The following is a 140,249-nucleotide window of genomic DNA, read 5'->3' as shown; positions in this document are numbered from 1 at the left end:
ATGGCCAAGATATATTAACAGCTTGACAAAGGTATCTGCAATTTGCATCCTTAGCTGTCAAATTTTCATGTCCCCTTTCCTTACAAAGTTTATGGCTGCTGTACCCAAAGTATCAGGAGACCTACGACATTTTTCACTAAGTGTTAATTGTTTTGAACTAGGAAACTTACATAATGATTTTTAAAGAATTCTCTCAGGCAGCTGGCTGTTAATGATCTGACCTCTCCTCAAAGCAAAGTTTCTCCTTCATATATGCATATATACCCATTTTCAGGTAATTTTTCTGTATTGTGGTGGTGAGATGTCATTTTGCTAAGATTCAGAAAGGGGTCTTAGCATTGTAAATGATGTGTTCTAAGCTGTCTTTTGCAGCATTTCATTTGGGGCTGTATGGGGGAAAATATTGTTTTATCATTTTAAATCTAATAAAGTTGGTGATCAGAGCATTCCATAGACAATATCATGGAGTCTGTGTGCAGACAGGAGTATAATCTTTCAACTGTTGTTAAGAATTACATTCATTAAAATAAGGACTCTGAGGTCATTCTTAGCTTCTCAGAAGCTTGAAGTCAGCCTAGGTTATGTGAGACTTTGTCTCAAGCAACAACAAAATCCAACAAAATAATTGTACTGTTGATGATGGACTGAGCGGGGCAAGGAGGCCCATGTGGAGGCCTGGGGCTATCTCCCCAGGGATTTGAGGAGAAAGCACAGGCCAAGCAGTAGGCACTCTTATGGTGAGCAAAGGTATGCTGTGGTATGGGAGACAGAGAGAGAGAGAGAGAGAGAGAGAGAGAGAGAGAGAGAGAGAGAGAGAGAGAGAAGGTTCCACATCCTGACAGAGGAATCTGAAGAGATGAAAGTGGTGAGAAGGGGGCCATGATGATGTCTGAGCCTGGGCTACTGTCAGGTCCATGTCTGGGTTCATGGTTCTGATGCAGCTACTGTCTGTGTTATGCTCATGGCTCCTGGTAACACCAAAGGTGAGAAGATATGGCTATACATAATTGGCCTGCCCCTCACTGGTCGCAACACTAGAGAGAACTGGTCCTGCTCATCACTGGTCACTGGCTGGGGCACTCAGTAGAGAGTCCTATACCTCACCTGGGCAGCACAATAGAGCTGACCCTGTTTGCAGGGGCATGGGTGAGCTGGCCCTGAGTGTGTGAGAATAGGAGAGCAGGTCATCTGCCATTTGATGGTGTGGCTGAGGGAAAGGTGCACTACTCCCCTCACCCATCCACACATGCAGTAGGTGACACAACCCATCACCAGCTACAGCACTTGGGAGAGTAGGCCCTGCAACTCACCTAGGCAGCACAGTAGAGCCCACCCTGTTGGTGGAGGTGTGGGTGAGCCAGCCCTGAAGTTGTGAGCATGGGAGAACTGTCCCTACTACTCCTCTGTCATGCATGCTGCAACATGAGCAGGGAAGAGATGACCCCTTACCCTTTACCCCTCACCACCTGTGACAGACCAGAAGAGGTAGCTGACCCCCCTTCACCAGCTGCAGCACTCAGAAAGGTGGGGCCTGCTCCTTGACTGGGCAGCACAAATAGAGATAACCTCCCTGTTGGTGGAGGTAGGGGTGAGCTGACCTTGAGGATGTGTGAGTGGGACAACTGGTCACCCCCATCACCAGCCCTGTGGTGGTGAGGGCAAGGGAAAGAAGCCCACCCCCTTGTCCCTACCAACTGTGGTGGGGGAAGGAGCTGACCCTTCCCCTTACCAGCTGCAGTACCTTTCCTATGCAGCACAGTAGAGCTGACCCTATTGACTGGAGTGGGTCAACAGGCCCTGAGAACTTTAAATTTTCATTTATGTTAGTAATTAAAACTTAATAGCAAGCTCAATTTTTATTGTTAATGTGCTATGCATGAGTGTGCATATACATGGTCACATGTATGTGAGCACATATGTGCCTGCATGTGCACATCTGTGCATGTACACATAGAAGACCAAGGTTGATATAGAGAATCTCCATTGATCACTCTCCACCTAGTTTATTGAGGTTGTATCTGAACTGAACCCATGGTTCAGTGATACAGACTACCCCAGCTAATCAGAACACTGCAGGGAACCCCTACCTCTGCTTTCTGAATGCTGAGATTATATGTGGGACACCACACCTGCCTGGCATTCAGATAGGATCTGGAATGCCTACTATCCACTAAGCATGAAGACTGTAAACTAACTTTTACAAAACAGTTCTGGATTATTTCCTGAGCCCAGGAAGCCCATCTCATAAGTGAAATAACCAAATTAAATACAGGGGGAAGTCTTATATGATATATGAATCCAAAAAAAATATGGAAATGATCTGGGACTCATGGGCTAATAAAGGACCCGGAAACTGACTAAATGTTAGCATTCTCAACATAAACAGGTGCTCAGAATAACCATCTCAGGTCTTCAGCATGTTATCATTTAAATTTAGTAATTGAAATATAATTAGAATATAAGTTGTATTTTGAAATATAAAATTAGGATTGTTGAATTGTGGTTTTATGAAAAGCTCTTTTCAAAAGTCATCTTATAGACCTTTAGTGTGAATATTTTAACTGATAAGGAAGAAACTATATACAAACACACTTAGAAATAAGGAAAATCTGAATGATAAGAGGTTTAAGGAAGGGTATGGAAATTAGAAACTGAGTCGTCAGACAGTTATGGCAAATCAGGAAGATTTTAATGGAGTAACACTACTGGCCAACATTAGAACAACTGAAGATACTATCTTGGGTTTATTCATTAAAAGACTCAAATATATATGGTACATTTCTGGACGGGAATAATGACATGACATCATCCCCCAACCTGTACACTACTAAGTAGACAAAACAGTAGCTGGGAAATTTTTCATATTTGGGATTTCTGTCTTTCCTAAACACTGCTGAGATTTGTATATAGAAGTTAAGAGTCGTGGTGAGTTACACCTAAACACCAGTTTCTAAAGAAAATATTAGTGTTGATAATGAGAAACACAATAATTGTTAATACCTCAAAGGAACTCATCCAACAGACCACTGGTGTCTGGCACTAGCCAAAGACTGTCAGACATTGTATTCTACATAGTAGACTACCCTAAGGTTAGTATACCATTGCACCCAAATTTGTTAACTATGTAGGCTATAGATTCCTCAAATGCTGCAGATACACTGGCAAACACATGTAATCCCAGAAATAGGGGATCTAAGATAAGATAATGGTGAGTTTGAGACCAGCCTGGTATACATAGCAAGATAATGTCTCACAAAATAGAAAACAAAAATAATTCCCAAACTGCCAGGAAAATGCAAAATCGTATTGCTGTTTTAGAAAGCTTGGTAATTTTTTTAAACACATGACTAACGAGTCACTGTCTTTAGTATTTACCCCTATGACCCCAAAAATACATTCACATAAAAATCTACACACAGGCATTGACAGCAGATACTAACTTCAAAACACAGAAGCAAAAAGGCATCCTTTAGAAAGTAGATAAACTGGCACAAGCTGTCAATCCAGACAAGCTGTTAATCTGTGAGAACAGAAGCATTGCTAAATGAGAAAAACCTATGAAAAATCTATGTACTGTATGAGTCTAACTACATCACTTCAGGAAGAAGTAAATTAGAATGGCATTAGATAAATTAATGATTCCAAGACGTTAGTGGTAGAGGGCAAATGAATGAAGAAATGGATCAAGGAAAATTTAGGGAAGTGTATTATACTCTGCAGAAATATAATGGTGGTAATATGTAATTGTACATGTGTTTAAACCCTGAAAAAAGCCACACAAAAAATGGACCCTGGTGGACTTCAAGTTATATTGATCAAGTATATTGATGTTTGCTCCTCGACTGCAACAAATGGACCACTAGTTTTGGGATGTTGTTAGTGAAGGAGGCTCTCAGGGGATGGAGATATATGGGTATTTGATGCTTTCCACTCTGTTATGCTATGAAGCTAAAGTTTTCCTTGAAATGGTGACTATTTTTTAGTTCTATTATTTTTAGAGGGACTTAGAATTGTAGAGAAAATAAAAGTTATAGGGTGGAACATAGAGTTTTAGATGAAAAGATGTTTGACCATGTTCTGGTGAGTACATGGGCCACACAAATTGGACTTGGTATAATGTTTCTTCTTCTTTTTTAAAGGGAAGGTCACAAGGGAGAGAGGACCTGGGAGGATCGGGAAGTGAATGTGATCAGGGCACATTATGTGAAATTCTCAAATAATCAATGAAAATATTATGTTGTGAAAAAATAAAAGGTGTTGCAAGTATAACAGAATTAAGTCACCAATCATCTAAAGAACATTTGCCTGTAACTATGTTTAGTGAAAAATGTAAAAGTCAGAAAATTCTGTAATTAACATGCAGAAAATTTTACAAAATTTAGAAACCAAAGCATTTTTGGTGAATAATTGAATAGCCCATATCAAACAGCTGAAATTCTGTGATGGGTGTGGAGAGGGGACCAATACAGAGACTTAGAATTTGATGAAAGCTGACTAGTGTTATATTAATTAATAGTCAGAGAGACAACTAGACTTTAGGACTTGGGGGAAAGGATAATAGCCCAGATCACCCTAATTTGCATTTACCTAAATGTATTAGAATAGATGGCATGATATGCCATGCCAAAGTCACTAGGTATAACTGCATAATCTATCAAATTCTTTGAATTGGCTCTAGAACTGATGAAAGTATTGTATAGGAGAAGAAAACTGAAATTGAGCCCCATCCCTCACTGAGTTATATTGTCACTCTCTTCGTAAAGTGAATAGAGAAGTATTGTCTAAGAGCCCAGGTTCTCAGCACAAGGAGTTTTATTTACCCCAGAGGGACAGAGGGCAGGGATAAGAGACAAAGGCAGGAGAGAGGAAGAGGGAGAAGGGGAAGAGAACCAGGGAAAGGTGGCAAGGGTATCTATCCTGGAGGGACAAAGGACTCCCTTTCAATACAGAGGAGACTTATGTGGCACATAGGAAAATGGCAGTTTATAAAGGTAAAGGGAAAACCCCTTATTAGGATGAAGTGTTAAATTTTAATTGGGCGTGTTAATTAGGTAAATCAAGGGGGGCTTTTGATTGCTGGGTTTCTTAATTAGGGTTGCTATTGCTGTGAAGAGACACCATGACCATGGCAACTCTTACAAAGAAAATATTTAATTGGGGGTAGTTTGCTCATCATTTCAGAGGTTTAGTCCATTATCACCATCACAAGGAGCATAGCAGCATGCAGGCAGTGTGGTTCTGGAGCTAAGAGTGTCTTACAGGCAACAGGAAGTCAACTGAAGACACTGAATGGTATCCTGAACATAGGAAACCTAAAAGCCAGCCCCCACAGTGACACACTTCCTCCAACAAGGCCATACCTCCTTAGTGCCACTCCCTATGAGATTATGGGTGCCAATTACATTTAAACTACCACATGGTACTTCAATACTTTGATAGTTGGACCTTGGTAGTCAGCCTCAGGAGGAGGGATTGGCCAAACAAGGGAAAGGTTCTTGGTCTTTAGCAAGGCAGAGGAGGAGAAGAGGAAGGCCTGCCTTGGCTATATACTCAATTCAGCAGGGGTCCCTTCATTCCCACCTTTTTTGTTTTATTTTTGGGAGGCTGGGAGTTGGATAGACAATGTCTGGATTCTAGGCCTTCCAGGGCCATCTTTAGATACTCTGTCAGCTCCTGATTCCTGTAGGAATTCTCCATCTATCCTTAAGGAGAATCATTAGTATTAAAGGGAGCCTGGGTGCTGGATAACTTCAAAACTGCCTTGAGAGAAGTTCCAAGGAATTTCTAACTTGTCCCCCCTACATTGGCTTCTAGGATTAAAAGAGTTCTCTGGCCATCTTGACCATCAGTCTGAGTAAAAACAGTGAAAGAACAGAAAGGTAGCCAGGGCTGTGGTGGCACAAGTCCCATTACTTGGGAGAGAGAGGCAGGCAGGTCTCTGGGAGTTTGAAGGCCAGCCTGGTCTACAAGGGAATTTCCAGGGTAGCCAGGGCTACACAGAGAAATCCTGATTTGAAACAAACAAAAAGAACAGAAAGGAATTCCTGGTGGAAATCTAGGTCATGACTCATGACACAGTATCCACAGAGTAATATTCACAAACTTGAAAGGTATGTTTCGCTATAGGTGAGCAAGGTATTTTGTCTTTTAGTCACCCTTACCTAGAGAATAGATTGGCCTTTCATTGCTTCCCATTGGTTATTTTACTGCTTCCCATTGGTTATTTTAGACCTTTAATACTGTACTTTTTGTGAATCAATTTCTGATTATACTACCTGTTTGATATTTTTATTCATGTCTCATATAAATGCCCCTGAAAGAACAGATTTTAACAATTATATTTCAAAAGATTACAAAAATGCAGACTAGATTTCAAAGTCAGGTGAATGGTGTCTTTCTGTTCCAAAACTATTCCTTAATCCTAAACAGCCACCAATTAAAAATTCTTGGAAAAAATAAAGACACATCCATTACTAAAGAACAATTCGAGTACACATACTTCCAACAGCAAGTAGCGATTGTTAATTTTCTGTGAGAGGATGTTCTCATTTTATGGTTTCCCTTGGCCTCTACAGACAGACATTTGTCAGTTTGGTAAAACAGCCAAGCACTAGTACAAAACACAATCCCTGGAGCTCATGTGCACCAATTTGATTAATCAACATGGACTCAAATAATATTTTTAAATGTATATAAAATATATACTATCCAAGCACACATTTCCTGAAAGGGGGTAGTATCATGAATCATATGAAGATAGGCAGAACAGTTTACAGCCCAGCTCTACAACATGCTAGGTTACTGGTATGGATCTTTTGTTTGAACTTTATAACCATTAATTTCTCTTTTTTCTTTCTTTCTTTCTTTCTTTCTTCCTTCCTTCCTTCCTTCCTTCCTTCCTTTCTTTCTTTCTTTCTTTTTTCTTCTTCTCTCTCTCTCTCTCTCTCTCTCTCTCTCTCTCTCTCTCTCTCTCTCTCTCTCTTTCTTCCTTTCTCAGCAAGAGATGACTGTATAGTCCAGGCTAATCTCCAATTTGGTACTGGGATTACAGGAACAATATACCACAACAAGTTTGTGATGGTTAACTTGAAGTGTCAGCTTGTCTGGCCCAAGATGTCTACATACTAGCTTCAAACATTATCCTGTATATTTATAAGGGATCAATTCTAAATAATATTCCTACCTGTCCTTAACTGTTTTGGTTTGCTAGAACAGAATACTTGACACTGGGTTATTTATTAAGGTTAGCCTTTTATTTACTCACAATTTTAGAGGTGTAGAAATTCAACCCCAGCACCTATATCTTGTAACATTGCAGACAAGCATGCTAGTTCAGGTCTTCCTCTGTTAACATAATTAATGCCATTGTAGAGGCCCACCCTCATGACATCTAATAACAATTATCTCCTATAAGCCCTATCTCTAATACCATTAACCTGTGAATTTTATGACTAAGTAGGCAACATGTAGATTCTGGGGGCACACCAAAACCATAGCCACATTTAAATCCATGGACTTTGAGTAAACAAATTTCCATTTATAATATGGTTGAGCCCTCATCTAGTCAGTTAAAGGGACAGATAGAACCAAAGGCAGATATGCCCCTTCCTTGAGAAATAATGAATTCTGTCACCAGATAGCATTCAGATGAATAAAATACTGGTTCTCTTTTTTAATTCAGTCTGCCATTCCACTCAACAGATTTTGAGTTTGTCATCTTCCATAATTACAATAAATTCCTTAAAATCTCTCTCTCACTCTCTCTGTCCCTTACTCTCTCTCTCTCTCTCTCTCTCTCTCTCTCTCTCTCTCTCTCTCTCTCTCTGTGTGTGTGTGTGTGTGTGTGTGTGTGTGTGTGCGCGCGCGCGCGCGCGTGCAACTGATTACTTCTGTTACTCTGGAAAGCCCAGATTTATACAGACTCTATGACTTTTAATTTTTATAATTAAAACCTGTAGGAAAAATCTTCATATTTCAGGTAGAGACAAGTACATAAAATGTATGATAGATATTATGTGTTGTAATGTAATGCAAACTTGTCAAAAATTCTGTGAAAATGGGGAAGTTACTTAAAGCAAATAGATACATTTTACATTTCTACTGAAAATTTGTAATCTTATCCATTATTTGCTGTTCTACTATATCAAGGTCTTCTTCACAACTTTGACTAAAACAGTGGCCATGAGGTTTGTTTGTCAGACTATGGTTGTTTTCTATACACTGAGCTAAAATGATCTGTGCATGAGTTGGATGAGGATTGTGACAAGAAGGGATTATTGTTCTCCCTATTGTTCTTGTTTCTGCCCTCACCTTCTTTGGAACTTCCAGAAGCACCACACTCAATGAAATACTAATGTGTCATTACTCTTCCCAAATGCCCCAGTGACTCCTTGTCCATAATAAATCCCAGTCATCTGGTTTCTGTTGTCTCCCTTCCTCATGCTTTCTCCCCACCCTTATGTACACTGTGTTCTAGCATTTCTGACTGCTTTCTGTTCTTTGAATGCAGTGGTGCTTGTGTGACTGAGCTTGCTTCCAGATAGAATGATTCTTCTAGATGTCCATGTTCAGATTCTTCAAATATTTGTTCAACAGCCACTTTCCCAAAAAACAAAACAACTTTCCTGACCACACAACCTGAAATTATGCATCTGTCTACTCACTTTTTACTTGGGATGCTTTATTTTCCTTAAAAAAATACTTCTTGTAGTAAGCAGAAGTCCTTCTCCCATCCTCACCATCATTCCACTGCTGGTATCATACTTATAAGCATGTTGCATATTTAGAGAGGTATTTTGCAGATATAGTTAAGGTTATTAAAATTTTATATGTAATTAAGATAATCCTAAATTATCTGAATAGTCCAAGGCAATAACATGAATATTTAAAGACAGAGCCAAATGGCTTTTCACTAGATTTGGGAGATGATGTTGAGTTGGTTTGTTTAGAGTGTAGTGTACCTGGAATACATGAAATTTACTTTGAGGATTCCTCAGAGTCAAAGAAGAGAAACTACAACTCAGTAAATGGTTTATGCAACAAAATACAAAAGTAGGACATATCATGTGTATCACAAGCTCAATAGAAATGAAAATAGCATTTGCAAATAAAGTCCTAAGTTGAAAATTAGTCAAAACAAATATTATGTGTGTACTTTCTTATTTTTTAATATTTTATATTTTCATATTTTATGTGTACAGGTATTTTGCCTGTATGTATCAACATCTGTATGCCTTAGTGCCCATGGAGACCAGAAGAGAGCATCAATCGCATCCTCTGAAAGTAGAGTTATAAGCAGTTGTGAGCCGTAATTTTCCTTAAATTTTTTAATTTAAATTAGAAATCTTATTTTACATATCAATCTCAGTTCCCTCACCCTCCCAACCTGCCATGCTCCCCCACAACCCCTATCCCATCCCCCTTCTGCTCACTAGAGAGGGTGAAGCCTTCCATGGAGGATCATCAAAGTCTGTCACATCATTTGTGGCAGGGCCTAGGCCCTCCCCCATGTGTCTAGGCTGAAAGAATATCCCTCTATGTGGAATGGGTCCCAAAGTCCATTCGTACACCTGGGATAAATACTGTTCCACTACCAAAGGCCCCATAGACTGTCCAGGCCTCCTAACTGACACCCACATTCAGGGGATCTGGGCAGTCCAATGCTGGTTTCTCAGCTGTCAGTCTGGGGACCATAAGCAACCCTTTGTTCAGGTCATTTTTTGTGGGTTTCCTCAGTCTTGACCCTTTTGCTTATCACTTCTCCCTCTCTACAGCTGGTGAGCCATATTTTTATGGGTACAAGAATCAAACCCTGTTCCTTTGAAACAGCAGCCAGTGTTCTTAATTGCTAAGTCATCTCTATAGCCCTTCTTTCTTAATTTTTAAACATTTGTACATTTATGCATTGTGTGGATGGTTATACAAATGTACCAAATCAAACAGATGGAGGTCAGAGAACAACTTGTGGCAGCTGATTCTCTCATTCCAGCATATAGGTCTTAAGGATCTAACTAAAGTCATAGGGGATGGTAGTAAGTGACTTTATCTGATAATAGTACCAACCCTAAAATATATTTTATAACATAATTTTTACCTCCTTTTAATCATTTGTTTTAGGTTTTGACAATTTCTGGAAGTTAAAGGCTTAAACAAAGAAAGAGACACTGGAGTCAGAGAGAAGGATAGGGTGTTGGTTAGACAAAACTAAGGATGTGTACAGAAGACTTATGGACATCCACTAGTTTGTAAACTAATTTAAAAATATAAGTTAATGTTTTTCTTGATTATCTATATTATATTCTTTACATACATATCCAACCCCAGATCAAATGAGAGCTCAGGTATTTCTAGAGGGGTCATTCCTCTGGCAGGAAGTCTACTACATCCTATTGACAGTGATCTAATTACTCTTCTTTAAAATATGTAATTTGCTTCCTTTAAAGTATCTAAAAACAAAACAATTACTAATACATAATTAATTTCTAACACCACTAATACATTCTCTCCAGTGCATTTCTCTTTCTTGGACAGAGGCTGGGTTGGTGTTCTTCTAAAGTGGCCATGGCAGTCCCTAGTAAGGTGTTAAGAATAGTACTCACCTTGGGAATTACTTACAAGAGTTCTCTGTCCCTGAACATACAACGCTGAACACCAAGGAGATGACTCACTGGTAAAGCATATTTAAGGCAAGCATGAAGATATGAGTCAGATCTCCAGAAGCCACATTAACCCAGACATCACAGCACAGCTCTGTAATGCTAGTGCCTGTACCTTAAGATGGGAATCAAAGACAAGAGAATATTTGGAATGTGGTAGTCTGGCTACCTGACATATGCCTTGTTAAATAAGAGCCCTTGTATCAAACAAGTTGGACAGCGAGGACTGACACAGCTTTTCTCTGACTTGCACTTGTGTACCTGCATGTACACACACACACACACACACACACACACACACACACACACACACGTACACACACACATTAAAGACATATATAGTACATGCATAATGATGCATTTTTTAAATAAATTAAATTAAAAATGCTGAGTTAAATTTGGGTCAATATATAGTAAGATATTGCCTTTAACTTTGAGATTACAATTCAATTTCTTCAATTTTTGTATTTACTTTAAAACGTATTGTTGATAACAACAGAATCTTTTGCTTAATTATTTCTCCCTTTTGGTTTTTGTGGGGTTTTGTTGTTGTTTTGTGTGTGTGTGTGTGTGTGTGTGTGTGTGTGTGTGTGTGTGTGTGTGTGTATCTGTGTGTCTGTGTGTCTGTGTGTGTCTTTGTGTCTATGTGTCTGGGGGGGCACCTCTTTGTTTGAAACAAGGTGTCATCATGGAGCCCAGACTGACTTCAAACTCACAACTACCTCCTGACTACTCAGATTATATGTGTGGTCCACCATGTCAGACCCCCAACACTTACTTAAGACTGACCAATAATCATGTCCACAATTTTATGAGTTGGATATATTGTCTTTGATATAATTAATATCATTTAAATGATACTTTATTTTTTGATTATTGATCAAAAAGCAGCTAGGACTGTTGGCACAGGCTTTTAAATCAAGGTACTTTGAGCCCAAAGCAGGAAGATGGCAAGCTCAAGGCCAGCTTGGGAAATTTTAAGTGAGACCATCTCAAATAAAAATGAATCCTGGGGTGTAGCTTAGTAGTACAGAATTTGCCTATCTTGTCTGAGGCCTCTGGTTCAATCCCCAATTCTGAGTCTGTGGAGGAGATGGGGACAGTCCTTTTAGGTTAGAAAAAAATAGGATACAAAACCCATGATACTGGGAAAAGTGAATTAGTCTCATATCACATAGTTGCATTTTGCTTAGAACTGAAAAAGAGCACACTATTTAGAATCAGAAAACTATAATTTATCTGTATTTTATTTCTACATATCAAAAGGGTGATAAATGGCTGATGATACTGCCAAACGCTTTTTAAGTAAGCAGCATAACACAAAGTATTTGATAACAATCTCAATAAAATGAATATTCAAAAAGCATCAGGGTAAAAGAGAATTGCTTTTTGATACAAATGACTTTCCCAATTAGAGTGTTCACAATAACCCCCAAATGGTGCTGTTAGAGGACCCTCTGTGTATTGTGAGGCAAACCCCTACCTGGAATACACATCTATATGTGAGAGTAAAAACTCAGCTCTTGTTTTAGTGTGAACAGTGCCCAACATAGTCAATTTGTAACTGACTGACCAATTGATTTCCTCAAGGAACATAACTGTCTAGTGTATGTTGTGTTTGCTTCTGTTGATGGTGCATTCGACATTTGGAAGAAGGAGTAGCAGATTAGTGTTGGTAAGTGAGCCTACATCTCTCCCACTATGGTCTTGTCATTTATATGTCTATTCATCATGGCAGAATTTAGTGATACTCATGTAAGGCAACAGATTACAACAGCATTCCAAGGGCTAGAGGGGTTCTTGGATGCTAAACTTTCCATTTCATAATGTGGACAGTCCCAAGCAAAGTAGTGTAAGTTGTCTCCACAATAATACTCTTTTCTTCACCATATTCCTAATGGTCTGGATGAGTTACTTATCTGTACCTTCTCATGAAACATAATTTTCTGATGAGTTTTTTTTAAAAAAACAGGCATTTATTAAGAGGTATAAAAGCTCCTGTGGGGCAGGATGATCACCAAATGTACCTGACAAGAACAAGGTGGGGCAGACACACGCTTGGGAGTACTTTCATAACAATGCTTCTGATGAGTTTTTGCTTTCACATAAAATATCCACTCTACCATGTTCATTAGTCTTGAGCCTTTTAATCCCTTGCATCTACTAGGTCCAATAATAATGCTGACATTCCAGTGTGGACCATTGTAACTATAATTCTTTCTGCCAGCCTCCTGAGTTCCGCCGCCACGTTAGGGCCCCCAAATAACACACAGAGATTAATATAAGTTATAGTGCTGCTGGCCAATGACTAGGATTTCTTATTTGTTAGCTCTGTCTTAAGTATCAGCCATAACTATTAATCTATATATTTTATAAAGACTTGTCTTACCGAGGACGGCAGCCTTAGCTTCATATCTTCCTGGGATCACATGGCAACTCTCCCCTTTTTCCTACATTTCCCAGAATCCTCCTTCTCTCCTAATCCCACCTAACTTGCTTCCCTATTGGCCAACAGTGCTTTATTTATCAACCAATAAGACAAGCATATACACAGAAGGACCTCCCCCATCAGACCATCATTATTTCTAGATTCCCAGGAAGTTTTCCCACAACACAAGTTTACACTAGCTTCTTGTGCTGTGATTTAACTTTGATAATAGGCCTGACAGGCAGAGAGGATGTACATAGCTCCTGGAAAAGTTACTTGCTGTCATTTATAGAAAAAAAAATGCCTCTTCAGAATGCTTGTTCTCAGTGAAAAGACTCAAAATAAGTCTGTAGGCTCCAAAGACACCTAGCAAATGTTCACATTCTTAGATGTTAGGTTTTAGGTTTTCCAATTAGAGCCCTGACTTTGGGAGACAGAACTGTCTCAGTTGGTCATTCAAGTCACTGCATTTAGCCACTCTGCCCACTCTTGTGCTTGGCATTCAGTTTTTCCTGATCACCTAACACAAGCGGTGAAGGCTTCTCAGCAATCTAACCAAAAGAATGTGTTCCCCAAACTCAACAGAGTCTTTAAATTCTGTTGACTTCAACTTATTATTTTCAAAGCTCATTTCAACTTGACACTGAAATACTTCACTTTGAGAACACACAATATTCCATTCAAGGTCTCCAACTTGTCTCCAAAATGTATTTAGTCAATCCCTAAAAAATGCCAACCACTTTAAAAAATTAATTAAAATCATTATTTGACAATTTCATACATCATGGTCACTCTCTTCTCTCACCCTTTTTTATCCTCCTTCCATCACTATCACACATACTGCATAAGTTACTTAACAAGATTTGGGTTCTTTTTTGTTTCATGAACTATTGAATTCAACAAGAGCTGCCCATGTAACCTACATTGGAGTCTTGTGGGATCATCAATAGGTAGACAATGGAAGACAAGAACAATCTCTAATTCCATAATACATCTGTAGCTAATCAATAATCTTCAAGGTATGTGATTTTTCAGTGTCCTTTTCCCGCCAATTCCTGACTATTTTCACCTCCATTCTTGTATAGACCCTGTACAGGCAACCACAGCTGCTAATTTTGTGATTCTAGTTGTTTTATCTTGCTCAAAAAATGGTGTTTTGCAGCCCTTTTCTTCATCTTTTGAGTTTTACATTTCTTCTAGCCCCTCTTGTAATGTCACCTGAGCCTGTGCTGTTTAGGGATGAGCAGTCAACTGTCACTTGTCATAAACATCTCAAACAGCCTTAAGTTTCTACATTCACCACAATTCACTGGAAAGGGAAGGTTCTCTGATAAGGATGAGGGCAGCATTTTCTCATGAGTATAAACATACATATTTTGTGCTATTTGTGCTATGTCTGTTTAGTCAGAATCAGTATTAACTTCCCCTTGTAGTCCAGGTAGGTGTGTGTGTGTGTGTGTGTGTGTGTGTGTGTGTGTGTGTTGGCTTCAGCAACAGTGTCTTCAGTTCTTAGGATAAACAATGCTGGGTTGAAAGAACATGCCCCCACAGTTGGTAGAGCTTTTGTGGGGAGGCCTTTTAGGGCAAAGTGTCACTGGAGGAGGCCTTTGAAGACTCCAACCAATTCCAGTTGCTCTCTCTGCTTCATGTTTGTGGTTCAAGATGTGAATTCTCAGCTTACTGCTCTAGCTGTTATGCCTGCCTGCTGCCATGCCTCCCTCACTGTGATGGTAATAGACTATTATTCCCCCGGAACTATAAGCCCAAACAAACCCTTCCACAAGTTTATATGGTCAGTGGTTAAATCAAAGCAATAGAAAAAGGACTTTTACATCAACCAAGAGACATGGCAGGAGCCTGTATTATTTCATTACCCAAAAACTCTTAAGGAGGTAGTCCACACACACACACACACACACACACACACACACACACACACACACACACACAGAGAGAGAGAGAGAGAGAGAGAGAGAGAGAGAGAGAGAGAGAGAGAGAGAGATTTTCAGAGTCAGAGTCAGAGCATCTTTGTATTGTTATTAAATTATATACCTCTAGTTGGGTTTTAAGTTATTAAGTTTATCTATGACATTTTCAACAGCTTTTGATTTGGTTGATCCTCCCTCACCATCTTTTATCTCCCAGCTTCCCATCCCAAACCTACTTAAACTTATTCACTCCTAGTATTCTCTCTACAAATATTTTAATAGTCCCCATCTTAGACTATTCTCCCCTACTTAGGGCATCCTCCTGATAGGTTTAAACAAGTACTCTGGGTTGAAGATACAAAATGAGAGAATCAAAACTAGGATTCACATTTGAGGGAAAACAAGTTGTGCTTCTCTTACTCTGCCTGGGTTATTTCACTCAATATATTTTTTCCAGTTCCATCTTTTCATCAGCAAATTTCATGATTTAATTTTACTTTACAGCTAAGTAGATTAGGTTGTATATGTGTATCACATTTTCATCATCTATTCATTCGTTGATGGACAGCTAGGCGGATTCTATATTTTACCTACTGTGATAGGGTCCCAATAAGCATGGTGTCTCTGTAGTAGAATATAGAGTCCTTTGGATATATATCCAACTTGATATTGGGTGTGGCAATGCCTCTAACATTATTCGTTTTGTTCAGGATTGTATTGGCTATCCAAGGTCAATATAATTCCATAAATTTTAAAGATTATTTTTTTCTATTTCTATGAGCAATTTCATAGGAATTTTAACTGGGATTGCATTGAATCTGTACATTGCTTTTTATAGGATAGTCATTGTTCACATTATTAACTCTACCAATCCAAGAGCATAGGATTTCTAAAGTACTTTATTATTTTTGAAGCTAGGGATTATTTCCCTTATTTCCTTTTCAGTGTAATTGTCATTGCTATATTGTTGAATTCTGTGCCTTAATTTTTATACTGACACATTACTGAAATTATTGATAAGTTCTAGGAGTACTTATGGCATATAAGTCATCAGTCTCATTATCCAGGAGGGTATTTAAGGTAGCCTCTCCACTATTGCTTAGATTGCCAGTTGGTGTCGTCCTCGTAGAACTCTGGAAATCTACCCTAGTGCCAGACTTCTCTTTAAAGCTATAATGGCTCCCTCTATTATGACACTTTGATTTTTTTCTTTTTCTGTCTTAAATCCCTTCTTTCCTTATCTGCTTTTATTGCTCTAGATAAGATTTCAAGCACTATATTGAGTAGGTGTGGAGACAGTGGACAGCCATGTCTGTTGCTGATTTTTATACAATTGCTTCAAGCTTTTGTTCGTTTAAGATGGTGTGGGCTATGTTTGTTATATATTTTCTCTATTGTGTTAAAAATACGTTCCCTCCAACCCTACTGTTTTCAGGGCTTTATCATTAAAGAATATTGGATTTTGTCAAAGGTGTTTTCTGTATCTATTGAGATGATCATGTGGTTTCTATTTTTAAATTCATTCATAAGTTCATTCTTGTATTTCACTTATGGATTTGAGCATATTGGATGAATCAGGTCATGGGATAAAGTCAATTTGATCATAATGAATGATGCTTTTGATATGTTCAGTTTTTCAAGTATTTTTAAATAATATTTTTCTTTATTCTTTGAAAATGGAATGTATTTGCACAATATATTTTTTTCATATCTACCCTTACTATTTTTAAGCCACTAACACCTGTGCTCCAAACTTCATGTGATCTTTTTTAACCCACTGAGTACACAGTGCTGTCTACATGTGCATGGATATGGAACATCAACTGCAGCTACCTGCCAGTATTCATGCTCCCAAAGAGAAAAAACGACTCTCTCTTTTCCCACACCATCAATTAACTAATAGCTAATATCTCCTAAGATATATGTTAGACTCAGGAGCCACACCCTCATCCATGCTAGAATTTTGATCAGTTTGATCTTGTCTGGGGCTTACAGGCAATTACATCTACTGTCAGTTCAAGAGTCCAATGGCCACACCATATCCAAAAGGTAGCATTCACAGCACTATTCCCCACCTTCTGTCTTTGACAGTCTTTCTACCCTTTCTTCTGTAATGTTCAGAGAACATTACAGAACACTACAAGGTAGGGTGGAGGGTGATGATAAAGATGCAGTACTCTGCAAATGAAAAAAAAATATAGTTTCTCTGATCATTGTTGAGAGAAGAACAGATCTATGGTTATAAACATAAATCTATTTAGATGATTGTTTAACAGCATGACAATTAAGCAAAACAATAGATCAATCAATGACTTTCAAGCCATGAGATTTGGACCAGGTTTACCTTATCAAGCATTGAATTTCCTTCTGTGAAACAGGCCTCAAATGCAATCAGGAACTAGTTACCCCTGTAACAGTCCTACCACTGTTGTACCATTGGGCAAAGTCTTCCTAGTAGGTTGGTATTTTAGCTTGCTGGGTACAGGACTGAGGTTTTGTAAGCATTTTGTAAATAATTTTTACAGCTACATTCATCAATGATATTGGTGCATAGTTTGTTGTTTTATGTCTTTATATGGTTTTTTTTATTAAACTAATGCTGACTTCACAGGAGTTTTTAATGACTTTAATCAATAACTCTTTTACTTTTTTATGATCATGGTTTGTAGACATGGCCTTACCATGGCTTCCCAAAGAGTCTGCCTGTTCTCTTCATATGGACTTTTACAAATTTGAGTGAATGATCCAATTTTTCTATGTTGTCTTCAAGTCTTAATATTTTGTCTTCTATATAATCCATTCTACATAATCCTGGAAAGGCTATATCCAAGAGTTTTAACTGGTTTGTTGAAATGTTCATTTCCAGCTTCATTTTAGTTGGGATTTTCTTCTGTATTTCTATCTCATTACTGAATTATACTTTCATATTCTGAATTTCCTTCCTTATTTCATTCAACTGTGTTTTCTTGTGCTTCTATCAGTTTATTTCTATTTTCTTTAAGTTAATTCAGGTCTTTATGTTTGCTTCCAACTCTTCAACTCTTGGAGCAAGTTTATAAATGTTCATTTGAATTTTATTTTCTGAATTTCATATAAGTTATTTTTTAGCAGGTATCATTACTATAGAATTGGTTGTGTTTGGGGAAACAACATGTATTATATTGGTATTTTGTATTGCTAGTGTTTGTGATGGGACCTGGACATGTAGAATTAGGTTGGTAGTTGTGCATTTGATATGTAACTTTGATATGGAGAAATCTGTCAGTGGAATAGAGTTGGATTGGGGATTTCCAAGGTGGGTGAGAGGGGAGCTCTTGTTAAGCTTCACAGGCCAACTGGAAATTTTGTGACAGTCAGTGCCGTGAGCTTAGGGTATTCCTCAGAGTAGCAGGGGGAACTCTTAAAAGCCTTTCGTGGGCTGGCTTGAATTTCCCTAGTGTTCTGCAGAGTGGGGTTGGCTTGGGAGATTCCTGGAGAAGGTAGAGAAAATTCTTACCCCTAAAGTCTTTCTGAAGCTTTCTGGACAGGAATCAAGGTGGGGTGGGTTTGGAAGCATCCTTAGTTGATCCCATGGGCTGTCTAGAGCATTATAGGCAGTCAACATGGTAGGCTAGGCTTCTACAAAGTCTTTTAACAGTGACAAATAGTTGAACCATGTTAAGTGCAGAGTCTCAGATAATCTTTTAATTGCAAGTTCCTGTCAAATAAAAGGTATAAGTTAGTACTTCTAATGTCCAATGGCACCAGATAAACATCCCCTTTTCAAAAGGGAGGAACAGAAATGCAGGGAAGATCAGGCCAGAGCAAGTCCAGTAGCCAGCAGGAAAATCACCAAATTTTGTGGCTCTCTGCCTGCATCAGGGGCTATTAATGGAATCATTAAGCTACAATGTCTTGGGCCACTGGACTCCTTCAGTTCTTCTATTGTATTATATGTAGCTTCTTAGACCAGTTCAAGTCTGTGTCTGTGACTTTTCTGGGTTGGTGTCCCACAGACCTGCAATTTCTAGAATCCTAAAGTCTTCAATACAATTTATGCTTTACCTTCACAGCTTCTCTGGGCCTCTTTGCAGGGGATCTGATCCGACTGTATGTTGCCCGTAACCTTAGTGTAAACCTCTGTCACCCCAGAACTCTTACACTCTGTATGCCTCTGAAGTTAGAACCATATGTATAATGCTACCAAGTTCTGCCTGTTCAAGATTTAGTCTAGCATTCATCTATCACCGCCATAATGACTTCTGTGTACCTTAGTAGCTGAAATTTAGAAAACACAAGCAGTTTTTGATGAGCAGGAAATCACTCCACCTTCAGTAGCATGATCAGTTCAGACTCTCTTCTTTTAAGTAAATTTATATTTTCACAAGTTGAAGTCTATAATATATGAAGTCTTGCATTTAGGAAACCATCCTGATGACTCAGGGCACACCACAAGATTTCTCATGAAGACTGCTGCTCTATTGTGTCTCAGCATTTGGGATAGGGTGGGAATAGGGATTGAGACTGGGTGGGGAGGATGGGGTGGAGGAGGCTGCAGCAGGAATGCAAAATAAATAGAAAAGAGTCCTGATTTCTTTAGCAATTGCAACAAACTTTTCATCTGAAACTTTTAAATTTGCTAGTAGTCCTTTCCTCACCAAACTGTACATTTTTTCATAACTTGCTGCTTCATAGTCTGCCCTCTCAGATTCTTTGCCAGAATATAGCTTGAATGGACACCACCTGGTTCCTGATAGAATCCTTATTGTCTTCTGAAAAACATGAGGTGGGTCCCCATTTTCCACATTTCTTTTGGCATTCAGCTCTTCCAAGCACCTGTTAGAATGACCCGATCATTCTCTGCTTATGACAGTCTAGGGCTTCTCTAGCCCACAACCCCAAGCTCTCTCACACATCCCCACACCAAAAAAAGTTTCAGAAGCCTGGGAGTACATGATCAGGTTTATCACAGCAATGATCCCACTCAGTGGCATTTTCCACTGCTGTAATCAGAAACAAGATAAATAAATGTAAAGAAAGAGGGCTTTATTTTAGCTCCCAGTTTGAGGATATGATCCATCATTGTGAGGGAGGCATGAAGTGAGAGTCATTCTGCCTGTGGTGGCAATGGTCTGGCAGCAAGTTTTTTCACCAGCAGGCAGGAAGCAGAGAGAGGTAGATGTTGGTTCTCAACTTGTTTCCCCTCTTTATTTTTGCTCTGGGGTCCATGTGCATGGCCACCTTCCTGGTAAATCTTCCCATTTCAGTTAAACCTCCCTGGAAACACTCTCAAGACACACCCAGATGTTTGTCTCCTAGTTAATTCTAAGTTTCATCAGTTCCCTCGACATTAACCATCATACCTTTCATAGGAAAAAAGTAACGTGAAGCTGAAGGAGGACTCCAAAAGGAGAAATAATAGATTCGATTCCTTTGACAAGTTAAAAAAAAAATACCTCTGTCACTAAGATACTTCTTTCAGAGCTTACTCTAAAAACCTGGTTTTAAGTACTATTGGGAGAAATGCAAGAGAATAGCTGACTACCACCATGACAGTCACACCCGGGTTTAAGGAATGTGCTCCTTTAGCCATGCCTGTGTGGATTCTCTAAGCGTAAGAATAGCTTCAACCCAGACCCCTGAACATGGATGTCAATGAGGAGGCCTCTGCACTCCAGGGGGCCCCTGGTAGTGGATTAGTATTTTTCCCTGGTATAAAAAGGGACTTTGAGAGCCCATCCCACGTGAAGGGATGCACTCTTGCCCTGGACACATGGGAAGGGTCTAGGCACAGCCCAGGATGATGTGGTGGACTTTGGGGAGTCACCGTTGAGGGCCCTACCCTGCCTGGGGAGTGGAGGGTGGATGGGGTGGAGGATAGGTGGAAGAAGGAGAAGTGGGGTGAGGGGAGGGAGAGGGAGAAGGGATTGACATGTGAAACAAGCTTGTTCCTAATTTGAACTAATAAAAAAAATTAAAAAAAAAAGAATGGCTTCAAGCAAAATAATGTGCAAGTGTGAGGAGGACAATTGCAGGCTGTACAGTCCTCTATTCCTCAGTGACTATGGCCCCTAAATAAACACACATTGCCTTGAGTATTCCTATTGAAAGAATGGCTACACTGCAGATGGGTCAGTGCGCCTGGTGCCTTAAACTCATTAGTTACTTTTATTTCATTTGACTTAATTTAATTTTCATAACCCTATGAGAATGATATTTAAACTCCATTTTCCATGTAAGAAAAGTAGAAAACATAATATTTAGAGGGAAAAACAATTTTCTAAGACATTGGATAGTAAATGAAAGAGCTAGGCCTTTATTTAAGAAAAGGTTTCTTTCCAAAAAAGATATTTTTCCCATTTCAATTGACAAAACTCTTTGAAATATGGTATTATTATCCTTTACTCTTATTTCTAACTATAATCATGTCAAAGTTACAATTCATAAAATTAAATTTGTTTACATTTTAAAATCCAGTTACTGCATAGTTTAAAGCCAATATTTATAATGAATGAAAGTATTTGTAATTAAATATCATTTTATAGCTTTCTTTGAGTGAGTACATCCATTAGCTTTATTTTTTAAATATTTCTTTCACATTTTGGAGATTACAATGTAATTAATCATCTCACCCTTTCTCTTTTTTTCCTCCAAACCTTCCCATATATGCTTCTTTGATCTTTCAAATTTATAGCTTCCTTTTTCATTCATTGTTGTTACAAACATATATGTCTATGTCTATTTGTATAACAAACATATTCTTAAATATAACCATCAAAGTCTGTAGAATTTTACTTGTGTATATGTTTTCGGGGCTAACCATTTGGTAAGCTGTGCTCTTCCTTGGTGAATACTATTTCACCAACTCTCAGCATTCCTTAGTTGCCTGTAGTCCTCTGTGTATGTATTAATCATACACATATCATATCATATCATATCATATCATATCATAAGATTTCTCCACCTCCATAACATGTTTATTAGTGTCATGTAATTAGAGTAATTCCTCACTCATGTTTAGACAGCCATATTGGTAAAACTTTATGGGTGTAGCTTCTGACATTTCTAGGAGATACAATCTCACTCCTTGATCCTTTAGCTCTTACATGTTTCCAACCCTCTTAGTCAATGATTATTGAGCCTTAGGAGTGGAAGGTGTATTGCCTTTATTTTTATTTTCTGTTTTTTTTCTCTTTGGTTTTTTTCTTTGCCTGTTTGTTTTCTTTTATAGTTATTTTTCTATCATTGCAATAACTCTGTTAAGAAGGTTATGACAAATTCATGAACATCCATAGTCATATGCCTGTATTTACCTGAACTAGATGAATAAACAAACTCCAAAAACAAAGAAAAAGTACTGGTCCACACCTTCTTAGATCATCAGCTTCAGGTTGTTGCTGGGTTTTCTTTTGATTTTTACTCATAGTGTTTTGATGAGCTCCACTGAATGAGTCATCCTTCCATCTAAGCCATCACAATAGATATTAACTGATAAATATTCCAAAGCTTTAGAGTAAGTTACTTAGAGATATTCTTTTAATCACAACCTCTGTCTTTCACCCTCATCAGACAAAAATGCCAGTGTCAATATCTCTTATACTAGTCCATCTTCTTCAAGCTAAATGATCTCTACTAGCTCCTTGAAAGCTGTGTCGATCAACCTGGCAGGTTGCCTTCGGAATATACAATTGCAGGACTAAAACCAAGATTAATGGTGAGTTAATTCTTATGCTTTGTGTATAATACAATTCTATATTTCCCTATTCCTTTTTATTAAGAATAAGACAATCCCTTAAGAATGGAATAGACCAAGGTTTATCCTGCCACTCCCTTCGGATCTAAGGATTAAGAGTCAACACCTTTGAAACTAGTTCCTATTATGAACAATGACTTGGTCTCATCAGCCATAATTTCAGCCCCACCTCCCTTTCTGTGTTGAGCTCATTGTCAGCATGCAGGAAGTCACTTTCAGACTGAATACAGTTTTCCCCATGCCACTCCCTTGACTCATTTTCGAGCTGTGTCGTGAGGGGTGTAACCGATAATAGCAGTAAATGTATGCCAATGCAGAAAGATATTGAATATTCAAACAGTTTGTGTTAACCAAGTACCAATTGGAAAAAAAACAATTGATAAATATTCTAGAAACTCAAGGATGTAGGAGAAAGAGCTGAATTTTAGGAGAAATAGTTGTAAACAAAAACAGAAGACAGCAGTTCAAATCCTAGATGATGAGGCAAGAGGATAACTATTAGTTTGAAGACATTTCCACTCATTTGGTCCAATATGAATCTCAACAATTTTAAGTCAAAATCAATAGCCAAGGAAAGTAGAAATACTATGTTCATGAAGGTACCATTGTAAGAATCATCTGAAATAGAAAAAAAAAACAACAGAAAATACTCAAAACATTCCACATTAGAGAAGCAGTTTCACTATTTAATGATAAATCCACTCAGGGTAATGTGATTCATCTTTTAGAATATAAACATTACATTATCAGTAACTGATAAATGTATGTAGTATTTATTGAGTTTGAAATTTCATTAAAATAAGTTAGAAATATAAGATACTCTATACAAATATTAGCTATAAGAATATTCTCCTGAAATAACATTATTAAAATAAAATATAAATTTTTATACTAATACATTCCAATGTGTTGAAGAACTCTGTAAATGAATAACATGAATTTAGCAAGTAAATGAAAAGTTTTCCGGTGATATACTCAATTTTAAAAATGTATTTCATTCATTTTATTGAAAATACTAAATGTAGAATCAGGCATGAGATAGAGAGTCTAAAGATGAGTTTATAAAGGGTAAAGGGGGACCACTTAGTCCTGGTAATGTTGTCTAGATTGCACATTCTATTTTAAAACATGTGACTGACCACTTGATAGGTTGAAGCCCTATGGTAATTTTACTGGCCATTGCCTAAAAACTATGTTTAAGATAAAGTCAAGAGCCTTCTCTGTGAAACTCTTCAGCTTTCCATTTCTCATGGGCACATAGAAACTCATGAAGAAAAGCATGTTGTTTTTGCCTTTTTCTTTTTGGTACTAGCCACTAAACCTAGGGCCTCACACATGAGAAGTGCCTTGCCAGGGATGTATAAACCCAGACTAGCTTCCCCTCCCCTGAAAGTCACATAAGTAGTTGCTGAAAAGGCTAAGACTGGAGTTCAAATTTTAATACTGGTCTGATTTTATTCCATTTCAATTCATCAGCATTTGTTATTTCCTAAGAAGTAATCCCAGAATAGCCATCTAACTTCAACAATTTATTAGACAGAAATGCCCTTTGCGAACCATTCTTGCCTCTGTATTTTCTCTGATTCTACTCCTGCCTGCAAGCACTACCCCTAATCTTACATTCTTCCCCTAACCCTCCTTTTCCACTTATTTATTTTCTAGTATCATTGGGCTAGGATGCTTCTTCAGGAGACAATATTTGGAACAAGAGTAGGTGTGTTTCAAATTCAACTTTTATGTTCACTTATTCCATAACCTGTGTCCTGTCTGCTCAAGCCCTTCTCTGTATCTGTTTTACATATTAAGATGGGGAAAGTATTTTATCATAGAGAAAAGCATATTCAGAGGGGATGCCTGTCAGTCCATGGGAAATATTTTCTGATAATTCTTGGTTTTCTGTACTGAGGAGTAAAGCTATGATAAGAAGTGGGACATCTTCCTGAATAAAAGCAACTGTGACATGTGAAGTGGTCAGAGGATTGTGAAAATACCCACCACCTGTAATCATGTTTATTCATAACTTACCAGAATAAATGGGATTGTTTCTGATTTGTGAAGTTTCCCAGTCTCTAATTCTGGTCCACAAGTCACACTATTGGTTCAAGTTGAGTCTTTCAGACTTGTTTTACAAGTTAGGGTTTAATTACACGGGATTTCCTCCTTTGGCTTCAGGTACACATAGCACAAAAGAGTCACTCAGTTGAGTGGGGATCTCAAAGCAGTTGGACACACAGAAGAAAGGACCTTGCATTACTCAGGAGTAAAATGTATAGGTAAGAAAGATCTGCTTCTGCCTCTGTAGCTTTACAAGTTTTACTGTGTCTTAAAGCAAGTGAAATGCATAGATGCATAAGAAATTTGGGATTTATAAAGCAATTACAGTCACTTCTGTGAAAACTTCAGTGAAACTGTTAGAGACTTTGAAGTAATGTAGTTGATAGCACGCTTGGCTGCTTCTCTGTTTGGGGGCACTGTTTTCAAACCAAATTAATACGCCTAAGGAAATGATTTGGCATTACTACACTTTCTTTAAAGAAGGAAGTATTTTGTTTGTCATGCTTCAGTGTCTCAAAAACTGAACTGTGGATATTAAAACTTCATCAGGAAAAAAATTCCTCTGTTGCTTTAGAACTTTTTGAAAATTAATATTTTGATATCTACTGGTGTCATCACTGACTAGAAAATATGACATGATAGCTAAGATTTTACTCTAAGAAGTTAAAGGCAAGATTTGTCTATATTTTATGCAATAATGATATTTCTATTTTTAGTAAGTATTGCTATTATTTAAGAAAACTGTCATTGCTTCAATTTTCCTTTTGGTTGATGAAAATTATTTTCATAAAACTTTACACAAAAAAACAAATTGTCTCATAACCTGCCATCAGCTAATATTTCATTAACAAACTTAGTTAACATAATAAAATAATTGCATAAGTGTATATGTTATACATATTACTTTTCTATCAGCACAGAAGAAAAGACAGATCTGGCAGGCTATGTAAAAGAAGGATCAATTAAAGCAAGGGTGCTATGTAAGTGTAAGTGCAGTTGAGTTTTTCTTTAATCTCCAGAACATTAGAAATAGAAGAACCAAAAATCAAACCACATTGAATAACAAAAACTGATGTACAGTTATATCTATTTAAGCATACGTATAGATCTGTGGGGAATAGGTGGCAGTCTGCATTTCAAACAATACCATAAAAATAAATTATTTCATGCTTATCCTGGAATTTTGGTTTCCACAGACTGTACTTTTGACTACATTTTGTCTCTTAAACAAGCTTTGTCTACCGCACTTATTTTTCTCTTTCTTCATTAACATGAAATATTCTGAAGCTTGAAAAAACACGATTAGGAAAGAAGGCACTCCATCAGACTGACTGAAGTTTAGAACTTCCAGGGTGTGGGGTTGGGAAAAGGATTCAAACAGCCTAGGGAGATTTTTTTAGTTAAGTTCCAGTTTTCCATTTCTCCCAAATTCTCTGAGAGATAAGCACATCAAGTCAGGTAGGGGAAATGGAACAGAGTTCTATAATATATTTTTAAGTAATTCCATGCAATTATTACCTAAATTTAGATATATCTTTAGGCAATTCTGAAATATTTTTGTTTGACAGTAGGCTTCCTTGGCAGATTTGCTTGCTCTCCTATACAAATTACACTCTCAGATTTCGTCCAAGCTGCCCTCTCCTGAAGGTTGCACAGATGATTTATTCCTTTCTTTGTTCATGTTCTTGTCTCTGAGGACAGAGATCCTCATACAAGCCTTAGAACCTAAATAGCATGCTGTGAAATAATTGTTACTTGTTTAAGTTCTGTGGTTTTTCAGAACTATTTGGAATCACCCAGATTATTCATACCTATCAGATAACATAAAAAAATCACAAGATAAGAATGAAGTTTAGAAAACAGGTTGAAAGCTTAGGAGTCAACATCCAGAGAACAGTCTGAAGAAAGATTTAAGAAAATAAGCAAAATAAGCATCCTATGAACAGACAAGTCTAGGCAAAACCATTCTTTTCTAACAAACCATGTTCCTATTCTCTTTTCTTTTGTCACTACTTAAGATACAATTAGCTGAATACAGAGACATGCCAAAGCCAATCAGATATCTTACATGGTAATAAGATCCTGAAAGAACCTGTGACAAATTGAAAATAGGCTCCATCAGGACCCAAAAAACATGTTTTGCACCTTGTCTATTGTTTCCACTCTGGTTTCTGGATTGTTGTTTTAGCTTGCAAAATCCATGCTTAAATTTATGAATCATTAGGCAGAGGGTACATTGGTTTATGTAGGTAGGTACCAATATTTCTGTGTAATCATGGAGACCATCTAATATTGGTATAGTGGTGATGTCATTATGAGACACAGAAACATTTCCAATTCATTATCCAGGATTACATATCTTACAGAAAATTATTTCCTGTCTATTGCAAATTTGACCACCGGAAACCACTCCCAAGGTATTTCTTTAAAGCTTTATTTTTCCTGAAACTTAAGCTGCTCTGTAACCCATAAACTCTGTGGTTGGTTCCTCTACAGTAAGTCTGCTTAACTTTCACATTTCAAGGAATTAAGACATATAAGCTTTATTCTTTGCTAGAACACAAACATCAGTATAAAGATATGCAGAATTAATTTCAATTAAAAAATCCTTCCCTCCAACATTTCTGCTTCAAACAAATCTTCTTATTTCTCATCTCTGCCCCCGCCCCGTTAGTAGCAAAACTTTTCTAAAATTTTTTTGTAGATACATGCATCTATCTAGATTTCCTTCTCCCATTCTTGTTGCTTTTTAATTTTGTTATGGAAGGTATCATTATGAACTATAACACACATAAAGTCTAATTCAAGATGAGTACAGACAGTGATAATTCACTAGTAGTACACCATATAGATAAAAAGCTAGAAAGGCATTTGAACATTTTTACCATAGGAGAATGCAAAATAATTGAGAATATATATGTTTTAGCATGATTTAAACATATGATAATATATGCAAGTAAGAAAATAGCACATGGCACCCTATGAACAGATGTACTTTTTCTCTTTATATATTTGTTAAAATAAAAATAAACAATAACCAAACACAAAAATGAGCTATTCTACTTTTAAAGTTTATTTTAATTTAAAAATCTTAATATACATCTTTGATCATATTCTTTCACCTTTCTACCCACTCAACTTCTTGCTCTCTCTCAAAAAAACCCCAACAAGACAAATAACAAATGTCAAAAACAAAGAAACAAAGAAACAAAAACCAGTAAGATGAAAACAAAACAAAGCACACACACAAAAACCATGGAGTCTGTTTTGTGTTATCCAACTTCTCTCTAGGCATGGGTTGTTCCCTGGAGTGTGGTTGACATACCCAGGGACACTCCATTTGAAGAAACTGACGTTCCCTTTCCCAGGACATGCCAACTGCAAATAGTTTCCTGGTTAGGTGTGGGACTTTGTGCCCACCTCCCTTCTCAGTGCTGGGGTTCATCTGGTTTCAATTGTCCAGGTCTTGTGCATGCTGTCACAGTCTGTGAATTCAAGCAGATCAGCCCTGCTGTGTCTGGAAGACACTGTTTTTTGGAGTCATCCACCACCTCTGGCTCTGACCATCTGTTTGCCTCCTCTTCTGCATAGGTCTCTGAGCCTTGAGGAAAGGGGTTTGATAAAGATATCTTATTTAGGGATGAGTGCTCCAAAGTCAAAATGAACTATTTTTATAAAAAAGCCTTAGCATCTAAGCTACATTCAAAATATGCATGGAATATTTTTCAACAGGTAAACAGATAAATGAAACTTAATATTCATAACACAAACTTACTATATAGCAGTTTAAGGAAATAGCTCAGATCCAAATAAATAATACTTCAGAAAGGCTACATAATGGCAATATAAAGGGCACTGCTTGGGCTTATTTGTTTTCTTTTATTAGTTCAAATTAGGAACAAGCTTGCTTCACATGTCAATCCCTTCTCCCACTCCCTCCCCTCCCCCAACATCCCACCTGCCCCTAGGCATCTCCCCTCCACTCCACAGGCAGGATAAGGCCCTCAAAAGGGGCTCCCAAAGTCTACCACATCATCCTGGGTCAGGCGTAGGCCCTTTGCTTGGGCTTATTTTTAAAAAGTAGCAAAACACACTGTATTTAATTCATGAATGTAATATCCAATTATGCAATGGTCTTACAAACAAACCAAAAAGAGAGGCATTAAATCTATTATGTATGGTTAACTATAGGATGGGAATGGAAGCCAGACTGCAGATGAAACAACATAGAAATTTTAATGCTTTTATGGAAAATGAAAAGAAAAGCTAAAGTGGCAAGATGTTAGCGGTTTCCTATTCTGCATCCTGGTACAAGATGGCTATTGTATAATTATGCTGATTAAAGAGCACCTTATTCATAATAGTAACCTACAGAATCATTTACAGGACATATAATTTAACACAAAATAATGGCATACTTCTAAAGTTAGAACTCTCTGTATAGTTAGACAGAGTACATTGATGTGAACTCACATAAACCTGATACTAAAAAGATTTAGTTCCTGCAATGTCTGAGGTTAGATTTGCAAATGAATTTTCTTGAATTTTCTTATATTTAATGCTTTTAAAATGACAAAAGATTTGATAGCTAATAATTCTAATGAGCAAATTAATGGTTTCTCAAAGACACGGACATTTACAAACTGAATTTATAGCTCTTCAAATATCTATTTAAAAGAAATAACATTACTGGTACCAGTGATTTTTTGGGCACCTCTACAAATGTACCATGTCCTCCTCTTTACCTTCCCCAGTGCAACTGCCATCTTAATGCCTTTCATTTTCTTCATTTTCTTCTTTTCCATCTTTGAGGAATATCCGTAAAAACGTAAGTTCTATTTGCATGCAATGTATAAAATGTGAGCTGGTGGTCTTGAAGGCAATTAGTAGTCAGTCCCTGGAGATCATAACCATTTTTTGAAAAGCAAAATAATTTTTATCACTAAAAGTAAGCTTTAGTAGCCTATGGTATACTTAACTGTCTTTATAGTATTTGTCTTATTGCTCCTTATATATGCTTTATATATTCATCAACTGAATATATATTCTTTTCAGTACATAATTCATTTGAGAAAATGTTAGATACTAGATAGACAGAATTAGAATGAAAGGACTTAAGCCCTGTTCTTTTCTTATTTATTGGAGAACAACTACTAAAAAATTAAATAAGCAAATCACTTCCAATTTTAATTACAGTAATATTGCAAAGGAAACTTTAAAGGCTTTGATTAATTACTACTAACTGAAGTAACTGTGAAACATGTTTTGTGGAAATTTCAGAATACAAGACAATATTTACTGAAAATTGCCAAACTTATTGGCTAAAAGACAGATATATTAATGACTGAGAATTTTTAATTTAATTTTTGTTAGTAAGAAGACACTGGAATATCTATTGTCATGGAAACCATACCAGTCTACATGTTTGTGGAAAACTTCCCTGAAGAAGTATTATTTAAGCAGAAACTTGAATGCATACAGAACTGATTCCATTGTTATTTTAAGAACAAGTTAAAGATTTTTGGATTATATCCTAAGAGAATTGTAAAACTAATAAAGACTTCTGAACAGAGACATTATTCTGTTAGAGTGCTAGTATGTGTGGTGGTTTAAAAGAAAATAGCCCCCAAAGGGAGTGACACTATTAGGAGGTGTAGCCTTGTTGGAATAGGTGAGGCCTTGTTGGGAGAAGTGTGTCACTGTGGGGGTAGGATTGAGGTCTCTTATGCTCATGCTACATCAGTGAGGCAGTCCACTTCCTGTTCCTTTCAGATCAAGATGTAGCTCCTTCTCTACTCTCTGCTCCTTCTCCAGCATCATGTCCACCTGCATGCCACCATGACCCACCATGATGATAATGAACTAAACCTCTGAAGCTGTACACCACCCAATTAAATGTTTTCCTTTATAAGAGTTGCTGTGGTCGTGGGGTTTCTTCACAGCAATAGAAACCCCAACAAAAACAGTATACAAAGACAACTCTAGTTTCCTGTAAAGAAGACACTTGTGGAATAAATCTCAATTGGTGAATGGAGTCTAGCTGAAGGCTAGTCCAGTGGTCAAGAAAATAGAAAAGGGTGAGAGTGGAAGTAAAACTTCAGACTGAAAAGTGCTGAATGTGTAGGATGCATCAGTTTGAACATCCACCTGAAGCCAAGGCTAAGAGGAGAGTCACATTTGATTTAGCAGGCTCTCTACATGAAAAATTGGTTGATACTGCTATCATTCAATAAGGAAAAAATTTGAGGAAATGTTTATTCTGGGAGTGGGGCCAGAGAAGGTTGTGAGAGCTAGAAAGGATAAGATGAACACTTCATCTAGAAAATACTGAATGCTAAATGCCAAGTGGAGATATGTAAAGGATAGAGTTGGACATTACAGTCAAGAAGTTATGCATAATCAGTGTTTCTTAAAATATAAACTTCAGTTATCCTTGTCTATCTGAATCCTGAATGTAGATTTTTGAACAGTTCAACCAGATCATTTGAAATTGTGTGGATGGTAGAGAAGAGAATTTGCAGTTTTCAGGCTCCTTCTGTTCTTATGCACATGAGTGGTGTAATTGTAATTAAAACTGCCTGAATTTGAACAGCCAGAGAAAATAAACAGAGACTGAAACAACACTAAGCAATTAAAGATTAGGCAACTAGCAAAAAGCATTTATGAGATTGAGAGAGAGATAGAAAGAGAAACATAAGATTATTTTAGAAAAGGACACCTTTGTGAACATTTGGTTCTCAATCTCTGCTGAGTATCAGAGTGCCAATGACTCTAATAGAGAAGGGGACTAAAGAGTAGGCCTTCAATGTCAGATTTCTCAGGCTATACAAATATGATGTCTTGAATAAGTGAGCCATATGTTACAAGACTACAGATACTCATCAGCCAGAATCACAGATTTCGAATGGAACTTTTATTTTGCATTGAATGCTACTTATGTATACTGATCATTTGTTTTATTTACCACCAATGAAAGTCCCTGTGGGGAGGGAGCTTGGGAGGATGGGAGGGATAAGGAACTGGGATTGATATGTAAAATAAGATTGTTTCTAGTTTAAATAAAATTTATTATAAAAATATATCCATTAAAGTATAGCATTGGAAATAGCTAATCTTAGGCATAGTCAAAGATTCACTAGGAGCTACCTTTTTGTTTTGTCTATGAGAACAATTGCCATTTGCTAGATAGAATAATTAAACAAAATTAGCCATGACAAGTACAAATGGGGATCCATCTCAGTTCTCCTGGCTAAGTTATAGTTAGTAACCATTAGCCAGCTGTTCTGAAAGAATAGTCCCAATACACTTCTACCATCTCTCCTGAGTTATTTCACCTAATATATTGAAAAATAGTTGTTGTGCTTCAAGCTCTTTATCCATAAATTTTTACAACTAAAACTTTACATTTAATGATCCATTTCTTCTGTATCCCTCCTACTCCATCAGCATTTTCACTTCCTATTTCTCTATTCATGACCTCCATACTTTAAGTGCCTGAAATATACCCTTCTGTTCAAATTAAATAATTTGACAATGACAATTATCATGAACATTTTAATATTTATGTCTATATATAACAATAAAGTTAATCATTAGAGAAAACACAAATTTGCAGTAATACTCCCAATGCCCTGTACTCATTCAGAGCACCAATTTCTCATTTCGTTGGGACATACTTTGTAGAGGCAGTAATAGGTGGAAAATAACACAAATCTCATCATTATCACTTGAACATAAATACCCCTGATTCTTCTTCCCTTTATTATCTATAAAATTTAAATTATACACCACTGTACAGTGGGGTTAGTATATTTTAATGGAGTAATAAGGTAAGACTTTTAACTTTTTCAGTGATTCAAAAGCAGAAGGTGGTCTACTGGATGACTTTAAGAGACAAAGCTAGTGTGTGTCAATAAAATCTCTTTATTTTGCCTTTGAATATCTGTAATCTAATTGTTCCTAAAACCCCTGCTGTAAAATAATGTAATACTAGTGCATAATTTGGAAGCTCCTTGTAAATGGAAAGTCTTGCACCAAGAGCCACTAACATAAAAGATGCCTTTTAGTAGATAATTCAAATATACATTAAAGTTAAGAAGATCCATGCAAAATGACTGCTTTATAAAGCTGTAAGATAGCTTGTAAAGTTTCTAATATGGAGACAGAGGTGTATAACAAAATTTTTTGTGTGTATTTAGATATGAATAAACATGTCCTCTAAGCCAGATTTGCAGTGTTTTCTCTCCTGCCTTGCGTGAGTCAGTAAGTACTCCAAGTAGAACTTCCCTAAGGTCTAAGCACTCTTAAAACACTAGGTCCTTCAGATATAAATGTGTATTGCTCAGGTAGGTTTGAGAACAATCCTGTCTCATCAATTCAGGCTCAGGAGGGAAGTAAGAAATAGAGTTGAGGAATATTCATAGAATGGCAGCTATTCTGCCATCAGCAGCCTGAGTGTAATTGGGAGTCTTTGATTCTCTGAGGCATTTTCTCCATTCTGACATGTGACAGGTGAGAGAAATATGTGTTTCACCGTTGGAGGTCTTTCTGGGTTCATGAGCAATCTCTAATGAACCATTTGTAACTCCACCCAGTAAAAGTAAATGCAAGTGAGTGGGAGGAACATTAGCCTAAGAGTAAAGAGCTTTACGTTGTGTAAGGAAAAACTCCGTTCCAAATCATTGATGCTTTCACTGTTCTGTGTCACAAATTGCTTGCCATCAACATTAACTCCCCCCGCCTCTTTAATAACTCTCTTGGAGCTGGGGCCTGCCAGCTGGCATCGAGTGCTTAATGTTTTACTGTTGCTGAAGTTCAGTTCACCATCATTGTCAATAACCTGCAGAAACCTTGACAATTTTATTATTGTAATTTTCAACAATCATTAAAATATGAATTTGAATAGTTTATATATTTAGGTGTGCAACTCAGTGGCCTCTAGTACAACTTTATATATGCAACTCTCACCAAAATCAGACTTCAGAAATTTTATCCCCAATGACACTCACGTGTTCAATATCTTCATTTACAAAAGAAGTGCTTTGATAACTAAATAGCACATACCATCATGAATATTCATAATTTTCAAATAACAGGAAAATAAGATTGATGTCTGTAAAGGTGAAAAAGTATCTTTTCAAAAATAAAAATAAGGAAAACTAAGGCTTGTCTATTTGAAAATTGAATCCAGATTAGAAAAAAATATTATTGAGCTGTCTTTGGAAAGAGACAAGTAACAATCTCCAATCAAGTAATTTTACTTTTGCTTTGAAACTTGGCAGACTTTATGTGTTTATTAAGGGTATACTTTCTAAAATTCAGAAATACGACAGTGCCCTCTAGAGTATATGCTTTGCTCCCTCCAGCTAACCAGTCAGGATATAAGACAGCCTGTGCAGGTACTTTCTGAACACTAGGACAAGTTTGTTGACAACAATAGAGACAATGAGGTAATTGTTCTCATCACTTTAACAACTTACAATAACTGGAGGTGGAGAAGTGGCTCAGTGGCTAAGCATTTGCAAACAAGTGTCACCTTCAGACATCTGGTTCACAGTGCCCAAGTAAAATCCTGGTTGGCACAGGGACTAGCAGCAATTTCACCATAAGAAGCAGAGACAGAGGAGCCCTGGGACAAGCTGATGGCAGGAATTCAGATTCAGAATATTCAGGTTCCTTGAAAGACCCTGATTCTGTCTGTAAGATGTAGAGTTATAAAAAAACTCACACAAGGTCAATTTTGATTTTCCATGGATATACACACATGAACACAACCCAGCTCATTTTCACCCATACACATGTGAGTACACGCTCCCATGTACAAATACCACACTCACATACTCATGCAAAAATATATATAATGTCTAGATACATCTACATGAAATACCAACATCTTAAAGTTCCAGAAGTGTTTCTGTTGGCAGTGTTGTTTTCAGATCATTCCAGCAGGCTTTGTTTAATGTTACAACCTCTTTATCATAATGGTACTGTATCCATTTGCATGTGGAAGCTCCATGGTATCACTTTTGGACACAAGGACCCACTATTTGTGCAGCTCTATAGTATCCACAAAGATAGCCTTCTTAGAAAAACAAATGTATATTGCAATAGAGCAGTAATAAAACATTCCTTAAAGTCATTGATTGACTTGTCATAGAAACATCAAGTAGTCTTTAGATACCTTCTATGAATAAGTATATGAATAACTTTATTATAAAATATACCACATGTTGAGTGAGGGGCAACTTGGAAATTCTTATGAATCTATGTCCATCAGTATTCTTCAGTAGTACACAACATCCTCTCAGATGAACCATTTGCTAGGTGAGGCATAAGTCACAACATGGGTGGTTGGAAACACAGACAGACAGACAGATGACAGATCACTCCTTAGTCTAAAGAATCATAAATAACAAAGGTCACAAACAAGTATCTGGACATTTTCATTTTGAAGATGATGGTTAAAAAAACTGTATCAGACTCATGGAAGACCTGCCCTTCCCTAAACAGAAACAGAGGAGGAGTACATTGAGGGGTGGGAACAATAAATAATTTTAATTGTAGTAAAAACTGCATTGGAACTCTGATTTTAAAAGGAAGAATGTTCATGTTTCTTTGAACAAATCTTCCACAGTCAAGGAATATCTTGTCCTCCAGTTTATTATCATCAGAAAGGGGACAGATCAATGCCATGACTATACTGATTTGCTGATATATGATGTGCTACAATGGCACTTCATCTCTGTATTATTATTTCAGTATTCCATGGTTGGGGCTAGAAAGATAGCTCAGTGGTTAAGAGAATTTGTTGCTCTTTCAGAGGATCCAGGTTCAGATTCCAGAAGTCACATGGTGGTTCCAGGGAATTTGATACCCTCTTCTGACCTCCACAGGCAAAAAACTCACATACGTTAAAATAAAGCAAAGTCCTAAATAAAGATGTCTTTGGTATATGTAAAATTCTTTATCATCTTTCCAATATCAGAACTGAATTGTTCCTTATCCAAGTTCTTTCTCTGAACACTTCTTGAGTAGGTTAAATATTAAGAATCCTGAGCAAACGTCCTTGTCTTTTTCTTGTCCTGTGTATGCTGGCTTGCACTCATCATTCATGGGCTCATTGTCTCAAGACAGAACACCATGCCTTCAGTTAAATTGCAGAGTTTGATGAAGAGATATGTAAAGCTGATGTAGAAATCATCAGACAATCTATGACTGTTAATATCCTGTTAGAAGATTTGGGAATGGATGATAAAAGAGATGATGAACCTGTTACTCTACCACCAAATACACAAATACAGTAACTCTTATTTAAAAAAAAAAGCCACTCAAGTGGTACAGTGCTGACAAGGATGACCCTCCTCCTCCTGGTGATGATGAGAACAAAGAAAAGCTGGCAATTGATATACCTGTTTGGGATCAAGAAGTCATGAAAGTCCACTAAGGAACATGGTTCTTAACTTATTCTGCTGCAAGGCACTTAGATATCAAAGGTTTGCTTGATGTCACCTGCAAGAAGGTTACCAGTGTGAGTAAGGGGCAATCTCCTTAAGATATTTGAAAAACCTTAATATGCTATACTGGAGAAGGAGGCTGGCAATGGGAAGACAACCGTGGAGTGAGGAGAAATGCTGTGCCTGGCACTGTAACACTGTAAGGATTATTCCAACTGCTAGTTGCACTACTGTGTTTATTATAATTGCCACTCACTGTTAGAGAACAGTTGACAAACACATTTGCACATGGATGTAGCCACATGGCTTGGTCCTCACTACTTGCAGTTCCAGCACTGGTCAGCTCCTCAGCTGCCTTTCCTTGGCTACACATTGAAGTTTCTGTTTGTTTGTTTGTTTGTTTGTTTGTTTGTTTTGCTCTGAATAAAATGGAGTTATGTATTCTTGCCAGGAAGTGGGGTTTGGGGATTTTCTTCTCTCTTCAAAGCAATTTCTGCCTAGTCCATTGCCCAGTTAACTTCAGTGAACTCTTCAAAGTCAGCATTATAAATAAGACAACTTTTATAAATAGTCATTCTGTCATAGAATTAACAAAGAATGATTCCTGTCCCTTGGTCAGAAACAAGAAAAAAGAAAAGGTGAAGTTTGAGTGGGGTTGTTAGGATGTGTTCTGGCCTCTGGAGTCAGCCTACATCACTGTTGACTGATGAGCTGGTATATCACTGGGTTCCCTTAATTGGCTTTGAGGGCTTGTTTTGTCTTTATTATTTTTATCTTTAATCTTCTCAGCTTTGAATGTGTTGTCTAAAGATTTAGTCTACCACCTGATTTGTAGGGCTGTATTTCTTTTTGCTTCTTAGAGGGGGCATATAACTAAACAATTTGTTAGATTTTCAATTGCAAAAGACACTTCCAAAGGAAAAGAAATCCAGAACAATGGGACACTGTCTTATAAAGGTATTACTCATGGGTTAGTAGAAAATTAGAAAAATTACCCTTGCCCTTAAGGAGCTTCTAAAGCAGTGTAAGGAAGCACACAACAAAATAAGTAAACTGTGCAGGTGCCAGTAAGCTACAGTTCTCTGCAGAATAATAAACTTTAAATAGGGTGGTTTTGAAAATCTTATAGAGATGTCAAACAAACAGTGACTTAAAGAAGGCAAGAATGCAGACAGGTGATGGTGGCTCACGCCTTTAATCCCAGCACTCAGGAGGCAGAGGAGGTGGATCTCTGTGAGTTCGAGGCCAGCATAGTCTATAAGAGCTAGTTCCAGGACAGCCTCCAAAGCTACACAGAGAAACCCTGTCTTGAAAAAACAAAATAAATAAATAAATAAAACTAAAAGAAAAGAAAAGAAAAAAAGACTGCAGCAAGAATGCTCCAGGTAAAGTGAAGCGCAAAGTCTCCAAGCTAAGGAATTCCTAGTATGCCTAGCCAGGATGCCCAGAGAGATGAAATAGAAGATGAAAGTAAAGTAGGAAATTACATTGGAATTATGAAGAAATATGGGGCTGTATCAGAAACTCCTGGATGTAGTGACTCTCCAGAGAACTAAGAATTAAAAGGCAAAACATTTCAAGACAAATTTCCAGAGTCTTCCAAGATATCTGATAAACAGAATTACATTAATAAATTTATTGTTGAAGAAACTAGAAGTATTAAATTATTCACAATAACTCAAGGGAAGCATGTGGTGTTCAGCGTGACACCTTCAGGGGAGCTATCAGTATGGATCATAGTTGATGTAGCTTTGTTTACACACCATCTAACTCAATGTGTATGTCTTTCCCTTCCTTTTAACCCCACTCCCCCATTTCCTTTTGGTGGAGAGGAGGAATTACTACAAAAGTAGCACGTATTTGAAGAAAAAAAAACAAACAGAAATGAGTTTCCAGTTCATAGCTAAGAACTAGTAGGGGGGAAATCTATGCAAAATTAAACATTTGACTTTAGGCTCATTATACCATGCTCTAAGTACATGAGATAATCCCCTGCTGACTGATGGTTTAATGAAGTAGGTGTGGTCCTTCAATCCACTGTTTAAATAACCACATACCTAAGCACTGAGCGTGAACATTTAGTTTATTTTCATCCATCACTATGTTATTATATTAAGAGTTAGCCTTTGCTAATAAAAAGCTTGGACCAAAATTCACAGTACCTTCATTTCTATTGGTAAGCCACAGTAAAGTTTCACTTATCCTGAACCATGGATCACTAAAATTTTAGTCTCATATGTCAAATAGTACCATGGTGCTGTATTTTTAAATATTAATTCATGGCTGCCCAAATTTTCTACACATACTACCATAACTGAGCAGTGTTTGTATGTATTCCTGGCTACTTTCATATAGAATTTTATGTAATAGAATATATATTTTTAATCCAGTCAAATTATTGTTACTGCAGTCAAATTTGGCTTCTCATACTCTCTTTCAAAGCTTAAGCCCTAACTCCAAGATAAGAAGTCATAAAAGATACCTTCTCAGCCTAGATTCACTGAGATGAACAGAGGCTACAATATTGCTTAATTTGACAACTATTTTACAAGCCTAAGGTATATCCCTCAAAATGAAGAATGCAGAGCTCAAGAGATGGTCTGTGGGTAAGAACTCACTGTGAAAACAAGAGAATCTGAGTATCTATTTAAATCACTAGTACCTATTTAAAGTCAGGCATGGCTGCAAATGCCTGTAACCTCAATGGTGAAAATAGAGACAAGCAGATCCCAGGACTTTGCCGCCCAATGTAGTAAAAATATTTAGTTCCATATTTAATGAGAGACTCTATACAGAGTGAGTGAGGGAAACACCCGAAGCCCTCCTCTGACCTCTGATCTCCACAGGTGTGCATAGCTGCACACATACAACAAATTATTATATACATACACCACACACACACACACACACACACACACACACACACACACACACACACACACACACTTTTTTAAAAAACTAGGATGTAATGAAAATATTTTCTTAACTGCTATGAAACATCTTGGAACACATTTCTATTATATAATAAAGTAATGTTGATATTATAATGTGGAGGAGCATGCCAAAGAACTTCTAGAATATGAAAATAATTTACTCAAAACAAGAATTACCTAGAAAGAATACCGTGTGCATCAAATGAATGGCACTTATTTTCCTCCTAGGAGTAAAGCAATTTATTTATTGTGATTAAATACTGAATTCCAGAAAGCCAAAATGACCAACCTATGAAGCAACAGTTCTCATATTCCAAGGCTCATGAGTAGCATGTATTCATTAGCCATTATTAACTCCCTTCTCTTTACCCTCTTCCTCTCTTCATCTCATTCACATATGCATGCACATGTATACACATACATACAAGTGACAGGTACACAGACACATATGCATGGTTGTCTTTTGTATCTTTATGAGAAGGTTAATTCTCCAAGCAGCATCTTCAGAACACTCATGCATTGCTGTCTAGTTGTGCATTTTGAACAGTGTTCTGTGTTGCTGCCTAGCTGTGCATTTGAACAATGTTCTATATTTTTATGTGTAGCTGTCCAGGTTGATCAGTGTACAAAATGTGTGGCTTTCCAGTGGAAGACTGGGAGCAAAAGTGAAGTCCATGTTCCCTGTCAAGCTGTCTGTCTCAGAGAGGAGCCATTTGCAGCCTAAAGGACACCCCTTTAAAAGAGTTGCCTTTTTTGGTTCTCCCAAAACATATAGGCTCCCATACTTCCTGCCTACGTATGTTTAAGTTGTGTGTAGAGTCATTTACATCCTCAAGAAAAATAAATAAATTTAAATGCAATTCAAGACAAAAAGAATTGGGAATACAAATCATTAAAAGAAAATAAGAGAGTTTAACACGGAGTGATATGGATTTTTCATTCAAATATAGAATTCTTCTCTTCCATATAAACTGAGGATTCTCTATTAAGCAAATATATTCAGCAAACCATGACTCCAGGGCTGGCTGCCATCAAGTTACCCAATCCTGAGGAATGCTGTCATCTTTCTTTTTACAGAGTTTTCTATGTGTACTTAAGGTTATCAAGGGAAATGAAGCAAAAAACAAATGAAATAGTTCAACTAATAAAACAGGAAACAGAGATCCTACTTCCACAAAGAAGATTCTCTATGTGGATGTGTTTTAAAGTATTGAGTTTCCAAGTGACATTTTGTTTAAACAAAGCATTCTTTAACTTTAAAAAAAAGTAAAAACTAAACCACTTCACTGGATAGTTCTCACTGCCTGTCTTGTGACAAAAATTGGCCTGGTGTTGAAACTGACTAAAATAAAGTATCTTCTTTTGGACATGGTTCTTATATTCTTCCCAACTTCAACATGTAATATAAATGTATTTTATTTGTACATTCTACAAGAGAAGGCCTGTAACATATGTTTGGATTTTCCAACTTTTAATGTCAGCAATAGAGGCAGCAAGTGTGATGAGTGTTAATCACAACATATAATTAGTAGAAATTTTCCTCCCATCTGATGTGGACTTTGGCAAAGCGAACTTGACAAACCCGGATTCCTATGACAGCTCTGTCACTTGCTAGCTGAATAACTTAATCCCTAAGCCACTGTTTCCTCATCCATCAAGCACATTTTTATGAGGATTAAATGGAATGATGTAGGGAAGCCCAGGACGCAGGCACATGGTGAGCATTTAGTAGTTGGGAGAGATTGTTCCCTGGTTTATATTTGGACTCACCCCATTCAAAGATAGAATGTACAACGTGCACTTTAATTTTTAAAAGTCTCTCCAAACTATTGCAAAATTATTTTTTAAATCTTCTTTGTAGAGTCATTTTTAGAGTCATTTGTAGAGTGATTTTTCCATTAACGATGCCTGTGTAAATTCTGTGGTCTTGTGCTAGGACATAGACTAAGAAAGAACATTCGGGGAAACCTTTCATGAGCAAGTATCCTGGAAGTGGAAGCTGGCAGAAATGCCTTTGTTTTATGTGATAACTTGTAAAAGAGAGGAGAAAAACATACCAAGCCTTATGAGATTAAATGAGGGTTATCAGTGGGGGAAGAAGAGAACTATCCAGTGGGGAAGAATGGTGCATGAATTGGCTTAAGGATAACGAAGCCAGGCAACTGAAATACATACATTTTCCAAAACATTTTCCAAGAAGGTATCACACACACTGAGTCTGGCTAACATGGTGCAGGCAGGCTGCAATGCTGCAGAAGGTGAAATGACAAGGGTGATTGATTATCATGTATCTTAAATATCACATAAAATGTTCAAATGCTAACTTAATGACAGGCACATTTCAAATGAGAGATTGAAAAGGGAGATTTTTCTTTTTAAAAGTCCTTAGAGTATTTTCAGGCATCGATTGGAAAGAAATAAAAATTCTATATTCAACTCTCAGAAAAATCATCCCCAAATTCTTTAGACTCAAAAATTAAAAGATGCCTAGTCTCTGACCACTCCCCTGGCCACTCACCATCTTATGTAAGGTAACTATCTTTTCATTGAATGCTGGATAACCTAAATTCTCTCCTACTCCATCTCAGACCTACTATTCCCCTAACAGTAACAAGAAAAACTGCTAAAAGGACAGATATCATGTTGTTTCTGTTCTCAAAACCTCAAATACCTGTCTCACTCAAATGGAGACCTTTATAATATGCCCGACCCAAATGACTGTCTCTGACATGACTCTCTATGCCAGTGTCTCTAAATTTATCTGCTTATACTATCCTTCAAGTACTGGATTCAATTAACACAAGGACTTCAACTGACTTAAGGATTTCAGCCTAGATCTTCAAGCAAATCCCATCAAACATGGTCTGAATATAATCCGCTCAAGACTTTCACTATACTAACATTTTCTTCTTACAGGACCCCACGAGACTATCGTCATCCCATTTCAGCAGGAAGTACCTTGGAGAATACTACAGTCCCTTTGCCCCATTGTTATCACTGAGGATAATATACACCTAGTTAGGGATAGTTTCCTGTTGTTCAGGGTTAGGATTGAAAGGTGTTCAGGCTTGGATATCTCTTTCAGATGACTTTTGGGTTTAGTTAAAATAGACATAGTTAGGATGTGACATAAGCAGATTATTGTATCCTCTGTACTTCACCCTTATGATTGTTATTTATGGATACTTCACACTGTTCAGTTTTAATCCCCTTTTAGACTAAAAGGGGAATTTTAGGGGACACTGTAACCACACCTCCTTGAGGCTGGCTACAGGTGTGCCCGACCACACCCGCCAGGGCAGGGTCAGGGTGATGTGAGGGAGGTTTAAGAGTGAGGGGTGCACACATGGTAGCTCTTCTTTTCCCCTACTTCATCGGATTGCTCTGCTTACTTCGTTTCCTGTCGGCTGGCTAGGTTGCTCTGTAAGTAAGGCTCTCCCTAATAAATATACCCTAATATCTCTACTGGCTCCGTATTGGTATTCACCTTATATTTGATTAGTTAAAAAATCAGGGAGACCAGTTAAAAGGTATTTCAAATATCACTAATGAGGCAACTATTAAGTCAGAGTTGAGATATAGAGGTTTTAAAGGAAAAGACTTAGGTAGTAGAATAAGAATTGATTGGTGACCTTTTGAATTTGACATAACCAAAGGGACAAAGTGAAGCTAACTCCTCAGTGCTTGTGACAGAAAGTGTGTGTTGGGGAAAGGCGCTATGAACCATTCAATTAGGTCATTGTAGAACATCCATAAGCTATTCAGTGAGCCTATTCAGAGAGATCTATAGGCTAAGAAGATATCTTAGGAATATTCTACTGGGTGCTTGCTAAATCTATAACATGGGGTAAGATCATTAATAAAACTACATATCAGGGGGCTGGAGAGATGGCTCAGAGGTTAAGAGCACTGACTGCTCTTCCAGAGGTCCTGAGTTCAATTCCCAGCAACCACCTGGTGGCTTACAACTATCCATTATGAGATCTGGTGCCCTCCTCTGGTGTGCAGATAAACATGGAAGCAGAATGTTGTATACGTAATAAATAAATAAATAATTTAAAAACTACGTATCAAAAGGACTGTGACCCAAATCATTGTTAACATCATAACTGACATCTAAAATAGACATAAAATTGTCAAAATGTTCAGTATTCATAATATTCATAATGAATGTGTTGCCATTAAGAACTTTCATTCCTGCAGACAATGTGAATTATCAAATTTATTTATCCACAGGTAAATATTAGGCATATCTATGTATGAATGGCAGAAGTTAATATTTCCATATAATATATTGAGATATATATTTTAAATTTAAATTAGAAAGAAGTTTTTTTTACATGTCAATCCCAGTTCCCTCTCCCTGCCCTCCTCCACTGCCCCCATCAACCCCCTATCCCAACCCCTTAGTGCTCCCCAGTGAGAGTGAGGCCTTTCATGGGGGATCATCAGAGTCTGTCATATCATTTGGAGCAGGGCCTAGACCCTCCTCCGTGTGTCAAGGCTGAAACAGTATCTCTCTATGTGGAGTCCGCTCCCAAATCCATTCATGTACTATGGATAAATACTGATCCACTGCCAGAGGCCCCCATAGATTGTCCAGATCTCCAAACTGACATTCACATTCAGGGGGACTGGATCAGTCCTATGCTGGTTTCCCAGCTATCAGTCTGGGGTCCATGAGCTCCCCCTTGTTCAGCTGTTTCTGTGGGTTTCTCTAGCCTGGTCTTGACCCTTTTGCTCAGCACTCCTCCCTCTCTGCAACTGGATTCCAGGAGTTCAGCTCAGTGATTAGCTGTGGGTGTCTGCTTCTGCTTCCATCAGCTACTGGATGAAGGCTCTAGGATGGCATATAAGTCATCAATCTCATTATCAGGGAAGGGCATTTAAGGTAGCCTCTCCACTATTGCTTAGATTGTTAGTTGGGGTCATCCTTGTAGATCTCTGGACATTTCCCTAGTGCCAGATTTATCTTTAAACCTATAATGGCTCCCTCTATTATGGTATCTCTTTTCTTGCTCTCCTCTATTCTTCCTCTGACTCAACTTCCTGCTAGCCTCATGTCCTCCCTCAAATGAAAATTAAATCAATTCCTGTATTACAAATTTCCTGTGCAATAAAATACATACATACCATGTGTAAGTCAAAATTCTAGACATTTGAAAGACAATCAAGAGATTGGTTATCATTATTTTTCTCAAAGTGAGATCAAAAGAGCCAAGAAACAGCGCTTTTCTGTCCTCTGAAGTATTGGTAACTTAGGATATATATGTAAGGAAGTTTGTGTTCTTTTATAGAAGCCTCCCTGGTTTCCATTTCCAGCTCTGCCATGCTTGATCAAGAATTTACTTTCTCAGTCCCACTTTCCCTGTATTCAGAATGGATTCTATTAGTGGCTTGATGAAACTGTTTGGAAAGTTACCTGTCCACATGTTTAATGTCTGACACAAAGGTTTTCACAACATGGCTATTAAAAGGGCAACTAAATAGGGAGGGGAAAGAAAGCTAGGTAATCACGGTGATCATATTACAACTGAATGTTTGTTTTTCTGTTTTAATGCAAGCACCAAAAATCTTGCTGGTTAATATTCTGAAATAAAAGCCAACTTATTTCCTTACACAGACTTCAACTATATTATAAGTCAAAATTTGAAGGATTGCAAACATACTCCCTATAAGTTTACAGAGCTTGCAATTCATCTGGAATCACCATAAGCTTTATAATCAGCAGTGTGCAGACATTTACCTGTGAGTTACATAGCAGGTACTTCCTCAGCTGTTTCTACGGGGTGGAACAACCGATTCTTACATAGTTGTCGCTTGAGAGATTAAGGTAATTTAGGGAACACACCCTTTGTTTCTTGAGTAATACGTAGATGGTGTTTCTCAGTCCCTCAGTTTAAGATGTTGTCAGTGAACTAAAGTCAAAGTTGGCTCCAAATCATTCCCCTGGGAGGTGAGGCTCATCCAAACTGAAGCCTGTGCTGACTCCAAACTTCGGTTTTTGTTTTTGTTTTTTAGAAATTTTACTGTATTCTTTTCCTTTTGACTGAAAATAGTTTCTTTTCTCATGCAATACATTCTGATTGTAGTTTCCACTCACTCTGCTCTTCTGGGATCCTTCCCACCTCTTCTGCTCTCCAGATCCACTCTATTTCTGTCTCTCATTAGGAAAGAACAGGCTTCTAAGAGACAACAACCAACCATGACAAAATAAAAGATGAAGCAAAACTATCATGTCTAGGTTGGACACAGCAACCTAACAGGAGGAAGAATCACAAGAGTAGATACAAGAGTCAGAGATCTGTTAGAACAATGGTGACACAGAATATGTGGGAGTAGCTAACCACTTCTCACTCCATGAGAAGGAACCCATACTTGGCACTGCTTATGTAACCACAGACAAGAGTCTAGATAACCCAGAGATCTAGGGTGAAACCAAACACTACTGCTCTAACATAACAAAATGATGTCTAATGATATTCTGCCATACCCAACCTTTGATCTTTAATGTTCAGGCTTTGTTGACCTTCAACTTACTCCTTGCTTTTGATTACCACTTACTCCACTCCAGATTTCACCTCCAGAAATACTGTCTGCCCATGGCTATTCTGTGGAAGACTGGCTTCTACTCCTTTCCTACTCAGCAATGACTAATATTTACTGAGCTCACAAAGCTCAGATATTGTGGCCCATTGTAGGATATAACTGGAACAACAATTTGCTGAGAGGACAAGTGAATCCACTGATGCTAAGGGAGTTAGTAAATGTCAAAATTGCAGTTTTCTCCCAACTGCTGAACTCAGAAAGCCAGTTCTCAGCAGTAAAACAAAATAAACAAAATGAAGTAGAATTGGTTAGAAATGTAAAGCCATTATTTTTAGGTAACTTCCTTCCTGCTATATTATTTAAACACACTTTTATTAAATGATGTATTTGATCAAGACTATTTTTAATTTACAATGTATCAAGTCAATAAAAAATGAAAGTTAGCAAATATACAACCACCTCCATTTCTAAATTGTCATTGGTCCCATCCACAGCACATAATATACAGAGGATGTATTATGACAAAGAGAAGAGCACCATTTATAAATCTGGTATCTGAACGTCACTCAAGCCCTACAAGGCAACACTGCCTTGAAACCTAAAGTTAAGAAGCCAATGGTCACCTTAGAATATCCTTTGTTACCTCAGAATGTCCAAAAGCAAATAGGAAAAAAAGTGGAAGTCAGACTAGAATCTGCTTAAATGTGACTGAGTCCCAGTTCTGCTAAGGTCTTAAAGTGGAGTTTACATGGGCTATAAATATTCATAAATATTATAAATATTTACAAACCCTGAAGTATGCCTGACCCCTCTAGAGTCTATAGCATCAGAAACAATAGCATGAAAAACATCTATTCTGAAAGTATTCACTGACTAACCTATTTAACTAGAAACATTTTTATCATGTCTTATATAACTTCATTTTATCTTCAAATAGCCTTGTGAGATAGGCAGTTATTCCTATTTCTTTTTTATATATTTATTTAAATTAAAACAATCTTATTTTATATATCAATCCCAGTTCCCTCTCCCTCCCATGCTCCCATGCCCCCCTCAAATCCCCCATCCCATCCACCATCCACTCCTCAGGGAGTGTGAGGCCTTCCATGAGGGATCATCAAAATCTGTCAAGTCATTTGGGGCAGGGCCTAGGCCCTCCCCTATGTATCTAGGCTAAGAGAGTATCCCTCCATGGGAAATGGGCTCCAGAAGTCCGTTCATGCATTAGGGATACATCCTGGTTCCACTGCCAGAGGCCCCATATACTGCCTACTGCTCCTAGCTGACACCCACGGTCAGGGGACCTGGTTTGGTCCTATATTGGTTCCCCAGATGTCAGACTGGGGTCCATGAGTTCCCACTTGCTCAGGTCAGCTGTTCCTGTGGGTTTTCCCAGCTTGGTCTTGATCCCTTTGTTCAGCACTCCTTCCTCTCTGAAACTGGATTCCACGAGTTTGGCTCAGTGTTTTGCTGTGGGTCTCTGCTTCTGTTTCTATCAGTTACTGGATGAAGGTACTAAGATGGCATTTAAGGTAATCGTCATTCTCATTATAGGAGAAGAGCATTTAAAGTAGCCTCTCCACTATTGCTTAGGGTCCTAGTTGAGGGTCATCCTTGTGGATCTCTGTACAATTCCCTAGTGCCAGATTTCTCTTTAAACCTATAGTGGCTCCCTCTATTGATGTTTCCCTTTTCTTGCTCTCCTCTATTGTTCTCCCTACTCAATTTCCCTCCCTCCTCCCGTTTCTTTAGGTAAATGACAACATGGCTACCCAAACAAGCTGTCCTGGTGACTTCCCCATGGGAGTGTCCATGGCCATGTCTCTCCTGAAGGAAAGGCGACAGTGAATCAGACTGCTCTAAGTGATATGCCTGATGTAATATGAGATCATATATTAATGCAATGCAGTGGTTAACCTACACTGCAGTTTATGAAGCTGTAAGGAAAAAAAACATACACATCATCTGTTGTTGGAGAGACAAATCAGATATTCCACATATCACATATTTACTTTATGATTCAAACAGTATCAAAATTACAGCTATGAAGTAGCAACAAAAATAAATTTATGTTTGGGAGTCACCATAACATGAGGAACTGTATCCAAGGGTTGCAGTGTTAGGAAGATTGAGAACCATTGTGGCTCTTGCTGCTTTCCTTGTCCAAGTTGTCATCTGTTATAATGTGAAGTAACATCTTGCAGTAGCATCTTAAAGGAAGTTATTGTTCTAATCCTCAACCCCGCCACACATTCTCCTCTTCATTCTTCACCCTCAATGTGATCTCTCCTCAGCACACCCTTTGTTATGGTCCCTAGTTAAGATGGGATTGCTGTGATAGCACCAAGTTTGGGAGCTTGGATGGTCTTACAGTACTACAAAATCTTTAGTGGTTAATCTTAATAGCATACCAATTGTGGGCTGGGCACCACATTGCATATGTATAGTCCCAACTTTCAGGAATCAGTGGCAGGTAGATTTCTATGAGTGCAGTCCAGCTTGGTCTACATAGGCAATTCCAAGCCAGCCAGAGATACATAGTAAGACTCTCTCTCATAAGCACAAACAAATTTAAAAAAACACAAAGTATATTGACTGGTAGAAAAAGATAAAGTAATTCTACACCATAGTCAGAAGTTCTACCAAACTACTTCAAAAAGTCAACAGTTATAAGAGCATTCTGATAGGTCTGGGCTGATTCCTTACTAAGCTTCTATGATCAGATTCATGGACAAGCTAAGAGGCTCAGAAAGACAGTCATGGACACTGAGAGTATGTACTTCCCAGTGAACTGAGTGGCTTTCTTATTTTTGACTCCTGTTCTCAGGCCAAGACCAGTGATACCACAGTCGAGGTTCTTCAGTCCGTTTGTAGTGGCTTTCGTTGTCATAACAACAGTAGTGATCCTGGCCGTGACTATAGGTCTACTTATTCACTTCTTAGCTTTTGGTAAGTACTTCTCAGTTTAAATAATGAAATATATTCTCAGATTAAAAATGAAGTCTTTCCTCTTATGACTATATGAGCATGAAATAATATTGTTTAGAATTCTCCTCTAAGTATATATTCATATATATCCATATTTCTTCTCAGTAAGCATTTTAATTTGGTTTTTTTTGGCTTAATTGTTCTTTCGTGGGGTAGGTGGGTGATGTTTTGGCTTTTTAAAATATACAAAGTATACCCAGTTCTTGGCTGGTGGAAGTAGGAGAGCCAGGAACTCAAAGTAATCTGTGGCTATATAGAGACTACAAGGCCATCCTAGGTTGTATGAAACACTCCCTCAAAACTCCAAACTAAACAATATATAACTGTTGGAGGTCCTGCCGGTCAGAGATTGCAGTCAGCTATCTCCAAGCTCAGCAACATGGAGGATGTCCCCCACCCACACCTGCTTTCTCCAGGGCAGAGGTTTCCTTGTCTCAACCTGAGCTTATTTGGAGAATGTCTCTAGGCCTGGATGCCTGACTCATCTCTAATGTGACCCTTGACACAGTTCCCTGCAGAAGCTTTCCCTCTGTTGCCCATATAGTAACCTGACAACTTGTTAGGAGATTTGCAATAGGACCCTGCTGCCATATACAGTCTTAGACAGGAGTGTGATGTTTAATGCAAATTAGGTCACTGTCCCCAGCCTTTATATCTCTACTCACTCTGGAATAAAGCTGAGCTGTAACACTGAAGCAGTCTTCTGGAATGCTATTTCCATCATACCACAGACCAGACAAGGCCCAGCTTGTTTGCTTGCCAGTTCTTGCCCCTTTTCCCTAGTGGCCATGAACCTTGGGGAAGGAGGGTACCTGCAAGCACAGCCTACCTTTTTAATATCAAAAACATTGTTACACAGATGAGAACCACTATAGACTGGAAAATAAAATCTCTCACTACTTCTTTCCTGCTAACATTTGATGGCTTTGCTTTTGTTAACATCACGATTGTTTTTTTCATTTAATAACCTGATAAAATTATGAAAGTAAAATATTGCAAACAACCTTGAGTCTAAATGCATGAAACTCAGATTTGCCTTAGTGTTTGATAACTCATACTGTGTCCTGAAAGCAATCTTGCTAGCTAAGCAGCTACTATAATCAGTAGATAAGTTTGTTGCTGAGAAATAGAAAGCTGTAATGTCAAATTTTAAATGAGATACATGATTTTAGTATTAATTAACCTTTAAAATAGTTTATATTATATCATTAGTTGATTTAGATAGCATGGACAGAAAAAATTAATGCAAAAAATGTATATATAAATATATATAAAGAGGTGTTTTTAAATCCTCATAAATACTATTTCAGAAGTTTTAATGAGCAAAATGAATCATATATATGGTAATTTTATAATAATATAAATAATATAATGGTTAATGTTATTTCAGAAGCTTTAATATAGAAAACATATTATTAGATAATATATAATATTTCCCTTAAAATACACTTTGATTTTGTTTTAGGGATAATTATGTTAACCCTCATGTATGGTGTGCAAATAGATATGTATGAATATGGATAAAAACAAGAAAAAACACAATTTATGGTATGTCCTATTATAAAAAGCAAAAATAGTTGAAAATAACATTATCAATACTAGAAAAAAACAGTAATGAGGAATAATCATTTCAGATTATCGGTTGTAAAGGTTATAACTGAATTGAGTTTGTCATAGCTTCTTACCATCAAATTGCATGAAGTTAAACTTCAAATAAATTATAGATGGAGGAAGAAGAAATAGCATTGAGCTCCATATTAAATTAATGATTATGATAAGTAATGACACTACACTGTCACACTTAAATATGAAGAAGTGCCCAGGTGATCATATTCAAGACTTACTCTAGTGATCACTTATGAAATAAAAATGACCTCCCCCACCCCCATTTAAACAAACTTCTTTTCCCTTAGTGTCGTTAGCTCTTTCTTGTTATACTTATTTCTCTATGGGTTGCGTGTATGAATGATCAGAGAGAAGAAGGGATTTTTCTCAAGAGGTTCTGCTAAGTTGTGTCCATATTCATAATCTCCTGTCAATATGTGTATTTCAAGGATTCTTGACATCTTTAAACTGAATGTTTATTCCAGAACATTCCTTTGGGAAAAAAAACCCTCACAATAAACAACCAGAAAAGACAGGCTGTGAGTATTCCAGGAAATTTGTCTACAAAAACTATTGCCTGAGGGGCTGGAGAGGTTGTTCAGTGTATAAAGTGTCAACTGCCCAAGCACACATGTTAACTCCAGGCACAATTCAAATATGTTTAACTGGAGTGGGCACAGACTGGCAGATCCTGGGGTTTGTCAGCCAGAAGTCTAGCTGGAGTGATGAATTCCAGATTCATTAAGAGACCTTGTCTCAAAAAACTAAGGTGGAGAAAAAAGAAGACACTTAGCATTGGCACACACACACACACACACACACACACACACACACACACACGTACACATACACATGTACACACACATCTAAGCACATATACATGCACCCAGTACATCACACTCACATAAAATAACTAAATTTTAAAAAGAATATTGGAAAATTTTTAACTATTCTATTACTTGAATTGTTTTTTTAACCAATGAACAATTACATATTACAGACATCTATTGTTACTGAGCGAGTAAATAAAAAATATCATTTAGACATATTACTAATAAAAATTATAGTATTTCTGTACAACTTTGAAGGAGCTAAGTCATGCTAGTCCAACATTTTTTACCTTAAAAATATTAGCTTTGTCAATCTTTTAAAAACTCAAAAGAAAGTAATCCTGCTAAATTTATATTATTATGGATTTTTCTTTCTCTTAAGGAATACTATTTTAATTGTATAACTTCTAATAATGCTGCACAAAATAAAAATTAATCTACTTAGTAGCACTATAGTAATCATGACTTCCTTTCTTCTCCAGACAAGAAAACTTACTTTTACCACAGCAGCTTTCAAATCCTAAATGTTGAATACACTGAGGCTTTAAATTCCCCGGCTACACAGGAATACAGGCATTTGAGTGAAAGAATTGAATCTATGGTAGGTTAATACTTGTCTTTGTTTTTTATTTCTGCCTAAAATGAAAACAGTAAGAAGCCTAATGTAATAATAGTTTCATATAATAATGTCCTGGATATTCTGTATCTTTTCTTCCCTTGAGAAGTGAGAAATGTGTTTCTTGGCTTTCTCTGAGTTAATTTAATTTGCCAGTATACTGATTTTTATTCACATTTTCATATGTCATAATTCTAACAAGGTTACAAAGGCCATAAATAAATTTGGATTTTATTTGATTATGACTTCCAAGACTGGAAGTCTTTGTGTGGTTAAGAATTGAGATTATCCTTTTATATTCCTTTCACTTTTTCTTTTTTTCTCTCATTATTCAAGAAAGCATGTAAAGTAGTAGGTGGAAAAGATATATTCACAGTCCACAGCCAGGGGGTGGTGTCACAAGCCTTTATTCCCAGAACCTGGGAGGCAGAGGCAGGTGGATCTCTGTGAATTCAAGGCTAGGCGGTTCTACAGAGCAAGTTCCAGGACAGCCAAAGCTGTTACACAGGGAAACTCTGACTCGAAAAACAAACAAATAAACAAAAGGATATGCTCACCATACAAGGAATAAGATAATTTGGGCAACAAGCTGGTGTGATGATAGGCCTACTAGTCTGACTATAAATTTTCAAAGCGAACTTCTTCTCATGCATGAAGATATCACTGTCTACTTGCCCTGTTCTGAAAAGCAGACCCCTAGTACTCATGCAACAGCAGAGAGCTTGGATAGCTTTCAGTCCCGGGTTAGAGTTGACCAGACGAAGGTTGCTCACCTACCCTCTCCTTTTTAAAAAGACCTAAATATATAAATCAATTCAAAGCTTGTGAAACTTTAATATACAAAACAGCCATCTGATAGTCTCATTAAACCTCAGATTTTTGGGCCCCCACTGAACTTCTGATTCAATAAACCTCACATTTTTAACTAGTTCTAGCATGTCAATGACACTGTGTCTACATATCACACCCTGAGAGAAAGAAGTTAATCTTCAACAAGTACTATTACTGCTTCAGAACTGAATAATCAACTTGTTGCACAACTTAGAGGCAAATTTCATTGGGAGCCAAACTGTAGACATTTCAGCAGAAAATACACAGTAAGCTATGCCTCTCACTGAAGAGCTTCAGTCTCTGTCCATTAGGTCCTCTCCCTCCATTAAACTCTCAACATTCATATGTGTCTGTGACCATATAACACAGTGGAGTTTTTTAAACTTTTTCCAGTTGTGACTCCTTTTGTCCTACGAAGTGTTTTTTGTTTATTTGTTTGTTTGCTGTTGCGTGTGTGCGTGTGTGCGTGTGTGCGTGTGTGCGTGTGTGCGTGTGTGCGTGTGTGCGTGTGTGTGTGTGTGTGTGTGTGTGTGTGTGTGTGTGTGTGTGTGTGTGTGTTGTTTGTTTAAATGAGACAGGTTCTTACCATGTAACTCTGGTTGGCCTGAAACTCACAATGTAGACCAGACTGACCTTGTACTCACAGAGACCTGCCTGCCTCTGATGGAGCCACCACACCAGGCTGTCATCAGAAATATTTATGTATTCCTCAGTGTATAGTATATAGAGACTGAAATTAAATATTTACTGACATTAATCATAAATAACTTTCAAATAAGTACACAAAATATTAGAAAAATACGTTCACCATGAAAGGAATAATTAATTAGATAATACCTTGGTGATGTGTATGTTTACATATATATAAATTTATTAAAGATAAAAGCAATTTATATACAATTTACATACTAATGAGGTAGATGTTACTGTTTATTTTTACAAAAAGATTCAATCTTGGCTGAACATTTGATCGAGCAAAATTCTAAGTGTCTGCAAGGTCTTTGAGTTAACTGATAATTTGATAATGCATTCCACGTAAGTAAGTAGTCCAAATTGCTAAAGCATGTTTAGGGCCTGTCTTAGTTAGGGTTACTATTGCTGTGTTGAAAAACATGACCAAAAGCAACCTGGGAAGGAAAGGATTTATTTTAGTCATAGCTCCATGTAACAGTTCATCATTAAAAGCAGTGAGGGCAGGAACTCAAGCACGGAGGATCCTGGAGGCAGGAACATTTACAGAGGCCATAGAGGAGTGTTGTTTATTGGGTTGCTCCTCATGGCTTGATTAACCTGCATTCTTCTAGAATGCAGGACTACTAGTCCAGTGGTGGCATCACCTACATTGGACTTGGCCCTCCCCATCAATCACTAATTAAGAAAAAATCACAGGCTTGCCTACAGCCTGAACTAATGAAGTCATTTTCTTAACTGAGGCACCCTCTGATCAGATAGTTGACATAAAACTAGCCAGCACAGAATTAGTTTAAAAATTATTGGAAATTCTCTCAATCTCAAGCTAAACTTTATTTGACTTTTTTTAAAATGAACTTCAAGTTAGTAATTTAAACAGCAATTTTTAAAATCAAACATTCCAACATATACAATGCAAAGATGCATTACTTTGGTACTTAAATATTCAGGACTGACAGTAGAAAATGATTAAATGTCTTTGTTTCTTGTGATTGAATCATACTTACACTAAAAATGCTGTCATGCATAACCTAATCCAAGATGCCTCTGATAGCATTGCATAATACAAAGGACTAAGGGTACAAACACTGTACTTACAACTCATCTTGAGCACATCAGTACTCCCTTACTCACGGCTTTCTCCATTTGATCTGTTCTTAAAAATTAGAGAGTTTGGATACATCATTTGTACTAAGAATTATCTTCTTGTTGCTCAATCCATGAACATCCAAAAGTTCTTGGAGCTATCAAAGATCCAAACCTCAAGAGAGATCGTCATAAATGGTTACTCATGAGAAGTCTTCCTATCTACACAATAATGCTATGTAGTATTTTTCTGCTTAGCTAAATATTGAAAGGATCAAGCTTCACTGTGGAGGTTAGGACTCAGCTTCTTATTAACACAGCAGATGTCTTAATGGGGCCATTCAGTTTCAGATGGATCAGGTCAGATATGTGAGGTCAGCTCAACCTTAACCAAGCATAGGCAGAACTGAGAGAAGCTAACAGTAAAAAACGGCATAAGAAATACCATACATTCAGCAAAAGGTCATGAGAAAACAGAGTAATATTATATATCTTTGCAAAATACTTACTGTCTTATAATGCATACATATAGACACACAAACCTTGTTATCCTTAAATTGATCTCATTTTCTAAAACATAAATCACAAAGTATGTACATACCTTTTACCATTAAAATGAAGGTAATTCAGTGTTTTTATTAAGATTCTACACAATATTTAAAAATGTCAGGACACACATAAATGTAAAGAAGAAAAAATTACATAAAAGCCCAACGGTGCTACACATCTAGTACTAACCATTTCAAGCTCTGAGCCGACCTCCTGTGCAAACTGCATCTGTAACACAGACGCAAACACACATGCCTTTCTTTTTTTGGTTTTTCAAAACAGGGTTTCTCTATGCAGCTTTGGAGCATGTCCTGGAACTTGCTTTGTAGATCAGGCTGGCCTTGAACTCACAGAGATCCGTCTGCCTCTGTGTCCCGAGTTTGAGGATTAAAGGCATGTGCCACCACTGCCTAGCCACATGCCTTTCTTACAGTGGAGTCAAATATATGCTAGTACCTTCTTTTCCTCAAAAAATACATCTTCACTTAATTTTATATGTTTCAGTATTAATGGATTCAGAACATTGAAAATACCTAATAAATATTATAGCATATAGGATCACAATATTTTATTTAAACATTTCTCCATAAGCACATTTTTAAATTCTTTCAATACATTTTGTTTGGTGTGTGTGTGTGTGTGTGTGTGTGTGTGTGTGTGTGTGTGTGTGTTTGTCCTTTTTTGTTTTTGTTTTTGTTTGTTTTGGTTTGGTTTCTGTGGGGAGCTTTTTGGTGCAACTGATGTATATTGTATCACCTTTATCACATGCTAAATATTTCCTCTTGTTTCTTCTTTCCTTCACTCTCTTCCACAAGATCAGTCGTTGCCTACATCATTACCAAGTTATATTTGAAGTACTGTATCTTGATAATATGATGTTAAATGTTTCCTTGAATATTTGATTATGATTTTCCTAGTTAATATATACATGTATCTTTCTGTAGAAGAATAAATGCATATAGAAAGAACCAGCATTTAAACCAGGATCTCATGACTGAGTAGAAGAGTTGCCGTTTCTTGGTGGTAACAAGATGTAATAGGTCTCTGCAAACCACAACTATTATCTTCATCAATATTTGCATAACAGGCCAGGTGTTGGTGGCACATGCCTTTAATCCCAGCAATCAGGAGGCAGGTGGATCTCTGTGGGTTTGAAGCCAGCCTGGTCTACGGAGTCAGTTCCAGGTCAGGTTCCAAAGCAATACAGAGAAACTCTGTCTTGGAAAGAAAAAAAATGCATTAACAGCACTCCTATAACAAACAAGACAATGGGAATGAACTGGAAGACGGAGAGCAGAGGAGTATGAGTTCCAGGACCCCTACCCCCTTTTTAATAAAGGGCTCAGCTGTTAAAAGCTATGTTCCAAAATAAAGGGGAAAAGTGACTGTCTTTGATTTACCTTAGTCTTACTTAAAATTTTTTAATGGTTTTTTGTTGTTGTTGTTGTTGTAGGTTGTTGTTTTTTGGTTTTTCAAGAGAGGGTTTCCCTGTGTAGCTTTGGCACTTGCTTTGTAGACCAGACTGGCCTCGAACTCACAGAGATCCATCCACCTGCCTCTGCCTCATGAGTGCTGGGATTAAAAGCATGCACCACCAACACCTGGCAATTTTTTAATGTTTTTTAATTTAATTTTAAATTCACTTTATTTATTGTTTATTTTTATTGAGTATAGATTCTTCTCTCATACAATACATCTCATCCACAGTTACGGCTCCCCTCTCCTCCCATGTCCACTTCATCTCCCCTCCCACCCAGATCCACCTCCCCTCCATTTCCTCTTCAAAAAAAAGAGTGCACTGCACACACATTCTCTCTCTCTCTCTCTCTCTCTCTCTCTCTCTCTCTCTCTCTCAGTCCAGTGTTACAGTAGATAGATCACATGATCACAAGCCTTATTTCCCTTCTTCTTCGAAAACTGTACTTCCTAAATCCTTGAATTCAAGACAGTGGCAAAACAAGATAATGGATATTAAAGACCACAACACATCATCTCTACTATTCAGTTCACCTCACAGAAAACAGAACAAACTGCAGCTATCAAGTAACAGACTGGGAAGAGTGATTTTATAGAACACACAGAGAGCTGATACAGTGTTTCCCTTCTAAAAGCAAAAATGGGACAGTTATACTTTAATTCTATTTGCAACGCTTTTATATGACCTACTATATTAATATGTATAGTGATGGCCCTTATGTTTTAATGTTTGGAATTTACTTAAAAGACACATGATTCACATTAGTCCTTAAAACCCATAAATGTGACTCGTAAGAATACTAGAGTATTCTTTTTTCTCTTTATTTGTTCTCCTTTCATAGAATACATGCCAAAAACAGTTTGCCCTCCTTCCACTCCTCCTAGTCCTCCACACACACACCTCTCCCCTCCCCCATATTCACTGCTTTACCATTTATTTTCCTTCAGAAAACATTAGACTTCCCAGAGAAGAATATTCTATAACATGAAGAGGATGTAAAAACCATCAATTATGAGGAAAACATAAAATCCTTTCTTCTTAAGTATTTACTTGGTTTTCCCCAATGCTATAAAAAAATCAATAAAACAGGATATAAAACCCAATGAATATAAAAATTAATTATTGAATGGTCTGGTAAGGAGCAGTTATGACTCAAGCTCTTAATAAACACAGTAACATGTCTTTTTACATAAAAAACTGAAATATAGGTCACTAAATGATAGAAATAGTTCATGTCACACTGTAATTTAGTAAATTTTGCTTTTTCTTTAAAGTTGCAGTATTTCCTTAATTTTTAAAAAAGAAAACATGAATTATTTTAATAAGGTCAAAGTTTTACTGTCTTTAAGAAATTTTAAGGTCTGTATATGGAAAAACAAAATTGCTTTTCCATTTCAATGTTTCTATTAACCTGGTAATGGGAATTGATATTTAAAAGTTACGGTATTACAGAAATCTTATAACTTCAAATCCTGGATAAATATAATGTCCAGCAAGCTGCCTGATTCCTCATTTCAACTATCTCATGTTGACATACACTGGGTTAACTGCACCATATAAGTGAAAGCAATCAACTCCATTATAAAACCACAATGTACCTGATATTGTACCACAGGAGAACTCTGACAAACTATTCCTTGTTAGCTGTGAAACCGAACTTTGTACCTGAGACAACTACCTCTACTAGGAAATAGCTAAGCTTGTTAGGTCATGAAAGTATCAACAAATGCTATAAGTAATGACTGTAGATTAGGCAAGAATCAAAATCTAACAGGGAAAGCACTGTTCTTTGCTGTTCACCCTTCCTTCATATTTTCATCACTAATTGGACTTAATCACCTAATTAATCACTAATTAGTCTTAACTGATTTCATCCATCTAAAATAGTCATTGTAGAACACATGCATATTGAGTTGTATGAAATGATTTCCCTAATGCTGACTTAAGTCTTACCTCAACTACCTCATTCACTACTAGCAAATCATGTATCATGAGGTCTCATGAAGTAAAACATTTGATGTAATTAGAGTGACTTGTATTGAAGGCATGCCCTGTCCAGACCATCTCTGCTTAATAGCTGTGAAATAAATAGGAACCACATCAGAAGGTTACACTATCTGCCTGTATTAATTCTATGTTATCTGTGTTAAAACTGACCAGACCTCACCTGATAGATTTCTACTTCTCATCATATAAGTTCCATGTTATAGTCATTAAAATAGGAAGGAGAGACTGCAATTACAGTGAGGTTATTTACCCATTTTCTTTCTACAGATTACTGACGCATTCCGAGAATCAAATTTAAGAAGTGAGTTTATCAGAACACATGTTGTCAAACTGAGGTAAGTAAAAGAATATCAAAAGGCATATTTGCAAAGATGCAATATAGTCTGTTTGACTTCTGTTTACACTATAGATATTAAAAGGCATATTCACGTAACTGTTATAATAAGATGAAAATATAAATACTAAGAAAATGGGCCAGCTTAAAAAATGAAGTGAAATGCTGTGTCTATTTTGCTATTGATATAAATAATCATATCACTGCATTCTGGATGGGTACAAGAAAAGCTGGTGTGAGGGGACAGTAACAGGGCCATGCTATTGTGTAAATCCACTGGGTATCATAAAGCAGTCTATGTAAACAGTGCCTCCTTGAGTTGAACAAACTTGAGATGTATTCATCTGAGATCAGCACACCATGCCAACACCACAAGTAAGTTTTGGGCTTCATTTTCACAGAATGTCATAATAAAAGGATGACATTGTAGTAAAGATCCATGACAAGTCTGAAGTGAACTAATAGCAGGAGTGGCAACATGCAGCCTTTGGGAATCTGCTACTCCATGTGATATGACAAAAAAGGCTCTTCCAATGAAAACATTCACACTGAGCAATGTTCCCAGAAATGTCTTAAATGCCCACATTGCTCAATCCTTCATGTGGCAATATGAAAATTCCTTAATGTGCAAAAAGGGTACATGAATTATTCCTCAAATTAACATCACAAAAAGCAGAATTATGGTTAAATTGAGTTTTGATGAGGAATTAGAGGTGAGGAGGAAACTATGGGAAGAGTACCAAACATATTTCTATCTGTTCAATGAGCATTCCTTTGGGTAATTTGTTGTGTCTGTACTAGTTTGTAATACTCAAAGTTTTAAGCCAACACTAAAGGGGTAGGTAGAAAAGGCCATTAACTCCCCACTTCCAACTAATCCACTGAAGTCTGTCTTCTGACCACACTCCAAAATACAAGGTATTCTTTCCAATTTCATCAACAGCATCCAAATCACAAAATCCAAGAAAATCACCTTAGTTCTACTCCTAGACCTCTGCGCACCATTTGGCATTGTTAGCTTGTCCTTGAAATATCATTCACTGTCTCTTAGAACTCTTCACAGCCATGATTTTCCTGTTACCTATCTAGATAATCTCTCCATTTCCTTTGCTAGCTCTAGTATGGTCTTCACATGTTGAATGTGTGTGTGCACTGTGAGCCACATATCATAGTTCACATTCTCTCGTTTCAGTGGCTTCATGATCACTGTGGGTTTTATTTACTAAATATATCTTTATTCGCTTATTTTCAAACTGTGTATGTCATTCTAGATTACATATTTTTTCTATGACTACCTGAACCATATTGATATTTGTGTACTCTCTAACCTATTTTACCCTTTCTAAGTACATTTAGTCAACTTTCATTTATTGTAATAACATATACCTTTGGTTTTATTTTATAATCTTTCATATTCTTTACCCCTGCTTATCATTCTTTGTCCTACTGACTTACTTTATTATGAGTGACTGTGTTTTTCTTCTTTTTTTCTTCTACTATTTAGGGGTTTTCTATTCTAGTTGTCCTATTTTAGTGAATATTAATAAAATATGAACAAGAACTGAAATAATTCCCTATCTTCCTTCAAAATGATACAGGGAATTTGATAGTCTTGTTTCATTATTATCAGTGATGTTCTAGTTACACTTTATTTCCTTTTACAGATGTGTGAGTGCGGTGTGCAGGTATGTATGTGCATAGGCACATGTTTGTGTAGGTGTATGTGAGCATGTATGAGTGTGTATATGAAAATCTAAGGGTGGCACCAAATGTCCTCTTTGATCATTGTCCACCTTTTACACAGAGGATCTCTTTCTGGTCTTGGACTTGCTTTTCAAGTTGGTCTGTCTAGTCATCTTGGACTGGGGCTCCTTCTCTCTGCTTCCCAGGAACTGGGAATACAGGTAGCCTATGATACCTTCTTGGCCTTCACATGGATTTTAAAATAGTAGTGATTTTTCAGCACCTACAATATTTTGTGACATACTATCTATCTTTCTGTGAAGAAGTCACAGTCAACTTCTTTCATTTCCTCTTCATGTTTAGCTAGTCTTTTCTCTATTTTTTGTTAGAAGAATCATTTCTTGGTCTCTGAATTTAGTTCTATTATGTCCTGGAATTCTTATTTTCTTTTGTTTAGTGTGCTTCAGATTCATTGTGATCAGAGACTTCAAGTATTTACGAATTTGGGATAATTCTTTTTTTAATTTTAGAAGCAATCTTATTTACATATCCATTCCCCCATTCCCTCACCCTCCCATCCTCCCATGCTCCACACCAACCACCAACTCACCCCCTCCCCAAAGATAGTGAGGCCTTCCATGGGGGACCATCAAAGTCCATCACAGCATTTGGGGGAGGGCCCAGGCCCTCCTTCATGTATCTGAGCTGCAATAGTATCCTTCCATAGAGAACTGGCTCTCAAAGTCCATTTGTGCTCTAGAGATAAACACTGGCTCCACTGTTAGAGGTACCATAGACTATCTTGGCCTCCTAGTTGGCACCCACATTCAGAGGGCTTGGTTAGGTCCAATGCTGGTTCCCCAGCTTTACAACTAAGGTCTCCATGCTCTCACTAGGTCAGGTCAACTGTTTCTGCGGGTTTCTCCAGCACTGTCTTGGCTCCTTTGCTCATTCCTCCTCCCTCACTGCAACTGGATTCCATGAGTATGGCTCAGTGTTTAGCTGCGGGTGCCTGTTTGTGCTTTGATCCGCTACTGGATGAAGGCTCTAGGAATGGTAACCAAGGTGGTCATCAATCTCATTATAGGGGAAGGGCATCAAAGGCAGCCTCTCAAACACTACCTAGATTCTTAGTTGGGGTCATCCCTGTGGATCCCCTAACACTTCCCCTGTGCCAGACCTCTCTCCAAATCTGTATTGTTTCCCTCTATCAAGCATCTCATTTCTTGTCCTCTATTCCTCCCCTGACTCAGTCCTCCTGTTCTCCTCCCCCCTTAATTTCCCCCTCTCCCTTTCCCACCTCCATCCTCTAGCCCCCCATGCTCCCAATTTGCTCAGGGGTTCTTGTCCCCATCTCCTTCCTCGAGGGACCGTGCAATCTTCTCTTGGGGTCCTCTTTGTTTCCTAGCTCCTCTAGCAGTGCGGATTGTAGGCTGGTAATACTTTGCTCTATGTCTAAAATCCATATATGAGTAAGTACATACAATATTTGTCTTTTTGTGACTGGGTTACCTCACTCAGGATGGTTTCTTCTAGTTCCATCCATTCTCCTGCAAATTTCAAGATTCCATTGTTTTTTCCCCCACTGAGTACTCCATTGTGTAAATGTACCACATTTTCTCTATCCATTCTTCAGTTGAGGGGCAGCTAGGTTGCTTCCAGGTTCTGGCTATTAGATATAATGCTGCGATGAACATAGGTTAACATATATCCTTATTGTATGAATGAGCATTCTTTGGGTATATGCCTAAGAGAGGAATTGCTGGATCTTGAGGTAGACTGATTCCCATTTTCCTGAGAAACCACCATACTGATTTCCAAAGTGGCTGTACAAGTTTGCACTCCCACCAGCAATGGAGGAGTGTTGAATTTTGGATAATTCTTACTGTTTTTCCTAATATTACAGTTGCTTTCTTTTTTTCAACCGTTTTTATTTGAATTAGAAACAGTATTGTTTTACAAGACAATCCCATCTCCCTTCTCCCACCCGTCCTCCCCTACCCCCCCCCCAACTAAAACCTTATCTGTCACATATCTTTTCTGCTTCCCCTGGATGGTGAGGCCTTCCATAGGGTGTCATCAGAGTCTTTCGTATCTTTGGGATAGGGCCTAGGCCCACCCCCATGTGTCTTGGCTCAGGGAGTATTCCTCTATATGGAATGGGCTCCCAAAGTCCACACCTATGCTAGGGATAAATACTGGGCTTCTACAGGAGGTCCCATAGATTCCTGAGGTTTCCTCACAGAAACCCATGTTCCTTGAGTCTGGATCAGTCCCATGCTGGTATTCCAGCTATCAGACAGGGGAGCAAGAGTTCCCAGATGTTCAGGTAAGCTGTTTCTGTGGGTTTCACCAGCCTGGTCTGGACCTCTGTGCTCTTCACTGGTCCTTCTCTGCATCTGGGTTCCAGTTCAGTTCGGTGATTAGTTATGGGTGTCTGCTTCTACTTCCACCAGCTGCTGGATGAAGGCATATAAATCAGTCATCAATTTCATAATCAGGGGAGGGCATTTAAGGTCTCTCCTCCATTGCTGAGATAGTTAACTGGTGTCATCTTTGTAGATCTCCATACATTTCCCTAGTGCCTGATTTCTCTGTAAACCAAAAATGTCTCCCTCTATTATGATATCTCCATTTTTGTTATCATATATTCTTCCCCTGACTCATACTTTCTGCTCCCTCATGTCCTCGGCATCCCTCTTCGTCTCCCCTTCTCATTCTCCTAGGCCCCTCCCCTCTCTTCCCGTGCTCCCAATTTACTCTATAGTTGCTATCTTTTGTCTGCTCTCTTTAGCATTATTTCAGTATATGTTGAACTTTCCTTTTTCTCTTAATGTCTGTTTGATCATGTTCATTCTTCATCTGTTGTTAGACTCTGTAACTTCTTCATATCCACCTCTCATTTAACTGAATATCTTTAACTTTGACCAACATTCTTTGTAAAGACTTATAAAGCTGTTACTTCACTGAAGGTTTTTTGTCTGTTTAGTTGGTTGGTGATTGTTTTATCAGAAAGCTTTACTGGGTGTCTTTTGTTTGTTTGTTTGTTCTTTTTCTGTTTTGTTGAGATAAAGTGTTACTTTACAGCTCAGGATGGCCTCAGACTCATTCAATTCTCCTGCCTTAAATTTCAGAGTGCTGTGACTACAGGTATGAACCACAACATTCCACATGCCTCCTTTGGGATGGGGAATAAAAATTTTCTATTGTTCTCATTATTATAATTCTTTCTTTTATATCCTTAATCACTTCAAATGTACTTCTCCACTGGTGATACTGTGTTGAGCACTTCAAAGTGCTTCTTTGTCCCTTCTTACTTCAGCTTGTTAATACCTTAAAGATTCTGAGAATACACAGGTAGTATTAATACAAACACAAATGTTATATAGCCAGGCTCATGATTCCTAATTTTCCAAACTACGCCTTTGAAAGAGTTAAACCTTTTCTTTATGATGAGCAGGTTTTTACTTCTCTTTAATTCATGCTTACACTAGAGTTCAGTTGTTTTAAATCTAAATGCCCACTCCATATGTTTCACTCACCCAAAACCTAGCTGCTATGCAATTGTTAAATGGAAGCCTATTAAATATTCCAGAATATATAACATAACAGATTGTTTTTGACACTAGAAATTTTCCTCACTATCACATGATCTTAGTCTTGAATCTGAAATAGATTCATACCATTTTATCTAACATTTGCATAACATTTTTAAAATTGCTTAGATTTAACATCATATAAATTGTAATTGTTCTATTGTCTATTGCTCCATCTAAATTGGCCAATCATGAGAGAGGCAACAGTGAAATTTCATCACAGCTAATTACTGAAACTTAGAGTCGTCCTAGCACCAGAAGATTTTGTTTTTACTTGTTAAAAAATATACTAAATTAGTTCCTGGGACAGATGGTAAATGTACTATTTGAAGTGGCATTTGATATGGGCCAAGGAAACCAAGAGGTATATGAAAGACCTCAAGCCAAATTTGCCTACTGCCCTTTTTCCAAACAGAAGCAAACTGTCCTGGTCAGGTTACTATTGTTGTGATGAAACACCATAACAAAAAACAACCTGGGTAGGAAAGGGCTTACTTGGCTTACACTTCCACATTAATGTTCACTGAGGGAAATCATGGCAGGAACTGAAACTGCACATGAACCTGAATGTAGGAGCTGATACAGAGGCCATAGAGGAGTGCTGCTTACTAGCTTGCTCATCATGGCTTGTAACGATAACTCTTTCCACCAGCCCCCTGAGTTCCATCGCCATATTAGGACCCGCAAATAACATACAGAGATTTATATTAGGTACAATACTGCTGGCCAATGACAAATATTTCTTACTTGCTAGCTCAGTCTTAATTATCAACCATAACTACGAATCTATATAATTTATAAAGACTTATAGAGAACGCCGATGGCATACGTCCTCTCTTGCTGAGATCACATGGTGATTCTGGCTCTCTAAGCCTATTTTCTTATAGAACATAGGACCCCCCCCAAGTCAGGGGTGTTACCACCCACAATGGGCTGGACCCTCCCCCATAAATAACAAATTTAGAAATTAACCTACAGGCTTTCCTACAGCCTGATCTTCTGGAAGCATTTTCTCAATCAAGTTTCCCTGCTCACAGATGCCTATAGCTTGTGACAAGTTGGCATAAAACTAGACAGTACACAAGCCAACACCAGATGGTGGAGGTGGCTTATGATGTTAATTATTTGTAAGTGAGGATGCAATGAGACCACGAAACTGGATCACTCCACAGTAGAAAGAAAGGTTTTCTGGGATAAGATCAAACTGCTGTCTGGGGGACAGAGAACATTAACTTCTCAGAAAATCAGTCCAATTTTATTCTGAAATTTTATTTTATTTTATTTTATTTTGGCTTACATATATATGTATATATTTATATTTATATAAAAAGAGCAATAATGGCTATATGTTATGCATCAATAGCAGCAACAGTTTTCTAGGTTCTGTAGTCCTTTGAACAAAATTGTAGAGACATCCAGCACACTCCATTTTAAAAAAACAAAAACAAACAACAACAACAACAAAGTAAAAAACAAAATCCCAGAAGACAGCACAGTTCTGTTACTCTTGTGGTACTTGGCACCATTTTTTTTTAATTAGTTACTCAGTCATCATCTGGGAGGAAACCATTCTGAGCAACATCATTAAAAACAGCTCTGATAAAGCATGGTCACTACTGTGTATCATAAAGCAGGTCAACATATGAGTGAGTACATATCATGTTTGTCTTTTTGTGATTGAGTTACCTCACTCAAAATGGCATCTTCGAGTTTCATCCATTTTCCTGCAAATTTCAAGATTCCATTGTTTTTTTTCTGCTGAGTAGTACTCCATTGTGTAAATGTACCACAATTTCTCTATCCATTCTTCGGTTGAGGGGCATCTAGGCTGCTTCCAGTTTCTGGCTATTACAAATAATGCTGCTATGAACATGGTTGAACATATGTCCTTGTTATATGAATGTGCTTCTTTTGGGTATATGCCTAGGAGTGGAATTGCTGGATCTTGTGGTAGACTCATTCCCATTTTCTTGAGGAGTCGCCATACTGATTTCCACAGTGGCTGTACAAGTTGGCACTCCCACCAGCAGTGGAGGAGTGTTCTCTTTCTCTGCATCCTCTCCAGTATAAACTGTCATTGGTATTTTTGATTTTTCAGCCCAATTTTACATGCTGGTCAGCAGAGTAGGAGTCTTGGATCTGGTATAAGTTGTTTGAGAACTAGAGTAGTTGACTTTTGTGGTGGATAAAGGAGGTAATGGTTTTCATGATGAATGGAAATCTACCTTACAAAATTCCTGAGGAATGCTGAATTTAGGCTTCTGTTTATCTAATAACAGTCCCTCTGCTTACCCAGTCAGAGACCTGTTTAGGAGATTGTCACCAGTACTGGCATTTTGGAGGCCCAAAATGAACTAACATTATTGGTATGAAATAAAGTAGAATTTATCTAGGTTTTGATATGTGGTTCATTGTGAAAAATTAGTCTCTAGGATCAATCAAAACAGAAATAAAATCTTAACATATGACTATAAATTTGTTGCTGTGGTCAGATGAAAGGTTTTGTGTAACAGAAAATTAACTTGATGTTTTAACACAAATCAATTTGGATGCTCATCAATTTTTAAGTTTGTTAAGACAATAAATATTTTTCTCAACTTGGTAAAGTCTAATAACAGCTAATGCTTTCCATGCAATCTTTCTAAAACTTCTATATAAATTTCTAATCATCACAGAAACCCAGTTAAAACAGTAAGATTTTTGGAATTAGTGTATTAAGAAACCTAAATAGTTTATGAAAAGTCCCATGTTGGTAGCATTCTGATTTCAAAATACTATTCTGTATGATGATTATGGTGAGTTGTGTTGAAACCAAATTTGGGAAATAGCATTGGGCTGTATCATTTAGTGTCCATTGTTATGCAGCTATGTTCCCAAATGAATTCTTTTAAGAAGGTTTAATCAAGAAGAGCATATAGCCGGGTGTTGGTGGCACACACCTTTAATCGCAGCACTCGAGAGGAAGAGGCAGGCGGACCTCTGTGAGTTCAAGGCCAGCCTGGTCTCCAGAGCAAGTGCCAGGATAGGCTCCAAAGCTACACAGAGAAACCCGAAACCCTATCTCGAAAAACCAAAAAAAAAAAAAAAAGAGCATATAAACAACACAAAGGTATCAAAGTGTCTGTTTCTGATTACTTGCAGGAAAGAAGGGAATGGTGTGATCGCAGATGCTGTCATGAAATTTCGATCTAGTAAACGCATCAATAGAAGAGTCATGAAAAACAGAATTCAGTCTGTGCTACGAATACTGAGTAACTCTGGAAGCTTGGAAATAGCCCCTTCTAATGAGATAACATGCAAGTATCATTTCTATGACTTTTCATTTTAATATATCTTTTAATTTTACTCACTCAAATTCACATATTCATTAAATGAGAATCCCACCTCATTATTTGTATTTGAACTATCAAAACTACTACAATTCTAAATGTAATAGACAGTTCTCTAACATAAAACATTCTAGGATTTTCTTTTTTACTAGTTAGAAATGTTTTCAAGGTTTGATTTTCTTCTTAAATGCAATAATTACAACATGGGACGAGATCTATTTCCTAGTGTCCACATGAGGGCAATATATTTTAACTTTTTCTACTGTTTTGAGCCCTGTATAGAATGACACAACATGATAAAGAAAACATATTAATTTTCTTTCTGAAATTGATTAGGTAAGTTAAGACTATTCCAATAGGAATGAATTTTAGAGGTTGGAATTTAAAAGGACTTATGGCTTCAGTTTTATCTTTGTAAAATGGGAATATAATTCCTGACTGATAGCTCCAATCTGCATAAAACATGTTAAAAATGCTTTTTTATCCTATAAAATTTATTATGACAAAACCTGCAAATACATAACTTGCTTAAAACCTATTTTAATTGACATGCGGTCACAAGATCTATATACAGGGTACAGAAGCATTTCAGTACATGTCTACACTATGCAATGATTAGATCAGAGAAACCAGAATGTCTATTACTTCAGACATTCAACAGTTCTTTGTTTGGGGGACAGTTAAAGTCTTCTATGCTAAGTATTTTTTAAATATTCATTAATTGCTGTCAACCATAGTTCATGACAACTGTAGAACATGAAAAGCGACCCTTCCTACCCATACTTACCTGCCAATGCATTCTCCATCCCCTCCCCATTCTTTGATCCAAGACACCCTTTATAGGTGCAGATAAAAACTACCCTACTCCCTACTTCTTCAAGTTTAATGTTTCAGTTTCCACATCCAAGTGAAACAAGTATTTGTTATTTGTCCCTGACTTATTCTTACTATACAATGTCTTTGTGTTCTATATTGTTTAAAATGACAGAATTCTGTTGTTTTATTGCTACATAATATTCCACTTTTCCCTGTAAATTTGCAAATTACTGCTGGTCATTGTGTTGGCTAGATTTTGTCTATTTGACACAAGCTAAGGTCATCTGAGAGGAGGAAACTCAACTGAGAAAATGTTTCTATAATATCAGCCTGTAGGCAAGACTGTGGGTCATTTTCTTTTGTTTATGATTGATATGAGAGGACCCAGCCTGCTGTTTGGGTTGGTAGCATTGGGCAAGTGGTCATGGAGTGTATTAAGAAATAAACAAAAACAAATTGAGCAAGTCAGGTGGAGACAGTCAGTAAGCAGCACTCCTTCCTGGCCACTGCTTCAGGTCCTGCCTCCAGGTTCCTGCCCCGACTTCTCACAGTGGTAGATTGTGATATGGTGTTGCCCCAAACGCGCGCGCGCGCGCGCGCGCGCGCACACACACACACACACACACACACACACACACACACACACACACACACACACACATTACTCTTGATCATGGTGTTTTATCACAGCAATAGAAACCTAATTAATACAAATATTGACAGAAGATTCATAGGATATTTCTGTGGTAGACCTGAGATTAGTTTGGGCAAACTGTGTTAGGACTTTGGAACTTTAGGCTAGAAAAGCCATTGATTGGTCAGAGCATAGTGAGCTATTATGGGAACTCACAAGATAATGCTAAAATTAATGCAGATGACAGTGGCATGGCTTGTGAAGTTTCAGAGGGAAATTTAAGAGGCCCGTATAGACTCTGTTGGGACCATTCAATGCTTTGAAATAAAAATCTGTGATTCTAGTTTAGCTGCAAGTGAAGGATTAACTGTTATTAATAAGAAGCCAGGATCACTAAAGTGAAATCTTCTGGCAAGTGTTTCCTCAGGGTTCAGAGGGAGCTAAGAAAGGAAAGTTGGTTGTTGAGTGTGTCAAGTTGATAATGGGTCAATTTTCCAAGCTAATTTGACACAAGCTGGAGTCATTTGGGAAGAGGAACCTCAATTGAAAAAGTTCTCTGACAAGATAGGCCTGTGAGCAAGCCAGTGGGTTATATTTTTTTATTAATAATTGATGTGGAAGAGCCCAGTCCTTTGTAGGTGGTGTCAACCTTGGTTCCAGATAATCTGAGAATATAGGCTGTGCAAGCCATGAACAAACCAGTAAGCAGCATTCCTGTGTTGCCTTGGCTTTATTCCTACCTCCAGGTTTCTGTCTTAAGCTTGTGACCTGACTTCCCTCAGTGATGGAATATCACCTGGGAGCTGTAAGCCAAAGCAAACCTTTTCCTCTAAGGGTACTTTTGGTCACAGTATTTATCACAGTTGTAGAAAACATACCTAAACAACATTTTGACCATTTTGAGCAGTTCCACAATACACGTGAGGTGTCATATCACGTTGACAACTGACTGATTACCCAGCAGGGGATAGCTGAATCATATGGTAGTTCTATTTCCAGTCTTTCTTTCTGAAAGACCTCCTAACCATTTTCCATAATGGTAATAGTAATTAAGACATAACTTTTCTACATAAACGTGAGAAGGGTCTCCAAAACCTGAAACATGGAAAGAAGAAGCTTTATCTGAGAGGGAGAGATGGAGAAAAAGCAAGTACTCTAACACAATGCTTTGACAGAATAATGAAACAAGAACTGACGGATATCCTGTAGCTTCTTTCACTCCCATCTAGAAAGCATAGATAAGGACCCAGGATCAGAGGGTCAATATGTTGGCAGTTAGGATTCAAACTCAAGTCTTCCTTAGTCAAAGAAGGAAGAAAAGTTATTGGTTATTATTTGTTTGTTTGTTTGTTTTTCTGCTTCCAATAGGATGACTTGGCCCTACTGATGCTTACAAAAGCAAATAAAATGCACAAACCTTATGAAACTGAGTATCATTTTGCATGAACTATTTTAAAGTTTTCAAAGTATGAAATCCTATCTTATGAACTTTGGTTTCATTTTATTGAAAATAAGAAGATAGATGGCCCACTAAAAATTTTCAAGTCTGGCAGACAATAACCTGACATAGTTTCAGTGCTATAAATGGAAATCAGTTTGAAGGTATCATAACTATTTGAAGGTATCAAACTGTTGTTTGATAAGTGTCAAACAATAAAAGTATGGAGTATCAAAGAGGATGAGGCTCTTTCAAAGAAATGAAAATGAGAAAAGGGAAACTTTAGGTCATTTCTAACTGCCTATAAGTATAGTATTTCTTACTGATTGATGAAATATATCAAATTATTGATAAAACATGCTCATACTGAGTTTGAAATGACTATAAGACCTGTCTTAGAAAACTGCTCTGAAGACAAACCTGGAAATAGAGCACACAGACTGTCACTACTCAAAGCTGACGTTGTCTACTGTCACTACACAAAGCTGACGTTGTCTTGCCTGGCACTCCCAACATCCCGTAAGCAATACGTGTAGTAGTCTACTGACTATTGCACAACATACATCTTACATCCTGGAGCACAGATGCTATCTCACCTTCCATTCAGAATGTCTTTTTCCTTCTAGTCCTCATGGACTATTCCTCAGAGTTTCAAAGTACAGTGCAAATGTTATGTCCTTTGTGATGACATCTATGACTCTCCTGGTATCATTACCCTTTCCTCCACTTTACTTTTCATCCATAATAATTCCTTGGCTGGTATCAATCTGTAAATAACATGTTGAAAGAGCCTCTGTTTTGCTAGCTCTTGAAGAAACAGCACATAGTATAACATTAGTAAAGTAATACATGCATACACCAATGTCTACTCACAGGTATATTTGAAAAATGAGCAATTAGCTTCTATGTGATAATATATTGAATCCTAATGACTGCTTAAGCCTTTCTTTTGCTAAGAGAAATGGGTGACTTTTGAATTTGTTCCCTCCCACATATCTCATCACCAATATTGTCAGTTGGTCCTTCTAGCCTTAAAATGTCTCTAGGTCCATGGCTTATGTCTACTACAAGCACCTGGTAAATATTTCATGAAGGATGTAAGCACAAACTTCCAACAGTTTGTGTGCAACAACAAACTAGGATGAGGTTGCAAAGAGAGATTTCTAGGGCACATGACTCAGAAGTTCTTTCCAAAGGCTTGAGGTGGAGCCTGGGAATCTGAATTTCAGCTAACCCTCCCAGTGACTGTGTTTCCGGTTGCCTTAGCACTGAGCTTCATGAAATCAAGGTGAAATGATTTTCAGCTTCTATTTTGTTGATCTTATTCTCACTCTTTCTTTTTTAACATTAGCACTCACTGACCAGGATACAGAAAATTTTTTGACTCAAGGTAAGTTTTTTTAATTATTCTGCAAGTATTTATAGAATTTTAAGGACTTAAAATCCAAGTCTTTTGGAGCTCTCTGCCAAAGCCTTATTTGTGAACTTGGTGCCTTCATTCTGAGTTCCCTCTGCAGGGTTCTTGTAGAAAGCAGGAATTGCTCTTCACACTGATGTCCTAATGTTTATGTAAATTTCTCCTTCTTCTGGGAAAAAAAAAACAAGAATGGAAGCACAGTTGAGTATAATCCACTTGGTGCTCAACCCCAAGCTCCAGGCAATTTTCTTGGCAGTTCAGGGAAGTTTTGTTGGTGTGGTTCTAAAGCAGTGTTTCTGTAGAGTTGTAAATTATGTTTGATGACAACATTCATGTAGATTTTGAACTACCAGAGTACCTTGCTTTGTTGTGGATTTGGACTAATCATAAGGTAATAAATTGTAAAATGTATTGTCAGTTTGAAGCCTATAACTTGAAGGGAAAGTCATGTTCCAATGCCACTCAGTATACACTTTTAGACTAAGAGGACAGGCATAGAACTAGAAACATGAAATTTACTTCTCAGATCAGCCAAATGTAGTTAGAAATTAGTTCCATGTATTTGGATTTCTGATTTATTTTAGATACTTAAGAGATTTTAAAGGGTACTTCACTCCAAGATATTTTTCTACTCAGTTCTGTGTTTAATTTACAACTATTTTGAACAAATCTGTGATAAAATAATTCACCAAGGAATTTATTTGGAGAAGGCAAGAAAAGAACTCATACTCATGTATATCTCTTAATGAAAGTCTAATCCTCTTTTATTGGGAAATTTATGAGAAACCAAATGCTTATAATTAGCAATTACCAACCCAGCAATAGAAATTATTAGTGATATACATCTGTTATTATTAATAAACATTAGACTAACTACAAGAAGAAATATTATAAGGCTTTGGGTTGAAAACTGATGAAATTAACCCATTCCAGTCCATTTAACTTCTGTCACTGAAATGTTTGTAGGTTTCTTAAGATATTTAAATAAAGTTATATTCTATTTTTAAACTATGTTTTTAGTGTGTGTGTGTGTGTCCATATGCACATGCTATGGCATGACTATAAAGGGAAGTCAGGTCTCTCCTTCCATTTTATGGGTCTTAGGAATCAAATGTACATTGTCAGTCTTGGAGGCAGGCTCCTTTGCCAGCTGAGTAATATCACTAGGCCTAAACCTATATTCTAGAAATTAGAACCTCTGTCATAGTCAATTCCTATCAAAGGTACTGTTACTTATACCTAGCCAGGGAAGGAGGACTAGAACATCCATGATGAACTACAATGACACTGAGGGGCTTTTGGATACAATGGTTTTATTCTAACTTCACTATGTGCATGCATCTTTCCTTGAAATAATAGTTTGTGACTTGTTCCATGGTGTGGGACTGAAAGTCATTATTTCCAACAAGTTTTCAGGAGTAATCATTTTATAGGGTCATGGGTCATATTTTGAGTACCTAGGAAAAGGAAGTCTTACAGGAGTTTGGGACCTGTGGTGACATATCCAGCACTGACCTTTGTTAGCACACAAAGTATCCCAAACCATTATGAAACTGCTCAAGAATTTGATGGCCTTATTCAATTAAGTTCAGAAATGTACTCAATAATGCAGTCCATATACATGCCTGTACTCTAAAAATAAAACATACTGAACAAGATATGCAGGGATTATACATGTCTATAATCCCAGCACTTGGGGGATAAAATTGGGATGATCAGTAGTTCAAGGTCTTTCTCAGCTATAGAGAGAGTTTGAAGCTAGCCTGGGCTATATGAGGCCCTGCCTCAAATAAAATAAATAATCACGAATTTGGAATATCCAGCATATTGTAGGAAAAGGGTGGAAAAATCATACATGATGGAGAATCCTCGCAGTAATTTTTTAAATGAAAAGAACCATCCCCTTGCCAGAATGTTGATACTTTTTTTCTTTTAAGAATGTGGAGCCCGTCCAGACCTTATAACACTGTCAGAAGAGAGAGTTATTGGAGGCACTCTAGCCGAAACAGGTGACTGGCCCTGGCAAGTCAGTCTACAGCTCAATAATGTCCACCACTGTGGAGGTATCTTGATCAGTAACTTGTGGGTCCTGTCAGCAGCTCACTGCTTCAGAAGGTGAGTCCACAGCTATTCTTCCATCTGGGAATAATTAGGAAAGACAGCTACAGGAAGACTCCACCCACTACTCCCAGGACTAAACATAATTGGGTTAACCCCTAAATAATTCAATGGAAATTATCTCTGTCTTTTTTATTTATGGAAGCATAATTGTCTTTTCTCCTTTGGTGTAATGATTTGCTGATAGTTCTCTTTTTCATATGACAGTGTTCCAGCATAGCAAAGAAAAAAAGATCACATGCTAGCATGCATAATTTAAATCCTTGTTCTAATAGTTCATAGAATTTACTTAACTTCACTGTTTTCAAATTAGGGGCAACACTACTATCTGAGTGTTGATGTTACTAGTAGGACTGATTATAATATTGATTTTTTAAAAAATGTTAAGTTGTTGTGGTCCAAGCTGGGGATGTAGTTCATTGGTTAAAAGCACTTGTTGCTCTTTCAGAGAATCCAGGTTCAATTTTCAGCACCCACATGGTGGCTCTAGCTCCACAGCATCCAACACCCTTTTCTGACTTCTGCAGGCACCAGACATGTATGTAGTACACATACACTCAGATAAAACATTCATAACCATCAAATTAAATAAGTAAGATTATTAATAGACTGATGATCAGCCTAGAGCCTAGAAATTCTCACTAATTTAATTTTCCAAAATTGATTTAATGCCTATATGGAATGCAATAGAAGCACCAAATACAAACAGCAGTGCTACTCCTTCAGAATGGTTATATTAAGCCATTTACAACCAGACATTTGAATTGGTACAGGCTATTACTTACATTTGGGTAAGTGGCTGTTGGAGAGCAACTGTGCAAACTGACTCTGTTGGTACAAGGTGAAGCTCACACTGCTCCTAATAAAAGGATTTTTGTATGTTCAACATGATGAAACCTTACTCTCAGACATATGTTGGTACTGGACATCCAAGGCTTTAAAAATTTGGGGAAACTAAACTCAAAAAATCACCCAGAAAAGTAAACCCGGTGTGTCCCTAACCATTTTTATTTTTTTCATCCTTTTCCAATTATTGGAATACAGCATCCTTATCATATACATAAATCCACCCTCACTCAAATCAGTCCAAACTTGTTTCTGCAACTATTCATCCTAAGCTTCAGGCTTGTAGCATGTTTCTCATCTGGCTCTTTTTATGTTTCCCCATCTGTAAAACTTCTCAAGTTGATTTTTTTCCCTCAAATGTTATCCTCTCCATATCCCCATTTGTTCATACTGGTATTCTTTGGGATATTAACAATTCCAAAGAGATGCTATTGAGATCTGAGAGCACTGTCTTTTATTACAGTGTTTTTTAAAACAAGACCATTTATTAAATGAAGAGTAAATAAACATGAACACAAGCATGCAGTTTCTGAATGAAGGTTCTAGGAAACCTCACATTTTTCCAAATCTTTCTGCTGATATTTCATAACTCAGTGTTAGTGAATAAATTTAAAATTTATTTCAGAGATCCCACTAAATTCATATGATTCTGGTTTAAATAGACATACTTGCTGCTGCATTTCAGGTGATAGAAAAAATTCATAGGTCGGGCGTTGGTCACCACCAACGCCTTTAATCCCAGCACTTGGGAGGCAGAGGCAGGCGGATCTCTGTGAGTTTGAGGCCAGCCTGGTTTTCAGAGCTAGTGCCAGGATAGACTCCAAAGAAACCCTGTCTCAAAAAACCAAAATGAAAAAAGAAAAAATTCATAGGACCATTTCAGTCATCAATGTCACTTGAAATGCCAATACTATCGGCTTTCAGTCAGACCCTTAGTGTGTAAATCAAAAGTATAAACACCTGGACCTAGAAGTCATTATTGTAATTGAGGATGCACTAGAAACAGGATTAGATCTGTATTCTGTTAGAATCTAGGTATCAAAAACCAAGGAAATGATGTCACTACCTTGAAAGGTAAAATGACAAGTATCAACAGTAAATACCAAAGTCATGCAGGAAACATCTTCTAATTTTGCCACCACAAACATAGTGCCAGAGCTAAAAAAGCTATATGGACCATGTCCTAGTACCCTTTCTAGCGATCTGATTATCATTGAGAACCATAGGCAGGGACTTATTGAGGGATGGCCAGGTACCAGCTTACATCCAGGAACAAAGATGTGTTGAGATTCTATTGTCACCTCCTCATGGTATTTTTTTACTTTTCATGACAATTTGTTACTTTACTCAGTAATCTTTGCTGATTTCTGGTAGAATACTTCACTCTTCCACTAGTGTATTGAACTCCTAAAGGATAGAAATCATAATTATTTAGTATTTTATTCCCAGAGACTTTCCTCATACAAACTAGAGAGCCATTGCTTGTTGAACTATGAATGGAGAGAATTATAACTGTATTTTCTTTATGGTTTTCACCAAATCATGGGAATTTCAATCTGTTTGAACCACTGCTGCACATGAGTCCACCATAAGCAGTTATTTTATCTCATCACATTAAGTTTCTGTGATTTCCCACTGCCACAAAGAAAACATGCCACAGACATATACAAGTACATAAACACAAAGGAATACTATCAATAAATCTTTAGAAATTTTTCTGATATGAAGTACATACATATGTGTTGCTAAAGTTTCTTGTCCTTCCGGGTCCTGCTGGCCTTCTTAGCCCCAAATAAGCACACAAAGACTTATATCAATTATAAAACTGTTGGCCAGTGTCTAGGGCTTCTTACTGGCTAGCTCTGTCTTAATTATTAACCAATTGCTATAAATCTATGTATTTCTGTATGACCTTATCTTACCAGAGAATGCCTGGTGTATCCTATCCTCTTGGTCTCTACATGGCATCTATCTGTGGTCTCTCATTGCCTACCTTTCCCAGAATTCCCTACATCTCATAGTCCCACCTACTTCTAATAGCCAAACAGTGTTTTATTCATCAACCAATAAGAGAAATGTATATTCAGGAAGACATCCCCCATCACATATGTAGCTTGGTAAATATACCATAAAGCTGTCCAAATGTTGTCCAGAAATACCAGAAGTCCAACTTTCTGTCTAACCAATACTTGGTAATGTGCTCTTGATTAATTTAAATTTTTATCATTTTATTAATATACATTAGGTATTCATTGCTATAATTTCTATTGCTTGATAACCAGTGGGTTTGAGCACCTCTTCTTACATCTAGGAAGAGTTTTGGCCTCCCTTTCCATGAATTTTCTATTAATATTCCATGCCCATTCTACACTGGCTTCCCAGCCCATTTGCTATTGGTCTATAGACATTATTGTACAGCATGCAAAGCTTGAAAACATGACCTTGGAATGGTGGCAGTGTGATAGTAAAACTTGGAATGCAGAGACAAAAGGATCTGGAGTTAAGATAACTCTCAGCCATCTAGCAAGTTCTAAGTAAGCCTGAGACTGTCTCAAAAATTCAAATATTAAGCATTACCAGTACTTTCTTGTGGATTTTCATTTATCTGATAAACTTGTGGTGTATATTGTAATTGATTTTGATTTATCCATTTTTTGTCTTACATATGTGTTTTTAGAGTGTAACTAAAAAACTCAATAGTTCCCAAGGTACAATAATAATTTCTTATATTTTTATGTTAGAAAACTATCTCTCTTTCTATAAATATATACACAATTGCATACTATTTATATACATAATATGCATCAGATTTAGTGCAGAATAATCATTTATCTATTAACAACAACAAAAGCCTTCAACCTCCCTAATATTTGATTAGTTCTTCCTTCTCGAAATAATAGAAAAAAAACAATAATCAAAGGGAATGATTTAAAATAGAAAAGATAATGATTTCAGAATCATTTGTCACTTAAATGGGAATATCAGGGAAGAAGAAATAGTAACATTCCCCTACACTAGTTTTCATTAACTGTAGTGTTGGAATATGCTCACTGGGATAGAAAAAAGTAATGATAATTTATTACTCCAAGATGTATTTTCAAAAAACCTTTCTCTGTACAGTTAGAAGAAAATGAGTATTTAAGCTGCTACTAAAGAGTTCAATACAGGTCTGAGATTGCAATTCAGGATTATGTGTCAATGAGATGGTGGTGATAAATACAAAACACTTTTTATGAAATTCCCATAATGAAAACACAAGTAAAAGTACAAATATACGATGAGCTTTTGAATTCCCTATTTAACAGCATGTTCTTATTTTTTATTTTTAGCTACTCTAATCCTCTACAATGGACTGCCACCTTTGGTGTTTCTACAATACGTCCTATCTTAAGAGTGAGAGTAAGGACTATTGTATCCCATAACAATTACAGACCTACAACTCGTGATAATGATATTGCAGTTGTACAACTTGAAAGACCTATCACCTTTAACAGAAATATCCATAGGGTGTGTCTCCCGGCTGCGACCCAAAGTATCATACCTGGTTCTGTTGCATACGTCACAGGATGGGGGTCACTCACGTATGGAGGTAAGTGTCTCTGGAAAATAAACAGTTTAACAGTAAATCTGTTATTTATTACTATGGAAATTTGTTTTTGAGTTTTGACACAGGGTCTTTTTTTTAATCCAGGATGGCTTGGAATTCATTATGTAGCCTAGGCTGACCTCAACTTCATAATTCTCAGCTTCAGCTTCCCAAATGATGGGAATATGGGCATGCATCCATCTTTGTAAATTCTTAGATGTGGAAACAGCCTGAGAATAGGCTCTAATACAGAACCATCTGTATCTGATCCTTCCTGACTCTACCTACTACAGCTGTTCCCTCAGGAATGTAAAACAAGCAGTACCCTTAGACCATAGAGAATTCTAGACAATTTCTATAACAGGAAAATTCGAAAGACAAGATTACAGAAGCATAAGTTTAGGGACCTCAGAGTCAACTCAAGACAACCCAAATTCTCAGCACAAAGGAAATGTATTTGTCCCAGAGGACAGAGGGCAGGAATAAGGGACAAGGACGAGAGATGGAGAATGAGGGAGAAGGGTATGAAAACAATGGAAAGGAGAGAAAAGGAGCAAAGGAGAGGGTGAAGGTATATTTGTCCCAAAGGAACAAAGGACTGACCCTTGGATAGAGGACACAGATGTGGCCCATAGGCAAATGGTTGTTTATAAATGGAAAATGGGAAACCCATGTTAGGATGAGTTAGTTAATTTTGATTGGGCAAGTTAAAGGGGGCATAAAGGGACTTTTTGACTTTGGACTTCAATACTTTGATAGCTGGACCTTGGTAGTCAGCCTCAAGAGGAGGAAGTGGCCAAATAAGGGAATGGAGCTGGATGGCTAGCTTTAGGGATGCAATCTAACAGTTTGTGGTGAGGCAGAGGGAATGGGGAAGAAGGGCAAAAGTTGCCAGAGATATGTTTTCTGTGCTTGGGTTCATTAGAGCCCCTTGAATAAGTTCCTTATTACTATAGAAAGTCTAGCCAAGTGGTGGTGGTTCATGCCTTTAATCCCAGCACTTGGGAGGCAGAGGCAGGAGGATCTCTGTGAGTTCAAGGCCAGCCTGGTTTATAGAGCTAGCTCCAGGACAGCCAAGGCTATACAACCCTGTCTCGAAAAACCAAAAAGAAAAAAAAAAGAAGTCTATTAATTTCTGTGAAGGAGAGTTAAAAAGAGTATGAGTTGAGACTTTAACACCCCTAAGGTACTGCCTTTAAGTTACTCAGGGGTGAAATGAATCCTACAGCCACAGCAAGGAACTCCACGTAGAGATAAATATTGACCATATTCATTCATTGAATGAATAAGGTTAAAATTAAAATGAGCACAATTTGAAAAAAAACAATTAGAGCAAGGGGAAAAAAATAACACTACCAGGTGGGAAGTGGAAGAGGAAATTGGCAATTTCCTTGGGCTATTACAACCTTGGTAGTGATTATTTCTCTAGGGACTAATAAAAGTCTTAATTGTCCCAGAAAGTATTTCACTATGTTCTTTGGACCCAAATGGCTTGACATAATACATAGATTTTATAGCAGTCATGGAAAACAGTGGCAGTGCTGTTCTGAGGGAACATTGATATCACAGATTAGTTCCTTAATGCCAGACTGACTTCTTATCTGATGCTAAATGTTCATTGATGTGTAGCTTTCTAATCCAAAATCCATCAGTGAACTTCTTAAATTATGTAAGTCAACATTAACATAAGTATTGGGTATCATTGATGTTGTCGATTTGGGTTTTTCATTTGTTTTTTTGAGACGGGTGATCATGGTAGCCCAGGTTGCCCTCAAATTTACTACATAACTGGAGCTGGCCTTGAACTCCTGATTCTTCTATACTTACCTCCCAAATGTTGGAATTACAGGCATATGTCACCACATCCAGCAATTTATTTATTAACTCTAAGCATAAAAAGGAAAATAAATCACAAACTCAAAAAGAAAGCAAAAGAGAAACTTGTCTCCCTAAGGAAGTTATCCCTTCTTGCCTACAGAAATCTTTGCTCAGAGGAAACTCATAAGTGCATCTTCTGATGCCTTTCTTATAAAATAGTGTTTTGAGTATTTGCACAAATTCTCAAATTCAGCAGAGTCATTAATTCATATTTTCTGAAGTCTGTTTTATTTCTGGTTTTATACTAAATAGGCAACACAGTCACCGATCTACGGCAAGGACAGGTCAGAATAATAAGTACCGATGAGTGCAATGAACCAGCTGGTTATAGTGGAAGCGTCTTGCCTGGAATGCTCTGTGCTGGAGTGCCTTCAGGTGCCGTGGATGCATGCCAAGTAAGTACAAGACACCCTTATCATTGTCATCGTCAAGAAGTTTATAGGCATTTTCAAGCACATCTCTCTGTGACAAACATAAAGATAACAACAATTACAACACAAAACTCTGAACCTCAAAACAAGTATGCCCTTAATTATAGAGAAAAAAATCTTTTTTGAATCTCATCTGTCATGAAAATATTAATTTTTAATTGCTATGAATGGTCAAACCAATATTATACGATATGGTGGATACAATTAATGATAAAGTATGATATATTTCAAACTTGCTAAGGAACACATTTTTATGTTTTTATCACAAGGAACAACATTAAAGTTTTGAAGTAGAAATGTTAGCTACCTTGATTTTTAGTATTCAGTATTTTACCCATAAATCATGGAAACATTTCCTATTTCACAAATGTATAAAATTATGAAATCTCAATAAAAATAATCAGTTATTTAAAGTTTATAAACAGTAATTAATTTTTAGATTATACTGTTTTATTTGTAAACACTCCTCATTCTCAAAGTCCAATTAATAAAAATACTGTAACATGCAACCACCAAAAATACCTAATTTTTGAAGTACTTTAAAGGTAGAAAATTTATACAATATCTTAGTTATTTGAACCATATGAGATCCTCAATTATATAAGGAAAAGAAAGAAAAGGGAAAGAGAGGGGAGGGGAAAAGAGAGAAAGGGGGAAGAGGAGAGCAAAGGGGAAAAAGAAAAGGAAAGGAAAAGAACTTTGTCTCTAGCCTATGAAATTTTAAATCAAATATCCAAAACAAGCAGTAAATGTACAATTGTCTCCTTATAGATTGGTATAAGATCTAATATTAAAATTTGAATGAAATTAATAAAACTTAGCAGATTCCACTCCTTGTCTGAAATTAAGCCAATGTAGTCACAGCAGCAAATAGTTAAACATAGTTGTAAACACTCTAATTTCTTCAGGCATGGAAACCTTGCCCACCTTTCATAACAACAAATTCTCAAGTTTCATGAAGTTTTCTAAATAATTCAACACGCCTTTGATCCCAGCACTTAGGAGGCAGAGGTAGGAGGATCTCTGTGAGTTTGAAACCAGCCTGGTCTATAAGAATTAGTTCCAGGACAGGTTCCAAAGCTACACAGAGAAACCCTGTCTCAAAAATAAAAATAAAAACTTAACAGTCAGAGAGTAACCCAGGTTGACAATTTCAGATCTACTGAAAGTATTGGTTACAACAGCTTGAGGCTTTAACATTTTAAAGTGTTCTTTTTGTTTTCCCTCTCTCATGCCCTCCCTCAGCTTGTGTATACAAAGTCTGCTCTTCATTTCAAGCAGGTTCATGACATCATTATCATGAAATTTTCCCTTGTTCCACTCCAGACCTTACTGGTCATTACTTAAAACATTTTAACACACAGATTTTTTCCTCACAAAATATATTAAATAAATAATATTTTGCATAAAAGTTTATAGTGTCAATTTCATACATTCATTCAAAAATACATCTATTCATTTCTGTGTAACATTTCTTGTGTTAATGCAACTGTATGTTCCATGCACTCATCAGGTTTAGAAAAAAGAATGCAAGTTCAATCATCTGCCAGTAACTACAATAAAAGTTACATGGCACTCATAGCTAGCATTTACTTATATATAGTGGATAAACTACACTTCAGAAAACTTTGTCGGCATAGGAAAAATAATATAAAAAAATAACAACAAAATCCTGAGGACCAGTCAAATGGAATATGAATGCATCATCCAAAGGAATGAGGTACCAGACAGCTCCAAGCAGTACTTGTCAAGCAAGTTGGTGATTCATATATTGACCTTTCTCTCCATCTAAACTATTAATTAAATAGGTATGGAAAAACGTAACTACTAAGAGCAGCCAAATGAATAGCTAACTTTTCCAGAAATACGTTTGGTAATAATAGCTGGGTTTTATTAGTGCTGACTGTACACCAAGCTCTTCCCAAAGAGCTTTGTGTGTTAATCACACTTAAACTCATAAAAACATCATTTATTGATAAGAGAATTGCAGTGCAGAGCAGTTAAAGAGCTTATTGGATTCCACACAGCTGACAGGTGGAGGATGCAAACTCAGGCTGTCTAGCTCCAGAATTCAAAGAATTAACCCATAATACAGTTTCTTCTAATTTATCTCCCTAACTGGATTATAACATGTGTAACTAGTTTTTAGGCAGCAGTTTTTGCCATTGGCTGGTAAATATCCATAAGAAATGCTCTGCTTACTGTCATAAAAATTTCTTTTCAATTATTCACCAAAAGAACACTGGTGGATGATTTACTAAGCATCATACTGGGTAGTAAAGAAAGGTAGCTAAATGACAAATCTATAAATTCATTCACTCAAAAACTATTTCTTGAGCATCTGCAATGGGCTAGAAACCAAGGGTGCAGCAGTGACCAGGACACAGATACTCCCTTCCCTGGTGAACTTTATAACATCACTGTTCACAAAGACACTGGCCAAGGAGAACTGACTATTGGGAATAAGCAAGTGTTCCTAAAATATTGAAGAGTCAGGGACATAGATACCACAGAATGAGATCAGTCTCATTCTAATAGAGCCCCAAGACAGAAGTACAAATGAAATCAATGGGTCATAGACGACTTCCTAGAGTGCAAACCTGAGGAGAAGAGGAAGCAACAAGGAGGTAACTGAAGGAAGGCCAGCTAATGAGCTTTATGCCTTCTCAGCTTTGCTTGTATACTTGAAGGATTACATTATTTTATTTTCTTATTGTCTTTCAGAAAAGACATAGGCTGAGTTCATGACTAGGACTTCCTGTACAGCCATAGAAATAAACTGAAGATTTCAGTGTTATTTTGCTTTTAAATAATCAATTACTTTGTTTTCTTCAGGGTGATTCTGGTGGCCCACTAGTACAAGAAGACTCACGGAGGCTTTGGTTTGTTGTGGGGATTGTGAGTTGGGGATATCAGTGCGGCCTGCCAAATAAGCCAGGAGTGTATACTCGAGTGACAACCTACCGAGACTGGATTCGACAGCAAACTGGAGTGTAGTGCCATGAAAGCAAAGGTGCTGTGAAGTGTGTATGCAAGTGCACCTGACTCAGATGTCATAAAATTACTTTTCAACTGCAAAGGAAACTGGAAATGTCTCATTTTTAACATAGTATCACAGAAACATGTGTTAACAAACAGTATTTAATATTTCTTTGTCAGTGTGGAATTGTACTTTCTCAAGAGAAACCATGTGAACATTGCATTGTATTATGGCTAAGTAAGAGACAAAATATGTTAGACTAGTTATTGGGTTAATAACTTTATTATAGTCATGGCAAGTTGTAGTAGTGAGAAATGAAGTGCCTTGAGTCGAGGAGCCTGGAGAAGGAAGAAGGGCCAGGGGTGTTCTCTGAAGAAGTCTCATTGAAGCTGGTAGTATGTAGAGTGTAGGACTGTGCAAAGGAAGTTGGAGCATAGTCTGAACAAAAGAGCTATGTGAGGATAGAGCGACATTATCTGTTTAGAATGTCTGGATAGTCAATATTTTACAGAAAAACTTAGTCCTAACATTAAATTTTGAAGCTACTGTACAAAAATTGTAAAACCTGTATCTATCCTAATTATTTGACAAGATCACATTCCTGTACAAATCTCCCAGGATGTTCTTGGGTATTGAACATCGGAGCTAAATTAATTGATTCAAAGTGAAACCAGCAGACGTGCAAAAAGTTTTAATGGTGAATTTTAATTTTAAATGTGTTTTATCTGCATAGAAGAGAGGACATATCTCCTCCATAGAGAAGCTGAGGTGATGAATCCATACAGCCTTCTCAGCTATCTTAGCAACCACAGGACTTGTTGGGAAGAAATCCCTACTAGCAACTTCCTACCATTGGTATTATTTTTTAGAGTAACCTGATGCTCAGCAGCAAAATTAAGTACAAATTAAAAGTGAATGATGATGAAGAAGTAAAGATCTGGTTTGAAAAGGTAAAGATTAAATGGCTTAATATCAATAAATCTGTTCTGGAGACAGAAGAATCTCACATTCATAACTTCTTTGTCTCTCTTGTATCTGTGTCTTGTTATTTTTCTCTGTCTCTGTCTCTCACTGTCTCTGCCTCTCTTTGTCTCTCATACACACACACACACACACACACACACGTTCACTCACACATGCAATCACTATCATCAAGGAATACAAATTAAATAGAATCAATTAAAACCTAAAGCCACAGCAATCTATATAACCTGATTCACAAATGATCCAGATTTTGTAGGCTCCCAGTATAGCTAAAGATTGGTTGTACATGATCACCTGTGTGTCATAGTCACCCTCTAAAAGCTAACTCCTTACACCTGTAGATGAGAGACATTCACGACACCACAATGAAAACTTTGCTCTTCCTGGAGTAAATCATGATGTCTGAATTAAAGCAAATTCTTTGACATAAAAGGATTGAAAAATGTAACCAACTCTTGGAAAGATGTATACACAAATCTTTGCTGCATTTTATTTCAAATAAACTCTTTTATAATCTTTTCCTCCTAATTATTTATGGAATTTATGATTGCTGAAGGATGATCCAGAACAATTTATTTTAATTGGTTGTCTAATAAGAGAACTTGTAGCCAGACTCTAAAGGTTGGGCATGCTCTGTTCCCTATAATCAAGCTCTCTAACTGAAGTAGCGTCCAGCTTGACACTCCCTTGGTGCACCCTGTGAGGACAGCATTAAGCTGGTTATTTAGAGCAAGCCTCAAGGGGAGGGTGTCTCTACATGAGTATGTGTGTTACATGTGTGTGAGTGCACATGTCATCACATATATGCTTGAGTTTATTCTTATATTAGAAGCCACTTCAAAGATAACATTTATTTGGCTGAATGTAGAACAAATTCATTAAAATGCTAAATTGTTATTTATCCAAATACGTATTTTTTTAGGAAGAGATTTTTAAAAACCAAAGGAACATGTGTAGACTGTTTGAGAAAGCTCCTCTCCCTCTCCGCCCACCCCACTCCCCCCCCTCCGCCCATCTATCTGTGTGTGTGTGTGTGTGTGTGTGTGTGTGTGTGTGTGTGTGTGTGTGTGTGTGTTCTTTTAGTTTCTGATAGAGTCCCCATAACAGAGACCTAGGTGACTTCATGAAACTAAGTGTGAACATGTATGGAATCATCTCGCAGAATTAGTAATGTTAAGAAAAATCCAATATAATGAATACAATCATATGTATTAACCAATTTAAACAAAAAAGTTAGTGTTTGATATTCAGACTGGGGCTAAAATAGTGAACATCCCTAATGAAAAGATAAATAATCTAAGAAAGCTCAGGGGAAACAATTGACTATGAAGTGGACTTATTTTAAATCTCAATTTCACAGGGCAGTTTGTCCATTTAATAAATGCATCAAGCCCTACTTCTGGTTCCCCCCATCTCTCTGGGGCATGAATGAAACAAAGGGAAATGACTCCTTGCTCTTAAGACACTCAGATAATAATGACATGCATGTTATGTTATATAATATAATTAGTAAAATAAAAAGTAGAACATTTATTTTAAAGATAACAAAATAATGGAGAAGACCATAGAAATGGTAGAATATATGCTTATTTTAAAGGAAAGTGGAATATAAATCTCTGGAGCATCAATATGCTATAAGTCATGATAATCACCCTCTGGACCAGGAGAGGGGAACTGGTAACATTGCAGAACGTAAGTCTACATCTTGAACAGGATCTGCCCTTCACTCTTCACTTTCCCATTTCCTTATTTGCTAAACATGAAATGATTCAGAACCCTACATAGATTTTCCTTTCTATAATTTTTACATATGTATTTAACTAAAAACTCAAAAATAAATTCTGAGCTGGAGATATAACTCAATGAATAAAGTGTTTGCTGTGTCTGCATGGGATCCCGAGTTCAATTCCAAGAACCCACATTTAAAAAAACATTGACTATGGGGATTGTGCTTATAATCCCAGCACTGATCTGGGTGGATTTCTGTGTCTCACGAACCAGGCAGCCTAACTGAAATGGTGAGTCTTTGGTATGTGCATGTATACTTACAGATACTGAGGAGCATGGGTTTACACACACAAGCTAAACAATTGCTCAACAATTAGCTTGCATAATCTTCTAGAGGAAAAATATTTCTTAGTTCTGGTTGTTCACTTCAGCAAAAAAGTAGCTCTTTTGAAGGGTGAAGTGAATTTTTATGAAAGATTGTTCAACAAAAGCTTGATAGTTGCATGAAGAAATATTGAAGAAACTTCTCGGGTTAGTTAGATTTAAAATCAGATGATTTCCAATTTTTTTCTCAATCTACGAGGCTACCAAAAAATAAGCAACTAATTTTAGGAACATCTCTACAATAAAAAAAAATTGGTAATTATTAGGAACATTTATATGTGTGTTTAATCTAGTATACAACCACAAAACAAAAACAAATCATCTATGAAGTCAAACCAATCAGAATTATGATTAAGTAGTACAAAACTTGTGGGAGTAACCAAGCAATATCCGAATGAGATGGAACCCATTCCCAACACTGCTTGGATGGCCAAGAAACTGAGACTAGATAGCCCAAAGATCCAGGGGAAAACAAAATACTATGGTTCTGCTAAGGGATCATAGCAATTAAATGACTTCTAATGACATTCTGCTATACTCATAAATCAGTGTCTTGCTCAGCTATCAACAGAGAAGCTTACTCCAGCAGCAGATAGGAACAAATACAGAGACCCATATCTAGAATAAGCAAAAAAAGAGAAAGACCTTGAAACACTCAGCCCTAAAAGAAATGTCTCCATCTAATTTTTACCCTCAGGGCTCAGGAAACTCTGTGGAAGAGGAAGCAGAAAGAGTGTAAGAGCCAGGGTAGATGGAGAGCACCAAGGAATCAAGGCCTTCTAGGTACAACAGGGCTGGCAAACATAATGAACTCAGAGACTGTGGCAGCATGCACAGGGACTGCAAGGATTTCCACCACATAAGGCTTTATATCTGAAAGGAGAAGTGGACACAAGTCCCCATTCCTAATTCAGCAGCTAATTGACAGCCACTAGCAAATGAAGATTTAGCTGTCTTCTATGGAGTCTACTAGGGAAACAAAACACTCTTAAAGGTAGGTCCATGCCCAACAGTAGATGGGCACAAAAGGAACCCAATAGCATCTTTGGAGGTTCTTTGTCTAATAATGTTAACTTAGGCATTTTTTAAAACCAATATATATATATTGGTTTTGTGTTTTTATGTGATTGCTATGTGTGTATGTGTGTAAATATGTGTGTTTTTGTGTTAACCAGATCTTTAAAGGAAAACTAATACTAATGCTCCTCTACTAAAAGTAACAAAAGAACAAGAGAAGTTTCCAAACTCAGTTTATGAAGCTAAGATTATCCTGGTATTATCCATGTAATAAAAGCAAAAGGAAGAATAAAAGAGATGCAAACAGTAAATGGAGAAGTAAAATTAACTCTATTTGCAAGTGTCATAGCATTATACTAAAATATTAAATCAAAAAGCACTTAGATCTGATAAACAATTCAGGCAAAGCAGCATAATACATAATCAACATAGAAGAATCAGTGCATCAATAATGAACTTGCCAAGAAAGACATGAGGGGGGAAAGTCTCTATTCACAGTAGCTTCAAAAGAGTAAGAAAAATATTTACATGAACCAGGCCTGGTGGCATATGCCTTTAATCTCAGCACTTAGGAAGTCATTGAGGCTAGCCTGATCTACAAAGCAAGTTCCAAGACAGTCAGGACCACACAGAGAAACTGTATTTTGAATAAAAAAAAACACAAAAAAAACAAAAACAAAAAAGACTAGAAAAATATTTATAATAGGCAGTTGTTAAAATAATAAATAAAAACTTCCATTAAATTTATGAAAAATTTCAACATTCACAATTATAGGAAAATACAGATTTGCCTTCACACAGTAAATTGTGGGTTCATAACTTTACCAATATATTCACACACACAGTACATTTGATTGATATTTCTGACAGTTTTACTCTTTGAATGACTTTATGAGGTTACCATCAATTATGAATTACTTCTTCCCAGAGAAACCAGTGGTACAAGTATCAATACATAATGTGCCTTATGTCATAGAATAAGGCATTAACCATGTGAGGAAAAAACTCACTTGGATTTAGTAAGTAAACTTTCTAATACAAATAATTATGTTTCCTTGTGGATAAAAATCTAATCACTGAAAGTATCAGGTGAACTAGGAAAAATAATAATGATGGTAACTATAAAAGTTATTTATGAAGCACACTTCCTGTGTAATAAATCTGATAGAAGTATTGTTATTAATACTGTATCTTGAAGAAGAATCACCTAAGGTTCATGAAAGCCAAATAACACATCTAAGATCACAGAGTAAAGTTAAGGTCTGAAATCGGTTTTGAAATTCTAACCCTGCATACTAGCCTCATAAAATTAATTGTTGATGTTAACTTAATTGTCCACATATAAATCCAATTCTTATTTCCTAAGCTCAGTTTTCAATCTAACAATCACTCAATACAATAAGTGTCAAACTCTTGGGCTCGCAAGATGGCTCAGCAGACAAAGGCATTTGCCACTAAGCATAATGACTTGACATACATTCCTTTTTTGTTTATTTGTTTTTTGTTTTTCGAGACAGGGTTTCACTGTGTAGCTTTGGAGCCTATCCTGGCACTCGCTCTGTAGAACAGGCTGGCCTCGAACTCACAGAGATCTGCCTACCTCTGCCTCCCGAGTGCTGGGATTAAAGGCATTAGAGTCATCGAACGGGTCAGTTTCACGTAAGTTTCTCTAGGCTCTTCTATGTGGCTCTCTATCTTCCTGCTAAATGGACACGGTGTAAAACTGCTTCCTAAATATTTGTGTTTATACCCACAGACTAGTCCAGTCCTCTAACTTGATTGGAGAAGCCTTTTCTGGCTATGAGTGATGGACAAAGCAGACACACATAACTAGTCAAAGAGCTAGAATGACTGTTTCGTGCTCAGCTGAAACAGGACATGTGTATCACCCCTACCCCAAGGTCTAGGGAACACTACAGAAGACGGGGCAGAAGGTTGTAAAGCCCAGACAGTGGAGAGAAGTACTATAAAGTCTTCCAGATATGATGTGCTGTAGCAATCATGGGCACACAGCAACTGTGATCACCTGCAGACGGACTGCATAAAAAATGTAAAAATGTGGAGTATTAGGTAGAAGGAGGTGATAGGTAGCGGGAGGAGAATCAGAATAGGATGAATTATTAGGGTTAAAGTTACATTGTATGCAAATGTGAAACTGACAAATATTAATTTAAAAAGAGCTGTAAAAGATCATTTTAACTACTTCATTTCAATAAAACATGTTGTGTAAGGAGTACAATAATAACGTGAAAGAATTAAAAGCTTATCTAAGATGGGTAGGATGCCCCAGGAGGTAAAGGCACTTGCTGCCAAGCCTAATGACCCAAGGGAAATTCCCTGGACCCATATAATGAAAGGAGCAACTCACAAGGTGTTCTCTGGCCTAAGCACACTCACACACACACACACACACACACACACACACACACACACACACACACACAGGGACAGAGAAAAGAAGAGAAAGGGAGAAAAAACAAATTTTAAGAAAACTTTTTAAATATCAGTAACACTAACAACAAATAACAATTTAAGTATCTGAGTAATGGAAATACTAAGCAAAATTTTATTCTGCTTTACTCATTTTATATTTTATGTTCGCAGTCATTCTGTAAATATCAAAAAGATATTTTCCTTTTGCTTCATTTTTATTTTTAAACTTATTCCCTGATAAATTCATACAGAATATAATATTTTCAGTCTCTATACCCTCTCTTGTACCCTTCCTACTCCTTCCCCCAGAGCCAGCTCCCCACGTTCATCTCTCTAAGAGGGTGTTTTCATGTACTTATGTATTACTGCACTATAGTACTGTAAAAATTGGGTTTTAACTACTTAATTTGAATCCAATAGTCTGTAATGTCATTTTTCAGGTGGACAGTAGTCATAAAAAAAAAGAAAGAGGAGGAAAAAAAACTACTTTCCAAGTTTAGAAATGTTCTAATTTCTACTATCACAATTGTTTAAATTGATTTTTAAAAAGACTTCTTCAGCTGGGCGTTGGTGGCGCACGCCTTTAATCCCAGCACTTGGGAGGCAGAGGCAGGCAGATCTCTGTGAGTTTGAGACCAGCCTGGTCTACAAGAGCTTGTTCCAGGACAGCCTCCAAAGCCACAGAGAAAACCTATCTTGAAAAAAAAAAACAAAAACAAAAGACTTCTTCATAAAGATCTATGAATTTAAGAGAAATTTGGAATTACAACTGCCACATAAAATCTTTTTTTAAAATAACATTCTTCTGCTATAGAATCTTACAAGTATAACCCAGTGTTTTTCCTTGAATTCCTCTCCATACTTCATTGGCTGACTCCCATCATTAACAGTAAGATTAGATTTTACATCTCTGTTCATAGAGTGCTTTGTGTGTGTTCCATCTCATGCTTATATTTATATGTCCTGATTGCCGCCTTATCTCACTACCTTCACCATACATCTAACCCTTCACCACAAGACTAAAAGCATCCAAGACTATGATTTAATGCATACTTCCCCAAGTGGTGTGATATGTGTTGTTGGTGTCACTTGATCTCCAACACCATTCTAGGCCAGTAAACCAAGATGCTTTTCATGTTGTCCCTAGTCTAATGTACTCCAAGCCTGGTGTCCATTGTGTAATAGAACATTGGGAACTTTATAGAGTTTATGAGATTCAGATCGATGGTAAGAAACCTCAAAGGATAAATATGATTTATAGAGCCAAATCAGAAGGGTAAGAAAAGCACATATGCAGAAGTAGTGTCTGTGGTAATGAATTAAATGCATTATCTAATGTATTAATGATGATTCAATGCTAACAGATCCCTAATCAATATGAAATGCATTCTCAGCAAGTGAAATGCATACTTCCATTATTATTCTTCGATTATTATTATTGATTTATCATGCTATCTCTGATTATCATTCCCTAGACATGTTTTGACAAAAAGGAAGGTAGCATGAGCATCATGAGTCTCAGCCTCTTTTAAAATGATTGGTGCCCGGTGTGAGTGGAACACACCTGTAATTTCAGCACTTGTAAGGATTGCAAATTCACGGCCTGCCCAGGCTATATGGTGACACCCTGCCTAAGAAGAAAGAAAAACCTTCTAAACAAGGAAATCTTTTCTCCTGCAGAACTAAAAACTAGACACTTCCTTACACCCTCGCTTTGTCTCTGGCATCTATCAAATTCAATTTCTTCCAATAACTGAACATTAAGATGTGTCCTATCTCGCCTCTACATCAGTATCAAAATTGGCTACGAGAAGCCAGAATGCTGTCCAAAATGTGGGAAATTGCTGGTTAAAGCCATATATCTTTTAATTAAAAATCAACACCCTGTAGATTTCAGAGTATCAAACCTTCTTTAAAGAGCACTAGAATTAAAGTGGCAGTAAAAATTTCAGGAGTGATTTCATGGAAAGATGATACATGGTTGCAAGAGAGTTATGGGTTGGAAAATATTCAGAGCCTAATGGAAGGTTAGGGCTTAAAGAGCCATTGGCTGTTCACGGGGAACAAAGAGAAATTGCCAGAAGTTTTAGAAGTGAAGGCTAAGCAAGGAGTAGGAAGAGCAACAACTGTTCTCTCGATGCAGGACACACAAACCCACCCTTCTCCGGCCTGTCAGTCTAGCTACTTCCTTAGTCAACTTAATTCTAAATTTTGCCCCCACTGCGGTGATATGACTATTTATTATTTATGGATTGACATATACACAGCTCATGGTTTACTAATGTTTTAAAATTAATTAGTAAATGTTTGGAAAGCACTTTGAAGATGAAAAGTTGTGTAAGTGCTAAGTATTATCATTATGCCATTATCATAAAACACATAAAAGCTATAGATTCTTGTAAGCTAAATAGGTGGAGGATGACTGTGTCATGCAGCACTCAAGGGGAAGATGGCCAGGGGACAGCCTCGGAGGAGCGAAGAGCCATGGACATCCCTGCAGAACAGGTGTGTGTAAGGGCGGGAGGCATGGGGGTGGCAGCTGGAGGGCTTGCTACAGCTCAGGAAGTTACTGTGGAAAAGTGCTTTAAAATTACCAGTTTCGTCACAACCAGCAAAAAACAAAACAAAAAAGCAGTTCCTTCCACATTTTATGGATATAGGACCAATACATCTTCAAGGCGAAAGGAAAAAATGATTTAGTGGAAAAATTTTCACCATTAAAGTTAACCCCAAATTCCCTGAGAAACCCTTCAATTATAAGCAATGTGTTCTTGTGCAACAACTAAAACGTAAAGATTTGGGCAGGCATATCTTTAAAAGACAATTTCAGTCTGAATACAGAAAGGAAACTATATATATGTGTGTGTGTGTGTGTGTGTGTGTGTGTGTGTGTGTGTGTGTGTGTGTGTGTGTGTGTGTATACATATAAGATATATAAAATAGGTGTCTGTTTCTAGTGTGGAGATGGAGATGTAGTCTTATTTACTGTGCTATTATCCCCCATGGAAGTGGTAAAACAAATCAGAGGTCTTATTTTTTAATTATTGGAACACTACAGTGCTTCCCTACTTTATATTTTTAGCAGCATGATTTTACATTGAATTCAGAAGTAAAGGCAAAACCAAAAGGAGAAGACTTTTATTCTTGACTTTAGCAATGATGTAATTGGCCTGGAAGACAGAGAAATGTCTTCCTACTGTGATAAAGGAGGCAGGTGAACCAGAGTGTTTACATTTACATTTTAATTTTTAAGTTAATCAGATAAACATGGAGATAAGTGTTTGCATACACACTATTCTTTCCAGCACTATCACAAAATGCAGACACTGATAAATGTCATTGACAACTACTATATTTTTTTTTAAATGACACAAGTCTGGGCAAAATCTAGATTCTGTGTGACCAGCATATTGGGATGTTGCAACTTTTCCATAAACACCTTCAATAATTGAACTTTTCACATTCACATTAACATTTAGCTCATTTAACTATTAGAGAAATAGTGAAATATTTTCTGTAAAATTAAGTTACTGACAATACTTCCTTAACAAAACTTAAAACAGCTCATGTCCTAAGTAGTGTATTCTACCTCCTTCAGATCAACTTGATCAGCCTCTTATATGCCACAAATATTATCTGAGCAGTATTATGAAGACAGGCTTCAGGTTTATCTCAAGGACTTGAATATTTTATTTATATTAAAGTTGGAAATCCCTGTATTCCCTTTATAAGTAATCCTTCACTTCAGTCATTTTATCATTTATCACACCCAAATGATTCTAATACACACTTTGTTAGCAAGGTGCATGTGGAAAATAAATGTGTTGCTAAAATCAAGAGTTTCTGTTCTTTACCTCAACTCCTTACCAAGACTCAACTTCTGTTCCATGTTAGGCAGTTTGTTTTTCAAAAAACATTTCATCTAATAATAGGAGTTTAGAAAAGTCAAATTCACATGCCTGGTATTGTCTATAAGAATGTTCTAGAGAAAAGAATAACAACAAACTGTGACTTTTCTCTTGAGTTTAGGAATGTGCTGTTCTGCTCTAATAAAGCCTTTGGAAATAAGAAAAAATTCTGAGCTGTGAGGGAAGCTCTAATCCTCACCTCTAGTGCAGATCCTCTGTTCCCCTTACTGCCACACCCCAGAAAAGATAACTATAAAGATTGTCTCCCCTCTTTAAAATCAGAAACATAGGATGGGTGGTCTGCAAATTCCCTCCCAGCTCCCCAACCAGGAAATTTCTCCCTCTAGGAAAATTATATTAGGGAACTTTGTAGTCATATGAGGATTCCCTACCAGACAAACAAATTCTTGCATCTGAGAATCACTGTTATATAGCTTTGTAAGAAATCACAAGGTAAAATGGCAAATGGTTCCTAAATATCTATAAATTGTTAAATTATTATAAAACTGTTTGCATTCATTTTTATTTATAGAAGCAGAATTTTACATATACCATAAAGACACAATTGAGAAGAGTTGAGAAATAGACCCCAACTATTTACCACATCAATATTTTCATTTGTAACATTTTCATTGGCACTTACTCTGTGGCAAGCTGTGCAACGAAAAGTGAAATGTGAATGATTTCCTGCTAAACTATGGAGGAAAATGTCTGAGAACACGTGGGCATGTGCAGGGTCAAGGATTTACCAGGATTTAGCATATCATTGAGTCACTTACTTCACCCAAAGTCTTACACACTATTCTAGATTCAATATGTGAGTTGATCCAACTGGAGAAATATATTTTCAGTCTAAATCAAAAGAACCTCTTGAATCCAGGATTTGAAGGCTTATCTGGAAAGGCGGGAAGGGGTTACATATCTGGAGCAATTCCTTCTCTTCTTCCAACCCAAAAAGTTCTAAGGCATCATATGGAAACACTGAGAGACAATTTCTATGTGTAAACTATTTAGGCAGTGTACTTTTTAGTGATGAGAATCTTATCTGAAGTAAAATGAAACTTCTGAAAAGAAAAACTTGGAAATGTCATTGATGTTGGAATCCTAGCTGACACTGTTTCTTTAGGAAAAAAATTATCCATTCGAGGAATCAGCACCAACTAAGTAAAAAGTAGACTTCCTAGTAGATATTTGATTTTGTTACCAAATGAAAAATCAAAATGATATAGGCACTAATATAGTTGATTCAAAATGACCAGTATCTCATATAGTCACTAAAAATATATTTATGCTTCTTGATGTTAGAAATATCCTACAGACACCCATATGAGCATGTAAGTATGTAACACACAGCCACATGCACATATATGGGTAGTATATGTTGTTTATGTATATACAACATAAAATACATAATTTAGCATATAAAACAAAATTAGTTTGTGTTAATATAAAATATTGATATTTATACATGTATTAATATTAACTTTTAATATTAATACAAATTAAAATATGTATATAAACATACATATATATGAATATGAATTGAATTGTGCCCTCCCATTCATACATTAATGTTCTGGCACCTGATATCTCAGAACATGGATGCATTTCAGAAAAACTGAAATGGAGTGATTTTATTAAGGTGAGGTTTTTAGATAGAGTCTAACACAGTGTGACTATGCTTGTGCTTATAAGAGGAGGAGTCATGACATGAGAACAAGAGTGTGAAGTGTCAGAGGGAGACCCTTCACCTACAGGTTAAAGAGCTTGGCCTCAGGAGGTTGTGAGTCCACCAGAATCTTATTCTCGGATTTCCACCCTCCATAAGCAAGAATGCAACTTTCTGCACTACCATTTCTAGTCTATGGAACTTGTTATGGAACTCCTGAAAGCTGATAGCAAGATAGAGCACAAGGAATAAGCTAATTTTATATAGTTCTTTCACGTTACATTTATGAGGAAAAAATGTGAAGTGGTTAACAAATAATATGTATGATAACCCCTTCATTTCATTTCCAATGATACTTCTTCCACATTTGAAAGATAAAATAGCATTTACAGTGTTGAAACATAAAAATATTAAAATAAAATTGCTTCCCAATTTGTAATTCATAAGACAGTTTCTTATAATAGCTTTTAAAGGACAGGGGAGGGCTCTATAGGTGACGTTTTTGCTGTGCTGTGCAAGCATGAGGACCTAAGTTGAGACCCCCCCAGCCCTTAAAATGCCAAGTTTAGGGCACAGTGTCTATAATCACAGTGTGGGAGTGGCAAAGACATGCAGATCTTGGGGGTCTAACTGGATCAGAAACCCCATGTCGGGTGACTGACTCAAATACTGAGATGGAACTGACTGAAGAGACAGTTGTCTTTCTGAGACTGTGGCTATGAATTGAATGACTCTCAAAGAAAAACTGCATGTTTCCATAACTTTGAGATCTTATCCCAGGGACTCAGGGCTCTCACTAACTTATGAGGTTTCTAAAATTTCATGTCACTGAAATAAATTTGGATTTGCTCATTTAAAAGTTAGAGAGAGAAAGAAAGACACACAACATTTATCTCTGATCTCTGCATACAGGCATTTGCACCCTATCACATACACGCATACACATAGATTTTAAAGATGAATTAAAATTTTGTATATTCTCTATGGTGTCCCTCTATTGTGCCCAAGATTTACTTAACCTGATGATTCATAAATCACAATGAAAAATTCCACAGCTGAATGAAAAAATGACAGATCCCCAACAGTTACATATTATATGATTTTATTCTATTATGTTCTTTCAATACAAAAACATAGGAAAGGAAAACAGAATGGTGATTGACAGTGGTTACAAAGGGTGAGAGAACAGGAGATGGGGGGACAAATAGGTAAAAGGAAACATTAGGGGCCTCTGTTGATAGAAATGCCCAATATATTGGCCCATTCATGTCAATGTCCAGGTTGTGATAGTATACTACAGAATACTGTCAAGAAAAATTATTTAAAGGATACAAAGAATTTATAGTATTTTTACAGTTGCATAAAAGTCCGCAATTACTTCAAAGTAGAAAGTTGATTTTAAATCTTTTTAAAATACAGAAACATGTCTAAGGAAAGCATTCTATGAGCTAATTTGATCAAGAACTACAACAGAGCAATGTCAGAAAGGAAAAAGAAAAAAGTAGAATTTGAAAACTATTTCAAGTTTAAAACATTGAGATATAGAGCTGACAAATGCAATGTAGAAATTTTGATTTCAGTTAATCTCAAACAAAAATATGTAAAGGACATTTTGAAGATGTTAAATGTGAATTTGGTATTAATGGATATTAAGCAATCAATGATAGCTTCACTAGGTATATCAATGGTCACAGAAAGGTGAGACAGGGTTTCTCTGTATTGCTTTGGAGCCTATCCTGGAACCAGCTCTGTAGACTATGACAGCCTTGAACTCACAGAGATCCACCTGCCTCTGTCTCCCATATGCTGGGATTAAATGTGTGTGCCACCAAGGCCCAGTCAGAAAAGTACTCTTATTTTTTAGATGAAATACAAACTGCCTAGGCGAACTACTTGAAAAAACTACATAAAAACATGAAGTATTATTATTAAAACATAAATAGATCTGAGTTTATGAAATAGGAATGTGGCCATATGTCCAATTAGTCTCTTTTTTATGAGCATTCAAAGTTTTTAAAAATCATTATGCTACTTCCTCCCCTGGTATAGTGCCTTTTCTTCACTCATCTTTTCAGCATACTCTCTGAAATAAAAAACAGTGGTCAAGTTTCTCTTTCCACTAGTTCCATTGTCTCCTAAACTCTGTTATTCTTGCAGCTTTCTATGAAAATCACCTTTATGGTGCTCATCTATGACTCACATCCTCATTCTCTCGTCTACCTGAGCTACCTTCAAGCACAGTTTAGCTTGTTCCTTGTCCTTGATTCACTTCCTCTGGCCTCAAGAATCCACTTTGCCCAGCTTTCCCACCCTTCACTGGTTGTTTCCTTTGGCATATATCCTCTGCCAGGTCTTCTTTCTCTCTAATATTCTAACAAAAGGCCACACAGGTGATCCTATCTTGGTTTTCTCTGCCTACCCTGACTCCCTTGGTATTGACATCCACTGCCAGACTCTAATCTAGGTGCTCAGAGATGGCAAACTAACATGACAAGCTCACACTCCTTTCCCAAATTTCACACTCGTATATCTGACCCCATTGCCTTGTGGATACCTGCTGAACATCCCTAACAACAATACTGTTGCATAAAAAAAAGACCTTTTCATCTTACATGATGACAACACAATCTTTTACATGCTCCAAGTAAATACCTAGAACACATCCTCAATTCCTCTCTTACACCCCATCTTTTCATCAGGATATCTATTTCACCATTAAATGTAAAATATATACAAAATTCACCTTTTATTCCCCCTGTCTTAGCCAACATCATCTTCTGTTTCAGTTATTGTCATATTTTCTGTCCTGTCCCTCTCCTTCTACTTGCTCTCTACAGCTTCTTCTTCACAGCATCCAAAGGTGTCCCATAAGACATTAGGTCAAGTCATCACAATCCACTTAAAGCTGCTTAATGCTGCTATTTTCCTGAGAAAAAAACAAAATCATTATCTTGAGGCTCAGGAAATCTAAGCCTTAATGCCTCCCCTTAATGCTCCTACTATACTCCCCTCCCCTCATCTACTACTCCAGCCACACTACCTAGCAAGCTTATCCTAACCCCTGGGTCTTCCTTGAGTCATTGTCTTTGTCTAAGTTTTCCAGATGTCCATTTGTCAGGATGCATACCTCCCTTACCTGTGTTAACTATGCTCACATTTTACCTGCCTGGGTCTACCCTGACCACTCTACTTAATAGCAGTTTATCACAGCTGTGGCTAACACAAAAACCCATACATGATCTTCCTAGTACTAATTTTCCTATAGCATTTAATATTTTGTAGCCAGTTATAGATTACACTTATTTTTGTACTTTCTATCTATACTCAGTAGTTTATAAACTCCATAAGGACACAAGTGACTGTTCCTACATTAGTGCCTGACAAAGAAAACTAATTACAAATATTCTTGGAAGGAATAAATGAATATTGATTTTTGTATTACCATACATAAAAATAAACATTCCCCAATAGGATATCCACTAATTCTACTCTGTTTTCAAACTTATCAGTCTTCTGAATGTATCATTAATGTAAAATAGCACAGGATTACACTTAAAACTAAATTCATATGCATTTTCAAGATCCCAAATCAGGATCTTACTGACACCTTTCTGTCCTTTTACTCAGAACAGAGTGCAAAACAAAAATGAAACTCACAAGGTGTGGAAAGATTACCCTAGTCATCCTAATGACAGTGGTTGCTGCAGTAGTAATTGGACTGATTGCCTATTTTGTCGCCTGTGGTAAGTACTCATTATGCTTATCTTTTCAGTCACATCGGTTTGTTTTCACTACATTGGAAAACAAAGAAATTTGAATACAGAAAGGAAACCTAACTTTTTGTTTGCTTGTTATTCATTTTTACCCTCAAGGTCATTAACATTGACTATAGTAACATTTAAGACTTTATTGAGTAACAACAAATATATAAAAAATTGCACATGTGACATATATTTTATGAGTTTTGACATATGAGTCACAGCACTATCATTACAGTTAAAATTGTGACTATTCACACCAAAACTTTGTCCTCAGACTTTGTCCTCAAGTGACTTTTATCTAGTTTTATCTGTAAAACTAGATATGTGGTATTATTTTGTTGTGTTTTGTTTTTGGAAATATTTGGAGATTGAGACTACATTAATGAAGAAAGTAGACAGAGTCCCTATTTGTTGAACTTAGTAACTCTATAAAGAAACAATCTATGAGCTAACCAATGAATATTAAAGTTAAGGACTTGAGATATCTTACTAAAGAAATAGGATTTTCTACTCCAAAGCCTGTGTTTTGGAGTAGAATTTTTCCTATCCATAAAATCCTACCTTAAGTGTAGATTCTTCTCTAATATTGAACAGTGAAGGAAAATATATCTATAAATTTTCAATATTTTTGAATAAAATAGGAAAAAATATGAGATCACTGAGTTTTTTTGTAAGTATAGCATTGTGTCAAGTTTTCTGTGTCTTCTTCTGATCATTTTAAGCATGAAGATATTCTTTTATCATTAAAATATTTTATTGTGCATATTGAGATACAGTGTGTAATTTGATATATGCACATAATGTTTAGCATTCAAGGCAATTACCATGCCCATCTGCTTAAATTATACCATTTCTTTGTGTTTATAATCATCAATTTATTTTCTTCTAGTTCTTTGTAAAACATATGATCATAAAATATACTCATTTTAATGAAAATAGGACACTAGAATTTATTTCTCCCGTCTGACTGAACTTAGCACTTGTCATACGACACGTGCTTTGTTTTCCCTTTCTCAGCACTTCCTACTGACCACTATTCTTTTCCCTGATTTTATATGACCAATTTTTATAGCTTCCACATATGAGTGAGGAAAAATCAGTATCTGTGTGTAATGATAACTCTTTCCGCCAGCTGCCTGAGTTCTGCCACTACGTTAGCACCCCAAAATAACACACATTAATATTAGTTACAATGCTGCTGGCCAATGACTAGGATTTCTTATTTGCTAACCCAGTCTTAATTACCAACCATAACTACTAATCTATATATTTTATAAAGACTTATCTAATCGAGGACGCCAGCGGCATGTGTCCTCTCTTCCCCAGGATCACATGGCAACCCTTCTCTTTACTACATTTCCCAGAATCCTCCTTCTCTCCTAGTCCCACCTAATTTGCTTCCCTATTGGCTAACAGTGCTTCATTTATCAACCAATAAGACAAACATATACACAGAAGGACCTCCCCCATCATCTATATTTTTTACATGAGGAAATTTTTATAAGTAATGTAGGCAATAAGGACCTGTCCCCTAGAGCTTAGCTGGCTTTTGGCAACCTGTTCCCTATGCTGGATTACTTCACTCAGCCTTGATGCAGCAGGAGGAGCTCTTTCCTACTTCAATTTGATGTGTTATACTTTGTTCAAACCCATGGGAGGTCTGCCCCTTTCTGAATGCAGGCAGAGGAGGAGTAGATGGGGAGGGAGAACTAGAAGAGAGAAATGAGGGGAAACTGTGGTCAGTTTGTAAAATAAGTGAAAAAACTTAATTCAATAAAATAAAATTTTGAGGAAAAAGTAATGTAGGCAATATATGAGAATAGTTAAGGTCATCACAAGGGAACCCACAGAGACAACTAACCTGGGCTCATAAGAGCTCACAGACACTAACAGCTAAGGAGTCCTCATGGGACCAACCTAGGCCATCTACATTTGTGTGACAGTTGAAATAGGACTAAGCTCCTCCCCTCATATTAAGGCTTGGTAAAGTAACCCAGTATGAGGAGTAGGTTCCCAAAAGCCTGCCAAAGCATCAGGAACAGGTCCTGCTCCCACTGAGGAGTCCACAGATAGACCAAGCTTTACAACTGTCACTTTTGCCTCAATATAACATTTTCCTATTTTTTTTTAGAATTTTATACACACACATACAATATATTTTGATCTATGTTCACCTCTTTGCCTCCCCCTAACTTCTCCCAGATCTGCTACCTATCCCCAAATCCCTTTTAACTTCATGGCTAATTTTTTGTTTGTTTGTTTTCTGTTTGTTATGACAGGTATCTTTGGAGTCTGTCCTGGAACTTGCTCTGTAGACCAGGCTGGCCTTGAACTCACAGATACCTGCCTGCATCTGCCTCCTGAGTGCAGGGATTAAAGGTGTGGGGCACCACCACCTGGAGGCTTAATTTTTTTTAAAGCCCACTACTTCCAATTTGTGCTGCCCATATTCTCATAGATATGGGGCCATGCACTGGAGCATATGTGACCTCTCAAAAGACTTATCCTTAAGGCAAACTGACTCTCCCTCCTCCAGAAGCCTTAAGCTTGGGTGGGAGTTCATGAGTCCCAGCTTTTCCATGCTGGAATGCTGGAATAATAATAAAATTTCATTTTATTCCAACTCCCAGCTGGTATAAGTTCATGAGTGTCATGACCCTGGCATACACAGAAACCACTGTTTTATCCCAATTCTCTCTAACCTCTGGCTCTTCCATGATCCTTCTATCCTCTGTTCCACAATGGTCCTTGCCTTGGTGTTATAATTATTATGTCAATTAAAGGTAAATTAAGTTATATTTCTGTAGTCTTATGACTACAAAAAAAATCTGTATACTACAGGAAGGATGTTTTATCTGTAGGAGAACCTGTACCTGTCCAAAGTTCTCTGTGTATTTCTGGTGGGCAGCCAAGTTTGAGAATAGCTGACCTCAAAGAAGACAAACATACAAGAGTAGGACATTTGGAGGGTCAGAAATGGTGACCAAGTTCACTATATCATTACAAGGTACTAAGAATACAGACTCCTTTAGCCATGTTGCTCTGCCATACGTGTCCTGCTTTACCAACATCATCTCAACATCCAAGTCATCTAGTTAAACTAGTTAAAGCTATTATGTCTGCATTCCAGCCATCCCATAGGGAGACCAGAAAAACAAGAGTACTTTTTCTCAGTAAGAGAACATCTCAGAACTTCCAAAGGCATTTTTCATTTCGTTTATTTTTTCACAATGCAACAGCATAAATCTTATCTATAACAAAGGCTGAAAATCACAGTTTTTAGATTAGCATCTGCTCAGAAAAAAATAATAATAAGAGACTGTATTACCCTAGGAAAAGAGGAGAATGTCAATAAATGGCACATGGTTGGTGCTTGGATAAAGTTAAGCTTTCTCACTAATCTTTTTATCACCTCTATTTCAGTATATATGCAAAATATTTATACTAATCATAAGTGGAAACTCTTCACTCTTTCCCACCCCTCCACAAATAGCTACTTTAGTTTCAGGGAATAGTAAATGAAAGTAAAAATGTAAGAGTACAGGCAAAGAGGGCCTTCTCAATATCTTTTTAATTTACTTCAGAATTTTACTCTATATCCATGAGCCAAAATTAGAAATATGTGAGTTTTTTCTTCCCAGAGTACATCTTTGAAGTCAAGCAGGGAAATGCATTATATAAGGGGCACTGTAAACTCTTCAGTGGCCCATCTGAGAGAAAGCAGTAAGAAATGACAAGTCTGAAAAGTAGGCAGCAGAAGTTGAAACCCAAGCTGAAGAAATTGAAGATAGATCAACTTCTAAGATTAATGCAGCCAAAATAAGTCACATGTATGGCATTCAGCTGTGAATCTATGCATAAGAATGGGTATAGTGTTTATGGGTTAATTAAAGCCCACATATACATGCACCAGTTCAAAGATAAAATGAAAGGATTAGTGCAAATGAAAACTAGCATTTCTTATATGACAACTTTTTTCTAGGTAGTCAGCCTAAATATCCATTTCTTTGAAAGTAAATACAGGTTATCTCATTTTTTGTTTGTTTATTCGAGGCAAGGTTTCTCTGTGTAACAGACCAGGCTGGCCTTGAATTCACTAAGATCTGATTGCCTCTGCCTCCTGAGAGCTGGGATTAAAGGTGTGCACCATCTCAAATAATTTTTAAATGTAAAGAAGAGAGTTATTTGGGTTTTACTAATCATACTTGTTCTAATGATTCTGTGATGAGTGAAAATCTCACCTAAAACAGATCTTATGCCCTCGTTCTTTTTTCTGTTTGTGGTCTGGATTATATTTGAGAGACTGAAGCTAGCCCTTTATTATGACATCTGTTAATTCCTATAAGTGCAAATGAAAACATTCAATTCACTTCTATTCTTTTTGAGTCAGAACTAAGTGACCTAACAGGATAAAGAGCTACAAAAGGCTGTACTCTGTAGTGCCTAGATTCACAATCTGATAACAAAACTTTTACATTTCTAAAGATAAGCTATATGGGATTTGTGCAAATAAATATGTAATGAGAAAAATCTATTTTATTGGAATTATTCTAAATAAAGCCTGTGACAAGGAAATAGTATATACAATATTTAAAAACAGATATCAAAACTTTAATGTAATGGAGAAAATATTAGAAAACCAGCAACTGAAAAAAGTAATTGCAGAGACAGTTTTTCTTTTAACATTATTTTTATGGACCAGTAAGGTCCATAGTTGAGGGCAGTTGCTGCCAACCTGACTACCTGATTTCAATTCCCAAGATTCACATGGTGGAAGGAGAGGCGTGACTCCCACAAGTTGCCCTCTGATCTCCACACGAGTTTCATGGCACACACTCCCACTAACACACACACACACACACACACACACACACACACACACACACACACACACAATGTACTAAAGTTTTCTTCAAATTATTTTTCTAATTAATGTAATAATATTTGTTGATGGAAATAAAAATACAGAAAAACATTTAAAAATAGAAACTGGGGTGGTAAATGCTTCATCGTTTATGAGCACTCATTCTTGCAGAGAACCTAGGCTGTATTCCCAGCACCCATATGGTGACTAATAAACAATCATAATTCCAATTCCAGAGGATCCCATGCCCTCTTCTGACCTCTATGGACAACAAGCATGAATGTGGTGCACAGACATACATGCAGGCAGAACACTCATACAAATAAAGTAAAATAAATCTAAGAGGTTTTTTAATAAAAAGTACAAATAATTTTCTAGTAAGAACAATGTAACATACTAGCCAACCTCTTATCTTTTTTCATTTATTTTCATGTGTATTTCACTAATCAAATATGTGTTAAATTTTACAAACAAGAATTATTTATTATATAAGCAGCTTATTTGGTTAATTTCTTGCTCTTAGGCTATGCCTAATTTTTAAACATTGTTTGAAATAGTCAATTTTTATGTATAGATTTATGTGGAACTCATTATACTGAGAATATAAATGAAAGGAGGAATCAGAATGAAATCTGAGAATATGTCAAGGTATTGGTGATATTACCAAATTGTCCTCCAAAAATGTGTTATGATTTCCATTAAACTGAAAGGCTATAAGAGCATCTGGATAGATAGATAGATAGATAGATAGATAGATAGATAGATAGATAGATAGATAGATAGATAGATAGATAATTGATTGATTGATTAATTGAATTGCCATCTTTATTAACTTAATCTAAAACAAACAAAATGTTGGGCTATGGAGATGGCATGGTGAGCTTGCTGTGTAAGCATGAAGGCTTAAATCAGTATCCTAGGACCCACATACAGAGCTACTCCTAACAAAGCACATTTGTAACCACAGTGCTGGGGAGCAGAAAGAGGCAGATTCAACACCAACATATGGCCTCCAAATATATCCACACATGAGCACAACACACGCATACACACACACACACACACACACACACACACACACACACACACACACACACACAAAGTACTATCTTATCTTACTTTTCATTTCTTTATTTGTGAAAGACATGGCAAACTACATCAAATAATTAGTTGCAAACACTGACATGAAGAATTTTCTCAAAACACTGTACAATATACTTCACTGTTTTACTTTTTTCTTCTGTTTTTAATCTCTCCTCACTTTCCCTCCTGTTATGGTAAATCTTTCGCCAAAAGCTGCTGAGCCCCACCGCCACGTGTGCACTCTATGCCAGCTGCCCACCTGAGTTAGGGCCCCAATTAATGCAGAGACACTTGTATTAGGTACAAATGCTGCTTGGCCAATGACTAGGATTCCTCATCTGTTAACTCAGTCTTAATTATCATAAACCTGTATATTTTATAAGACTTATCTTATAGAGGATGCCTTTCGCTGGCACCCTCTCTTGCCAGTGGCTCACATGGAGGAGGAAGGGGAAAAGGACACTTCCTGTTTCTCCTCTCTTAAATATGAGTCTCCTTGCTATGTCACTTCCTGCCTGGAACATCATTTCTCTACTACATTTCCTGGAATCCTCTTTGACTCCTAGTCCTGTCTAACTTGCTGTTTCCTTGACCAAACAGAGCTTTATTCAACAATCAATATGATACACACAGAAGTACTTCCCCCATCACCCTTCTTGTATACTCTTCCTCGTACTATACAGACTAGAAGCATACAAAGTGACCTCAAAATTTAAGAAGAGAAGTTTTTGTTTTTCTGTTAGAGGAATTTGAGTGGTTCTGGTCAACCTCATTCCTGACTTATTTCATCCCTATGCCTGTCTAAAATCACACATTTCATTTCTTTGTTCAGTTTACTAAATGTGCAGGACTTTCAAGTAATGACATTTCTTTTCCTCCCTTATTCTGTTTAATTTCTTAGGTATTCTGTGAGTAAGAAATCCTATGATTTAACTGATTTAACTGATTTTCAGAAATGTAAAGTACGGCAAACACAAAGACCAAGATAATTACTATATTTTAATGTAATTTTGTTTCATAACACATTGCTCAAACTTGAAAACTGGCATATTAAAAGTTTACATTAAAAAATCTTGAATACATTTTGGTGAAAGGTTGTAATTTAGCATTCCTCCCACCCAAGCAATTTTCCCAAGCTGTGGGCATTAAGAGTTTTAGATGTCACATAACCTGACATTTTATGAGTACATGACTTTTCAGAATGAAAGTGGTTGTGCACAATGGAAAAACTGTTTTCCTTTTGTCTCCTCAGGAAAGCCACCTTTCTACTACCATATCAGCTTTAAGGTTAACAACATTGACTACGACAGCAAATTTGCAAAGCCATATTCTGAGGAATATATGGACTTAAATAAAAAGATAGTGTCTTTGGTAAGTTGAATGATTTTCTATGCATTCCTAAAAGTCACCTTCCAAGTTCAAAACAATTTCAAACCAATACCTAGTTGTAGATAAAATGAATCAGCCCTTTCAGAACATCCTCTGAAAACTTGCACATGGAAATATGCAGTTTCAAAATACCCCGAGGAAAGGGGCACATGAAAGAGAGTCAATAGTTCTAATGAATTAATCAATTGTATGAGTAATACATGCTTGATCTCTAAGATTCATAACTTAAACAGTGCTGCCTCTGGTTCAAAAATTAACCAGTCTTTTGCGGAAGAAGCCTAGCCAATCTGAAAGACAATATGACCAAAATAAAGACCACTTTGTCTTTCCTCAACAATGTCCTCACTGTTGAGGAAAGGTTGTAAATCTCTTGCTTAGGAATGGGCTTTCTACTCATTTACCAGGTTAAAGATTCAACCAAAAGTCTGACCTTGTTGGGTGAGAGCCTACTGTTATCATAGACACTACTACAATTAATTAAAGTAACTAAATTAACCAGACTGACAGTGTCAAGAGGATTGATAGCATCATTCATCCTCCATTTCTGCTAGAATCCCCTGATAGGACATTGCAGACAGACCTCCTTCATCTGACAAAAGCTTGTATTTCTTTGATGGCACCCCACTATGCACAAGTTTTTAATAAGTCAGAGCCCCGAAAGTCCTGGTGTGTTTTTACCATCATGGAAAGAATCAGAAAATGGAGGTAGAAAAGTCAGCTGCTAGCTTTAGGAAAAACAGGAAACAAAGCAATATAGTACAATGGATAAGAAAAAGCCTTCAGTGAAACATGCCAGACTTAGGGGGACAGTTACTGCTTTTTTTCTTTCTTATGTGAAACCTAGACTCTAAAAACATGTTTGTAGAACATCAAAGTACAATGGAACATATTGGAAGAGGAAGGAGCCCAGTAGACAGGTAGAAAGAAGACAAGAATATGAATGAGGTACAGGGGAAAACAAGCAAAATATATAATATGCCTATATGAAAATATAATAAAGCCAATCATTTTATGTGGTGAATACTAGTAATGAAAAGAATAAAATACAGAAAGAGAGAAAGAAATGGACTTAGAGGCCTTATTCAATTCCAAAGTTAGTGCTTTACTATCTGTATGACTTTATTTCCTTAATTCTCCTTTGATTCAACTTCTTTATGTGGACATTAGATCACAAATGCTAACATAATAAAGTGTTTCAGACATCACAAAAGATGAAATGTGATATAAGCCAAAGTTCCATTATTTTGTCAGTCTTTAAAAAAGATAGCCTTAATCTATGGGTATAATGACAAGTCATTAAAAGTCCATTTAATATATTCATTTAGCAGAATAATAGTAGTAGTAAGTTTTCTAGGATTTATGATCTGTCTAGTCATAGGTTCTTGGTCCAACAATAATGCCAGGTATGGGTTTCATCTTGTAAAGAGGGCCTTGATTACTTCCGTGACATTCATGCCAATATTGAGTTTCTAATAAAATCATCCTAAACAAGTTCTAACTTCAGACCAATACATTCATATCAATTAGCCCTAGCATAGTGGTTTTCAGTCTTCTAGTGCTGTGATCCTTTAACATAGTTCCTCATGTTTTTTGATCTCTAATCATAAAATCATTTTCATTGCTATTTCATAACTAATCTTGCTACTGTTATGAATTGTAGTGTAAATATCTGATATGCAGGGTATCTAACAAGTGACCCCTGTGAAAAGATCTTTTGACACAAAAAGGGACTGACACACAGGTTGAGAACAACTGCTCTAGAACAACTGGTATAACTAATATTGTATCATCCTTTCCTTTTAAGCAATGACATTGGCATCCTCCTTCAGGTGTATTTAACAACTCCATGGCTAGTTTCCAATACATATACCAGATATATGCTGTGCAATGCCTTATTTTTACATTTGCTTTCTTTCTATTTTCACTGAATATAATAATGCTTCATTCGTTACTATTATTAACAGCATTCATAAGCATAACACTGTGATAATAACATGTACCTAATACAAATCACTAGACAAACCTCACAGTCAGTACAATAATTCCTGTAGACTGTATAATTCTGATTACCAATATATAATTCGTTGGATGAATCACCCTAAGAAGAAAATTTTTTCCTTTGGATCAAGAGAAATCCTGCTTTATCATAAACTATTGGAGAAAGGTCTTGATAGATAACATTCTCACAGTTCATATTTTATGTGGTTTTCTAATGGGCAGCTCAAGAAATCTCTATACCTTCCTACACTATTTTAACCTCTTCAACAGGTATGAAATCCAACAAAGTGAAAACAAATTCTAAGAACAATTAAAAATGGCACAAGATCTTATTAATATATTAGATTTATTAATTTCCAGTGTAAGTACTTATGTAACAATATTTAATCCTCATAATGTCCCTATGTCATATGAAGAAACTGAGACACTAAGAGATTGAGTTGCCAAAGTCAAACTGCTTGATTTTTTGTCCTTTATTTAAAGGCTACCAAAATACTACAAAATTGTATGAAGTGAATATGACCAGGTAAATAATCCATATGCAATATGATACAATACAATATGATTTTCATCACATAAATGCATTGGGTTTATAGATAGTCAAGGCGCCCATATAAGCCAGTCAGCTAATCTTATACATTAAACCACTTACTAGAGTATTCAAAAGTAAGGGTCATATTAGTTAGGCATACGACCAGGGCATTCATCAAATAAAATGTACCCTAACATAACCAGAGCATGCTAGGAGCTTGTGCCCCTTTAGACATACACCTCTTTGATGCAGTCTACCAGATAACAGGTTCTCTATAGGTTTTATCAGATTTAAAAATATGCCATTTAAAAAAAATAATAAAGTAAATAACAGTAGTTTGTTTTGTTCAGTTTAATATAGGACAGAAAATGTTATAATTTGAGTAAAAATTATGTTAGCATTCATTCAGTTCTATGACCCTCAAAATGTACCAGAAAAAAATAGTATAAAATCCAAAAAATCATGAATTCAAGTATTACTATATTGTCTACTTTTAAAACTTAGTATTTATCTTATACATTAAACGTAAACAATTCTCTATTAGGATTCTAGCCACAATAGAACTAAGATAGGGCAAAATTTATCAAGAATTTAAGCATTATTATTTATATGTTAAGGGGTTTGAAGGTTTTCTAGTTTCATTTCTGTTGTGATAAAATTTTCTGACCAAAAGCAACTTAGAGAAGAAAGAATTCATTTCAATTTACAAATTCCAGGTTATAGTCTCTCATTGAGAGGAGTTACCCTGACAGGAGCCTGAAGAGGCTGGTTACATCACATCCAGAGTCAAGAGCAGAAAAAAATGACTACCTGTATGTCACTTGTTTGCCTCTGCTCAGCTTGATAACTCCATTCCCACATAATTCAGGATCCCTGGTCCTAGAAAATAATGTCACCCACAGTGGACTAGGTCTTCTCACATCAGCTACTGTGATCAAGGCAATCCCGTATAGATAAGCCCACAGGTTAACACAATATAGACAACATCTTATTGAGACTATTCTTCCCAAGTGATTCTAGGTTCTGTCAAATTAATAAAGCAATCCATCACAGAAGACAACATTAAAATTGCTACCATGATAGTATTCCTTTCTACAACTAGAAAAATACACACACACACACACACACACACACACACACACACACACACACACACACACACACACACACATATCTAAATGCTCAGGATAACTTCAGCCTCTGGAATCACTGTAAAATAAAGAAGAGATAGTAGCCCCAACTTCCCAACTTTCACTTCACTTTGGGAATGCCAAACTACCTGATATGTACTATATCTCCTTTGTGTGACAGCATTTCTCACTTAGAAATATATATCTTGCAATCCTTTATAACAAGATAAGACCAATAAATTATTTTCTATATTTTGTGAGCTGATAAGGATGAAGAAATTTTTGTAAGAAAATAATCATAAAAATACACTAATGCTACTTTAAAACTTGGTATTTAAAAAATGAGAAATTGTTGAGAAAAGAATAGAGTCTACCTAGAGAGGTGGCTCAGTGGTTAAGAGAACATATAGCTCTTGCTAAGAACCTGAGTTCAGTTCCCAGGATACACATCATGAGGAAACTATAACTCCAGCTCCAGGGGATGTGATGCCTCCAGCCTCCATGAGCACATGCATTCACAGGCAGATACCCACACAGAGACACACATACATATAATTTCAAAATAAAATCTTCAATAAAAATTGTTTTTAAAAAAGGAATAGAGATTAACTATTTGTTAATCTAATTTAGAACTTTGACTTTACTCAGATTTTTTTCAAAGGATAGCCTGTTGTTCTTTTACATAGTATCTTAATATAACCATATATTCGGGCCTTGGTAAATTCCAAATGTAGGTTTTTTTTTTAAGAAAAAGTCTTGATTGTCACATTTAAGTCTTTATTTTTTTCCTTTGTTTTTTTCTTCTTGGTTTGGTTATTTTTGAGACAAGCTCTCATTCTGTAGCCTAGGCCTGCCTTGAATCCATAGAAATCCTCCTGTCTCAGTCTTCCAGAGTTATGTTAGGGTACATTTTAACTACAGTGTGAATGAATTATGAGGCTATCAGGATAAGAGCAAAGACAGAAGTTTAGAGGAAATAGCAGGAGAGATGATGATATTTAAGTAGAGAATAAGATTACAGGCATGAGTCACCTTGCCTGGCTTAATAAATAAATAATCTATTTATCACCCATAAATGTGATGTTAATATTATAGTGATAACAATTTTTCATTTAGAAGTCTGTCCTCAGGATTTTTTCAAGACTTTCCATTATCACAATCCATTTGTCACACTTAACAGAATTTACAGGTAGAAGCAATAGAATCACAGTAGCCACAGTTCCTTAGCAAGTTTGAGGCCATCGTGGGCTATATGAACCCTTACCTAAGTAAATAAATATTATACGGTTAGTTAAATCATTAATGTACTTCATTATCTCAATGAAAATAAGATGTTATAAAAAATAAATAAAACAAAATCAATCATAATGTTTGACCTCATATTAATTTAATAGGAAAAAAGGAAAGGCTATAATATGCACCAGTAGAAAAGAATGGATGAAAATTTTACTGTTTCTGATATTGCTGGATACTCAAAATATCCAAACAACTTGATAGACATATTACTTGAAGGAATATTACAGTTTAATACATTAAAAAAACAGCTTTCTTAAGATGAATAACCCAAACTATCATGAACCTATTGTTATTAATTCTAAACTGTTAATCCTAATATCCCCATCATGGTGACTTTGCGTTAGAATACCTTCAGAAATAATATAATTTTATTTGTCTTTATAGCTGTATGTTCCCTAGATCTTATTGTCCCAGACAGTACTAACCATATCCAAATAACACTGAAATAGAAGAAAAAACAGTTGAAGTGGAAATGCTACAAAAGGAAAAGAAAGATGAATTGTTTAGAGGGGGAAAATAGATGTCCAGAATCCATATAATTATTTTGGAGCACAGATGAGTTAACACTGAAATTATTCTGAGAATCTAAGCTTTGTGGCTTTGTCTTTCCCCTATGATTCCCTTTCCCAGAAGGAAAAAAGACACAGCAATACCATTGCTCTCCTAGAATGTAGAATAATATTTTGTAGTCTTCATATACTTCATGAACTAGATCACATATCACAATATCTTTAAAACCTTTCTCTGAGTCTATTTTCTTCTCTAGTTTGTTTTCACGTTTCCTTTAGCAGACTTTTGCTGAATAGGCAAGCATGTTTTCTGTTTCCCTGTATCACCTCTGTTTCAACCAACAGGGATCTCTCACCACCTCCTTTAGACTCTTAAATGAAGAGCACCAAAGACCTTGCTGCTGCCAACTCACTGTTCTTTCCTCTTATAATTTTTCCTTCCTTTCTGCACACTCTTTCTTTCCTGACTTCTATAACAATCCTTTCCAATATTTTTTCATGTTAGCGAGACATTTTCCCTTTGGACTTGCTGCTTCGTTTTTATCTACAGATGTAAATTGTGACTCAACCACAGCTATTCAGTGTCAAGCTCACCTTTCCCATGTCTTCTCATCACTTCTATCTTTGCCATTCTCTGGATGTATTCCCTAGGAACTATCACACTAATTGGACAATTTAAAAGCTGTTTTGATGACCTTCAAACTCAAAATCTAGACTTCTTTTAGTCTTATCTGTCTCAGTAAATAGCAAAAAAGAAAAGAAAAAAGAAAAATCAGTTGCCCAATCTAAAACCCTAACAACTGAATACTCAAAATCAACAAATCAGAGCATCACATTGAATTCACCTCCAAAATATAATCTAAATTTATCCTCTTCTCTACTTAAATATCATCATTTCTACCGCTATTTCCTCTAAACTTCTGTCTTTGCTCTTATCCTGATAGCCTCATCATTCATTCACACCGTAGTTAAACTGATCTTCTCAAAAAGAAAGTGAAGTCACATTGCTGTCTTTAAAATTAATAAAGACTTTCAATTTTATACATACTTATATAAAGAAGTAAAAAATAAAAGACAAAGTCACAGATCTTATATGAGCAGCTGGAGAAATGGATCATTAAGAACACTTGGTGCTCAGAGGATGCAGGTTCAATTCCCAGCACTCATTTCAGGTAGATCCAGGGATCTGACAACTTCTTCTGATTTACAAAGACACAAACACAGAGACATACACATATGCACAATTTTTCTAAAAGTCTTTTTTAAAAAACTTAAATGAAAATAGGAATAAAATGAAATCACACAAAATGAAAATTTTTATTGAAAATAGAATTTTTTGATACAATACATTCTGGTCCTGGTTTCCCCACCCCCACTTCTCCTAGATCCTTTCTACCTTCTCACCCACCTAATCCACATCCTTTTTTTCTCTCTCTCTTATTAGAAAAGAAGCAAGTAACAAACATACACAGAAAAAGAGAGACTAGGACCAAACAACAAACAGAGAGAACCAACGAAAAAGCAGAAGACACACATACATAAAGAGAAGTCCCATAAAAAATACACAATTGAAAATCATTATATACATGCAAAAGACCTTTAACATTTAAAATGTTCAGAAAATAGCATTATGAGACAAAAAATAAACCCCCCCAAAAAATAACATCACTTGTTTTGTGTTGGACAGCTGCTACTGGGCATGGAAACTCCCTTAAAGTGTGGTTTGTATACCCAGTGAGAGTCCATTGGAGAAAACTAATTTTTCCATGAAGGAACTATTTTAAATACAGACTCCCTTTCTCTCTCTCTCTCATATCTTTTACAATTTCCATTTTTCTTCACATCTATCTTCAAACTCTATCTCCAATAACCTGTATTTACCATGATATTCTATATCTTCCCTGTTATACTCTTGACTATGCAAAACATATAAAGATGAACATTGTTTTCCAGTATTACATCAAAATGGGTTCACTATGTGCAGTGTCATTAAACTGTTTATTTTTCTCAGTAATCCTCAGACTTTCCTCAAAGTTAATTGAGGAAACAAGGTCCATTATTCTTTTCAACAATTTCGAAATATTCTTTAGTAGAGATACAGTGCCATAGGTTTTCTATTGCTGTGAAGAGAAACCATGACCACAGCAACTCTTAAAATATTTAAATGAAGTGGCAGCTTACAGTTTCAGAGGTATAGTCCATTATCATCATGGCAGAGAGTATGGCTGCTGTGTGTATGGAGGTGTTCAGGCAGACATGATGCTGGAGAATTCTATCTCTTGGTCCAAAGGAACAGAAAGTGAACTGAGACACAGGGTGTGGCTTGAGCATACATGAGACCTCAAAGCCTACCTACACAGTGATACATTTCCTCCAACAAGACAACACCTACTACAACAAAGCCACACCTCTTAATAGTGTCACTCCCTTTGGGGGCCATTTTCTTTCCAACCACCACATAAAACGTTATGTTTTCAAGTGCTTCTATATTTGTGGGTCCTTGTGGGATCCAGGCCTTGACTAATACAAATAGGCATTGTAAAAAGAAATGTGGGGGCTGGAGAGATGGCTCAGCGGTTCAGAGCACTGACTGCTCTTCCAGAGGTCCTGAGTTCAATTCCCAGCAACCACATGGTGGCTCACAACCATCCGTTATGAGATCTGGTGCCCTTTTCTGGTGTGCAGATATACATGGAAGCAGAATACTGTATATATAATAAATAAATAAAATCTTCTGGTGCCCTCTTCTGGTGTGCAGATATACATAGAAGCAGAATATTGTATACATAATAAATAAATAAAATCTTTTTTAAAAATGTGCCTTCATCCTTACATTTTTTCACATTTGAGAAGTTTCTAGACTAAGGTTTATAAAAATTAATATATTATAATGTTAAGAAATACTGCCGTTTAACTATACAAAAAGTTACATTAACTCATATTTACCCCAGTAGTTCAGTTGAGTACCCTTCTTCCACTCCATCAAAAACAGTTTTTCATAATACCTCTCTGTAAATGTAGTGCAAGAATGTAACTAATAATTTGATATGTTGTTTACTCCATTTAGCATTTCAAATCATAATTCATATTTCAAAAACAAAAATTAGAATTTTCAATTAACCTACTCAGTATTTTTGAGACAATGTCTCATTATGTTTCCCTGGCTAGGCTAGTAACTGACTTTGTGGATAAGGCTAGGCTCAAACTCTCAGAGTTTCACTGCCCTTGCCTCCCATATGCTGAGATTTCTCTTGAGATATATCTGTATAGCTTTGCATTCTTTTAATTTTTGAGAATTTCACACATGAATACTGTATTTATATAATTTCTGCCCTCTCTACTACTTCTCCTAACTTCCTGTGTCCCCCATACCCTGTCAGATTCAAGATCTCTTCTTTAATTTTGTTGCATGCATGCACACACACACACACACACACACACACACACACACACACACACACAAATAAATAGATAAATAAATAAATAAATAAATAAATAAATAAATAAATCATGTCTACTTAATGTTCCTCATGTGTTCATGTGATTAGGACTCACCACTTGGGATTAGATAATTTATCTGGTCTCTTATTTGTAGAGAAAACTGATTCTCTCTCTCTCAGAAGCAATGGATTGGCTGAAAGTTTTCATCTAGGGATGGGGATCTTGTAAAAGTTTCCACAACCCATGTTTTCCTGTTGACTTGTATGGTCATTATGCACATCTTCTTTTAGGAAATCGTATTTTTTAGATTTCATGAATACAGCTTCCCTGTTAAGTCTAAAAGTCACTATCTTGCAGGACAGGCATCCTGGTCCCCTGGCTTTTAAATTTTTCCACACCTTCTTCTGTGATTTTTCCCTAAGACTTAGTATAGGGTTCATAGTGTAGATATATTAACTGGGGCTTGGGTACCCCACACACACACTGTCACTTATTCTCCACATATTGACCAGTTGAGTTCCTATAGTAGTCTCCATCTCCAGCAAAAAGAAGCTTTGTTGATGAGGGTTAAGAACTACACTTACATGTTGATTTATGGACAAGTATTTAAAATATAATTAGAAATTTTATTAGTTTAGGAAAATGGGAATAGTAGTTTTTCCTCTAGAGTCTATGGTCTCTCCAGCCATCGGTAATTGGAAACATATTCAGTAGCAGGCATGAATTCCCTCACACTGAGCAGGTCAAAAGTCCAGCTAGACAACCGTTGGCTTTCCCTATCCCCATCCCCGAGATATAACTGCCACACATTGCACCATTGGGGATCTTCTGGCAGACTAGCCTCTGCTTCCTAGGCTATAAAGCTAGGTAGGACTATTGATTGCTTCACTCCTTTGGCAGCTTGTATAATACCTTCAGATATTGTGGGAGTTAATCTTCAGAGAAGAGGCTTCCAGGTCAGTTCTAATTTGGTTCTTAAAAGTCCTGTGTCCAAAGTGACTGGTGTCTGCAGCAATAGGGGCTTACCTTCAATTTCCGGGAGGCAACCAATTGGAATCGCAATAGCCTATATTATTTAATTTAAAGTCTCTTGGAAGCCCCTGACTAACAACTCAAAAGAAGGTTCCACATGCCTGGGACTAGGGTTTTGTTAGAGAATCTAGGGCTTTTGTGGGGGCACATTATCACCCCATGTGAATGTAAGTTTAAATAAACTTATAAAATAATGTGTTTCCCTGTGGATTTTTCAAACATAGTTAGTGTCGTTTGCTCTCCTCCTTCTCTTTCCATATTACCCTTCCTCCCCTCTCCCCAGTTAAAGTATCCCACCCACTTTCCCCTTTAATAATATCCATGCCCTACTATCCCCCTTTAAGCCTATCAACAACATATATTTGAAAAAGGAAAAAAAAAGTAGGTTGCCATATAGGCATTTCAGGTCTGCCATAGCACACATACACACTTGCATACATATACACACACAAATACACACACACACACACACACACACACACACACACACACACACACTTTAGAAACATCTCTATGCATATTGCCAACTTTTATTACATTGATATTCATTAAAATTTGCACACAGAATGAAAACAATATCATAATATCTTCTAGTGCTTTGAATTTACCACTTCAAAATTAATATTATAACTTACTATGCTGCTCTTCATGAATTTTGGAAGACAGGAACATTATATACTTTATGAAAATTAGGAACAATTTAATATAAGTGATTCATAAGTAAGTAAAATTCAATACATTTGGGGCATGTGAGGTCAATCTGGATGATAGTTTGTTGTACTGTTCTGTGTTTAGATGTATTTCAAGTTTTCTAATGTGATAGAAACTTTCTTAAAAAGCTAAAATCATGCCATTAACCCCTTTTCTTTTTAATAGATGAATGAAACATTTCATGGATCAAAACTGAGAAAGCAGTACGTCAAATCCCACACTGTCCAAGTAAGGTATGCATAGCAGCGTGAACAACAGTTTGACCTTTACTCCTATATTGCTTTCCAACAAAATGTGTTTCTGTCTTGTGTAACTTTAGGTTTGAAATAAAATTGTATTTAGTGTAGTAAAAAATCCCCATGCTCCATATATACAAAGGAAACATCTTATCATTTTTTTAGGAAATGATTACAGGGCTGAAGAAGTGGCTCAGCAGTTAAGAGCTCTTGTTGCTCTTGGAGAGGACCAAGGTTCAGTTCCCAGCACTCACATGGTGGCTCAGTACCCATCTGTAACTCCAGTTCCAGGGACCCCTCTTCTGACCTCCATGGGTACTGCACACAAATCATTAATATTCATACATACATGCAAGCAAAAACATTTATATACATAAAAATCTAAAAGCAGTAAAAATGTAAATTGACTAAACTACAATCATGAATTCCAACTAATTATGAGCATCTGGTAAAGGTTAAGTGGTCTGTTTTTATTTGAGCATACAAAGTCAAAAGGCAAATATGAAATTGTGAGTATACTTAAAACTATTTAATATGAATAAGAGAGGGCCATTGACTCATAGGGTAGAAGTACTGAGGCACAGCCTGGTGACCCAAGTTCTAATCTAGGATCCCAGAGAGATGTGACCTAGAGAGCAGTCCTCTGACCTAATATAGACTCTGACATAATGTGAAAGCTAACATATGCATGTGTGCATGCACACACATTGAATAAAAAAATAATTTACATTTAAAATAAAGAGAACATGTGCAGAATGTCTGGATTCATTTAGGGAAATTACTTTGGGGGCTTGTAAACAGATTAAAAACTGGATTCGATATTGATGTAGAGATACTTTACATAAAAAATGGATTTAGGGATTTTGATTTGAAAATCAAATTCACTTACCACTCTAGTCCTCTGACCAACATGGTAACAATAGACGAAAGCCGTTGTGGCATCATGGAACATTCCTATAATCCCATGACTAGGAAGCTGAGGAAAGGAGCAGGTCACAATTTCCAAGCCAGACAGGGATACATATTGAAAGCTTCTCTCATTAAGAAGTACATAGATAAAATAAATAGGTAAATAATAGATGGGAAAACACCTAGGAACTGCGTGTTTAGCAGTATGCAACAGACTCTAAATATTCACAAAATACATGCATAGGGCATATTTGTTTCCCTCCTTCACAGTTTGGGAAACCTACAGAAGTCAAGTTTCACAATTCTATCCATAGTCAAAATATCGATACATATATTGACAATGAACAAAGAATCAGGGGGGGGGGTGGTATGCACAGGAAGAAGCTTGAGCAGTTAGGAGTTCACATATTTGACCATGTGGGGAGTTATGTCCGTAGGGCCCCACCTCTGTTGACTAGGGAGTTCCTGGAAAGGAGAGCTGATGAAAGAGACAAATTTTTTGCCATGAAGAAACAGAACCCAGTTAACAGCGGTTCTTCAAAAACTATTTGCCACCTATGCATCCCTACCTCACTAGAGACAGGGATTCTCTGTGTAGCCCTCACTAGATTTTTTTAACCCAACAGGAAATAATATCCAAAATATTCTGTCAATAAGCTTAGAACAAAGCTATTATAATTAAGTTTTTAAATATGTATTAATTTTTCATCATTTCAAAAAAAACTGCTGTGAGCTCTTCTGGTCATTAGGAAGTTTCAGTAAGAATGAAATACAATTAATGCTCTCATTGCTAACTGAGAAACCAATTACATAATTAAAGCATCATTAGTGCCTATGAAGGTCCAAAGTATATAAAACTGATAATCTTCATACTGGGGACCTTTAGTTTCTAAATTCTAGCATAACACAATCATGTAGACAAAACCCCCCACAGACTTTTGGTGGACCCCAGATGGGAGCCGCGCTGTGATCACGTGTTAGAAGCATAAGCCTGAGCAAAACCAGGAGGCCGTTACTTAACTCTGCCTTAGAAATGATACCCCTGAAGTAAGCTAATGATTATTCTTTAAGTAAGACAGTCTCCCTGTAACACAAATAATATAAACCCAGAGATAGATATTGGGGTTCAAGGTGAAGATCAGAGAAGCAAAGCAACCAAGCCACCAGAGAACTCTTACCTTTAGCAAGGCTGGAAGGGGGATCCTGTCTTCAACGTGGCTAGAGAGTGAATGCCCTGCTCCTATTTTATATTCCTCTCTAGTGGTGTGATTAAAGATATGAGCTCTGTTTCTCTTTTAGACTGATTCACTCTCTTGTAGCCCAGAGTGGCCTTGAACCCACAGATATCCATCTGCTTCTGTCTCCTGAGTGCTGGGATTAAAGGTGTGTACCAACCCTTCCCGACCTCTATGGATGGCTAGTGTGGCTGGATTTGCTTTCTGATCTTCAGTGACTTTATGAGATTATAAACAATATATCATCACATCTCCCTATTTGATTATATGTCCCTTGCTACTTAAATATCATATCACTATTAAAATATATTGAGAAAATCCTGTGCATGATGTTATATGGGAACTATATTGTTAACATCCATGGAGACACAATAGTTTGCCTTTTTTGCACTGTGGAAAACAAAACTCAGTTTTAGACATACACAAAAGCATAAAACTAAACTTTGTATTTCAAATGATTCTTTGGTATCAATTAATTCTGGTGCATTCTTAAAGTCACGGTGTTCTCAGGAAAGAAGAGACAGCATCCAAAATGAGTTAATCAATCATTCATGTAGGGAAAACCATTCTTGAAATGGCAGTAATTCCACATACTGTGAGAATAATCATGCAAAAATCCAGAAAAAGTTTCTAAACCTTCATGATCCACAAAAATGCCCAGCATTTTTAAACTATATTAAATTTAGCTGGGTATATGTGAGACTATATAAATGCCTAAAAACTTAAATTTTTCTTCTTTTCTCTCTAGCTATATTTAAAATAAATACAATCAGAAGTTAGCCTGAATATATTTAAGTCTCAAATTTAAATTAAGATTAATCAAGCCTATAACAAATTAAAATTAATTCTCCAGTAAGGAGTAACATAGTAGTCAGATTTATTTAAAATATAACAGAAGAAAATAATGGAAGTAAGGTTTGTAGCCACTGATAGAATCCTGGATCTTGAGCATGGTTTCCATTTTGTATGCACATGTTCTGAAAGTTTGAAAGAGGGTGTTATAGGGATCTAAGTTACATAGAGCTTCAGGTTGTTGATTTTCAGATGCATAAATGTAGGTAGGTTCTAGGAAGACATTGTAAGGCACAGAAATAGAAAGCTGTACACAATAGGCCTTCTCTAGAGTCAATTACATTTACTCCCGTGTAAAATACATAGTTTATACATTTGCATCTTCAATTCAGGATGAAAGTAAAGTGATTCACTCTTTGTAACACTCAGTCCTGATATCCAACAGGTAAATAGACAATGGCTCACTATTGTAAGATGTGACTCCACTGAAAACAACAAAACAAAAGATAATAAATGATTCGTTTTCACCTGTTTCTCCATATGTTATTTTCTATTAGGACTCTAATGAGTTCATATTGGATTCATAATACATTTATATTAACAAATAATTTTCACTCACTACTATGATATTCAAAATTATCCTATATTCATTAATAAGAAGCTCTCAGTCTGTAATGTTTTTGAAAAAAAACTGGTAAATACGATTATCTTCCTAATTTGAGGATGAGAGCCAGGAAAAGCAAATGACAGCAACTTGCTATATAATCACAGTGACAGACACTAGATAAAAAAATTCAAACTCAATTTCCCTGTATCAAAAAAGAAAAACCCTCTTTCATAATGTCCATAGAATGTTGTCTCCTCGAAAAGGGGTCCAGACCAGGCTGGTGAAATCCACAGAAACCTGACCTGATCTGAACTGACCTGAACAAGGGAGCTCTTGGTCCCCAGACTGATAGCTGGGATACCAGCATGGGACTGATCCAGACCTCATGAATGTGGGTGTCAGTGAGGAGACCTCAGAAATCTATGGGGCCTCTTGTAGTAGAACAGTACTTATCCTTAGCATAGGAATGGACTTTGGGAGCACATTCCACATAGAGGGATACTCCCTGAGCTTAGACACACAGGGGTGGGCCTAAGCCCTATCCCAAAGGATATGACAGACTCTGAAGACCCCTATGGAAGGCCTCACACTACCTGGGGAGCAGAAAGGGTATGGGATAGGTAGGGTGTTATTTGGGGGGTGGCAGGGAAGGAGGGGAGGGAGCGGGAACTGGGATTGACATGTAAAACAATCTTGTTCCGAATTCAAATTTTAAAAGAAAAAAAAGAGAATGTTGTCTCCTCTCTTTTGGGACTCTGTAGTTCACAAAACAAAATAGTTCTATTCTATTATGTCAATCATTGTATATTCTATATGTCAAATCTTTACGAATTCCCCACCCCAGACACTAAGAATGATAGTGGTTCCATTGTGAAATTATCATCTGTCTGTTTATGTTTTACAGCAAAGCCAATGGGAAAGTGGTGATACATGCTGTCCTGAAATTTAAAGCCTGTTATAAGAATAATATAGAAAAATTCTGGGACAGCATTGAAAGCATTTTGTATCAGAAGCTCAAAGGCCAAACTGGATTACTTATAGATCCTTCCTCATTTAAATTTTCAGGTAAGAATATCTATGGTATGGAATGACTTTCATCTTTTAATCAGAATGTGGTGTTTTGTTATACATACAAAGAATTTCTCCCTTTAAATATTGTACCACATATGACAGTAGCTATGTTTGTGCACTATGAAAGTAACCAGTTTCTTAAATAACATTTTATTTATTTGTTTATTGTGAAACACAGCAGCCTAAACATGGCTTACTATGCAGCCATGATGCTCCGTTCTGTTCTGATAGTCTCAATAATGTAGATTGCCAGGACTGATGGAACTTTTTAAAAATCTATCTCCCTTCTTGACTTGCATTTAATGGAACTTGTCTAATATGATCACATATAATGTGATTCTTATTCTTAATGAAGAAACAACTTATCCCTGGTTTGTGAGAATAACTTGTAGTGCAATAAAGTACAGTCATCTCTGAGATAGGCTGTCAGTTCCAACTACAAATCCTGTTATAAGAATCATACAGAAATCTATGGGTCTTCTAGTACTGGATCAATATTTATGGACTTTGGGAGACCATTCTACATATAGGGATACTCTCTCAGCCTAGACACACAGGGGAGGGCCTAGGCCCTGTCCCAAATGATATGACAGACTTTGAAGTTCCCCATGGAAGGCCTCATCCTCCCTGGGGAGTAGAAAGGGGATGGGATAGGGGGTTAGTGCAGGGCAGGGATGGAGGGGAGGGAGAAGGAACTGAGATTGACGTGTAAAACAAGCTTGTTTCTAATTTAAATAAAAAAGGAAAAAAAGAATAATGCAGAAAATTGGGGGGGCGGACAGAATTGAAACAGAAAGTATTGCCACTACTACAGGAAGGCTAAAAGATAAGGGTGGGGGCTCCCAGGGCAAGCATTCATTTTCACTGAACATCAAAGCATAAAAGGAAAAATCTGACCATGCTTCTCCTGGGTAAGTGGCCATCACTGCTGAATTGTAACTTCCCTGAGATGTTTGCTCTCACAGCCTTCCTTCTCAAATGGTTCATTCTATACATAGTAGCCTCAAAAAAGGCAGGAAGAAAGCAGCCTTCCAAGTTGTAGAGAATTAACAACCAAAGGGATAATTTTAGAAACTCATCCACTAACTACATAAACTAAAAAATAAAAGAAATATTATATTCCAAGTGTCCTTCCAAATTTTAAAATATTATATAAGATCTCGGTGAAATATACACTCTTGTGATTTCTTCCAAACAACTGTACCCTAATACAACTATCTGAAAGCATAAACACATATCAGCCATGTGAAGATAGACAGAAGTGGAGCAACCATTGTAAACCAAGGAACACCAAGGAGTCCTTGGAGGGACCAGATGCCTAATAGAAATAAGGAGGCATTTCTCACCAGAGACATCAAGAACGTAACCCTGTTGCTATATTGACTTCAGACTTTAGCCTTTATAACCATAAGAGATAAAACTACGTCAAGACACACCATTTGTGATAGCTTATTACACCATTCCAATGAACCTAATAGAGATAACTTTCTGAAGTCAACCACATCCAAAGTGATGATTATCTAAGAGTTCATCAAATACAATGTGGCATCCTACTGGGGAAGCCCCACAGTGGAATCATAGTCTTTACCAGTTAGACTGAATAAACTGATAACATTGAGGAAGGAAACATCTTTGACATTTCAAGATTTGCTAACTATCCAAAATTAGGCCAAACAAGATTTTTCTGCTCCACTGGCTCCCAAGTGCCAGTGTACTACATGTAAAACCTTAAATTTCTATGTCTCTAAGAATGAAAATCTATCACAGCAAGTCAATAAAGACCACTCAATGTGCTTTGTAGCATGAATCACTGTTAAGTGACAGAAACCAATTCAACTTAACTTCTATTGCTTCATACCTCTATGAGAACCAGGATACAGATTGCTTCAGTAGGGTATATTCAGGGGCTCTAAGTAGGTCACAGAGAACTGTTTTTCCATTTCAGCTTCATTTTCTGGAAAACTTTTCCTGCCAATACTTCTAAAAGCAAATCTGGGTATCAGCAGCTCTCAACTTACAAAATTCTCAAGTGGGCAATTCTAATGAAAGAAGAAATTGGTGTTGTTTAATAAGCCAAAAAAATTCTATGTGAAGAGCTGCTTTCCCCTGCTAGATAACCAGTAAATGTGAACAGGATGGCAGAGAATTCTGTACATCTCAGGTTACATGACAGCTAAACTACATGGATGAAGAATGAGGAGGGACATTTCTCCCATGAAATCCTGGCAAACAGCAGATACATTCATCTCTTGTCAAAACTGTCATCTGGGACTATCCTTGTACTTACCTAAGTACTTACCCTAAACCATGACTGGTTAAAGAGAAGCTGCAGATGCTGTAAAAGCAAAAGAAAACATAGAACAATGACCTCCACAAGCAGGATGCTGACCCTGACTCACACCAAGGGTTTTCAGACAGCAGCAGTGTTTGGCCTATTGCTCATGAGCAGCTGGCTAACCCTGGGGTATGGACTGAGTTAGCAGAACATGCATGAGTCAACCTTGAGACAAGGAAAGGCTTCACTGTGTCACATCTTAAATCACTGAACTAACCCATTATCTTTTGATAAATCTTTAAAGACATTTGAAAGAATATATGATTATCAAAATGTGCTTTCTTAGCTAAGAACCAGTTCTTAGCTTTAAGAAGTCTATTTTATCAGCAAAGTGTTTCTTAAAATATTTCAGTTAGTATAACACCTTAACCATCCACATTTCCTTGGTAATGGCAATTGTTGGATAGGCAAAATTTCAGAGTAGTTAATAATTTGTCATTTAAATAAAATATATTAGTTAAAACATTGTTTTTGTAAAACTCTCAAACTTACTACAGACTTCCCTACATCCCTAGAAATATCCATTAATATAGGATGGGTATTGTGGTAGCCTCATGGCATTTAAGAAAGTATAGGTTACTGACATCTTAACTAAATTCCTTGAATATGTGGAGTTCTGAGTCCTCATATTTTTTCTTTATACTTTATTCCTTTTTCATCTTCCTGTGTCAACAAGATATTTTACTGTCATATCTGTTTCCTCTATGCTCTCACCTAAGTTCTTTCTAATACATCCCACTTCTTTCAGTATTTTATAGTGGTTTATATGTAAAAAATTATAAAAGCAAACCTCTCAGTCAAACTGAAAACATAAGGAAATGCAATTATTGAGGGTAGATATGCAGTCAAGTGGCCAACCAAAACCTATAGGAGGTGGAGCATTCTGGTTCTATTCAAGCATAATCCACACCCACACTCGGCTTCTTTGCTTTTTAATACAGGCCAGTTACATAACTCTGTATGTGCTAAATTATCACAATGAGTAACACCAGGGTAGGAAATAATTTTTGCATCATTAAACAATTATACTGTATATACTAGGTAAAAAAATCTATATACATTTATGATTTTAGAGTTTTCCAAAATCCACCAGTTAGACATTTTTAAATGTTACAAAGAGTTTGTCTGAATTCTCCTACCTAGAAAAACCCAGGAAACACATCTCAAAGGTAGAATTAATCAACTTCTTTAGAATTTAGAATTATGTGAATTGATAATTTCATCTAATTATAAATAAAGTCCATGTTCTATATGATTAACATCATGGATGAACCTGCTACTACTGTAAAATAACTCCTCATTCTCAGAGTGTTACAGTTGGTTTTCATTATCATTATCTGTTTCAGAGTTCTTTCAAGGGAAAATGTTCATAGAGTCAGGTTGTAGAGTAGTCTTCCATTTGTAAATCTTTCTCTCTTTCTGTCTATTGTATTTATTATTTATTTATTTGATTGATTGAGGCAGAATTCACTATGTAAAGGTTAGGATTAAAGAGTGTAATGCTATATGCTACCACCAAGAGCAGGAGTCCATTTTTGTTGTTGCCTCTCCCTCCTCCTTTCCCTTCTCTTCCTTCTTCTTTGGGACACAATCTCACTCTGAACATTGGCTGGCCTGGAACTTGCTTTGTATACTAGGCTAGCTTCAAACTCACAGAAATCCATGTGCCTCTGTCACTTGAGTGCTAAGATGAAAGGAGGGCAACACCATACCCAGGATAGGTGCCCTCCTTCTTACAAGTCCATCCAAATTTGCCACTTGTACTTCCTAGCTATGTACAGTAGACATAGGTGTTCTACAGAACATAGAGAACATGTTTCAAATCTAGTATTTACCTCCAACCAATTTCTCTAGCCTTAAACTAAATTCCTTGACTTCTTCCCAAAAGAATATTTTGCCAGCTATTCCAATCCTCCCTTTTTGCTTAACAACTTTTGTTCATGCATTCAGTTGTCTACAGGTCAAGTCTGCCATTAAACCTACCACAGGAAAATGGATGGAATCAGAGGCTATTTTTAAATTATTATGAATTTTCATCTCCATTGCCACCAAAGTGATTCACATGTCTATGCTTTGGTACCTGTGTCCTTGGAGAAGACCAATGCACATTTGTTGAGCTGTTTGTTTTTTAAATTTCTTTGTCCTATAAACTGGTCTGGCCCATCCTCACTCCTTCTGCCTCAGCCCAGGAGTACTGGAATTACAGCCACCACTCCCAGGATTCTTTGTATCCATTTCCTCCTTGGCACAGACAAAGCTATTGTTTTCCATCACTTCCTTAATACAGTACAATGTAAACAGAGTGTCTTAGGTTACACTGTTGAATTTATCATTGTGAGGCCAATCTACACAATTTCTAACCTCTGAGTGTCAGTCAGGGGACTTAAATGGCAAGGAAATACAGACAGCCACATGTGTGACTCAATCAGAAAGACAAATGACAAGTCATTTCTCAATTTGTGATAGCTTATCTTCCGCATACCCAAGTGATAATTATTCCATTGAGATATGGGACAGCACAACTTTTAAAAGCAAACTATAGGTTCAAGACATTTGTTTTCTTTGACAAGGAATGTATTAATAAAGAAAACTTCAAGAAAGGAAGAAACTTGTATGAATAACATGGAGCTTTAAAAATATTAGTTCTTTGAGTATAGGACATTTGTCCAGTCTATTTAAACTTTTGTTCCTAAAAATCTTCACATGGTTTGATATGTTATCATGCATGAAAAATTCAAAATATATCATATCAAATAAAAATGGCCTCTATAAAGCATAATAAAGGGTAGGTATATGAAACTATGGCAAATTTCTCTTTGAGTAGGTGTGCCCCTTTCTTCTCTAGCCCAGCTGACTGTTGAGTGTCCTTGCCTTTTGTTTAGACAGGTCAACATCTGGTAAAGGATTCTTTTACTTCCCTGGTTTATTGTGCCACCAAATGTAGAATTGTAACTATGATAGACATGAAAGATTGGGTACTTCTTCCTTGATTTATAGAAATCAATATAAAATGAATCAACATAGACGTGTGTAGTTGACCTCATGCTGCAGTTGATAATGCCTTTCAGAACTCTTAAGGAGAACTAGCTAGAGAATTTACAGTTTTCTACATATGAAGTTGGAAGTATAACGCATTTGTTTACTCTCTCCTCATACTTCCCCATATCAATTGAGATAATTTGCAGTTCTGTTCACAAATGGGTTACATAGTAAAACTATCTAGTATAAATGACTTCTTTTCAAATCTCTGAAATGATTTATCTATACAGAAATGAGAGGAAGAAATTAAGCTATGCCTCATTGCCCAATTAAATTCTTTTGACCCAAAATAAATGGGAAGTGGGATGGCAAATAATTAAACCATAGCACAAAAAGAACATAAATTTTCAAATAAAGTAAAATGCACTTAATACAAATAAAGGCACTAAAGCTAAAGCCAGAGCTACTACCTCTTCCACTCCTGGACACACATCTAAAGGACCCTAAATCAGCATTTCCATGTGTACTACAGCACTGTCCACTAATGTGGACCAGTATGTGTATATACCTGGACTAGCCTAGATACCCATCAACAGATGACTAGATAACAAAAGTGTGGGAGCTACATGAAACAGAATTTTGTTCTGTGAAGAAGTCAGACATTATAACATTTGCAGGAAAATAGACGCAACTACAGATTATCATGTTAAGTGAAATAAAACAGACTCAGAAATACAAATACACATTTGTCTCTCATTTGTGAAACCTTGATTGAAAATGTGCATGCATGTGTGTGCCACTGTGTGTGTACCTGTGTGTATGTGTGTATACCTGTGTGTGTGTGTGTGTGTGTGTGACTATGTGTGTGCCTGTATGTGTATATACCTGTGTGTTTGCCTGTGTATATGTGTGTATACCTGTGTGTGTGCTTGTGTGTATGTGCCTGTGTGTATGTGTGTATACCCCTGGGTGTGCCTGTGTGTGTGCATCTCTCTCTCTCTCTCTCTCTCTCTCTCTCTCTCTCTCTCTCTCTGTGTGTGTGTGTGTGTGTGTGTGTGTGTGTGTGTGTGTGTGTGTGTGTGTTGAACATGAGGGCAAATTATGAAAGAGAAGAAAGAGGTCTAAAGGGATGAATAGAATACAGGAGAGGGTAATGGAATGTGTGCCGGGAAAGCAGAAATGAGGCCAATGTTAGGGGGCAAAGGGAAAGAGGAGAGGTATCCAGAAGACAGACAGGTAATAACAACAAAGTATAACTGTATGTGTATGAAAAATCACAGTGAAATCTGTCTCTTTATATGTTAACCAAAAAATTAATTTTAGAAGTGTGGTAAAAGTAACATCCTAGTTACTAGGATTATCTGTTAAGGTATGTTTTAGGATTTGGTGAAAGGTCACTACTCACATATTTTAGGACATTTCAAGACTAAACTGCTTTGCAAATAAATTATAGTTGGGAACATAATATTTTAAAAAATAAGTATAAATATTTTATGTTTCTCTAATCTAATTCATGAACAGAACTGGTAATCAATATAGATAAATGTTTACAGGATATTTCCAAAAAACAACATGAGTATCATTAATGTTAAAAATAAAGTGTGTTTATAAGTGTAAACATTTCATTTTCTTGACTTTTAGACATTGCAATGCCGATAGCAGAAGATCTTCTCAATACTTGTAAGTTTATCAACAACGTTATTTTCCATCACAAATTCATCCTTAGAATGCCAAGGAGGCCTGCAGTTGAGGTGCAATAAGAAGCCTGACTTTCAGATATGTGTGTAAATGCTGCTGTAGTTGCCCTTAAACTGACTGATATCATGGGTGTAAAATGAGGAGCATTATCACATGCCATAATGGCAGAGGGGACCGAGGGACAAGCAGTGGTAGTTAAGAATTTCAAGTCAAAATCAGCTACATGTGCATTTGGGGTTTCAGATCTGCCAAATTCCAGAGAGAAGAATTAGCATAAGTTCCTTAATATTCCAAAACCCTTAGTTTCAAATTAGTGTGAAGGTAAAATATGGTAATAGGAATAAATTACTTACCAGAGTACATGAGCTGACAGTTAGCCCTCAGCATACGTCAGTTACTTGTGTTTTCTGTTTCACCTATAAGAATACCAGGCCTAGGAACTCTGTCTGGAATTCTAACCCTAGCAAGTAAATTTGTGTGCAGAAAGCTATATTCTTTATATGAAAACCACTTCTTCCTTGATGGGCAAGGCATTGTTTTCACCCCCACCCCATTACTTGTCTTAGGAAATATGATCCTCAAAGTGGCTGGAGCAAGCTGTCAAGGAAAGCATTACATTTGTCTGGGGACAAAGAGCTAGGTGACACTGACCCAGGCTGCTTGCTCTTTTTATCCCTTAGTCACCGCTTTGGTATTTAGGGGAAACTTGGGCAAAATTTAAACACAAAGCTATTTAGGTTTTCCTTTTTGTAGATTTTGATTAAACAACCCGCAAGCAACTTAATAAAGCATCATAAAACAAATTATTCCAGTGAAATCCTCAGTATCTATTCACTGAAAATCCCCAATTGGAAAGCTATCAGTTCATAGAAATCTTTACAAGTTTGTGGACAGTGATAATAAAGATATCATCCAATTTATCTACTTACCAACTGGAACACTAAGACCCTTTCATATCAGAATTCAGAATTTGACTTATTCCATCTAGGGTTCTGATTACATTTGTAATAAAAAGCAGAGGGTATTCAGAAAAACAAAATAAAATTAAAGAATAGAGCATCACTGTGTGACACAATAAAGTATATTAAAATATATCAGAAGTAAAAGAGTAGGATGCCAATAAAACCCTTGTAGTTTCCATGATTTTTCTGAAAGTATCAGCCAGCAATCTTTACTATATTTTTTTTTATTTTTTCACTGTATTCTTTAAATCCTTGAAATTTGCCATCTGCTCTCTCTTGATATAATAAAGCTACAAGGCTCCATGTAGGACATGAGCAGAGGTAATAACAAGGGAAGGCTACAGAGGCGGCAGCTGAAAGCTTAACAAACACACCATGAATAAATGAGAGCTTTGGATGGAAGTTGACAAATGACTAGAAATTAAGAATTATGAGTAAGATCAGCAACAGTGAAGTCAAGCCTCATAAGGAGGCACCTATCCCACAGAGAAAGACCTTTGTTTTTATATTTCTCAGAAGGAAGATGAGTAAAAGCCAAGTTTCTCTAGGAATAGAACAAAACAGAAAGGAGGATAGGGAGGATCCATCATTCCCTAGTCTCCGGATTAGTTGCTTTATCCTCTGTAGAGTCAATGATGTGGGAGTAGAAAGAAAAACAGAAAGGAGTGACATCCAATGAGTCAAGGTGAGGTACTCATTAGACATGGCAGCCACAGCTAAGTGACTCAAGGAAGATGCTTTAACCTGAGGTTAGAAACGTGTTAAAAGCAGTACCCAAACCAAAAGGCTTTGGGAGGTCAGTTAGGGCTCTTAAAAGTAGACATGACTGCTGAGCTTCTCATGCCATCCTCCTTCAGGAAAGAATATCTCAAAGTCTACCTAGCCTCTATAATCATTCATCAATTGTGAAGCAACTGACCAGCTAAATTTTCTAATTTATTTAAGAGTTTAAATATTCTTTGACAGGGTTTCTCTGTGTAACCACTCTGGCTGTCCTGGAACTCGCTCTGTAGACCAGGCTGGTCTTGAACTCACGAAGATCCACCTATCTCTGCCTCCCAAGTGCTGGTGTTAAAAGTGTAAGTAACCCCGCCCAGCTAAACATTCTTATTCTTGGTACAAGCCAATTATGTTATCTAGTGTGTCTTACTATTAACACTTTTGACATGAGGTCAGCTAATGTTTATTCTTTGTTTCAGTGGCTCTCCAATTTACTATAGGGTAATTAGCAATATTCCTGGCCTTTGTTCACTGACTATACAAACACACTTCCCCCAAGCTCCCACCCACTTAAAATAATACTAAATGTCTCCAACATTGCCAAATATTAGCTACTGCCTTAATTTATGCCTTGGATTGATTACAATTTTTTCACTCACCAACTGAAGTAGTAGACAAGTATTTTTATTTCAAGTTTTACAGGCTTTATTTCTACAAATCTTTATTGAGTTCCTTTTATGTGATGTGTTCTCTATGATATATATATATATATATATATATATATATATATACATACACTAATCTTTAAAAGTATTTACTGATTAGAAGGTGAGCTCTAGTAAAAGACACAGACTTAAAGGACAAATTCAGCACTTTATTGGTATAAAGTTAAAATAGGCAAGGGAACCAGGACTAGTCTGATGAATAACGAACTATACTATTACTACAAATTTGCTTTGAAGTCGTCAAAGACTAGATGTCTCTATGCTTCTAAACTGGCAATAATGTACAGTCCTACCTTATAGAAGCATGAGACTTTGGAAGTTCTGGCTATCTTCATGCCATTTCTTTTGTCTAACTACTGTGTATCGGGACTTCTATGTACTATGTACTTCTATGTACTTTATCTCATAATATTCATATTCACTGGGCATTGGTGGTGCCTGCTTTTAATCACAGCACTCGGGAGGCAGAGGCAGACAGATCTCTATGAGTTCGAGGCCAGCCTGGTCTCCAAAGCGAGTGCCAGGATAGGCTCCAAAGCTACACAGTGAAACCCTGTCTCGAAAAACCAAAAAAAAAAAAATTTCATATTCACTCACACTTTAATATGAATATTTTCACTGCATTCATTGCTTTATAACCTTCACTAAAGTTTAAAACCACATATTTCCTTGTGCAATGTAGTAAGGTTGGTCTCTTCTAAAACCAAACCTATAATTCTCCCTATGCCATACATTAAGTCATAGTAAGACAAGACAAACACAGAGTTCATGGGGAATGAGATGTCAATGTACCTGGCATATATTTTCAGGAAATCATATCAACAGTAAATCCATCCAGATTTCTCCAAGACAATGGGGCTTTTCTCAGTTACCAGTTAATAGGGACGTATGTTATAGGTAGTATATCTACCATAGCATGACACATGCATAAGCATTATCAACACTGATGAGCTCTCCTTTGAACAGGCTGTGGACGACGCACAATTACTCCCTTAGGTCACAAAATAGCAGGAGGCCAGGATTCTGAGGAAGGAGAATGGCCCTGGCAAGCGAGCCTTCAACAGAATAGCATCCACCGATGTGGAGCCACTCTGATTAGTAACAACTGGCTTATCACTGCCGCTCACTGTTTCATAAGGTATGGTATGATCTGTGAAGGCATCAAAGGCATTCAAGTACTAAAAGTCTAATTATATCTTCCTATCAGTGTGATCATGCAACTATGTCTCCAACTACTTCATGCTACAGTGAGATAAAGCCTCAAAATTGCTCAATGATTTATAAGTAAAATAGTAAATACAGTAGTCATCCTACAGAACTTTGTCAAAAGTAGAAATTATTGACATTTTGTACTAGATACAATTGTTTGTTGTGGAAAGCTGGCCTGTGCTTTGTGGAACACTTGGCAGCACTCCTTCCCTTAACCACCAGTGTTATGTGTCAGTATTAACAATAATGGTGTCTCCAAAACATTGGCAAAGGAGAGTTGGCAAAATGGTCTCAATGACAGAGTGGCCTCAAACTTGCTGTATACCTTGAACTGCCCGCAACTTGGAATCCTCCGGCCTCTGCTTACTAAGTGTTGTGATTGCAGGTGTGGACTACCACACCCAGAGGAAATAATGACTGCTTTAAGGAGTGTGTGACTGCACCAAGAGATCTCCACCTCTCTAGCTACCCTTCTTTTCTCAGTACCAGGGACTAAACTCAGGGTCTTGGGCATTCCAGGCAAGCACCCTACCACTGAGCTGGATAAAAGCAGAATTTCATCTCTAACTTGGTCAGCCTTATTCAAAACCATCCTTAACATTCCAATAGGGCTACTTTTCAGAAAATAGCATACAAAGTAGCCAACAACAAGTAAAGATAGAAGACAAAAGTATTTTATTTGTTTGTAAACATCCCCAGCCACAATTTATTAGGCCTTGTCATGTTTGTCTTCCTAAATTCTCTTTAATATTTTCTATTCAAGCCAAGAAATAAAATGCACTTTCTATAAATTGCCTTTTCTCTTTAATTACTTTTAAGTTAAAGTCTCACTGCACATAGCCCAGAATGACTTCAAATTTACTGTGTAGCCCAGAGTGGCTCAAGTTCAGCATTATCTTGTCTCTGTCCCTCAAGAACTAGGTCCACATGACCAGCTATTGATTATCTTTTAAGGCATGTTTTATAGAGTTACTCAAAATGTATACAAATAATAAATAACATTGTTTCATTTCTTCTTTTCTATTCAGTTTTTCAGGGAGTAGTGTGGGGGGGAGCTTGCCATAGTGGTGTGTGCCTTTAATCTCAGCATAAACTTAGGAGGCAGAGATAGATGGATCTCTGTGAGTTCAAGGCAAGCCTCAAACTTGCTTTTATATAGCAAGTTCACGTCAGCCAGAAAAGTACACTGAAATCATGTATCAAAAGGAAAGGAAGAAAGAGAAAGAGAGAGAGAGAGAGAGAGAGAGAGAGAGAGAGAGAACAAAAAGAATAGAAAGAAAGAACTATGGAAATGCAAACGTTAAGTGACTAATTCCTTTAGCTCTAATATATAGAAGTTTTAATAAATAAAATCTATTTCCTTTAGGGATGCAAATCCAAAAGACTGGAAAGTTAGTTTTGGGCTTCTTTTAAGTAAACCACAAATACAACGAACTATCAAGAATATTATAATCCATGAGAACTACAGTTACCCTGCACACGATAATGACATAGCTGTTGTGCATCTGTCTTCGCCAGTATTATTTGCAAGCAACATCCGAAGGGCATGTTTACCAGAAGTGACTCAGAAGTTCCCACCCAACTCAGATGTGGTGGTCACTGGATGGGGAACACTAAAGTCTGATGGTAAGTTCCTCACATCTCTCCATTACAGGACTCCAGCTTTAGGAATTAAAAAGAAATACATTCAGAATTACAACTAAATGTGAGAAAATACTCTTTCTAGATCATTTAAAGTAGTATAATGTGAAATGGACTGAAAATTGTGCCCAGTATCATTTATTTAGAAACTGTAATTTCATAGAGCTGTTTGCCATAATGTCCTCATAATGGCAGCTATCATAAATTTCTTTTCATTTGATACATAATTCCCTCTGTGTCATTAATTCACTCAATAAATATTTAATTTTCATTGAAGAGGTAATATTTGGACAAACCCACTTATCACATGTATGCCATGACCTTAATCCTGCAGAGAGTTAATGCCAAAATCAATTCAAAATACATTTTTAAAGCAGGAAAACTGACACCCAAGGGGTGACCTATGACCCTAACATCCATGCACAGGTATGCATGCATACACACATGTGTTCTCACACAGTAAATAGACACATGAATGTAAAAATTTAATTTTTAGTTATATGATATTATTTCTTCAGGAGAAAGTCCTAATATACTCCAAAAAGGAAGAGTGAAGATTATAGATAACAAAACCTGCAACAGTGAAAAGGCATATGGCGGTGTGATTACACCTGGAATGTTGTGTGCTGGGTTCCTGGAGGGCAGGGTTGATGCCTGCCAGGTAATTCTTCCCTCTCTCTCTCTCTCTCTCTCTCTCTCTCTCTCTCTCTCTCTCTCTCTCTCTCTCTCTCTCTCATTTTTTCTGATAGCTTTCTATTTCTAATAGACAGTGCAATTTTCTCAATCTTGAAAGTATGAATGTGTTTTATGGCCCAATCATCTAACTAAAATGTATATTGATATCGGCTAAAATAGTAGGATTCTAATCAGCAGTTTTGTTACAAGAAGCACTGTGTGGAAGTGAGGAAGAGACTCAGAATGAGCAATTAATAGGTGAAATACATTGCTGATAATCTTAGTTTGACTGGTCTATCACCAAGAAGTCTTCCACTTACTCCAATGCCAATCAATTATGGAGCTTTCACAAGCTGGCTCCAACATCTTAATTGCTTTATTTACTTAACAACTTCTAAGTGAAATCCCACATATGAGGCATGACTTTAAGATCATCAAGAATATTCCTTTACTTTAGTCGTGGTTAATCTTCTGCAGCATGTTTTAGTTTGAAACCCATTTCTGATGAGTTCAGGCAAAGAGACAAGGTAGCTCATTTAATTAAACTGACAGAGTAGGGACTTAAACAGAGGAACTTTGATCTTGTGACCATTCTCTGAACTCTAAACCCAGTTACTTTTCCTTATTAACATGCTTCTAATCCCCCTATCTTGTTAATAAGTAATATTTCTGGAGCTAACAAAATACACAAAAAAAGTAGTCTACATCGGCACAACTAGTGATAAACCCAGGAAGAAACTCATTTTATTCAATCACTGTGTAGAACTTATTTTTTGTACTATATAAAGGGATATTGAAATGAATAAACATATTCCTATACTCGAAGAACAAGAAGACATACAAAAAGTATTTATAATACACAATTGTCCTCTCTAATCACAAGTTTTCATCTTTCCAGTTTTCAAACTAATTAAACCTATTCTTGGAGATGGCGAAGAGCTTAAAACCCATTGTGCTTAATTGGTTAAGTACACTGTGTCTCCTAACCTGCCACAGCCTAAGACCCATGCTTCAACAACTGTATTTACTGCAACCTCTGCGGCTTCATCTTCCACTTCCCCCACACCTATCTTAATAATCTGAAATCACAGTGAATCACAGAGTAATCTGCCAGGTTTGTCAGCTACTGTGGGCTAGATAAAATATTGTCTTATTGTAAACCTAAGGAATTTAATAACATATGAGACCTTACTTATGTAACTCTGGCGTATCTTCCTGTGCTATGTCAAACCTTCATCCCATTTTTTCCTTCACAGTGCACTATGTCCCAATCTTTAGAATATTACAGTTTTCTAAAAAACTAGAAAAAATGAAGAAATCCAACGAAACCACTTTAATTTACTTTCTTCGTGATACATTTCTGCCTGTACCCATGTTCACCCTCTGGTTTCAGCAAGTGTCTTTCTACTCTTTAAAATTAATCACTCACCTGTTTTCTTCACTGTCTCCTCTCATCTACCCAATTATTTGCACTCTCTATTAATGTTAGCTTCCATATTTTAAAATTCCCCATTCTTTTGAACCCTTCTGCACATTTTATAAACATTATCAAGTCCCACATTCAAATCAAATCTTAGAAACTTCCTGGATAGGTAGGGTGTTAGTTGGGGGGGGGCAGGGGAGGGAGAGGGAACTGGGATTGATATGTAAAATAACTTTTCTAATTCAAATAAAAAAGAAAAGAAAAACTTATCTGGCTACCAGAAAAAAGAAAGAAAGAAAGAAAGAAAGAAAGAAAGAAAGAAAGAAAGAAAGAAAGAAAGAAAGAAATTTCCTGTAACTCACATAAACCAATGCCGAAAGCAACATTTTCTGACTTCAAAATGGAAAAGTGGCCTAAATACATATTTTTCCAAAGAAAAAATGCAAACAGGGTCCAGGTACATAGCTTCACCACTCAATCATGGGGACCTGAGTTGGTATTTTCCTGGAACCATGGGGTGGGGAAGCCAGACATGGTGATCCAGATCAACAATCCCAGCACTAGGGAGATAGAGAAAGCAGGATCCCTAGCTTGAGAGTCTAGTTGCATCATTGAGCCCCAGGTTCAGCAAAAGACCTGTCACAAAGAATAAGTTGGGAAGTGATCAAGGAAGACACTTGACATCAACTTGTGATTTCTACATGCACACAAACATCCACATACACACATACATGTGCTCACACAAAAAAACACAAACCTTTTCATATGAAAATGTGCTCAAAATCAATAACCACAGAAGTGAAAATTAAACACAATGAGATGTCACGTTAAGATGATATTAGTTATGTCTATAATAAGAAAAAATGTCTGCAAGGATATAGAGAAAATACACTAGTGATATGGATAGAAAAGGGAGCAGTAATGATGGGAAACTTCCCCAAACAAACAAACACAAAACAAAAAAAGCCTACAGAGAAAGTCAAAGTCAAATATCACAGGATCTCATGGAATTTTTAAAGACTGACTCACTAAGACAGAATATACTGATGTCTGTCAAGATTGGAGAGGTAGCTTAGTATTTAAGAGCATTGACTACTCTTGCCGAAGACCTATTCAGTTTTGCTCTCAGCACCAATATAGAGTGGCATACAGCTGTCTCTAACTCCAGATTCAGAGGACATAACCTCCCTTCTGTCCTGCACAGGCTCTGTATACACACAATTACACAGAAATAAAAATACATCTTTAAAACAAAATAATAATAATAATAATAATAATAATAATAATAATAATAAATGGTTATCAAGAATGAAGAGGTGGGAAGAAATGGGAGATAACTGTTCAAATCAGGGTACAAATTTTGCTTTACAAAGATTATTAGTTTGGGGATCTAATATATAGCACAATTACTTTATAATAACATGTCCACTTGAAATGTGATGAAAGAAGAATCTCAGTACTCTCATATAAGAAAGTAAATATGTGACTTAAAAAGTTACTTTCCTTAATATAGGGAATGGAAAACTATGGCCAATCTTAATGGAGGATGAATATATACACTTTCCTTTCTCCTCACAATAACAGTAATATATAGGGAAGAGTATTCCTCAATATAGTGGTGACTGCATAAGAGGAAATACCTTCAACAACTCCTTAATTGATAACTAAGTTGAAACATTTTATACTAATTACTCACTATTACATTGCATTAGCCAAAGATGTATGCTGACATACTAGACTTTAGAAAATAATAATGGAACAGAAAAAATATGTTAGGCTACCATCATTTCAAGTATTAAAATAGTGAAAGAAAGAAAGAAAGAAAGAAAGAAAGAAAGAAAGAAAGAAAGAAAGAAAGAAAGGAAGGAAGGAAGGAAGGAAAGAAGGAAGGAAAGAGGGAAGGAAGGAATAGCCAAAGTATAGGATTTTTGTGTTTTATCTTGTTCTTATTTTTGGTGTTCCCTGGCATTTCTACAAAAGAAAAACAGACACAATGTCATTCATTTATATTATTGACTATATATTTTTTTCTTTCCAGGGTGACTCTGGTGGACCACTAGTTAGTGAAGATTCTAATGGCATCTGGTTCCTTGCTGGTATTGTAAGCTGGGGAGATGAATGTGCACTTCCAAACAAGCCTGGTGTCTACACTCGGGTGACATACTATCGAAACTGGATCACATCCAAAACTGGTCTCTAGTGTGGTTGTCCTCTATAGATTGAAGTTCAAAAGTTATGTATCTGTTAAATAAGTTTCTAATCCCCAAATCACATTTCCTTAGAAATTTCTCCTCTTCCACACATTTAGACAGAAAATTCAAAGGCAAGAAATTTTACATTTAAGACTTTTTAATTAAAATTTGATAAGTCATTAGGGAGATTATGAATCAAAATATATCATTTTCTTCTTTACTCATTTTCAGGATGGATATAATTGTAGGAGTGAATATGGTTTTAGTTTGTTAAGGAACTACTTTCTGCTACTTTAGGGGAAAATGTTTGGGTAATGTATCATATGAGAATTAGTTAGTTATACATGTTTCTGATTGTATCAGCCATCTTCTGCACTGACAAGTTCTTGTGTTCTCCAGGATCAGTGTGTTTGAAGATGGGGGTATTGCAGTAATACTGACAATAAGATTTACTCAGAAAAATATATCTATTTCCTTACTGGTCTCTGCATCAAGACTAATTTTCCTAATTTGTTCTCATCTTAAGTGATAGAAAACAAATTGACAACCCTGTGGGATATATTAATAGATGACAGTATTTACTGACTTTTTATTCTCTCAGATTTCTGAGAAGGTGGTTCTCATGCAACTGCAACATCATCCATGGGCATATTAATCTTGTTTCAATAGGTGGCTTTAGCCGGGTGGTGGTGGCACATGCCTTTAATCCCAGTACTCGGGAGGCAGAGGCAGGCAGATCTCTGTGAGTTTGAGACCAGCCTGATCTACAAGAGCTAGTTCCAGGACAGCCTCCAAAGCCACAGAGAAACCCTGTCTCGAAAAACAAAAAAAAAAAAAAAAAAAAAAAAAAAAAAAAAAAAAAAAACTGCATCAAGACTAATTCTCCTAATTTGTTCTCATCTTAAATGCTAGAAAACAAAATGACAACCCTGTGGGGTGTATTAATAGATCACAGTATAGAGTAGGCCAGGAATATTCTGAAGAGCAAAGAGTGTCTAATTGCCTAAGCTGGGATTCAAATCATACAACTTTATTTCAGAGCTCACACTTTTAACAGCTTGCTATTTTATATAATATGATTATGACCTAAATATTCAAAAAGAAATTAGGAAACAGAGGTTGATATATATATATATATATATTTTACTGGTAGTTTAACCAGACTCTCTAGTATCATTTAGTAAAGTGTAGAATTTTTCAGAAACATGTGGATAAATTGTAGGTTTATTACATAGATGCTTTTATAATATTGAACTTATCATGTTACATATTCCTAAGAATTAGTATTTCTATTATTTGCTGTATTAGAAAAACACATAAACAAAATGGCTATTGGTCAAGACTGAACTAGCATGACATTGTCCATGGAAGAAGTGGGGCTTTTGGTTGACAACCACTCAAATTAAATACAGGCAGAGGCAGAAAAAGAGATTAAAAATAGTTATCTACAACCGGGCATTGGCGGCGCATGCC

General features: G+C 36.7%; 2 protein-coding genes across 2 annotated transcripts; both read left to right on the top strand.

Moving 5' to 3' along the window:
- Nucleotides 1–43,350: 43,350 nt before the first annotated feature.
- Nucleotides 43,351–83,515, top strand: LOC100758807 (transmembrane serine protease 11D). The gene is made up of 10 exons (XM_027390709.2): nt 43,351–43,420; nt 48,530–48,682; nt 51,639–51,757; nt 58,680–58,747; nt 67,167–67,321; nt 71,594–71,632; nt 73,597–73,774; nt 77,953–78,212; nt 80,340–80,482; nt 83,354–83,515. Exons 1-10 carry the CDS (start codon nt 43,351–43,353, stop codon nt 83,513–83,515), a joined length of 1,347 nt encoding a protein of 448 aa, XP_027246510.1.
- An 8,978-nt stretch (nt 83,516–92,493) lies between these two features.
- Nucleotides 92,494–138,784, top strand: LOC100758048 (transmembrane protease serine 11C). The gene is made up of 10 exons (XM_027390700.1): nt 92,494–92,549; nt 99,249–99,364; nt 106,582–106,700; nt 117,533–117,600; nt 122,051–122,211; nt 129,173–129,211; nt 132,603–132,774; nt 134,212–134,471; nt 135,005–135,147; nt 138,623–138,784. The coding sequence occupies exons 1-10, from the start codon at nt 92,494–92,496 to the stop codon at nt 138,782–138,784; spliced, it is 1,296 nt and encodes a 431-aa protein (XP_027246501.1).
- The last annotated feature ends 1,465 nt before the right edge of the window (nt 138,785–140,249 follow it).

The sequence above is a fragment of the Cricetulus griseus genome, assembly GCF_003668045.3.
Source record: "Cricetulus griseus strain 17A/GY chromosome 1 unlocalized genomic scaffold, alternate assembly CriGri-PICRH-1.0 chr1_1, whole genome shotgun sequence".
NCBI lineage: Eukaryota > Metazoa > Chordata > Mammalia > Rodentia > Cricetidae > Cricetulus > Cricetulus griseus.
Note: the sequence above shows the minus strand (reverse complement) of the source record. Positions and strands in the feature narration are given on the sequence as shown.

What these genes read in the sequence shown, in the direction of transcription:
- LOC100758807 (XM_027390709.2), top strand. Translation starts at nt 43,351, where the DNA reads ATGAATGTGTTGCCATTAAGAACTTTCATTCCTGCAGACAATGTGAAT. An exon ending in AGAAAATTTTTTGACTCAAG is followed by an intron (nt 71,633 to 73,596) that starts GTAAGTTTTTTT and finishes TTTTCTTTTAAG; the next exon opens with AATGTGGAGCCCGTCCAGAC. An exon ending in GGGGTCACTCACGTATGGAG is followed by an intron (nt 78,213 to 80,339) that starts GTAAGTGTCTCT and finishes TATACTAAATAG; the next exon opens with GCAACACAGTCACCGATCTA.
- LOC100758048 (XM_027390700.1), top strand. Translation starts at nt 92,494, where the DNA reads ATGGCCAGGGGACAGCCTCGGAGGAGCGAAGAGCCATGGACATCCCTG. An exon ending in TGGACATCCCTGCAGAACAG is followed by an intron (nt 92,550 to 99,248) that starts GTGTGTGTAAGG and finishes CCTTTTACTCAG; the next exon opens with AACAGAGTGCAAAACAAAAA. An exon ending in ATAAAAAGATAGTGTCTTTG is followed by an intron (nt 106,701 to 117,532) that starts GTAAGTTGAATG and finishes TCTTTTTAATAG; the next exon opens with ATGAATGAAACATTTCATGG.